At 38.7% G+C, this 144,179-nt stretch overlaps 1 pseudogene; it reads left to right on the top strand.

Moving 5' to 3' along the window:
• The first annotated feature begins 40,098 nt into the window (after positions 1-40,098).
• Positions 40,099-89,999, top strand: LOC128068051 (PEST proteolytic signal-containing nuclear protein-like; annotated as a pseudogene).
• Positions 90,000-144,179: the final 54,180 nt, after the last annotated feature.

Below are 144,179 nucleotides of genomic sequence, written 5' to 3' on the forward strand. Positions count from 1 at the left end.
ACCCCACATCCGGGGACAAAGGAGAAGCCTTAATAAGGTGGTAAGAACAGCACAGTTATGTTAAAATCAAACTCCATTCAAGCCAGAGACTCTTGGAGGGCAGAAATTAAACCTTGCACACACCAGGGTCCAGGGAGAAGAGCAGTGACCCCTCAAGAGACTGAGCCAGAACTTTCTGTGAGTTTTTGATGGTCTCCCATGGTGACATGGCCCAGTAGTGGCCTGCAATGGGGACAGGGACACTGGTAGTAGCAGTTCTGGGAGGCACGGCATGTGGCATAAGTCCTCTTGGAGGAGGTCACCAAGAGGTCACCATTAGACCTACCATAGAACTGCTGGGTGAGCGACTCACAAACTGGAGAACAAATATACCAAGGAAGTTCTCACACTGTTGTAAAGGTTCTAAGCCCCACATTAGACTTCCCAGCTTGAGGATCCAGTAAAGGGACTGGGAATCCCGAGAAAATCTGACTTTGAAGGTCAGCAGAATTTGATTACAGAATTTTCACAAGACTGGGGAAACAGAGACTCTTGCAGGGCACAAACAAAACCTTGTATGCACCAGGACACAGGGGAAAGGAACAGTGATCCCACAAGAGACTGAGTGAGACTTGCCTGTGAGTATTTGAGAGTCTCTGGTCGTGAAGACATGTCAACAGTGGCCTGCCATGAGGTAAGGGGCATTGGCAGCAGCAGTCCTGGGAGGCTGATGCATTGCCATGAGTCATCTTGGAGGACTTTAGCCTTACCATAGAGCCTGCAGACTCCAGGACTGGGCTGCTTCAGGCCAAACTCTAGGGAGGGAACACAGCCCACCCATCAGCAGAAAATTGGATTAAAGTTTTACAGAGCAAGACCCAGTTTTCCCCACAGCCAGTCCTTTCCATTAGGAAGCTTGCACAACTTTGGGGATGCACTAAATCTTGGCTTTAGTTTTGTCTCAGTGCTTGCACAAACTTGCTATGTGGCTTAGCTTTGGCGACACTGAGTTACTGCACATGTGTTTTAACATCATAGAAATGTTACTGACAGCACATACACATGGTGAGGGCTGTGAAGGATACGGGAAGCCTCTCATGTTTATGCATACTTTCAGTTGGGCGTTCAGAAAGAAAATCCAGCATAGAAGATACTCCAGAATTACTGGTTACAGCTAGAGAGTTACTGGACCTCTTTTATCATTATTCTTCAGCCATAGACAAAGAGCATGATATGCAGGAAATTTCAGAACTGCTTTGATATCCAAATTATTTGGATTAACTGCAATTACATGTAAAAAAAAGGGGGGGGAGCCTATTATACAGTGAATTAAACCAGAAAGAAAAACACCAATAGAGTATACTAACGCATATATATGGAATTTAGAAAGATGGTAACAATAACCCTGTATGTGAGACAGCAAAAGAGACACAGATGTATAGAACAGTCTTTTGCACTCTTTGGGAGAGGAAGAGGGTGGGATAATTTGGGGGAATGGCATTGAAACATGTATAATATCATATATGGAACTAATTGCCAGTCCAGGTTTGACGCATGATACTGGATGCTTGGGGCTGGTGCACTGAGACAACCCAGAGGGATGGTATGGGGAGGGAGGAGGGAGGGGGGTTCAGGATGGGGAACACGTGTATACCCGTGGCAGATTCATGTTGATGTATGGCAAAACCAATACAATATTGTAAAGTAATTAACCTCCAATTTAAATAAATAAATTTATTTTTTAATTAAAAAATAATAATATTGTGCTTTGCAGTTAACATTACTTGTACAGCTATGAACTAATTGATTTACTAATATCAGGATAGAATAATGAACATTTTTAACAGAACTCGATGAAATTTCTTGAAGGAAGGTATTTGTTACAAAATGCTTGCTTGATCCTCCTACTGTTCTATTCTAGGAAAAAATGGTCATTGGGTCTATGTGCAATGAAAGTTGAGTTGCAAGTGGAAATTTGGAGACAATTTAATTAAAACTTAGGCTTATATCTCCATTGCTGCATTTTTCTGCTTAAGTTTTAAGAACAAGTTTTCCTTAAATTTTTAAAAAATCAAGGACCTGCAAATATATTAGAAATAAAAAATAAAGTCTTAAATTTGCATCTAAAAATAGTGTTTGGTTCTTCAAGCAGAGCACAAAACTTTGGGAACTGCATCAATAAAACTGCAACATCCCTATATTAGGGATCTCCAGAAACAGAACCGATAGATCTGTATATATCTCTGTCTATATCTGTATCTCTATGTCTATATTCCCTCTCTGTAAATATCTATATGTGGATTTATTGAAAAGAATTGACTTGTGATGATGGAGTAGGGCTAGGTCCAAGGGCTGCAGTGTAAATAAACAATTTGGAGACCCAGTAAAGCTGATGATGGTTCTGTTCCAGTCCAAGCCTGAAGACCCAAGAACCAGGGGAGACAGTGGTGATATTTCTGCTCAGAGACTGGCAGGCTTGAGATCCAGGAACTGCCAATTGTTCAAATCCATGGGCAGGAAAAAAAGTTGACATCCCAGTTTGCAGGCAGTCAGGTAAAAGGAATTCAGTGTTACTTGGGGAGGGTCATCCTTTTTATTCTCTTCAGGCCTTCAACTGATTGAGGCCCACCCACATTAGGGAGGGCAATCTGCATTACCTAAACTTCAAATTGAAATATTAACCTTATCCAAAAACACCCTCACAGAAACATCCAGAACAATCTTCGCCAGGCATCTGAGGACCCATGCCTCAGTCAAGTTGATGCATAACGTTAATCAGCATGATCACCATCAGCATTTGGTTCAGCAGGTGAAGAGGAGATATTAGAAGAAAGAAATTTAAGAACTTAGTGCCAACAGCAGCAGCGACAACAGGAAACAACAGAGGCAGAACTGATATATTTTTCTTTTTTTACCGACTGGTTGGAAGTAAGCATTGATTTAGTGTTATTCAGGGACTGTAGAAGCAATTAGCTGGGGGTTGTACTGAAGCTTTTTCCCATTTCTCTTTAGTGCTAAATTTTTAAAATCTGAGCATTATATTTTAAAACAATCAATTGTATTATAATGGTAATAGTATAAAATAGCAAATAGTCATATCATTTCACAGTTTTGGGATATAAATTAAGATTTACAGTTGATATTCGAACAACAGGGGTTTTGTTGTGTGGGTCCACTTATATGCTGACTTTTTAAAACAAATATATTGGAAAATACTTTGGAATTTTTCAAAATTTAAAAAACTCACTGATGAACTATGTAGCCTGGAAATATCAAAATAAGTCAGAAAAAGTTATAAGTATAATATATATGTAGATACTAGTCTTTTATTTACTGCCATAAAATACATATAGATTTATAATAAAAAGTTAAAATTTTTACATACACTTAAAGACCATACATGGTGTCATTTGCAGTTGAGAAGCATAAATAAATGTTAAAATGAAGTATTAAATTTAACTGCATAAAATTTTCTGTGGTATACACTGTACTACTGTAGTTTTGAAGCCACCTTCTCTTACTACTGTAGTGAACTTAAGTGTTGCTAGTATTCACTTGATGCTGATAATCACTGCATGAACAGTTCCTGTTATGTCTCTTAAGGAAATTGTGCATCACTGTAAAAAATGATCTTTTGAAGATCTCTTGTACTTTTCATCATGTTTAGTGCAATAGCGTAAACCTTGAATAATATCTTGGGGCCCATGTAAAGTGCCACTAGTGATGCTATAAGTATTCCCAAGAAGCAGAGAAAAGTCATGAAATTACAAGAGGTTAAACTGCTTGATATGTACCACAGACTGAGATGTGTGCCTGCAGTTGCCTACTACTTCAAGATAAACGAATCCAGAGAAATGATCTCTGTAAATAAATAAATAAATTCATGAAGCTGTTGCTGCAGCTTTGCCAGCAGGTGCAAAAACTTTAGACTTGTTGCAAAGCATTCTTTTCTCTTGTACTGAAACTGCAGCTTAGCTTTTATGTGGGTGGTATAGGAATGCTGTAAAAAAAAGAATACCTATTCTCAGCCTTTTGGCTGAGATCGCAGATGGTAAAGCATCTGTCTACAATGTGGGAGACTCGGGTTCGATTCCTGGGTTGGGAAGATTCCTTGGAGAAGGAAATGGCAATCCACTTCAGTACTATTGCCTGGAAAATCCCATGGACAGAGGAGCCTGGTCGGCTACAGTCCATGGGGTCCCAAAGAGTCGGACACGACTGAGCGACTTCACATTCACGTTCACGTTCACGTTCAGACTCTAAAATGATTCACGAAAAAGTGGAGTCATTATATAGCAACTTAAAGCAAAGGTGAAGGGTCTAAAGCTGGGAAATCTAATGCAAGCAAAGGATGGTTTGCTAATTTTAAAAAACGGTTTGGCTTAAATGTCAGGGTAGCAGGAGAAGCAGCTTCTGCTGACTGAGGCAGCAGATGAGTTCCCAGATGCCATTAATAAAATCATTGAGAAAGAATATCTGCCTGAACAGGTGTTAAATGCAACAAAAGTAACCCATTCTGGAGGAAAAAAAAAAAGAGAGAGAGAGAGACAAAGGACATACATTAGTAAGGAAGAGAAATGAGCACCAGAATTTAAGGCAGGAAGGAATAGGTTAACTCTAATATACAAATTCTGTTAGGTTTATGGTCTGGACTGCCCTTATATGTAAAGCTGCTAGCCTTTTGATTGTTCAAGAAAGCCTGGATAATAAGAACTTTTATTTATTTATTTTTTCTTCTGAATTGGTTCCATTGATGCTTTGTTCCTGAAGTCAGGAAGTACCATCTCTATAAAGGACTTCCTTTTAATGTTTTTTCTTTTTTTTTTTTTTAATAATAGACAATGTCCCTGGCCACCTAGAACCCTAAGAGTTCAGCACTGAAAGTACTGAAGTGATCTGCAAGCCCCCAAACACAATGTATCTAATTCTAGCCTAAGCACCTTTAGGGTTTACTACACACAGTACTCTTTGGAAAAGATCGTCAGTGCTATGGATGAAAACCTTGATAGGCAGGACATCTTGAAAGTCTGGAGGGATTACTTCCTCACTGAAGATGCCCTTGTTGTTATAGAAAAAGCTATGAAAGTCATGGAACCCCAGACAAGTTTTCAGGCCTGTTGAAAAAACTCTGTCCAGAGGATGTGCATGACTTCACAGGATTTAAAACAGAGCCAATCAAGGAAATCATGAAAGAGTTTGTTGGTATGGCAAAAAAGGGGAGCCTGTGTGTGAAAGTTTTCAAGATATGTATCTTGGATAAATTCAAGAAATAATAGGCACTATACCAGAGGAATTAACAGCAAGATTTGGTGGAGATGAGTGCTTCCAAACCAGAGGCAGATGATGAGGAAGAAGATGTCGACAAAAAAGAGTCCCAGAAAACAAACTGACATTAGAGAATCTGGCAGAAGCGTTCTGATTATTCAGGAATGCTTTGACTTCTTGTATGGCATGGACTCCTCTATGAAACTGAAGGAAATGGTGGAATAAGGATTGGTAAGTACCATGTGGAAACATTTTCAGAGAGATTAAAAAAACAGCAAAGTCAGTAAAATACAGTATGGATGTGTTTCTTTAAAATGGTATGGAGTATGATGGCCTATTCTAGCTCTTTCTACCTTCTTCTCCTCTTCTGCCTTGGCCACCCCTTTTCTACCTCCTCCTCAGCCTACTCAACATGAAGAAGATGAGGATAAAACCTTTCAGGCGGTCTGCTTTCACTTAATGAATCATAAATAATTATTATGCATATAGTTAATAAACTTGTCTTCATATGAAAAGCCAATAACTGTGTGGTGAGAATTGCATAAGATGTTTTGTGTCATAGTTATCATTATCACCTAAGTATTCATTATGTAGAACATGATATGCAAGACTTGTATTGTTATGGATAGTCTATGCCTTACTTAGACATAAGGTGAGTGATATTTAATATAAAATCAATGGTGTGTTTTGTTTACCGTTTAACTACTTTGCTTTCAAAGAGTTATGTTACTGTATAGTATGCCTGCTTCTCTTTGCCCCTCTCTCTTGCAATTGGAGAACTGTATATCAGCCTATCATTGCTGATATATTATCTTTTTTTTTAAGGGCTTCCCTGAGGACTCACATGGTAAAGAATATGCTGGCAATGCAGGAGACAGGGTTTTGATCCCTGGGTCAGGAAGACCCTCTGGACAGGGAATGACTACCCACTCCAATATTCTTGCCTGGAGAATTATGTTTTGAATGCTGTATTATACTAAATGCCATCTAATTTTATGATTCATTCATTAGTGTGTAGGCTAGAACTCCATGAAGCAAACACACTGATTACAGTAGGCTACCACAAAGCAGTCATATTGCTACTTTGTTGTTATCAGTGAATGAATTGTTATGCCTATAAATAATGTGAGAAAGAAATCGATATATATCTTTTTATTTCTGATGTTCAGTGTTCAGTTCAGTTCAGTTCAGTCGTTCAGTCATGTCCCACTCTTTGTGACACCATGAATCGCAGCACACCAGGCCTCCCTGTCCATTCACCAACTTCCGGAGTTCACTCAGACTCACGTCCATCGAGTCAGTGATGCCATCCAGCCATCTCATCCTCTGTCGTCCCCTTCTCCTCCTGCCCCCAATCACTCCCAGCATCACAGTCTTTTCCAATGAGTCAACTCTTTGCATGAGGTGGCCCAAGTACTGGAGTTTCAGCTTTAGCATCATTCCTTCCAAAGAAATCCCAGGGTTGATCTCCTTCAGAATGGACTGGTTGGATCTCCTTGCAGTCCAAGGGACTCTCAAGAGTCTTGTCCAACACCACAGTTCAAATGCATCAATTCTTCGGTGCTCAGCCTTCTTCACAGTCCAACTCTCACATCCATACTAGACTGCAGGAAAAACCATAGTCTTGTCTAGATGGACCTTAGTCAGCAAAGTAACGTCTTGGCTTTTGAAAATGCTATCTAGGTTGGCATAACTTTTCTTCCAAGGAGTAAGCGTCTTTTAATTCCATGGCTGCAGGCACCATTTGCAGTGATTTTGGAGCCCCCAAAAATAAAGTCATCCACTGTTTCCACTGGTTCCCCATCTACTTCCCATGAAGTGATGGGATCAAATGCCATGATCTTCGTTTTCTGAATATTGAGCTTTAAGCCAACTTTTTCACTCTCCTTTTTCACTTTCATCAAGAAGTTTTTAGTTCCTCTTCACTTTCTGCTATAAGGGTGGTGTCATCTGCATATCTGAGGTTATTGATATTTCTCCTGGCAATCTTGATTCCAGCTTGTGTTTCTTCCAGTCCAGCATTTCTCATGATGTACTCTGCATATAGGTTAAATAAGCAGGGTGACAATATACAGCCTTCACGTACTCCTTTTCCTATTTGGAACCAGTCTGTTGTTCCATTTTCAGTTTTAACTTTTGCATCTTGACCTGCATACAGCTTTCTCAAGAGGCAGGTCAGGTGGTCTGGTATTCCCATCTCTCTCAGAATTTTCCACAGTTTATTGTGATCGACACAGTCAAAGGTTTTGGTATAGTCAATAAAGCAGAAATAGATGTTTTTCTGGAACTCTCTTGATTTTTCCATGATCCAGCGGATGTTGGCAATCTGATTTCTGGTTCCTCTGATTTTCTAAAACCAGGTTGAACATCTGGAAGCTCACAGTGCACGTATTGCTGAAGCCTGGCTTGGAGAATTTTTAGCTTTACTTTACTAGTGTGTGAGATGAGTCCAATTGTGTGGTAGTTTGAGCATTCTTTGGCTTTGCCTTTCTTTGGGATTGGAATGAAAATTGACCTTTTCCAGTCCTGTGGCCACTGCTGAGTTTTCCAAATTTGCTGGCATATGGAGTGCAACACTTTCGCAGCTTCATCTTTCAGGATTTGAAATAGCTCCACTGGAATTCCATCACCTCCACTAGCTTTGTTCATAGTGATGCTTTCTAAGGCCCACTTGACTTCACATTCCAGGATGTCGGGCTCTAGCTGAGTGATCACACCATCGTGACTATCTGGGTCTTGAAGATCTTTTGTGTACAGCTCTTCTGTGTATTCTTGCCACCTTTTCTTAATATCTTCTGCTTCTGTTAGGTCCATACCATTTCTGTCCTTTATCGAGCCTATCTTTGCATGAAATGTTCCCTTGATATCTCTAATTTTCTTCAAGAGATCTCTAGTCTTTCCCATTCGGTTGTTTGCCTCTATTTCCTTGCATTGATCACTGAAGAAGGCTTTCTTATCTCTTCTTGCTATTCTCTGGAACTCCACATTCAGATGCTTATATCTTTCTTTTTCTCCTTTGCTTTTTGCTTCTCTTCTTTTCACAGCTATTAGTAGGGCCTCCCCAGATAGCCATTTTGCTTTTTTGCATTTCTTTTCCATGGGGATGGTCTTGAGCCCTGTCTCCTGTACAATGTCACAAACCTCATTCCACAGTTCATCAGGCACTCTGTCTATCAGATCTAGGCCCTTAAATCTATTTCTCACTTCCACTGTATAATCATAAGGGATTTGATTTAGGTCATACCTGAATGGTCTAGCAGTTTTCCCTACTTTCTTCAATTTAAGTCTGAATTTGGTAATAAGTTCATGATCTGAGCCGCAGTCAGCTCCTGGTCTTGTTTTTGTTGACTGTATAGAGCTTCTCCATCTCTGGCTGTAAAGAATATAATCAATCTGATTTCAGTTTTGACCATGTGGTGATTTTCAATTGTAGAGTCTTCTCTTGTGTTGTTGGAAGAGGGTGTTTGCTATGCCAGTGCATTTTCTTGGGAAAACTCTATTAGTCTTTGCCCTGCTTCATTCTGCATTCCAAGGCCAAATTTGCCTGTTACTCCAGGTGTTTCTTGACTTCCTACTTTTGCATTCTTGTCCCCTATAATGAAAAGGAAATCTTATTTGGGTGTTAGTTCTAAAAGGTCTTGTAGGTCTTCATAGAACCAGTCAACTTCAGCTTCTTCAGCGTTACTCGTTGAGGATAGACTTGGATTACCGTGATATTGAATGGTTTGCCTTGGAAACGAACAGAGATCATTCTGTCATTTTTGAGATTGCATCCAAGTACTGCATTCTGGACTCTTTTGTTGACCATGATGGCTACTCCATTTCTTCTGCGGGATTCCTGCCCAGAGTAGTAGATACAATGGTCATCTGAGTTCAGTTCACCCATTTCAGTCAATTTTAGTTCGCTGATTCCTAAAATGGCAACGTTCACTCTTGCCATCTCGTTTGACCACTTCCAATTTGCCTTGATTCATGGACCTGACATTCCAGGTTCCTATGCAATATTGCTCTTTATAGCATCGGACCTTGCTTCTATCGCCAGTGACATCCACAGCTGGGTATTGTTTTTGCTTTGGCTTCATCCCTTCATTCTTTCTGGAGTTATTTCTTCACTGATCTCCTGTAGCATATTGGGCACCTACTGACCTGGGAAGTTTCTCTTTTAGTATCCTATCATTTGCCTTTTCATTCCATTCATGGGATTTTCAAGGCAAATATACTGAAGTGGTTTGCCATTCCCTTCTCCAGTGGACCACGTTCAGTCATGGTGGAGAGGTCTGACAGATGTCCAGTGTTAGCAATGTTTATAACATCTACATTGTTTTGTATCATATGACAATATTGATGTAGGTACTGACAGATGATTCATCTTGTAAACAGATGATGTAAACTTATAGTTTTGTTAGATAGTTAGAATAGGAAAAAGGAGTTCAGAATGGCGGTGGATAAAAGACAAGGATGGAGAAGGCAATGGCACCCCACTCTAGTACTCTTGCCTGGAAAATCCGATGGACGGAAGAGCCTGGTGGGCTGCAGTCCATGGGGTTGCTAAGTGTCAGACACGACTGAGTGACCTCACTTTCACTTTTCAGTTTCATGCATTGGAGAAGGAAATGGCAACCCTCTCCAGTGTTCTTGCCTGGAGAATCCAGGGACGGGGGTGCCTGTTGGGCTGTCATCTATGGGGTTGCACAGAGTCAGAAGGGAAAAGCCCACAAAAATAGAACAAAGGAAGGTCCGAGGACTGGAGTGAGAACCTCAGGTAGAACAAACAGGACTCCTGGTTAGCCCAATTTACATTAGGCAGGCCCAGGGTGAGGAAAGCACCTATAAAAAGAGGAGCTGAAGGGCTGGGGGGCTCTCTCCTGTGTGCGTGCTCACTCTCTCTTGCTTGCTCGCTCTCTTCCTTTGATTCATTTGGGTCAGCATGCCCTCACATCTCGAGGATGTATTTTCCTTTATTTTCTAAGTAAACTGAACTGTAACACAGACCTGTAACACTGTCTGAGAGCTGTGACACGCCAAGGGCTCTAACATCCATCGCTTCAAATTTTTGTCGTGATGAGACAGAACTGAGGAAATTACACTCCTCTAACAGTTGGATACGGAGAATGGCACCCCACTCCAGTACTGTTGCCTGGAAAATCCTATGGATGGAGGAGCCTAGTGGGCTGCAGTCCATGGGTTCGCTAAGAGTCAGATATGACTGAGTGACTTCACTTTCACTTTGCACTTTCATGCATTGGAGAAGGAAATGGCAACCCACTCCAGCGTTCTTGCCTGGAGAATCCCAGGGACGGGGGAGCCTGATGGGCTGCTGTATATGGGGTCGCATAGAGTTGGACACAACTGAAGTGACTTAGCATAACAGTTGGATAAATATAGTACAGTGCTATAAATATATTTTCTCTTCCTTATAATTTTATTTTATTTTATTTTATTTTTTCTAGTTTATCTTGTAAGAATCCAATGTACAGTATTTGTAACATATGGAACATGTATTAATCAGCTATTTGTGTTATTAGTGAGACTTTGGAGTTAACAGTATGTTATTAGTAGTTAAATTTGGGGGAAATTATATGCAGAATTTTGACAGCACAGAGAGTCAGCATCCCTAATCCCCATAGTGTTTAAGAGTCAACTGTACTCTTATATCAGAAGTTATTTTGTGGTAAAGATATTCAGCTTCAGTCTTTGCTTGATTGAAGTTTGATTAAATATTCTGCCACTCAGTATTTGACTAAAATGTATTTTTGTTGTACTTATATACTTTTTTTTTTTAAATGAAGATTAAGGCAATCCAAGACAGGCATTACCTTATAAGAATTTCTAGTAAAAGCCCGAGAAAACTGTCTTTCCTTTGGAGCTGGAAACACAGTCTCCAGGGCACTGCCCTCCCTCCTGACCCAGCTCTGTTGCCCCCAGGTTATACAGGCCTCCTGAGTAGCCATCTGTTCACTCTCCTCAACATGTAACTCCAGTCCCTCTCCACAGTGAGACACCTGCTCTGAAAGGAAACATCCATCCTTTCCCTGACAATTCTACAATTCTGGGCTACACATACTTAAAATATTTTCAGCATTCATGCTATCTAGCCACATATTTTATAGGCACTGGGGGTTAGAAGAAAGTGAAGGTGAGGTGAGGATGGAGGGTTCCTGTAATCATCTCTTCCAAGGACAAACAATATTTTTTCAAGTTGTTTCATATTGAGAGTTATGAAGGTGTTCTTTGCATTGAGACTGTGAGGGTCTCTGCTGTATACTTGAAGTCACTGGATTCCCACTGTTGTTCTGAGGGGCTCTGGTTTCTTTATTCTTTTTCCAAGGCCATGGTGAATCATAAAAAGGGTATATTAGTCTTTAACGTCCACTTTTGCTGGAATCTAGGAACAAAGTGGCTATGACATTATGTTCTTTTGAGTCAAAGCTTCCAACTGATTGAAATAGGGAGATTGGTGATGACGCATGGCTAAGTCACTGTATAGACAATCATTTTTTGGTCACATGACAAATAATTATCTATGGACAGAATAGCAAGAGATTAGCCTACTCCAAGTGAGTCTGATTGGGTCATCAGAGAAGGCTGTAGCTAGAGAATCCCTTTTCAGAGTAGGATATGGATAGCCTGAGCAAGGACTGGACCTTGCATGGTTAGTGAAGGCCTGGTTTTCAAGGTTCAGCAAAGATGGAAGGAGTAGCTTTCAGGTCTCTGGTTCTGCATTGGAGGAGATTGAAAGCCATTACTCTGTCCAAACTAGTAAAAAGTTGAACAAACTTAAACTCACTATTCTATCCTAAAAGGTAAAAGGCTGAACAAATTGAAAAGCCAGAAAGTCTGCCTAGATCCTGAAAAAAAGTGAAGTCCCAGAGCAAGCCAGTGACCCGAAATTTGGGAGACTGACAGGTAAATACAGATAATCACAACCCACCAGAGCAGAAAGCTCGATAGGAATGAAGGCCAAGATAGTAAAACCTGACTGGTAATTAACAACTTGCTTGAAGTTCAGTGAGGGAAAGTCTGAAATAAAATCTGCAGGAGAACCCAGTTGTGGGAGAATCTCAATTTTTAAGGGTTTTATTTATTAAAACTCTACTAAGTTCTGATGATGGTGAATATCAGAGAAATCTCTTACAGGTACTTACAGCAGGGGGAGGGTAAAAAGAATTGTTTTGAAACAATCCAAAGTGTCTCTGGATTGTGACTCAAGCATACAGCAGAGACTCTCACAGTCTCAATGCAAAGAACACCTTCATAACTCTCAATATGAAATAACTTGAAACAAAGTCTGCCCTTCAGAAAAACTATTAAACCAAAGCCTAACCTGCTGGGGTTTTATCAGAGTATAAATAACCTGTGTGTGTGGTGTGTGCTCAGTCGTGTCTGACTCTTTGTGACCCCATGGACTGTAGCCCACTAGGCTCTTCTGCCCATGGAGTTTTCCAGGCAAGAATACTGGAGTGGGTTGCTGTTTCCTACTCCAGGGGATCTTCCTGACCCAGGAATCGAACCCATGTCTCCTGTATTGGCAGGTGGATTCTTTATCACTGCAGCCCCCAGGGGAAGAGAAATACCTAACTCTAGCTCTCTTTATTCTGTCTCACTTAAGGGTGGTGAAGATGGGCTGAGAAGCATATTTGAAGTTCATAGTCCAAAGACACAGGCTTTATAAAACACTGAGTCCTAAGCACAGGACTATAGAATAGTCAACTTCCCACATATCTCAACACCATAAAACTACAGGCTTATTTATAGCATTTCGTTTAACCTAGTACATCAAGTCTTGCTATCAATAAGAAAAAAAAAAATAAGATTCACTAAAATGCCAAAAATACGGTTTGAAGAGACAGAGCAAGCATTAGAACCAGACTTAGATGTGGCAGAAATACTGGAATTATCAGACTGGGAATTTAGAACAACAATCTAGATAGCATATTAAAAAGCAGAGACATTACTTTGCCAACAAAGATCCGTCTAGTCAAGGCTATGGTTTTTCCAGCGGTCATGTATGGATGTGAGAGTTGGACTGTGAAGAAAGTTGAGTGCCGAAGAATTGATGCTTTAGAACTGTGGTGTTGGAGAAGACTCTTGAGAGTCCCTTGGACTGCAAGGAGATCCAACCAGTCCATTCTGAAGGAGATCAGCCCTGCGATTTCTTTGGAAGGAATGATGCTAAAGCCGAAACTCCAGTACTTTGGTCACCTCATGAGAAGAATTGACTCACTGGAAAAGACCCTGATGCTGGGAGGGATTGGGGGTAGGAGGAGAAAGGGATGACAGAGGATGACATGGCTGGATGGCATCACCGACTCGATGCACATGAGTTTGTGTTGACTCCAGGAGTTGGTGATGGACAGGGAGGCCTGGCGTGCTGTGATTCATGGGGTCACAGAGTCGGACACGGCTGAGCAACTGAACTGAACTGATGATTAATATGCTAAGGATGCTAACAGATAAAGTTGACAGCATGAAAAAACAGACTGGTAATGCAAACAGATACATAGAAATACTAAGAAAGAACCACAAAGATGTGCCATAGATAAAAACATGAACAGAAATCAAGAATGTCTTTGAGGGTCTCATTAATAGATTGGACGTGGCTGAGGAAAGAATCTCAATAGAAACCTTCAATGCTAAAAAGCAATAGGGAAAAAAAAAAAAAAGAAAAAACTGAGTCAGACAGTTCAGTTGCTCAGCCGTGTCCGATTCTTTGCGACCCCGTGAATTGTAGCATAGAAACCTTTAAAGCTAAAAAGCAATCAGAAAAATAAATAAATAAATAAATAAAAACTGAGTAGACAAGAATACCAAGAAATGTTGGACAGCTATAAAAAGTACAACATATGCATAAGACAAATACCACATATAGAATAAAGAAAGAAAGAAACTGAAGAACTGTTTGAAACAATTATGTTTGAGAATTTTCCTGAATTAGTATCAGCTACCAGTCTACAGATCCAGGAGCCTCAGAGAACACCAAGTAGGAGGAATCCAAAAAAAAAAAAAAAAAAAAAAAAAAAAAAAAAAAAAAACACCTACACTTTAATGTATCATTTTCAAACTACAAAAATCAAAGATAAAAGATTCTGAAAGAAGCCAGAACAAATGCTATTGAAAAAAATGTCATGATTAGATTTGCTCAACACAGGTTTACTCATTTAAAAGAGTATGGTGTCCCTCAACATTTGGAGATGTTTGTCCTTTTTAATGTAGTAGATCAGTGATTAAACTGGGGTCCTTTAGGCATTGGAGTTTAGAAAAAGTTTTTTAGTGTAAGGGAAAGGGTGTTAGTGGGTTTTATGTGATTCCTTCTCCTACAAGAAGGACTAGACCATAGACAGGACATTGACTTTGGCGAGAATGACATAACTGTATTTGTAGTCCTAAGTTTGTCTTATATGATGGAAGCAAGTAGCTAAAGGTCTGCCAGTCTTTCTCCTTACTAAGGGTCAGAGAAAGCTGAGATACATTAGAATGAACCTTCAGTCATTTTCAAAGTTACTTTGAAAGCAAGCTTTAAAAATTCTGAGGATGCATGTCCAGGGCGTTTCTGCATAAGAGAGTAAATAATAGGGCTGGCCTTTATCTCCTCCTTGCCATTACTTCAACAAGAAGTTTTTGTTGGTTTTTTTTTTAATGTTATACATTGGATTTTTTACATATTTTGCTTGAAAAAAATATTCTTGAGCTAGAAATATGTTTGAAAATCATTAAGCCTAGACTTCTTTTTAAAAAAATTTCTTCCTAAATATATTTTGACTTGACTTCTGTAATTTTAAAATTGCTAGAATTAAAACAACATACATTTGTCTGGGAAGATATGAGGATTGGATGAGGGGGGTATAGAGCAGAAATTATCTGCTTAGATGCTTCAGTTCAATCAGATTGCTTTCCTAACATCAATTTTAGGTCCACATGAGTGGGGGTGAGCTTTTTGGAGAAAAGAGATCTAACTGTGGAGTGCATTGGAGCTGAATCTGGCTTCTATACCTTGACACTAAATTAATCTTCAGAGACATAGTTTCAGGTGAAGTAGAAAAGAATAGCTTTATTGTTTTGCCAGGCAAAGAGAGCCACAGTAGGTTAATGCCTTTAAACTGTGTGTCCCAACTTGGAGTACATAGTGAGAAGTTTTACAGCAGTGCTTCAAAGAGGGCATAATTAGCTTGTGGACATTTTTTCTGATTGATTGGTAGTGAGGTAAGTGGGAGTCAGCATCATCAGCCTTCTGAGGGCGTCTGTGGGCAGCCTGTTGTTAATTTCTCCCACCTAGTGGGGATTTAAATATCTGCAAAATAGATTAAAAATGTTATATATATATATATATATATATATCCCTTGAGGAGGAACCAGTACCTTGTCCCAAGGCTGCATCATTGTTTATTTTGACTGTTCCTCCCTTGTCTCCACATCCCCTCCCTTCCCTAATTAACAGCTATTTGAATCTGATTATAGGAAATCAGGAAAAGTTATGGAGACTGAATGAAGCCTTTGTGCCCAGGAGACCCACAGGGTCCTGCTAGATATCAGTATGACACTAGAAGATAGGGAAGCCCAAGGCACTTGCACTGAGCACAGTTTTGATACCCAAAGGGCAATTTGAAGGCATTTAATTCTTGCAAATGATTGAGAAGTTATTAATAATACACAATTTAAAGGGAATAAAAATAAAAAATTAACTGTAGTATTGGGCTTTGTATTGGTTGTTTTCTTTCTTTTTTTTTTTTTTTTTTTTTGGTATGTCTAGAGTGGTAGATTTTGAATGAGAGATACAAGGATATATGTCAGGACTAGGTTCAAGACTAACTGGAAGAGCAATTGAGTGTTTGTGCTACAAAATGTTTGCCTGTGCTCATGTGCAACATAAAAGAAGTTATGACTCATGTCCTGAGTTAAAACCATCTGACCAAGTACTTGAGTACAAATTAATTTCCATATTCTATCCTTAGCATTTTTGGAATTTCTTTGGGAAAAACAAAGACATTATAAGGCTTCCAAGCTGGCGCTAGTGGCAAAGAATCTGCCTGCAATGCATGAGATCCCAGAGATGCAAGTTCCATCCCTGGTTCAGGAAGATTCCCTAGAGGAAGAAACGGCCACCCACTCCAGTATTTTTTCCTGGAAAATTACATGGATATAGGAGCCTGATGGACTATAGCCATGGGGTTGCAAAGAGTCAGACTTGACCAAGCATGCACACATACAGATATTATAAACAAACTGAAATTTCCATGCATATTGCAAAATTGTTGGTTGTAAAAAATGATTATGACCTAATCTCTGTAATATGTATCAGTAGTGTTTGCTATCTCAGAAAAAAATCAACTGATTAAATTGATTGATTTCTAATTTACTTTGTGTTAGAATTTAGGTTGTGCCCAGAAATGAGATTTTGACCCTTTCAGGTTATATGCTACAGAGTGAATATTAGAAGAATATTGATGAATAGAACAACATTTTTTTTCCATGCATTCTCTTAACTTATTCAACCTTGGGCAATGCTGCATCCTTGTGCTCAAAGCCATGTATGCAGATTAGGATAGTAATGCCCACTCTCTGACATACTTCTTAATTGCTACATATTTATGAAAATCTCTTCTATTCATATGCTATAATTAAATTCAGTTTCCAACATACATCATCTGTTTAAGGCACAAATTCTGTGCTCTATAAAATCATATTGACTTAACTCTTTTTTTAACTTAAAAAAAAATTATATTATAGTATAGTCAACCAACAAAGTTGTGATAGTTTCAGGTGCACAGCAGAGCAACTCAGCCACATACACCTACATACACACACACACACCCATTCTCCAAAAATCCCCCCATCCAGGCTACCACCCAACATTGAACAGAGTTCCATGTGTTATACAGTAGGTCCTTGTTAATTTTCCATTTAAAATATAATAGTGTGTACATATCTATCCCAAACTCCCTAACTATCCCTTCAAGGCTGGTAAACCTAAGTTCATTTCTCTATGAGTCTGTTTTATAAATAAGTTAATTTGTATCATTTCCTTTAAGATTCCACATAAAAGCAGTATCAGATGATATTTCCCTTTTTATGTATAGGCTTAGCTCTTGAAGGACTGGCAGGCCAATGTGGAGTAAACCAAATTTTCTCACACACAGAGGGCAATGATATAACCTCTCTATCAAGGTTCGACAATTAGACTGAATGTGGATGCTGAACTTTGCACCTAAAAAGTGTATCATATGAAGAGAAAGCCACTAGGAGCCATCCAAGAGACACAGTTTATTTAAGCAATTATTTTGGAAAGCCCGTTCACCTCCATCAGACTGGTAAATTTTATTTGACTCATCAAAACAGCAAATAATTCTCACCTCTCCAGGAAGCATCACCTTTGCTGAAGCGCATGAATGTTTTCTCTCCATCCTTGAGCTCTGTTTCCGCATCAGTGGAATCTTAATGATACTGAAGAAATTGAGGCATATCTTTGGCTCCTTCATGTGAGATTTTTGTGTACATTTGAAGATTCAGATTCTTCAGGTGACTCTCACAAATTATTTTAAACTACATCAAGGAAGAAAAAAAAAGCTGAGTTTTAACACTTGTCAATCCAATATATTGCAGGAAAACTTTATCTGTAAAATAATCTATCAGCATTTTGTTCCTTGGTAAGAAAAAGAAAAAAAGAAAAGAAAAAGAAAAACAGTTCATAGTCCTTACAGAGCACTCTCCACATACCATTTTGTTGTATATGAATCTTAGGTACAGTAATGACATTACTGTTTTTTATAAAAATTATTTTAAAAGATGAAAATGCCATATTAAGATTTAGGTAAGGAGGCTAGATAAAAACCCCTTCAAGTGAATTTTTAGTTGGAAGAATTTCTGCTTCAGGCAGGTAAGCTACAGCCCTAGTACTACTTTGGGATTCTGGGATGTGTAGTCCAGAAATTCCAAGGACTGGATAATAATTTTCAAGAGAGTAAGTGTGGCCTTTGTAGTCTGGGACTTAAGTAATAACAGCCTCCAGATTCTGAGTGTTTCTTTGTGTATTAATATTATGTATAAAGCACTGTGCTATCTGCTTTCCATGTAATCCTCAAAAGAAATCCAAATATGAGATTTAAAAGTGTATTCTCATTTTCCAAAGAAACAGAAACAGTAAGGTCCATTTGTTGTTGTTCAGTTGCTCAGTGATGTCCATCTCTTTGAGACCCCATGGACTGCAGCATTCCAAGGTTCCTCTCCTTAACTATCTCTTGGAGTTTGCTCAAACTCATGTCTAGTGAGTCAGTGATGCCATCCAACCATTTCATCCTCCGTTGCTCCCTTCTCATCCTACCCTCAATCTTTGCCAGTATCAGCGTGTGTTTCCCAGTTTCCAATGAGTTGGCTCTTCACATCAGGTGATCAAAGTATTGGAGCTTCAACTTTAGTGTCAGTGCTTCCAGTGACTATTAAGGTTGACTTCCTTTAGGATTGATTGGTTAGATCTCCTTGCAGTCCAAGAGACTGTCAAGAGTTCTCCTTCACCACAGTTCAAAAGCATCAGCTCTTTAGCACTCAGTCTTCTTTATGGTCCAAATTTCACATCCGTACATGACTACTAGAAAAACCATAGCTTTGAATAGATGGGCTTTGTTGGCAAAGTAATGTCACTGCTTTTTAATATGCTGTCTACATTTGTCATAACCTTTCTTCCAAAGAGCAAGCAACTTTTAATGGCTGCTGTCACCATCTGCAGTGAATTTGGATCTTATTAATGTAAAGCACTTTATAGAGGGTCATGTATGATACAAAATTCAAAGCCATTGTCCCATGTCACTGACTAAGAGTAACTGAATCATTGCAAATTAAAGGACATTTTGAGTAAAGGAATATTTGGAAAAAAAATTGAATCCTATACATTTCTTTCACATCTCCACTTATATTTAAAACTTCCTATTTAGGCTTATTTTAATAAAAAATGTTAGGAATTGTTGATAATCTGTACATGAAAACACAAGTCTAAGAATATTGCTGTCACATTTCCAATATACTGTACATTTTAAGAAATGAAAGTAGACAGATTTTAGAAGTGTAGGACTCTGCTAATTTGTACCAGTCCCAACTATGTCTGTGAATGCCAGTTAACTGACTGTGTGTGAGGTCATATATCCTTTTAGATCATCTTTGTCTTTTGGTGAGAATAGAAATGAAAGTGAACATCCAACATGGCTGCTGAAACTGCTTTGACTGTGTGTCTGTATTGTTTTTATTTGCTAAAGAGAATAGAATATGTAATGAGACAGTAATGTTTGCTTCTTAATTTTTTCCAAAGATTTTTTAAAGTGCTTGAACATTATTTGTCCCTCCCACAAAAAAAAAAAAAAAAAAAAAAAAACTGGCCTTGAATAATGCTCTTAATTTTCTCAATAATTTTTTGTTATCCATTGCCAAGAAAAAAATAAACCACCTACTATGTACAATATCATCAGTTCCATTCTGGCAAAATCAAACTGATGACATTTGACTTCATGTAGCTAATTGCGAGTAAAAGCATTTTAAACACAGGAAGATTCTTATTAATTATATGTTTCAATATATTTTGGTTTCTCTGTGTGAAAATCATTTTCTTTCTCTGTCATTGTTGCCACAGGAATATACTCTGAAATTCTCCATATGGAGGGGAATACTGAAAGACTTGGATTGATCAGTTTGGGAAGTTGTGCTTGTGTTTTTATTGTTCAGTCACTCAGTTGTGTCTGACTCTTTGCAGCATGGATTGCAGCATGCCAGGCTTTTCTGTCCTTCGCTATCTCCCAGAGTTTGCTCAAATTCATGTCCGTTGAATTAGCAGAGCCATCCAACCACCTTATTCTCTGTTACCCTCTTCTTCTGCCTTCAATATTTCCAAGCATCAGGGTCTTTTCCAATGAGTCAGTCTTCACATCTGGTGGCTGAAGTATTGGAGCTTCAGCTTCAGCATCAGTCCTTCCAATAAATATTCAGGGTTGATTTCCTTTAGGAATGACTGGTTTGAACTCCTTGCTTTAACTATACAACCTTTGTCAGCAATGATGTCTCTGCTTTTAAACATGCTATCTAGGTTTGTCATAGCTTCTCTTCCAAGGAGCTGCTGCTGCTGCTGCCGCTGCTAAGTCGCTTCAGTCATGTCCAACTCTGTGCGACGCCATAGATGGCAGCCCACCAGGCTCCCCCGTCCCTGGGATTCTCCAGGCAAGAACACTGGAGTGGGTTGCCATTTCCTTCTCCAGTGCATGAAAGTGAAAAGTGAAAGTGATGTCGCTCAGCCGTGTCAGACTCTTCACAACCCCATGGACTGCACCCTACCAAGCCCCTCCATCCATGGGATTTTCCAGGCAAGAGTACTGGAGTGGGGTGCCATCGCCTTCTCCACTTCCAAGAAGCAAGAGTCTTCTAATTTTATGGCTGCAGTCATCATTCACAGTGATTTTGGAGCCCAAGAAAATAATGTCTGTCACTGTTTCCATTGTTTCCCCATCTATTTGCCATGAAGTGATAGGACCAGATGCCATGATCTTAGTTTTTGAATGTTGAGTTTTAAGCCAGCTTTCTCACTCTCCTATTTCACCTTCATCAAGAGACTCTTTAGTCCCTTTTCACTTTCTGCCATTAAGGTAGTGCCATCTGCATATCTGAGGTTATTGATATTTCTCTCATCAATCTTGATTCCAGATTGAGCTTCATCTAGTCTAGCATGTCACATGATGTACTCTACATATAAGTTGAATAAGCAGGATGACAATATACAGCTTTGCTGTATTCCTTTCCCAATTTTGAACCAGTCTGTTGTTCCATGTTCTGCATATAGGTTAATCAAGAGGCAGTAAGGTGGTCTGGTGTTACCATTTCTGAGAATTTTCCAGTTTGTTATGATCCACACAGTCGAAAAGCTTAATGTAGCCAATGAAACAGAAGCGGATGGTTTTCTGAAATTCTCTTTCTTTTTCCATGATCCAGTGGATTTTGGCAATTTGATCTCTGGTTCCTCTGCCTTTTCACAATCCAACTTGTACATCTGAAAGTTCTTGGTTCACATGCTGTTGAAGCGTAGTTTGAAGGATTTTGAACATTACCTTGCTAGCATGTGAAATAAGTGCAATTGTGCTTACTTCTCCATTAACTACTTTACATTGTTCTATTAAAAAATTGATTCCATTTGAACAACAAGAACAAAAGACCTGAGAAGTTTTTAAAAGTAACAACAGAACCATCTTTCCTTTTCTATCTGCAATGTAAATGGAGTTTGCATAAAGAAGACTGATATGAAAGTGAAGTTTAAATGTTCTTTAACAATCATTTTGGGATAGCTGGCATTGATTTTTATTTATTTATTTATTTTTTGTACAGTGTTCTCATATAAAATCCACATGAAGTGTATTGGGAAAAACAGCATCTGTAGAGTATATGTCTCTTCAGGGTTAATGTGAGTAATCTCACAATTATTTTTTAAAGTTAGGATATAGGATAGAGCATGCTTTGAGTGAGTGCATGTGTGTGCGTGTGTGTCTGTGTGTGTGTGTCTGTGTGTGTGTATGTTTTAAAGAGAAGGCAATGAGAAGGGTAGAGAAAGAAGGCAAAGTGTTTGAGTTAGGAGACTTGGTCCCAAGTGCCTTGCAGCCAGGTAGAAATTAAAACACAGAATTCACTTTGTTGCAAATAAAGCCAGACTGGGCTGTGCAGTTAGATCTATAGAGCATGTGTTTCCCCATCCAGCCAATTGGAGGATCACAGGCTGCTCATTTTCTGATACAGAAGAAACTGTTTTTGTTATAAACAAACATTATGAGTTTAAGAATTTTGTTGTTGTTTTTATTGGGTTGAACAAGCCAGGAAGAGAAGTTCCTCACCAGTAATCAATTAACCAACATTTTGATCTTGGACTTTCCTTTCTCCAGAACTGTGAGAAATAAATTTCTATTGTTTGAGCCACTCAGTCTAAGGTGTTTTGTTACATCAGAGCAAGTTGAATAGTATTAATACAATATATTTGTAAGCCAGATAAGGCTGTGTTGCCTTAGGGTCTGAATCAGACCTCTATTTTGAGGTGAGGTTTCTAGGATTATGGATCTGACCCCAGCATTGACACTACCTGGGTTTGTGACATTGAGCAAGTGACTTCATATCTCTATCGTTTATTTTCCTATTTGAAAATGAGAGTCTGATTAAGTTTTCTTCTAAGAAAAATAAGTGTATGGCATCTTGGTAAACGGAAGCTTACCCTTTTAACAAGGATTGACAAAATGATTAAAACACTTTCTAATTTGATGTCTAAAGATTTACTAGGTATTGATATAATCTTAAATCTTAATAAATATTCATATCTTGATAAATGAACATAAAAATTAATTAGCATTTGTGTATTTAACAGCTATTAGCTTATTCCACCCATTTCAAAAGTATTTAAATCAGGACTCATTAGGAGCATCTCAAAACATGATCTTGGAGCTGGTGCACTGGGATGACTCGGAGGGATGGTACAGGGAGGGAAGTGGGAGGGGGGTTCAGGATTGGGAACACGTGTATGCCCATGGTGGATTCATGTTTATGTGTGGCAGAACCAATACAATATTGTAAAGTAAAAATAAATAAATAAAAACATGATCTTAAAACTGCCTCACTTAATTTTAATGAATAATAGCCTTCAAAATACATTTTATGTGTTCCCTTACTTGTGTGTGTGTGTTAAGTCACTTCAGTCATGTCCAACTCTTTGTTACCCTATGGACTGTAGCCCACCAGGCTCCTCTGTCCATGAGATTCTCCAGGCAAGAATACTGGAGTGGACTGTCATGCCTTCTTCCAGGGGATTCTCCTGACCCATGGATTGAATCAGCATCTCTTCTGTCTGCTGCATAGACAAGCAGGATTTTACCACTAGCCCCACCTGGGAAGCCCATATTCCCTTACTTATTTATCTTATGTATACAAGCAAAAATTGGTACTAAAACTTTTGTTTAAACCATATTTAGAGGCTGACACATTTTCTCATTGGTCTCTTCGTTGCTTCAAGCATCGTTGAATGGACGATGGCTACAGAGAATAAAAAGTTAATTCTGCCTGAGTGAGAATAGCAACTTTTCTCTCTCGAGGCTGACAGATTTTTGTGTTTGCTTTGATCAGTGGATGACAGAGTGCTCTTGTTAACATTTGGTGCATGGCCAGAAGAACAATTTTTCCCCGACAGACATAATGTGCTGTCTTAATTAAGTAATCATTCATACACATAAAAAATGAACAGTATATTATCATCAAAAAATATATTGACTGACTGACATCTACAGGGAACTTCCTTTTACACGATAGATGACTTGGCACTGATTCTTTTTTAAACAGTCACTTCATTTCAGTAATGGAGTGGAGCCTCCCTAGGGTTTCAATCATTAGTTCATCAATGGTGAATGTTAGAAGAAAAATAAAATCCAGATTTAAAAACCTGACAGCATTTTGGTGCTGAAACTCTTTAAGTTTCCAGGCCCCCAAAAAATCGACCCAGAAAGATATATTTTCTTCTCACAATTGTGGAGAGATACAGGTTTCAGTACATATCATGTAAAATTTTTATAATAATTTTATTGAAATATAATTGACATAACTTAAAAGTTCACTGATTTAATGTCTCCCAGTTAATGGTTTTTAGTATATTCACAGATATGGGTGAACATTACCGCAGTTAACCTTAATCACCTTAGAAAGAAACCCTGTACCATTTAGCTAGGGCTTCCCTGGTATCATCACCCTATTCCTCATTCTTTACTCCTCTCTAGCCCTGGAAACACTATTGTCTGTCTCTATAGATTTGCCCATTCTAGATGTTTCACATAGATGTAATTGTATGTTATGCCATCTTTTGTGAGAGGCTTCTTTCATTTAGCATAATCTTTCTGAGGTTTCTGGGTAATCATCTAACAACTATTATGTAGTCACTTAGTATTCAAGTTTGGTTGTGTCTCAAACTTACCTATGTGGCTTTCAAGAAATAATGGTACCTGGGTCTAACCTAAATACAGACAGTTAAAATCCCCGCAGGTGGGTAATGGGCATGGGCCTGTTAGGTTTGAAAAACTGCAGAATTCTATTCTTGCAGTGACATTTGTAATTTCTTAAGCCTAAAGGAAGAAAAGCTTTCAGAATCAGCCTCACATGTGTTAATACCCTGATGCTGCTGCTGCTGCTAAGTTGTGTCAGTTGTGTCTGACTCTGTGCAACCCCATAAACGGCAGCCCAACAGGCTCCTCTGTCCCTGGGATTCTCCTGGCAAGAACACTGGAGTGGGTTGCCATTTCCTTCTCCAATGCAGCAAAGTGAAAAGTGAAAGTGAAGTCGCTTAGTCGTGTCAGACTCTGAGCGACCCCATGGACTGTAGCCTACCAGGCTCCTCCATCCATGGGATTCTCCAGGCAAGAGTACTGGAGTGGGGTGCCATTGCCTTCTCCAGTTAATACCCTATGCCCTGCCATTTCAGAAGCACTGAAAGAATCCATGTTTTTCCAAATCCTTTATCTCCTTCACTTTAAGGGGAGTTTTGAGAGTCTCCTCACCGTTCACTATTTTGTGTGACCTTAGGATTCCTAAGGTTTGCAACAGTTACATGGGATGTAACCTGCTAACAGCCCTTAGCTTCTTAATCAAGTAGTTTCTTACATTATCAAAAGCAATCAGTAAAGCACCAAGTTTGACACATGGGGGAGAATTTAGGAACTCAAGTGCTTTTGAGAGAGACAAGTTTGAGAATTGTGTGGCACAGAAATGCACAGGTCATCCAAATAATGTTTAGAGACTGTAGAAAGGTAGAAATTTTATCAAAAAGCCAAAAAAAAAAAAAAATCTCTGATTAGGCAATCCCCAAAGCAGACTTTATTTCATTATTTTTCCTTGGGCTGGCCAGGCTCATTGCTTTTAATATGAAAGAGGAAAATGTAATGATATTTTATTATCCAAAGGCAAAAATGGAGATGCTGAAATTTGATGAGGGAGGCAGGTCAGGTGTCCTCTGTGTGTGGGTTTTGGGGTTTGACAAAGTTACTGCTGAGCTGAGCCTGTTTATCTCTAACACAGAAATGATGGGTTAAAAGGTGGAAAGTTCTATCAATTAGCTAAATTTGTGTGAAACTGATCTGCTTGACTGTTATTTTTTCTACTGGTTTGATCTGTTATTTTAGTGTTATATAGGCATAGGTTGAATTACCAGTCAATTTAAGGCAGTTGTGTCCAATAACTTAGCATTTCAATGAAATAAATAAATAGATTGAACTTTCATTTGGTGATGAGGAGTACGAAAGCTCTCCAACTAAATGTAACTTTAAGATTGTATGTTGTCGTTTCATAGCTAGTCAAAGCTTGTGGGCCTCAATTACTGAAAAATACCCAGATGGAGCAAATTTTTTCATTTTGAGGAAAACCTCTTTCTTGTTAGCTCTGAATTAGCTGCCTATCCCCTGTTTTTTCATTAAATGTCACTAAGATCTTTTTCTGTAAATGTAGCTGCCTATCCCCTGTTTTTTCATTAAATTTCACTAAGATCTTTTTCTGTAAAGGTATCTAGTAATGCATTTTTATTATGTCCCAGGAAAGCACTGACCAAAATCATTTCTTGCCCATGACATTTGGTATTCCTTTGGTTGTCCATCCGGTTAATCAATCTTCAAAACATATCATTTGAAAAACAGCCTTGTGTGATTACCCAGTTTTTACCATGATCATCTAGTTCCTCACAAATTATTATTAATACATTTCAACACAATAAAAATAAAAATAATATGAATGGACAAGGTCTTCATCCAAGGCAGATCAATGTATGTTTAGGGAATCCAAGTTTTGAATAATACACTTCTGTAGGATACATAACTGGAGAGAGAACGCTCTTAGGTCTATTTCATCACTGATTTATATTCTACTATAACCAAGTAGGACCCCATGGGGCCTTCAGTGTTGCAGAGGCCCTTTCCCCCCTACCCTCTGCTTAAGTCCTCTCTGAAATACTTAGGTAACAGCAATTTAATGCACATTCCTGAGTTGTTCTGCAGAGGTGAAAACCACCACCAAGTGGAAGAAATTGATTACTTGATGATCATGAACAAACAGCCCCCAGACCTACATAGCATGGTCAAGGAATGATAAAGTTAACCCTTGTAACATCGCTCTGTTACCTCATCATCAACCAATCAGAGAATTGTGCAGGAAGTGATCCCATAAAAAATGTTTTTTGGAGGGCAGCAGCCATTATCTCCATGCATGGCCCTACAGTAAATATTTCTCTGCTCCAAACTCTGACATTTTGGTTTGTTTGGCCTGTGTGTCAGACACACAAACTTGCACTAAAACTAGCATTCACAAGTTATCTAAAATAAGTTGATAAGCCAACTTATATTTCCCAAATCAAAGTTTTTCAATATAGGCCTCTATAGAGAGTGAAATTATTTCTCAAGGCAAATGTCATAAATATTGCAGTGGAGCAAAATACCCTCTTGAAGATTAGCTAAGGGTTGAGTTTTGGTAACGTGTAGTTTTTTGTTTTTTGTTTTTTTTTAATCACATTGAATTGTCTTATTTCTTATACTCAAAAAGAACAGATTCAAGATTTCTGCTGTTTGCATCGGAAAAAGAATATCACTCACATGCTCACTGACTGGCACAGGAATCACAAATTGCTAATTCGAGAAACTGGCTTCAAGACATAGAGGAAGTCCTTCCAGCCTTGGTGTTGTGCTATGGGGAAAATAGATTTATAAACTCTGGAGTGAGTTTCTGCCTACCCGAGGCTGCTGCTGTGCGGAGACCCCAGGCCATGTCTGACCAGGAAGCAAAACCTTCAACTGAGGACTTGGGGGATAAGAAGGAAGGAGAATATAGTAAACCCAAAGTCATCAGACAGGATAGCAGTGAGAGTCACTTCAAAGTGAAAATGATGATACATCTCAAGAAACTCAAAGAATCAGGCTGTCAAAGACAGGGAGTTCCCATGAATTCACTCAGGTTTCTCCTTGAAGGTTAGAAAATTGTTGATAATCACACTCTCAAAGAACTGCGAATGGAAGAAAAAGACATGATTAAAATTTATCAGAAACAAACAGGGGGTCATTCAATGGTTTAGGTATTCTTTTATTTTTTTTTTCCTTTTCCCTTAATCCTCTTTTATTGTTAAAAATAGCTTTCTTGTAATGTGGTATTCAAAACAGAATTGAAAACCAGCACCCCAACTCTTGAAAATATCTGGCATCTTGAATTCTAGAGCCCATTATTCATCATTGTTTGTTTTTATTGTGCTGAATTTTGGTGGTCAAACCTCAGCCTGCTTCATATCACTCTGTCCTTTTTAAAAATTACATGTATGCATAGAGAGGCCACCTTTTCCAGGACTATGCATTTGCAGGCTTGTGATAAATAAGGTTGACTAATGTGAGTGTTTCTAATGACTCTCCAGTTGGCCCTGAAGTTCTAGCATGTAATTGCTTCACTCCTGGGCTATAACTTTCAGTGGGTGATGGAAGTTATTCAGAAAACTGAACTGTGGAAAATGACCTTTCCTTAACCTGAAGCTACTTTTAAAATCTGAGGGTCCGGACCACAAAAAGAGGAATTTCAAGTTGGAATCAAAGTGACAGAGGTATTAAGAATAATGACTAACACCAGAGATAGTTTCACTGAAGAGAAAGCATTTTAAGATAAAAGAAAAAAATCTTGCAGAAGATCCCCCAAAAGATCTAGTTTTCATTAGCAGTTAACATTATTTACACAGAAGTATATACAGCAGAACAGTGCTCTTTTTGACTGTATTTGTACTTTTTGGCCTGGGATATGGGTTTAAAATGGGCATTGCCTGTATCAGCTTCATTAAAATAACATATTTGTTAAAAAAAAAAAAAGACTGTCTTTTAAAAATTTAATCAGTCTCAACTCTGTGTTTGTCAGTAGAACATAATAAATAAACGTCTAAAATTATCACAGGGTTAGCAGTCTTTGGCTAATGATGTAGTATGCATGGGATTATACATATTATATATACTTGTATTTTAACTTAAAATCAAACTTTTACATGACTTAAGAACAGATTTCTTCTAGTTTCAAGTGACTATGTGGTTGTAACTAAATAAGATAATGTGGGGTTACATAATAACAATTGGATGAGTTTTGATTTGCTTTAAACCTTCACAGTCAGACTCCTCTGCTAATCAAAAGGTGCTCATAGATTAGCTAACTGAAATGCTACATTTGATTTTTTTTTTAAATGTTGAGGTATTTGAATACCACCTCTATGGTTTTGCCTGATAAATGTGAATAGTCTTTATCTGCTTTACCAATACATTAATTTACCTAATTCGAAATAAAAATGCCATTGGAGTGCCCTGGATACCATATAAGTGCCTTGCTTATCATAACTTACCCAGATAATTGAATCAATTGTTTATCTTTTTTGAGCTGCAATAATCAGGCCAACAGGCAATTTGGAAAGGAGAAAATTATTAACTTTTGACTGGAAACTAGAAAAAGTTGATAATAAATACTGAATATATCTTTTTCTGTTTAGTCTTCATTAAATCATAACACAAATATGTTCTGAGAATTAACTTGTGATTCATTTTTTAAGTGAAATAGGGTGCTTTTTTTCCTCACCCTATTGTTAATTACATTGTTTGCAAATTGAGGTTCTATGTGTCAAAATTCTATAGATGCAATTTGTTCAAAATTGATAGCCCTCTCAAAATATTTTTAAAATTATTACTCACTCCCAATTATTACTCATTCCCATTCAGGTATTTCTTATAAATTTTCATATTTTAGGTTTCCCTTGAATTTTTTTGAATGTTTTGGATAAATTTGGGATAAATTCGCCCTGTTTGTGTTAAAACAATTGAAGCAGAGTAGCAGCTGCCATATTTAGACGTGGGATGATTTCAATCTTCAAATTTTCTATGTGTGTGTGTGTATGCATGTGTGTATGCTCAGTCATGTTCAGCCCTTTGTGACCCCCATGGACTGTAGCCAACCAGACTCCTCTGTCCACAGAATTTTCCAGGCAAGAACAATGGAGTGGGTTTCCATTTCCTACTCCAGGGGATCTTCCCAAACCAGGGATCAAACCTGCATCTCCTGAAATGGCAAGCAGGTTCTTTATCCTTGAGCTACGTGGGAAATCAAAGTGTTCAATAATCTCCTCCGTTTCCCTTTCCGCTGCCCCTTGAACTGAGAGTAAGAGATTTCCATTTATTTTATTTTTATTTTTTCTGCAGCCAAAGAGAAACAAATAAGGAAACAAACAACAACAACAAAACTATTTGTGGACATGATATTTAACTCCTTTGAATAAATGTAAATACAAGGACAATAGTCCAGTTCATAGTGAAGTCTTCCTTCCTGAGGGTGGGCAGAGAGAGTGAGGTCAGGAGAGCATCAAAGAAATCCTTACCCCACCTTCAGGGTGAGTGGCTAAATATCTGTTTTGCATTTGAGCCAGTTAGGTCCCTTATGGCTTTGTGAATGCCTCTGATGTTGTCTTTGGAGTTTTTTTGAAGCTAAGCTCACAGTCTCATTACAATTAAAGAAGAAGTGAATCCATTGTTTATTTTTGGCTTGAATTTTGTTCAACTATTTTTATTTTGAAAAAAAATTAAGGTACAATTTAAGAGTATAGGTCTTGGGATCAAGTTGACTGGATTTAGTAGGCTAGATTTGTGAGTAGTTACTTCAGTTGACACTGAAAATAATGCTTAATCTTTCTAGATCTTAGCTTCCTTCTTTATAAAATAACACTGTATGCAAAAAGGGTTATAGTGAGTAATACGACACATAAACCAGAGGAGAAATACAACACACACAATACATAATGTGCCACAGAGTAAGATTTCAGTCAAATCTAAAGGTTCTTCACTCTCCATATCCCACAACCAAATCAATTTGCTAAATTATACAATGTTATATGAATCATAATATAGTAAAGCTTTAATATTAATTACAACTAAAATGGTACATATTGGTCTATTTACTGATCACTTACTATATGCTAGCAACTTTTTGTGCATTATTTTATTAAATCCTCACAGTAACACTATGCATTAGTCAAGGTTCCCCAGAGAAATGGAACAAATAAGATCTATAAATAGAGAAAATGAAAGAGTTTGAAATAAACAGAAATATTTGCTTGAAAGAATTGGCTTCCAAGATTATAGAGGCTAGGCAAGTCCAAAATCTGCACAGTAAACAGGTAGGCCTGAGACTCAGGAAATAATTACAGTTGGGTCCAAAGACAGTCTTATGGGAAAAAAAAAAAAAATCCCTCTTCTTACTGGAAGGTCAGTCTATTTCTATTAAATTTTTCAACTGATTCACTGAGGCACATCTAAATTATGGAGTGAAATTTGCTTTGTACAAAGTTCGCTGACTTAAATGTTAATTTCACCTAAGATATACTACCACAGTAAAATCTAAAATAATGTTATATCAAATATCTAGATACTATAGCCTAGCAAAGTTTACATATATAGCTTATCATTACATACTATGAAATATGTGGTTTCAATAGTTCAGTACTAAAGTAGGTAAATTAAGGCTCAGAAAGTTTGTTGTCAATTTGGAAGACTGATAGAAAAATGTTGAATCTATGACTTCAGCCTGGATCTGTTTTTTTGGGAGCCCACATTATTAACCACTTCATATCATGTATTATATGATCAATAATCACTTTATGATATATGATTTATTATATAATATAATGCAACATAAATTTGGTACAGTATGAATCCCTTTATTAAGGCAACACCTATTTCTTCACAGAAGTTAAACTCGTAATGTAAAGAATACCCTCTCATATTGTTAATTCAGTTACCGCCCTCATTACCCTCTTCTCTTCTTCCTCCTTTACCCTCCCCTTCTCTTCTTTCATCTCCTTCTCCTATTTTTCTTCTTCTTTACTCTTTTTTTTCTTCTTGGAAAGAAAAGCATTAGTTTGCATTTAATATTAAAAAATAATCACCAACTCCCGGAGTCTACCCAAACTCATGTCCATTGAGTTGGTGATGCCATCCAACCATCTCATCCTCTGTTGTCCCCTTCTCCTCCTGCCCTCAATCTTTCCCACATCAGGGTCTTTTCAAAAGCGTCAGCTCTTTGCATCAGGTGGTCAAAGTATCGAGTTTCAGCTTCAACATCAGTCCTTCCAATGAACACCCTTTAATATCACTTATTAAATATTTGCTACTGTGTGGATCACAATAAACTGGAAAATTCTGAAAGAGATGGGAATACTAGACCACCTGACCTGCCTGTTCAGAAATGCACGTCAGGAAGCAACCGTTAGAATTGGACATGGAACAAGAGGCTGGTTCCAAATAGGAAAAGGAGTACATCAAGGTTGTATATTGTCACCTTGCTTATTTAACTTAGATGCAGTGTATATCATAAGAAATGCTGGGCCAGAGAAAGAACAAGCTGGAATCAAAATTTCTGGAAGAAATATCAATAACCTCAGATATATGGATGACATCACCTTTATGGCAGAAAGTGAAGAGGAACTAAAGAGCCTCTTGATGAAAGTGAAAGAGGAGAGTGAAAAAGTTGGCTTAAAGCTCAACATTCAGAAAACGAAGATAATGGCATCCGGTCCCATCACTTAATGGGAAATAGATGGGGAAACAGTGGAAACAGTGCCTTACTTTATTTTGGGGGGCTCCAAAATCACTGTAGATGGTGACTGCACCTATGAAGTTAAAAGACACTTAGTCTTTGGAAGAAAAGTTATGACCAACCTAGACAGCATATTAGAAAGCAGGGACATTACTTGGCCAACAAAGGTCTGTCTAGTCAAGGCAATGGTTTTTCCACTAGTCATGTATGGATTTGAGAGTCGGACTATAAAAAATGCTGAGCACTGAAGAATTGATGTTTTTGAACTATGGTGTTGGAGAAAACTCTTGAGAGTCTCTTGGACGGCAGGGAGATACAACCAGTCTTGGGTGTTCATTGGAAGGACTGATGTTGAAGCTGAAACTCAATACGTTGACCACTTGATGCAACGAGCTGACGCTTTTGAAGAGACCCTGATGTGGGAAAGATTGAGGGCGGGAGGAGAAGGGGACAACAGAGGATGAGATGGTTGGATGACATCACCAACTCAATGGACATGAGTTTGGGTAGACTCTGGGAGGTGGTTATGGACAGGGAGGGCTGGCATCCTGTGGTCCATGAGGCCTCAAAGAGCCAGACACGACTGAGCAAATGAACTGAACTAAACTAAACTGATAGCCCAAATAATAGAGGTACATAAAGAGGATCATCACCATTTAACTCCCACAAAAACCTATTATATAAGTAGAGTTATCTTAATTTTAAAAGGCAGAGACTAAAAATAAGAGAGGTTAAGCAAACTCTTCATGTTCACACAGCTTTCAAATGATGAGACACAGTTTGAATCCGTGTTTTGCTGGGTTCAGTGCCAATGATTTTTCCACATATATATACCTAATTACTGAGGAGAAAAGTAGACCAAAAAGTAAGTGGAGAAGAAAGACAAAGAACATCAGAGGATATATGAAAGAAGGAGAAAAAACAGTAGAAATTTACTACCAAGTAACACACACACACACACACACACAAATAGGGGTAGGGGAAGTTAGAAAAAGTCTCATTTGTGATCAGGTTGTTTAGGCTAGATAATTCCTTCAGTTCTTTGTTTTGCATAGAAGCAAACTCTTAATATTTCTGAATCATTTCTCAAATTTCAGTGAAATTATAAAAAGATGTTAAATTTGTACCGTCTTTCTTTCTCTTTTCAACCCTACAGTGGATTGCTACCTGGAATAGTTCTGAAGGAGACCTCTTTAGCAATGATTACGGGCAAAAGAAAGGGGCTATGAAAGGGACAAATTCAATCTAATAGATGTCAGAATATAGGAGTAGAATCATATCCAACCTAAGAAGCTTACAACCTAGTAAAAAATCATTACCTCTCAATATATATTTCTTTAGGATGCTTCAGGATCAGTTTGATTCAGAGGACAGTGCCAGAATCTGCTTTTGAAAATAGTAACTTTTTAACATGATGTGTGTTTCTACATAATTTTTTATGTTGTCTACATCAGTGGCTTTTAAAATTATTTCAAAGCAGAAAGTCTTATACTGAAGACAAGACTATAACACATAAAAGTAGTTGTTCCTACTTCCCCTGGCTTCCCTGCATGACCTCTGAGTCATTCACTAAAGATCTCTGGGATTTTGCATAATTTGGGGGGAAAAACTACCACGTTGTTCACGCCATCACAGAAGCTATGGATGATTGGGTGATTAATGGTTTAAGGGTCAGAAATCCCACATAACACACTTGAATATGAACCTGAGCTTTCAAACTCTAAACCAGAGGCGGAACATTGAGACTTCCAGGTTTCAAAGTGTTAGGTAGTTAGAATAGGTAAAAAGAGTCCAGAATGGCACTGGTTAAAAGAGAAGGAGGGGGAAAGCCCACGAAAATAGAACAAAGGAAGGTCCCAGGACTGGAGTGAGGACTTCAGGTAGAACAAACAGCATGCCTGGCTAGCCCAGTTTACATAGGGCAGGCCCATGGGAAGGAGGAAAATCATATAAAATGAGGAGCCAAAGGACGAGGAGTCTCTCTCTCTTGCTCTCTTTTTCTCTTCCTACTCCCCTCGCCCCTCTTTTATTGGGTCAGCATGCTCTCAAGCATTGAGGATGTATTTTCCTTTACTTTCTAAATAAACTGAGCTGGAACATGGAGTTGTAACACCATCTGAGACCTGTGACGCACCTAGGGCTTTAATGTCTGTCACTTCAAATGTTTGTTGTGATGAGACAGAACCAAGGAAATTACACACTTCCTTGATATCTATGGGGGCATGTCTCCAATTTAACCTGGCTGAAACAACCTTGTTGTGGCCCCTGCAAGAAGGAGGCCAAGCACAGGAGGATCCTAATTTGGCAAAAGCTCCTGCGGTAGGAGATGAACAGGAAGAAAACCCAGTGCAGGGAAAGTGACAAGAAGCCCAGCGTGCTGGAAATTGAGACAGTAAAAAACAAACTAAGCAGAAAGCTCATGCAGCTCAGTCTCAGATGCCAGAAGACCTCCAGTTAAGGTAGGAGGTCCTTGCTCTAATGGCTGAACAGACATATGCCTAACAAAATCTTAATTCCGTTACAATCTCTTGTCTCTTGTTTCCTTGAACCCTCCGTGAACAGGTGAGTGGCAGTGGGTGCAATTGACGGACTCTGACAGGGCCTACTCCTCATTGTGTCCCAAAGGCTCCACTATCTGTTGGGCCCCAGTAGCTGTGACCTGAGCTGGTGGGGATTCTTCTGTCCTTAAACTTCTTTGTGCCAGGGATCAGATCAATGAAAACTGTGAGGGCAGGTCAGGTATTTAGCAGATTCTCCAGAAGGTTATGAAGGGAATTCCTTGTCACGCTTTTCCCATTGCTTTTTTTTTTTTTTTTTTTTACTTTACAATATTGTATTGGTTTTGCCATACATTGACATGACTCCACCATGGGTCTACATGTGTTCCCCACCCTGAATTCCCCTCCACCTCCTGACTCCCATTGCTTTTTCCTCCTGTCCTCCAGTAACTCTCTCCTGGGATTTGAGCCTGGCCAAAACCCATGATGCCTGGCTTCAGGACCTAATGAAGCTCAGGCTCTGATGTCTCATTGCAAAAATTCAGTTAGAGACACAGCAATAGGTAAGAAGTGGATTTGTTAGGATTAAGAGAGAAGCACACTCCACAGGGTGTGGACCATTGCAGAGGGCATGTGATGTGGCCATGGAATGTAGTGTGGCTAGGTTTTGTGAGCTGGGTGAATTCTTATGCTAATGAGTGGAATGATCATCTCAACCATTAGGGAACCACCCACTCCTCCATCTCTTGACAGTGCCTTGGAACTGCCCTGCCACCTGGGTGTGTAATTTAGCTTGCAGATTGGGGATTAAGGTTTAGTTAAATGTGGTTTATCATCTTGGACCCATTTGATTTTAATTGATTTATGTTATCCAAGGTCAGTGGTGTCAGCCGAGGGGAGCTACCCCACGTCTGAGGTCAATGGTGGCTGGGAGGAGACACCTCGTACCTGAGGCCAATGGTGGTGACCCTGAGGAGCCACCCCGAGCCCGAGGCCAGGGCTGGCGGCTGGGAGGAGCATCCTGAGAAGCAGGTGCAGGAGGGCCTAGAGGAGCTATCCCACGTTGAAAGCCAGGAATGGCGGCAGTAATAAAATACCCCTCATCCAAGGTAAGGAGCAGCGGCTGTGCTTTGCTGGAGCAGCTGTGAAGAGATACTCCATGCCCAAGGTAAGAGAAATCCAAGTAAGATGGTAGGTGTTGCAAGAGGGCATCAGAAGGCAGACACACTGAACCATACTCACAGAAAACTAGTCAATCTATTCACACTAGGACCACAGCCTTGTCTAACTCAATGAAGCAAAGTCATGCCTGTGGGGCAACCCAAGACGGGCGGGTCATGTTGGAGAGATCTGACAGAGCATGGTCCACTGGAAAAGGGAATGGCAAGCCACTTCAGTATTCCTGCCTTGAGAACCCCATGAACAGTATGAAAAGGCAAAATGATAGGATACCAAAAAAGGAACTCCCCAGGTCATTAGGTGCTCAATATGCTACTGGAGATCAGTCGAGAAATAACTCCAGAAACAATGAAGGGATGGAGCCAAAGCAAAAACAATACCCAGTTGTAGATGTGACTGGTGATAGAAGCAAGGTCCGATGCTGTAAAGAGCAATATAGCATAAGAACCTGGAATGTCAGGACCATGAATTAGGGCAAATTGGAAGTAGTCAAACAAGAGATGGCAAAAGTGAACATCGACATTCTAGGAATCAATGAATTAAATGGACTGGAATGGGTGAATTGAACTCAGATGACCATTATAGCTACTACTGCGGGCAGAAATCCCACAGAAGAAATGGAGTAGCCATCATGGTCAACAAAAGAGTCTGAAATGCAGTACTTGGATGCAATCTCAAAAACGACAGAATGATCTCTGTTCGTCTTCAAGGCAAACCATTCAATATCACAGTTATCCGAGTCTATGCCCCAACCAGCAATGCTGTAGAAGCGGAAGTTGAAAGGTTTTATGAAGACCTACAAGATCTTTTAGAACTAACACCCAAAAAAGATGTCCTTTTCTTTTAGGAGACTGGAATGCAAAAGTAGGAAGTCAAGAAACACCTGGAATAACAGGCAAAATTGTCCTTGGAATGCAGAATGAAGCAGGGCAAAGACTAATAGAGTTTTCCCAAGAAAATGCACTGATCATAGCAAACAACCTCTTCCAACAACACAAGAGAAGACTCTACACATGGAAATCACCAGATGGTCAACACCGAAATCAGATTGATTCTATTCTATGCAGCCAAAGATGGAGAAGCTCTATACAGTCAACAAAAACAAGACCAGGAGCTGACTGTGGCTCAGATCATGAACTCCTTATTGCCAAATTCAGACTTAAACTGAAGAAAGTAGGGAAAACTGCTAGACCATTCAGGTATGATCTAAATCAAATCCCTTATGATTATACAGTGGAAGTGAGAAATGGATTTAAAGGTCTAGATGTGATAGATAGAGTGCCTGATGAACTATGGAATGAGGTTCGTGATATTGTACAGGAGACAGGGATCAAGATCATCCCCATGGAAAAGAAATGCAAAAAAGCAAAATGGCTGTCTGGGGAAGCCTTACAAATAGCTGTGAAAAGAAGAGAGGCTAAAAACAAAGGAGAAAAGGAAAGATATAAGCATCTGGATGCAGAGTTCCAAAGAAGAGCAAGAAGAGATAAGAAAGCCTTCTTCAGCGATCAATGCAAAGAAATAGAGGAAAACAACAGAAAGGTAAAGACTAGAGATCTCCTGAAGAAAATTAGATTTACCAAGGGAACATTTCATGCAAAGATGGTCTCAATAAAGGACAGAAATGGTATGGACCTAAGAGAAGCAGAAGATATTAAGAAGAGGTGGCAAGAATACACAGAAGAACTGTACAAAAGAGATCTTCACGACCCAGATAATCATGATGATGTGATCACTAATCTAGAGCCAGACATCCGGGAAAGAAGTCAGTTGGGCCTTGGAAAGCATCACTACAAACAAAGCTAGCAGAGGTGATGGAATTCCAGTTGAACTGTTTCAAATCCTGAAAGATGATGCTGTGAAAGTGCTGCACTAAATATGCCAGCACATTTGGAAAACTCAGCAGTGGCCACAGGACTGGAAAAGGTCAGTTTTCATTCCAATCCCAAAGAAAGGCAATGCCAAAAAATGCTCAAACTACCGCACAATTGCACTCATCTCACGTGCTAGTAAAGTAATGCTCAAAATTCTCCAAGCCAGGTTTCAGCAATTTGTGAACCGTGAGCTTCCTGGTGTTCAAGCTGGTTTTAGAAAAGGCAGAGGAACCAGAGATGAAATTGCCAACATCCACTGGATCATGGAAAAAGCAAGAGAGTTCCAGAAAAACATCTATTTCTGCTTTATTGACTATGACAAAGCCTTTGACTGTGTGGATCACAATAAACTGTGGAAAATTCTGAAAGAGATGGGAATACCAGACCACCTGACCTGCCTCTTGAGAAAGCTGTATGCAGGTCATGAAGCAACAGTTAGAACTGGACATGGAACAACAGACTGGTTCCAAATAGGAAAATGAGTGCGTCAAGGCTGTATATTGTCACCCTGCTTATTTAACTTCTATGCAGAGTACATCATGAGAAACACTGGACTGGAAGAAACACGGGAGAAATATCAATAACCTCAGATATGCAGATGACACCACCCTTATGGCAGAAAGTGAAGAGGACCTACAAAGGCTCTTGATGAAAGTGAAAGAAGAGAGCTAAAATGTTGGCTTACAGTTCAAGATTCAGAAAACGAAGGTCATGGCTTCTGGTCCCATCACTTCAAGGGAAATAGATGGGGAAACAGTGGAAACAGTGTCAGACTTTATTTTGGGGGGCTCCAAAAAATCACTGCAGATGGTTACTGCAGCCATGAAATTAAAAGATGCTTACTCATTGGAAGAAAAGTTATGACCAACCTAGATAGTATATTTAAAAGGAGAGACATTACTTTGTTGACTAAGGTCTGTCTAGTCAAGGCTGTGCTTTTTCCTGTGGTCTTTTATGGATGTGAGAGTTGGACTGTGAAGAAGGCTGAACACCGAAGAATTGATGCTTTTGAACTGTGGTGTTGAAGAAGACTCTTGAGAGTCCCTTGGACTGCAAGGAGATCCAACCAGTCCATTCTGAAGGAGATCAGCCCTCGGATTTCTTTGGAAGTTATGATGCAAAAGCTGAAACTCCAGTACTTTGGCCACTGCATGCAAAGTGTTGACTCATTGGAAAAGCCTCTTATACTGGGAGGGATTGAGGGCAGGGGGAGAACTGGACGACCAAGGATGAGATGGCTGAATGGCATCACGGACTCGATGGACGTGAGTCTGTGTGAACTGCGGGAGATGGTGATGAACAGGGAGGCCGGGCCTGCTACAATTCATGGGGTTGCAAAGAGTCGGACACGACTGAGTGACTGCACTGAACTGAACTAAACTTGGGGTATGTCATTCTTTCAACAGTTGTGCCTTTACCCCTTCCCTCCTGTTTCATGCTCTTTTCCTGAGCCCTGTCTGGCCTATAATGTTGCCTCGGCATTCTTCTGGAGTGACAACCAGAAAATAGCTGGCCATTGGGAGGGAAATACTGTATCATATCCAACCCCTCTAGATATTCAGGCCTTCACCTCCATGTTTCCAACAACACGTGCAACATTAGCATCTCTCAATTAACCCGCTAGAGTGGGAGACAGGCACACAATATCTGCTCGAAGTCCATCTGTTGTCATCTCTTCAAAGGCAATTGGGCTTCCAGGGATAACCTTTGCCACTTTGGGAGTTAGCCCTGCAGAACATTTGGGCCCAAAGCCTTACTGCCCTTCTCCTAAGTTTACAAACATACCCCTGGATCAAATCTCCACTCCATTTTTATGGAACATTTTGTCAGCTTATCAATTGGTTCTTAAGCCAATTACTAAGTCCTACAACCAAGACCCTGCCCCCTTGTAGGCAACATTGCTCCATCCCACTTATTATTAAAATACTCTTAAAGCCCCTAAACAGAGAAGGCAATGACAACCCACTCCAGTACTCTTGCCTGGAAAATCCCATTGACGGAATAGCCTGGTGGGCTGCAGTCCATGGGGTCACACAGAGTCAAACACGACTGAGCAACTTCACTTCCATTTTTCATTTTCATGCATTGAAGAAGGAAATGGCAACCCACTCCAGTGTTCTTGCCTGGAGAATCCCAAGGATGGGGGAGACTGAGAGACCCGTCAATGGGGTCGCACAGAGTCGGACGCGACTAAAGTGACTTAGCAGCAGTAGCAGAAGCAGCAAAGCCTCTAACAGGGCCAGATAACCCACACTCCTGTGTCATTATTTCTGTTACTACCTAAAATGGGTCTATGAAAATGAAATGTTTACCACTGGAAACACCCTAAACTGCTCTGATGAAGGACTAGGGGAGGAAATCAGTGACTTATAATCCCCTTAGAGCAGTAAGTGGATAAGGCTTATGACTGTTTCACCAGGTTCCCAGTCTCAGAGCATAGGCTTGAATTGCTTTATGTTATGGTATATACTCCCATCTGTAGTGTACAAACTGGCAATGAGTTATGATGACAAACCCTTAATCCTACCCAGCACCTGTCACACTGGAGACCTTGGGGACACCCAACTCCAGGCTGGGTGTCCCAGAATGTTGACATGTTTTGACCTGCCTGGGACCTGGTCCTTGAAATGTTGTCACTCCTCATCCTACTCGGGAATCCGCCATTCCAGGGGACCCAGGAGGTCGACATGCCTCATCCTGCCCAGGGACCCAATTCTCAGGAGGCCGACATGGCTCTACCTGACCAGGGATTCGATCTCCAGGAGGTTGTCACACCTCAGCTTGCCTGGGGATCTGCACCCTGAGCTGGGGTCGCCTAGCTCTCAGATTGCAGCAGTACTGAGTAGGATAAGTTGCTAAAAGACTCACCTCTAAGGAAGTCCACCCATAGAAACAGAAGGAAACCTATTATTTTGGGGACTGTGCCCAGTCTCAGTGATAACTTCAAGCCCAATGAGAACACCATTGCCTTTCTGGAAAGCCTAAAAGAGACACTCCAAAAGTTTACCAATATGGACTTAGACTCTTACAGGTTATATTAAAAGACAGATTTCTGTCCCAATGTGCATCACACATCAGGATAAAGTTATAACAGCTTCAGTAGCAGGACCCTGCTGCCTCTTTAGATGAGATGGTCCAGAGAGCCACCAATACATTTTATAACAGAGAACAGGAGAGGGAGGCCAATGCCCAGGAAAGGGAGAAAAGGAAAGACACAAGGCATGCCCAGATGATGTCCACTTTCCAGGTAAGCTCTATGGCAAATCCTGAGTCCTTGAAGGACAAGGAACCAGGCAAATGCCTAATCTGTAGACAGGTGGGCTTTGGGCCAAAGAATGTCCAAACCATGACAAGTCTCCTAAAATGGCTTGCTACAAATACCATCAATTGGGATATTGGGCGACACTCTGCTCTTGGGACCCTAGAGCTTCAAGGTCAAGTGCCAAGCCTTCCCTAAAGATGGTTGAACAGGAATGAGGCAGCCTGTTACAGCCAGTCTGCCTGTCACAGATAACCATCACGGGGCTGGAGCCAAGGGTGAAACTGGATGTGGCAGAAACCTTGGACCACCAGACAAAACCACAAGAGGGCTTGTTGGAAGATCCTCTGACCAATCCTGAAGAAATTTGGTACACTGATGGAAGCAGTTTTGTCTTGGATGATAAAAGAAGAACAGGATATGTGGTAGTCTCCAATTTTGAGACCATAGAGACTAAACCTTTGGAGAAGGCAATGGCACTCCACTCCAGTACTCTTGCCTGGAGAATCTCAGGGACGGGGGAGCCTGGTGGGCTGCCATCTATGGGGTCGCACAGAGTCAGAGAAGACTGAAGTGAGTTATCAGCAGCAGCAGGGTAAACGTTTGCCACCAGGTACTTCAGCCCAATTATCTGAGCTCATAGCTCTGACTCAGGAGTGGCAGCTACACGCTGCTGGAGCAGCAGCTGTGAAGAGATACCCCACATCCAAGATCAGGAGCAGTGGCTGTATTTTGCTGGACTGGCCATGCAGAGATACCCCATGGCCAAGGTCAGAGAAACCAGAGTAAGATGGTAGGCGCTGGAGCAGCTGGGAGGCGATACTCACATCCAAGGGCAAAGAAGAAGTCCCAGCAAGATGGCAAGAAGGTCGAATTTGCGTTTAGTCAAACCCCATTCCTGCCAGAGATGTGCAGAGGGCTCAAACAAATCTTGCGCCACCAGGACCCAGGGACCCCACAGAGACTGAGACAGAACTGTGTTTGACGTCCCCTGTGGAGGAACATATTGGTAGTGGTCTGCTGCAGGGACAGGGGCTCTGCATGCAGCAGACTCGGGTATGGCATAAGCCCTCTTGGAGGAGGTCGCCATTAACCCACCATAGAGCTGCCAGAACTTACACCGAACTGGGAAATAGATTCTTGGAAGGCACAACAGAACCTTGTGCACACCAGGACCCAGGAGAAAGGAGCACGGGCCCCACAAGAGACTGTCACAGAGTTGCCTCTGTGTGTCCGCGAGTCTCTGGTAGAGGTGTGGCTTGGTGGTGGCCTTCTGCAGGGTTGGAGGCAGTGAGTGTAGCAGTACATGCATGGGATTTTTTGAGGGAAGTCATCATTATCTTCATTAACTCCACCATAGTTTGGCTGCCTGCAATGCAGGAGACCTGGGTTTGATCCCTGTGTTGGGAAGACCTTGGAGAAGGAAATGGCAACCTACTCCAGTACTCTTGCCTGGAGAATCCCATGGACAGAGGAGCCTGATGGGCTACAGTCCACAAGATCCCAGAGTTGGAATGAGCAACATCACTTTAAAATAGCATGGAGGGAACACAGCTCCACTCATCAACAGAAAATTGTATTAAAGCTTTACTGAGCATGGCCCCGCCCATCAGAACAACACCCAGTTTCCACCTCAGTCAGTCTATCCCATCAGGAAGCTTCCATAAGCCTCTTATCCTTCTCTATCAGAGGGCAAACAGTTTCAAAACTACAATCACAGAAAAATAACAGTCTAATCACATGGACCACAGCCTTCTCTAACTCAATGAATCTATGAGCCATGCCCTGTAGATACACCAAGACAGACAGATCATGGTGGAGAGTTCTGACAAAACATGGTCCACTGGAGAAGGGAATGGGAAACCACTTCATTATTTTTGCTTTGAGAACCCATGAACACTATGAAAAGGCAAAAAGATAGAACACTGAAAGATGAACTCCCCAGGTCGGTAGGTGCCCAATATGCTACTGGAGAGAAAAAACTCCAGAAAGAATGAAGAATGAAGAAATGGAGACAAAAGCAAAAGCAATATACAGTTTTGGATGTGACTGGTGATGGAAGAAAAGTTCAATGCTATAAAGAGCAATGTTACCTAGGAACCAGGAATGTTAGGTTCATGAATCAAGGCAAACTGGAGGTGGTCAAAGATGGCAAGAATGAACGTTGACATTTTAGGAATCAGTGAATGGAAATGGACTGGAATGGGTGAATTTAATGCAGATGATCTTTACTACTGTGGGCAAGAAACCCTTAGAAGAAATAGAGTAGCCATCATAGTTAACAAAAGAGTCTGAAATACAGTTCAGTTCAGTCCAGTTCAGTAGCTCAGTCATGTCCGACTTTTTGAGACGCCATGTATCACAGCATGCCAGGCCTCCCTATCCATCACCAACTCCCGGAGTTCACTCAGACTCGCATCCATCAAGTCAGTGATGCCATCCAGCCAGCCCATCCTCTGTCATCCCCTTCTCCTCCTGCTCCCAATCCCTCCCAGCATCAGTGTCTTTTCCAATGAGTCAACTCTTGGCATGCAGTGGCCACAGTACTGGAGTTTCAGCTTCAGCATCATTTCCTCCAAAGAAATCCCAGGGCTGATCTCCTTCAGAATGGACTGGTTGGATCTCCTTGCAGTCCAAGGGACTCTCAAGAGTCTTCTCCAACGCCACAGTTCAAAAGCATCATGTCTTCAGTGCTCACCTTTCTTCACAGGTCAGGAGGCAACAGGTAGAATTGGACATGGAACAACAGACTGGTTCCAAATAGGAAAAGGAGTATGTCAAGGCTGTATATTGACACCCTGCTTATTTAACTTATATGCAAAGTACATCATGAGAAACGCTGGGCTGGAAGAAGAACAAGCTGGGATCAAGATTGCAGGAGAAATATCAATAACCTCAGATATGCAGATGACACCACCTTTATGGCAGAAAAAGAAGAGGAACTAAAAAGCCTCTTGATGAAAGTGAAAGTGGAAAATGAAAAAGTTGGCCTAAAGCTCAACATTCAGAAAACGAAGATCATGGCATCTGGTCCCATCACTTCATGGGAAAAAGATGGAGAAACAGTGGAAACAGTGTCAGACTTTATTTTGGGGGGGGGGGGGGCTCTAAAATCACTGCAGATGGTGACTGCAGCCTTGAAATTAAAAGACGCTTACTCTTTGGAAGAAAAGTTATGACCAACCTAGATAGCATATTGAAAAGCAGAGACATTACTTTGCCAACAAAAGTCCGTCTAGTCAAGGCTATGGTTTTTCCAGTGGTCATGATATGCAGTGCTTGGATGCGATCTCAAACATGACAGAAAGATCTCTGCTCATTTACAAGGTAAATGGTTAATATCTCAGTAATCCAAGTCTATGTACAGTCCAGTAATGCTGAAGAAGCTGAAGTTAAATGATTCTATGAAGACCTACAAGAACTTTTAGAACTAACATCCAAAAAATATATCCTTTTCATTATAAGGGACTGGAATGCAAAAGTAGGAAGTCAAGAAACACCTGGAGTAACAGGCAAATTTGGCCTTGGAGTACAGAATGAAGCAGGGCAAAGGCTAATAGAGTTTTGCCAAGAGAACGCACTGGTCATGGCAAACACCCTCTTCCAAAAACACAAGAGAAGACTCTACACATGGACACATGGACATAACCAGATGGTCAACATTGAAATCAAATTGATTATATTCTTTGCTGCCAAAGATGGAGAAGCTCTCTACAGTCAGCAAAAATAAAACCAGAAGCTGACCGTGGCTCAGGTCATGAACTCCTGGTTGCCAAATTCATAACTAAAGTGAAGAAAGTAGGGGAAACCACTAGACCATTCAGGTATGACCTAAATCGAATCCCTTATGATTATACAATGAAAGTGACAAATAGATTGAAGGGATTAGATCTGATAGACAGACTGTCTGAAGAACTATGGATACAGGTTCATGGCATTGTACAGGAGACAGGGAGCAAGACCATCCCCAAGAAAAAGAAATGCAAAAAGCAAAATGGCTGCCTGACGAGGTATTACAAATTGCCAGGAAAAGAAGAGAAGTGAAAAGCATAGGCGAAAAGGAAAGATACATCCATTTGAATGCAGGCTTCCAAAGAATAGCAAGGAGAGATAAGAAAGCCTTCCTCAATGATCAGTGCAAAGAAATAGAGGAAAACAACAGAATGGGAAAGACTAGAGATCTCTTCAAGAAAATTAGAGATACCACGGGAATATTTCATGCAAAAATGGGCTCAATAAAGACAGAAATGTTATGGACCTAACAGAAGTAGAAGATATTAAGAAGAGGTGGCAGAAGAACTGTACAAAAAAGGTCTTCATGACTCAGATAATCACGATGGTGTGAGCACTCAACTAGAGCCAGACATCCTAGAATGTGAAGTCAAGTGGGCCTTAGGAAGTGTCACTAAAAACAAAGCTAGTGGAGGTGATGGAATTTTGGTTGAACTATTTCAAATCCTGAAATATGATGCTGTGAAAGTGCTGCACTCAATATGCCAGCAAATTTGGAAAACTCAGCAGTGGCCACAGGACTGGAAAATGCCAGTTTTCATTTCAATTCTAAAGAAAGACAATGCCAAAGAATGCTCAACCTACTGCACAATTGCTCTCATCTTACATGCTAGTAAAGTAATGCTCAAAATTCTCCAAGCCAGGTTTCAGCAATATGTGAACTATGAACTTCCTGATGTTTAAGCTGATTTTAGAAAAGGCAGAGGAACCACAGATCAAATTGCCAACATCCATTGAATCATCGAAAAAGCAAGAGAGTTCAAGAAAAACATCTATTTCTGCTTTATTGGCTATTCCAAGGCCTTTGACTCTGTGGATTACAATAAACTATGGAAAATTCTGAAAGAGATGGGAATACCAGACCACCTGACCTGCCTCTTGAGAAATCTGTATGCAGGTCAGGAAGCAACAGTTAGAACTGGACATGGAACAACAGACTGGTTCCAAACAGGAAAAGGAGTACATTAAGGCTGTATCTTGTCACCCTGCTTATTTAACTTATATGCAGAGTACATCATGAGAAATGCTGGGCTGGAGGAAGCACAAGCTGGAATCAAGATTGCTGGGAGAAATGTCAATAACCTCAGATGTGCAGGTGACACCACCCTTATGGCAGAAAGCAAAGAAGTACTAAAGAGCCTCTTGATGAAAGTGTGAAAGAGGAGACTGAAAAGGTTGGCTTAAAGCTCAACATTCAGAAAACTAATATCTTGGCATTTAGTCCCATCCCTTCATGGCAAATAAATGAAGAAACAGTGGAAATAGTGGCAGGCTTCATTTTTTGGGACTCCAAAATCACTGCAGATGGTGACTGCAACCATGAAATTAAAAGATGTTTACCCCTTGGAAGGAAAGTTATGACCAACCTAAACAGCATGTTAAAAAGCAGAGACATTACTTTGTCAATAAATTCCATCAAGTTAAGGCTCTTGTTTTTCCAGTAGTCATGTACAGATGTGAGGGTTGGACCATAAAGAAAGCTGGACACCAATAATTAATACTTTTGAATTGTGGTGTTGGAGAAGATTCTTGAAGTCCCTTGGACTGCAAGAGATCCAACCAATCCATCCTAAAGGAAAGCAGTCCTGACTTTTCATTGGAAGTGGAAGGTTATTGTTGAATCACACAAATCCGTCGGGATTCTTGGCCCCCAGTGGAGAAGAATTCAATCCGAGGCCAGAGACGAAGCTTAATCGCTCAGAGCTTTTGTGTAATAAAGTTTTATTAAAGTATAAAGGAGATAGAGAAAGCTTCTAACATAGGTATCAGAAGGGGTCAGAAAGAGTACCCCCCTGCTAGTCTTCAGCTGGATGTTATATAGTCACTAGGAGTCTGTTAATGAAAGAAAGGAATGTCTTAAAACTCAGAATGACACCAGGCTCCTCACCCATAAGATGCATTTTGGGATAATCTTGGCACCAAATGGTTCATCCTAAGCCATAAAATGATTAACTTGAATCTTGAAGAAGGGCAGATCACCCTAAAAATAATTTCATTTACATAGATTAGGGGAACAATATCGGAGTATAACATACTGGTTTGTCAAGTAGGTTCTGAGCCAAGAGGCAAAACCAACTTGAAGACAGAGTTTGGGGTAAATGCATAATACATTAGCATAGCTTAAGATAAACATTTCCATAAGAAAAAGGCATTGGTCATCTCTAGGTTTGAGAATAGTTAACTTCAGGTGAAACCAGGTGTCATTATGGCAACACAGTATTTTAAGAAAAACCTCCTTTTAAATTTGTGTAGAGAAGGAAAAAAATATCTAGTTTGCTTCCTCCTGCAGCTTAAGAGAGATAAAAGTGTCTGACATTTGCAGGCTATTTTCTCCGCTTGGAGACCTGCCTGTTACGCTCTCAGAAGGACTGATGTTGAAGCTGAAACTCCAATACTTTGGCCACTTGATTCGAAGAGCTGACTCATTTGAAAAGACCCTGATGTTGGTAAAGATTGAAGCCAGGAGAAGGGGACGACAGAGAATGAGATGGTTGAATGACATCACTGACTCAATGGACAAGAATTTGAGTAAACTCTGGGAGTGGTGATGGACAAGGAGGCCTGATGTGCTGCAGTCCATGGGGTCGCAAAGAGTGGGACAGGACTGAGCAACTGAACTGAACTGATAGCTCTGACTCGAACTTTAGCATTGGGGACATGAAAAAAGAGTAGCAATTACACTGACTCCAAATATGTCTTTCAGGTGCTACATGCACATGCTTCTATTTGGAAAGAGGCCACCAGACCACAAGCGGGTCCCCAATCAAATATTGTGATCAAGTCCTTAGACTCTTGGAGGCAGTCCATCTGCCCACTGAGGTTTCCATCTCCCATTGTAAAGGATATCATAAAGGGAACACTGGAAGTGGCACGAGGGAACCAAGCAGCTGATCAGGCAGCTAAGAGAGCAGCATTACAGAAAAATGGCCTAATAAGGGTTGCCACCTTAGTTCCACAGACTAAGTTGCCAAAAACTCCTTTTTATACTGAAGGTGAGACTCTTAAAGCTAAGAATGAGGGCTTTCATGAAAATCATATGGAGTGGTCCTAAAAGGAGAGACTCCTTTTTCTTGGGAATCTCCAGTGGAAGTTGGTTAACTCCTTACATGGCACTGCTCATTTAGGGGAAAAGGCCCTCCAAAGATTACTAGAAAGGTCTTTCAGAGGCGCAGGACTCCAAACGACTATAAGGCAAGTGGTCTCCTCTTGTCCCACTTGCCAATTAAACAACCCCCAAGGATCTCAAAGACCTTTGCTGGCCCAGCCTGTCCAATGACGTGGGACCTACCCAGGAGAGGACTGGCAGGTGGACTTCACCCAAAGCCCAGTTTCTCAAAGGTATAAATATCTATTAGTCATGATAGATACATTCACAGGATGGATAGGAGGCTTTCCCACCCAGACTGAGAAGGCTGAGGAGGTGGCCAAAAAAAAAAAAAAAAAAGACTTCTCCATGAAATCATTCCAAGATTTGGTCTGCCCAGGTCATTGCAAAGTGACAATGGAACATCATTTACTTCTAAGGTCACCCAAGGGCTCTCTAAAGCATTGGGCATTACTTATTATCTGCATTGTGCCTGGAGGCCTCAGGCTTCAGGAAAAGAAGAAAGAACAAACCAATTCTTAAAATCAGTGATAAAAAAGAAAACCCAGGAGACCTCCCTGGGATGGAAGGAGGCTTTACCAATAGCTCTCCTGCACACCTGTATTGCCCCCAAGGAACAGGTTGGTCTTAGACCTTATGAGATGCTATATGGGAGACCTTTTATTTGTGTCAATGACCTCTTCCTAGATCCAGAGGCTCAGAACCCCTGGTCTTATACCATGGTCATTGAGCAATTCCAACAGGTCAACCAGAACCCAAAAGATTCTAAGGAGTCACCATTATATGCTCCAGGGACTCAAGTCCTAATTAAAGTCTGGAAAGATGGATTGCCAAAGGCTCAGCTTCAGCCCACATGGAAGGGCCCCTACCCTGTAATACTTTCTACCTCCACAGCAGTCAAGGTACCAGGATATGACTCATGTATTCACTACAGACGAGTTAAGCCATGGAAGAAAACAGAAGAGGACATTCAATACACCTGTGAGCCCTTGGGAGATCTCAGATACCTATTTAGAACTACAAATGAGTGCCCCTCATGAACACCCCCAAAATTAAGCTTCTGGGGATAAGATTTCTCAGAACAGCTCTCAAGAGCCAACACATCTTGGAAGGGGTTGTACTCCAAAACAGAAAGGAGATAAATCTTCTGATCCCTGAACAGGAAGGGACTTGATCCTCCTGGTGGTAGGAATTTGGAGTTGGCTAATGCCCCTACTAGTCCTTGTTATCACCATATTGATACTGCTTATGATTGCTCCGTGTATTATCAATTGTCTAACCTGTTTTGTCTCTGCCCAGCTCAACAAGCTACAATGTGCAGTGCCAGTTCAACAAGGATACATAAAAATACAGTTGACCACAGAAAATATCACTCTCCCTTAGATGGACACCACTATAAAGACTATGAGGCCTGAGCCTAGCAAGAGGGGGAGGCTTAATGCTCCTCGCCATCCCAGTTTAGCAGGAGGTAGCCAGAAATACCTTGATGCCCCTATTTCCAAAGAATTGGTCCTCCCATCTCTTGAGGGGGAATTTTAGGTAGGTAGAATAGGAAAAAGGAGCCCAGAATGGCAGTGGCTAAAAGACAAAGAAGGGAAAAGCCTATGAAAATAGAACAAAGGAAGGTCTGAGGACCAGAGTGAGGACCTCAAGTAGAACAAGCAGCACTCCTAGCTTGCTCAGTTTACATAGGACAGGCCCAGGGGGAGGAGGAAAAAGAAAAAGCATAAAAAAGAGGTGCCAAAGGGCTGGGGATCTGGTGCGCACTCGCTCTCTCTTCTCTTCATGTCTTTTCAGCTGGCATGCCCTTATGCCTTGAGGATGTATTGTCCTTTACTTTCTAAATAAAACTGAGCTAAAACACGGAGCTATAACACTGGTTCATCACTTCGAATCTTTGTTGTGATGAGACAGAACCGAGGAAATTACACACTCCTCCGACAAAAGGAAATGGAAAGAATACAGGAGAGTAACAATTGGCCAGGTAAGGAATCAGGCATGCTGAGTCAGGGAAAGCAATCTTAGAGTCATTACCTATAGAATGGATAGCAGTGTTTTGTTGCAAATGTTGCATTTCCTACATACGCATGTGTAGCCCCATGAAAATAGGGGATGCATCATTATTTCTGAGCTTTGATCATGGCTAGGAAGATTACTAGGGCAGCCCAAATTCCTAAGTGTTTGACATGTGTTGGGAGCTGCGTTAGGCATTACTGACAAAATGGAGGCACGACCCCAACTCTCTCTCTTGGTCCTGCAAGCATGGACCTGGAATGAAGGGGTTATCTTGTGATTCTGACTTGTTTTTTGCTCTCCTCGGCTGAGTTGACTGAAAAGAATATTAAGGAGTTTATTGTTCTTGAGAGGAGCATGAGAAGGCACAAAGCCTTCTGCAGCTGTGGTCAGAAAATAATTCATAAAGTTAATCATTGACATTTGTTTAAGGACTTTTACAAAAGAGTGTTCCAGGATGAGCACATAGGCCACAGCTTGAGGCCATGGGAGGGACTGCTATCTGAAGCCTATTTGTGAGGAAAATGTTTATGGCAAGGGAGTTTACTGAATTTAGGGCTTAGAAATAATTAAAATAGTTAGAAGTTGAAGATTTAAGGAATGTTGTAATGTTAGCATAATTTACTATAGCTTATAGAGGTTAGGAATTTTAGAGATACTATAGCTCGAAGCCTTTTTAAGAGATAGTAAGCTCAGGATTTTAGGGGCAAAAAAGCTCAGGATGTTAGAAATTTAGAAAGATAAGAAATAAACTGAGGAATGTAGCATGAGTTACAATGTAATCAGAAGTTAACTATAGGACAAGTAAGAGGAAGTAGATAATAAATGGTAAAGCTGATTCCAAGAGAATCGCTGAAACATGAACTCTGTTTGAAGGGCAAAGATGATTTTTGGAGATAATAAATCTGGGTGAGGGGGAACTGAAAATGTCAAACCTCTAACCTAATGTTTTTGTAAAATTATAAAACAGAATCTTAAAATAAATAGGCAGTCCAAGAAAACTGAGAGGCTGTCTTGTTACTCGCTGACACCGTTCCTCCCTTCAGGTTGAATCCTTGGCTGCTGGAGCTGGACTCTGGCAGACATGCTTCCTCACTTAATTGCAATTGCTGCCATTCATAACTAGCATCACTGATAAAATGTGACTTTGTTGAGACTTGGATTGGCCTTTATAGAAACTACTATTCATTGAATGAGGACATGGTGATAAATAACAGAGACTGACCATACATAACTAAAGTAATTTCTCTGCTTCCTCTTACATTGTCAAACATATTTATTTTGGTATCTTTTCCCCCAATTTGATTGTGTCCTGAAAAGTTGCTCGCCGAATTGCCTCAGTCATGTCCAACTCTTTGCAACTCTGTAGACCATAGCTCACCAGGCTTCTCTGTCCCTGGGATTCTCTAGGCAAGAATACTGGAGTGTGCTGCCATGCCCTCATACAGGGGATCTTCCCAACCCAGGGACAAACCCGCAATTCTTATGTCTCCTGCATTAGCAGGTAAGTGCTTTACCACTAGTGCCACCTGGGAAGTCCCCCTCAGAGGTTACCACCCTCATGTTATATTTATCATCATTTACTTATCTATCATCTTCTCCTTCCTCCCTCAGTCTAGAATCTAAGTTCTACAAAGATGAGAACATCCTTGCCTTCTTAATTTTTTATTCCCGGCATTCAGGATTTTACATAGTAGGCACACACACATTCATTGAGAAATGAGTAAGGCACTGTCTCCTGGGCTGTTTTTCATGTTCCTTATAAATACTAATTTAAAAAATATATTGATTTATCAATCATTTGTGCCATTTTTGCTTATTCCTGTGTAAAGCTACTTTCTTTGGCTCTAAAAATATTTTCCAATGCATTTTATTTTCACTGCACATACATAAAACTAAACCTGATCAACTTCTCCTTGTATTATTCTGAGTTGTATGATCCTTCCATCTTTAACTCATGATGATGCTCTGCAGGCTGTTATCAGCCAAGAGCTGGAATCTAAAGTACCTGGACCACAAATCCTTTAAAGAATATTATGACAGACTAGGGCGGCCGATCTTCATGTACTGTGAAAATAATTTCATAATGTGTCTATGCATGTTTTCTGATGTTATCTTCATACTCGGATGGCAGTTAAAAAACGAATTACTTTTCTTCCTTTTCCTCCTCTTCACTCCTACAATCCTGTGAATTTATTTTAAAAGACAGTAATCCCATTTTAATGGAGTTCAGTTCAGTTGCGCAATTGTGTCCGACTCTTTGCTACCCCATGAACTGCAGCATGCTGGGCCTTCTGTCCATCGCCAACACCCAGAGAATACCCAAACTCATTTCCATTGAGTCAGTGGTGCCATCCAACCATCTCATCCTCTGTCGTCCCCTTCTCCTCCTGCCCTCAATCTTTCCCAGAATCAGGGTCTTTTAAAAAGAGTAAGCTCTTTGCATCAGGTGGCCAAAGAACTGGAGTTTCAGCTTCAACATCAGTCCTTCCAATGAAAACCCAGGACTGATTTCCTTTAGGATGGACTGGTTGGATCTCCTTGCAGTCCAAGGGACTCGCAAGAGTCTTCTCCAACACCATAGTCCAAAAGCATCAATTCTTTGGTGCTAAGCTTTCTTTGTAGTCCAACTCTGACTTCCATACATGACTACTGGAAAAAACCATACCCTTAACTAGACTGACCTGGGTTGACAAAGTAATGTCTCTGCTTTTTTAACATGCTGTCCACTTCTCTTCTTTTTACAGATGTTTGTAAGGCTTCCTCAGACAGAGGAGGTCATGCATCAAAGTTTTTAATGGCCTTCCCATCACTGAAGGAGCCTTAATGTCTTTGATGACAGTGAGATGCAAATCCATAATCGAAGTCTCAGTGGACCCATCCAGAGCATCTCATGTCTTTTCTCTTTGCTTCCTAAATTTGTCTGTAGTTTTCTTTTTTTTTAAATGTAAACACATAAACTATTAGTCCTATTTTACCCCAATGTCTTGCTAGCAGAAACAGAGGTACACCCTCGAATCACCTCTTTGTAATTTCACTCAGTTTACCATTTTATGAGCAAGTTACAATGTTCCCAATTGCTTTCATCCTAAAGGCTTTATTACCACGATGCATTTTGAATGAAGTGTGCCTACTGCTTGCTAGTTACTCTGTTAAGAATTGGTTGTAGCTGATCTAATAGCTGTAGCAAGAGACATAGTTGCATCAGGCTGTGCTTAAAATTGGCAAGCATTTAGGATTTAGGAGGTAAAGCAAACATTTTAGGTGTCAAATAGATACCTGGAAATGGAGATGCCATTCACTAGCGTGTTAATCAGTATAAATAGGTTTGTTATTGTATGCGTCTCCAGATACAAGGTCTTCCCAGTTGATGCTAGTGATCAAGAACCCTTCTGCCAAAGCAGGAGATGGAAGAGATGAAGGTTCGATACCACGGGTCAGAAAGATCCTCTGGAAAGGGGCATGGCAACCTACTCCAGTGTTCTTACCTGGAGAATCCCATGGACAGAGGAGTCAGAGTAGGGTCCCGAAGAGTCAGACATGACTGAAGTGACTTAGTACACACACATGCACTAGAGATGCAAACAGGAATTTCACTTACTGGTAAGATATTGTTCTGTTAAATACAGAACATTACTTGCAAATAAGACTGTGCTTTAGGCTTGTGTTCTTTCAGTTTCATTGGATGAGGATTTAATGCAATTATATATCCTTCTAGTGGATGGCATTTATTAATGTAAGATTTAACTTGGTGTGGATCAAATCAAACTAAAAAAAAAAGTTAGAAATGGGCATCAGATTGATAATTTTTTGAAATATTAATTTATTCCATTCTCCAGAAGATAAATAGTAGCCTTGAGGGAGCTAAAGTCATTTTCTTAAGACTCTTAATAGAGTGGGTTATTTTTTCTTCTTTTAATTTTTAAAAATTTGTTATTTTTTAAGTAGGGGCAGAGGTAATGCTTTATTCTGGGTAACAAAAAATAACAGAGGCTGCAGAGAGCTGTTCATAGTTTGAATGTTAACACTCATACTCACTCTTGTTTCTTTCAGTGAAATTCCTCGGGAAAAGCTTTCAAAGAGAAAATGCTTTTAGTTTTTACCAACCAGTTTCATCTCTATGATTATTCCTTGGTTCTATTATAGGGGACTGGAATGCAAAAGTAGGAAGTCAAGAAACACATGGAGTAACAGGCAAATTTGGCCTTGGAATGAGGAATGAAGCAGGGCAAAGACTAATAGAGTTTTCCCAAGAAAATGCACTGGTCATAGTAAACACCCTCTTCCAACAACACAAGAGAAGATTCTACACATGGACATCACCAGATGGTCAACACCAAAATCAAATTGATTATATTCTTTGCAGCCAAAGATGGAGAAGCACTATACAGTCAACAAAAACAAGACCAGGAGCTGACTGTGGCTCAGATCAAGAATTACGTATTACCAAACTCAGACTTAAATTGAGGAAAGTAGGGAAAACCGCTAGACCACTCAGGTATGACCTAAATCAAATCCCTTATGATTATACAGTGGAAGTGAGAAATAGATTTAAGGGACTAGATCTGATAGATAGATTGCCTGATGAACTATGGAATGAGGTTGGTGACATTGTACAGGAGACAGGGATCAAGACAATCCCCACGGAAAAGAAATGCAAAAAAGCAAAATGGCTGTCTGGGGAGGCCTTACAAATAGCTGTGAAAAGAAGAGAAGTAAAAAGCAAAGGAGAAATGGAAAGATATAAGCATCTGAATGCAGAGTTCCAAAGAATACCAAGAAGGGATAAGAAATCTTTCTTTAGTGATCAATGCAAAGAAATAGAGGTAAACAACAGAATGGGAAAGACTAGAGATCTCTTCAGGGAAATTAGAGATACAAAGGGAACATTTCATGTAAAAATGGGCTCAATAAAGGACAGAAGTGGTATTAACCTAAGAGAAGCAGAAGATATTAAGAAGAGGTGGCAAGAATACATAGAATAACTGTATGAAAAAGATCTTCACGATCCAGAAAATCACGATGGTGTGATCACTTATCTAGAGCCAGACATCCTGGAATGTGAAGTCAAGTGGGCCTTAGAAAGCATCACTATGAACAAAGTTAGTGAAGGTGATGGAATTCCAGTGGAGCTCTTTCAAATCCTGGAAGATGATGCTGTGAAAGTGCTGCACTCCATATGCCAGCAAATTTGGAAAACTCAGCATTGGCCGCAGGACTGGAAAAGGTCAGTTTTCATTCCGATCCCAAAGAAAGGCAATGCCAAAGAATGCTCAAACTACCTCACAATTGCACTCATCTCACATGCTAGTAAAGTAATGCTCAAAATTCTCCTAGCCACGCTTCAGCAATACGTGAACTGTGAACTTTCAGATGTTCAAGCTGGTTTTAGAAAAGGCAGAGGAACCACAGATCAAATTGCCAACATCCATTGAATCATCAAAAAAGCAAGAGAGTTCCAGAAAAACATCTATTTCTGCTTTATTGACTATGCCAAAGCCTTTGACTGTGTGGATCACAATAAACTGTGGAAAATTCTGAAAGAGATGGGAATACCAGACCACCTGACCTGCCTCTTGAGAAATCTGTATGCAGGTCAGGAAACAACAGTTAAAACTGGACGTGGAACAACACACTGATTCCAAATAGGAAAAGGAATACCTCAAGGCTGTATATTGTCATCCTGCTTATTTAACTTCTATGCAGAGTACATCGTGAGAAATGTTGGACTGGAAGAAACACAAGCTGGAATCAAGATTGCCTGGAGAAATATCAATAACTTCAGATACGCAGATGACACCATGCTTATGGCAAAAAGTGAAGAGGAACTAAAAAGCCTCTTGATGAAAATGAAAGAGGAGAGTGAAAACGTTAGCTTAAAGCTCGACATTCAGAAAACGAAGGTCATGGCATCCGGTCCCACTACTTCATGGGATATAGATGGAGAAACAGTGGAAACAATGTCAGCCTTTATTTTTTAGGGCTCCAAAATCCTGAAGATGATGACTGCAGCCATGAAATTAAAAGACGCTTACTCCTTGGAAGAAAAGTTATGACCAACCTAGATAGCATATTCAAAAGTAGAGACATTACTTTACCGACTAATGTCCGTCTAGTCAAGGCTATGGTTTTTCCAGTAGTCATGTATGGATGTGAGAGTTGGACTGTGAAGAAGGCTGAGCACTGAAGAATTGATGCTTTTGAATTGTAGTGTTGGAGAAGACTCTTGAGAGTTCCTTGGACTGCAAGGAGATGCAACCAGTCCATTCTGAATGAGATCAGCCCCGGGATTTCTTTGGAAGGAATGATGCTAAAGCTGAAACTCCAGTACTTTGGCCACCTCATGTGAAGAGTTGACTCATTGAAAAAGATTTGGATGCTGGGAGGGACTGGAGGCACAAGGAGAAGGGGATGAAAGAGGATGAGATGGCTGGATGGTATCACTGACTCGATGGACCTGAATCTGAGTGAACTCTGGGAGTTGTTGATGGACAGGGAGGCCTGGCGTGCTGCAATTCATGGGGTCGCAAAGGGTCGCACACGAGTGAGCGACTGAACTGAACAGAACTGATGCATTATTTGGAGATTTAAAAACTACTTGAGTGACATGAGATATTAAAACCTAGTTGGTACGTTTCAACAAGCATTTATTTGTTAGAAAACAGGATGCATATTACAATAAACTTGACTCTCTGGGCTTTTGGTTTGAAATGCCTCAACAGATGGCAGTTTAAAAAATTATGATTGGAAAAATAAAATATTTATTTTAACTTTTCCTTCCTCAGCGTGACTCTTCATACTTTCATCCAAACTATCATATATATTTTCTTCATCACACTTATCATATATCTTAATTACCTGTGCATTTATTTCTTGGTTTATATGATGCTTTCTCCCACAGAATATAAGCTCCAGGCTGGCATAAATGTTTCTCTCTGGTTCACCTTCTGATAGTTCCTTGGAGCCTCATGTGACACCTCACCCTGAGAGGTGCTCAGTGAACATGAATACATGAGTGAATGGCTTGGAAAGCATCACACCAATTGCAAAGTACTCCCTAATTGCTGGAGATACTGTGGTTAGATCTATTGCTGTGTGTCAGAACCCACTGCATTCTCAGAGATGTCTAACAGTTGATTGACAACAGTATTTTCTGCTCTCTTTACTGAAAGGACATCATTTAAAGCCAACAAAGGTCTGTATACTCAAACCTGTGGTTTTCCAGTAGTCATGTACCTATGTGAAAGTTGGACCATAGAGAAGGTTGAGCACCTAAGAATTGATGATTTTTAATTGTAGTGCAGGAGAAGACTTTTGAGAGTTCCTTGGACAGCACGGAAATCAAACCAGTGAATCCTAAAGGAAATCGATTATGAATGAATATTCATTGGAACGACTCATATGAAGGACAGGGAAGCCTGTTGTGCTGCAGTGCACAGGGTCACTAAAAGTCAGATGAAACTTAGCAACTGAAAAATAATATCATGGAAAGCAGAGGTCAGGTCCACTATTTGTGACTTTCCAAAAGCACCGACTAAGCTGTCCTCTTCTAAACTCCCACTCCTACCTTGAAGCTCTAAATAAATAAATATGTCTTGGTTAAAATAGGAAGGGAATTATTCATTTGTTCAGAAAATGTTATAAAGATAAAGCTATATCAATTATTTTAATATCAAGACAACAAAAGTCAAGGAAGAAAAAGGTAAAATCAGTTAAAAGGGACATTTAATTATAAGTAAAGGGAAAAATATCCATAAATCACAATCTACCAAAACTATAGCATTAATAAAAGAAGAAAACTGAGGCCATACAAGGGAAGCACATTATTATAGACTATTCAGATTTTTCACACTCAATATTTTATAACTAAGTGGATAAAAATTAAGTAAACATTGAGTATCTATTCCTTAGCCCTAGTGGCTTACCATGAGATATAAAGACTCCATCCTAATTTAGAAGTTAAATTTCTAAGTCAAAAATACTTACTTGAAACGGAGTTTCAAGTTTTATTGTTATTGTTGTTTCCTTGTTTACTTTTTAAAAGCAATCTAGCAGTCTACTAGACAATAAATCACCATCTGGGAAAAGAATCATTTATTCAATCACTATAATAGTGTTTGGTTCTGGCTACAAATAGACTTTTATTTTTACTCATTCATTTTTCTCTCTCACAGTCTTTGTGATAAAACAAGTTCAACTAGCAATAGGAAGATGATTTATTCCTCCTCTTGTATGTTTCCACCCACTTATTTTTTTCTCCACACCTTTCGGGAGATTATATTATATCCTATTAATAAATTTAGGTATAATAAGCTTAACTAATAGCTTTTTTTTTTAATTTCTATTTATCTAATCTCTTGCCATATATGGAAGTGCATAGGAGATAAAAGTTATCAAATTCTAAGAATAGACTAATAAAATATTACAGCTAGAAGAAAGCTTAGGATTCCTGTTAGCCACCATTTCATTTTGTGTATGAGAACATTGAGGACCAGAGAATCAGAATGCTAGTTAGAGAGTCTACAGGACTAGTTAATATCTTCCACACAAGTTTATTACAATCATTAGTTCTTGCCTGCAGAAAAAGAAATATTCATTATGAAATCCTTAGACATTAGAACTTAAGTCAAATGCTAAGATCCATTCTAGCTAATTTTGCCAGTGTCAGCTTTACATGTTGCTGCTGTTGTTCAGTCACTAAGTCATGCCCTACTCTCTGCAACCCCATGAACTACAGCACGCCAGGCTTCCCTGTCCTTCACTGTCACAGAGTTTGCTCAAATTCACGTCCATTGAGTCATTGATGCCATCCATCTCTTCCTCTGTTGCCCCCTTCTTTTGTCTTCAGCCTTTCCTGGCATCAAGGTCTTTCCCAATGAGTGAGCTCTGGCTCTTCACATCAGGTGGCCAAAGTATTTCAGCTTCAGCAACAATGAATATTCAGGATTGATTTCCTTTATGACTGACTGATTTGATCTCCTTCCCTGATATAACTGTGTTGAAATATCTGTAGTCAGAGATGTATCCTATTCTTGAGAAGTTTAAAATGTGACTTTGAGTAGTTTTCTGTACAATCTGCAGCACAATTAGCAATCAAAAAAAAAAAAAAAAAAGTAAGTAACCCCCTCTCTTTCTGTCTCTCTCTCTCTCTCTCCATTAGGAATATAAACAAAAGACAGAATATATAGAAATAAAAATCACAAATTACATCATTATCTAAATCCAAGAGCCATGTCAAAAACTGTACACAGAGGAAATCTATTTTAAACACATTATTAAAATAGAACAGAAAAAACTGAACATTCAACTAGAGTAGATTATTGTAAAGTAAAAAACATAAAAAATAAAACATAAAGAGCACAAAAAAAAAAGAACAGAAAAAAGAAACAAAACAAAAAAAAAACCTTTTTATTCTAGGAATCTTTTATTTTGGCACCCATTTGAAATTCAGTATTTAATTCAGCTATTCATTATATCACCAGGTAATTTCCAGTGAAATAATTAATACATATTCAGTGGCAGCCTTTCCATTATACTGGATTTTATAATAAATACATATGAATAAAAAAGATTCAAAAAATAATAAAAAAGAACTAAAAATTCCAGCTAAATTATGAATTGATTGTAAGAAACTATACATGTAATCACTTATTTTTAAAAGTTGCTGATATATTCAGTCAAGAGTACATTACTTAAAAGGCTTGTGGTCACACAAAAATAGGGAAAAAATCATCTCAGCACATTTTCTTTTCTTTGTCTCTGGCTTGCCTATAAGGCACGAAGATATTGAAGACACAGTCTACACACATTGGATTCTAGAAGTGTTGCGGAAAAACTATGAAATTCTCTCTGTTTAAATTCAGGCTCTATACTAGAATAGTCTTATACTATAGCTTTCAGGCATTCCTAAACAAAGTGTGCTTCTATTTTTCCAATGTCTCAGCAACTTCCGATTCTAGCAATAGAAAAAGAGAGAGAAGAAGAAATAAAAATACAGATTATTTAGCAAAAAGAAAAAAACTGACACGTAATTAGAAGAGCCAATATTTTTGTTTATTTTTTGAGCTAAATTTTTAATGAACCACTAAAATACACATATCACCAACCTATCCAATATGAAAAGTACAAAGCTTGAAGGGAAAAGAGGAAAGAACAATAGACACCAAAATAATTAAATGTCAATATATAAATAACTCTGGAAGTCTGGATAATGTAGATGATTTCTAAGAAAATATAAGTGAGCATTATTAAATCTGCAATTGATAACCATGGAATAATTTTAGAAATTTACAAAGATTTTCCTTTCGTACTTGGAAAAGAATGAACCAAAAAAAAAAAAAAAAAAAAGACACATAATTAAACAAATGTACACAATGCGATAAGACAGCTTCCTAATAAACCTTTGTACTTTACTCTTTTTAAAAAGGAAAAATGCCTTACATGGTTTTCAAATACCAATTTTACCATTTACTAGAAAAGTTAGCTTGGAACTTTACAGTGAACTTGGAGATGCATGTGCATAAAGTATTAATATAATTGCTGGTTATTCTTTCTTATTTAAGATTTTGCATGTTGTAGCCAACAAACATTGATTTTCATCGTGTTTTTTTTTTTTTTTTTCCCCTTTAAGCAGCACATTTCCTTTTTGGACTTCCCTATAAAGTAGGATTATCTACTTTTCTCTTTTTTATCATGGAAATAATAAAATTATCATTTTTTCACTTTACTGGCTCAACTTTTCTTAAAACTCAGCTAGAAATCGTCTTATGGCATAGAGAAATAGACACTGTAGCTTTCTCCTTGAGTAAAATAGAGACTAATTATTATTAATTTGAAGAACAAGAAAGATAAGGAGAAAAAGAACACATATTAAATAATTTAGAACATTTATAAGTTATGAGTGAAGTTAACTCTTAAGACCATCAAGAACTACAATGATTTTAACTCATATGATGAATATATGATATTTTATACCATCTTATCAAACATGACTATATACAAGCACAAACATTTTTGAGCATACAGGAGGAACTCTTGAACTCTTGTAGTAGTATTGATATTGGCAAAGTTTATCCTTAATATCTTCTCTAATTTTCATTCTCTGCTCTCTTTCCAGAGTTACTATTGTCTTTAGATGACTTCTCTGTCTACTCAAAAAGTGAAAGTGAAGTCGCTCAGTCGTGTCCTACTCTTTGTGACCCCCATGGACTGTAGCCTACCAGGTTCCTCTGTCCGTGGGATTTTCCAGGCAATAGTACTGGAGTGGATTGCCATTTCCTTCCCCAGGGGATCTTCCCAACCCAGGGATCGAACCCAGGTCTCCTGCGTTGTAGACAGACGCTTTACCGTCTGAGCCACCAGGGAAGTCCAGGACCTTCCAAAAACAGTGAAGATACAATAATAGTGATGCCCAGCCAAAATCTTCTCAGGTACAAGAGATAAACATCCACTGTGGTTTGCTCAAATAAAGAGGAATGTGTTTGATGTAAGAATAGGGAGACTTCACTGAACAAAGCATTTGTAGGTAGATTTCATACAAATTTTGCTGAAACTTGTTAAACTATTGATTGCCAAGGCAGACAGCCTTCCTATGTCTCTCTCGTTCTTTCTAGAATTTTAGGCTCTTACTTATACTCCATTTTCCTCATGTGAAAATTGGCATCTTCTACTTTAGTTATCCAAATGAACCAGAAACATGGAGATCTTAGAGCTCTACATAGACTTTCAGATCTAACACCTTCCAATCAATAACAGTTGAGATGTGTCCAATGTAAAGAAAGACATTTTCCTTGGTTGCCAGCTAAGGAATGGATTGCCTGGTTTCAGATCAAGTATGCACTACTGCGAGCTTCCCTAATGGCTCAGTGGTGCCTAATGGCTCATTGGTCCCTAATGGCTCAGTGGTAAAGAATCTGCCTTCCAATGCAGGAGATGTGAAATCGATACCTGGATTGGAAAAATCCCCTAGAGAAGGAAATGGCAACCCACTCCAGTGCTCTTGCTTAGGAATTCCCATAGACAGAGGAGCCTGTCATGCTGCAGTCCATGGGATCCCAAAGAGTCAGACACGAATCAATGACTAAACAACAACAATATGTACTACTGGACAAGTCAGCCACGTCCAGGTATGAGATCCTCTATATGTGTTACACTGAACCTACCTTTCAGTCTAACATAACAAGGGCATGTAGAAGTATTAGGAACATGACTGGCAAAGAAGTTAAGTGCTTTTAAGAAGATAAGTATATTAGTAACTCTTAAATGGCACATATTATTTTATATAAAGTCAGTGTGTACCCTAAGAAAAATATTGGTGATATTGTTAGGGTTTTTGTGTGTCTGCCTTATTCCTTTAAGCCAGCTCCATCCACTTCCTGGATTTAATTCATTTTATTTTCCATAAAGTTGATTGCCTATCAACCCTCCAAACTTGGCCCTCATCCCTATTCACATTCTGTTGTTACCTTCTGTCTGGCTCCTGGTCCGTAAACTTGCCATATCAGCTGGCTGATGCTAGTCTCCTTGGCTGGACCCTTAGCACTTTCTAAGAACCTACTCCTCTTCTAGGTTCTCAGGTAGAGTAAATAGGCTTTGTTCACTCCTACAATCTAATTTCTAGAAATAGTTACCTGGCAAGAGTCTTGGACCTTTTCAATTTAGTTGTCTTGTATGATTTTCCGTTTTCTTTCTAAGACAAGTTAATAGGAGTTTCTTATCACTGAGAAAGTTTTTTTTATAACTTTGTCGGTGATTCCTGGAAGCGAGGAAATATTTTTCTCTGATTTATTTTCTGGCATATATGAATAAAAAGCAAATCAGCATTTAGACAGGTATGAAGTAAATGAGACTGTTAAGGTAAAAAATCTAGGTCAGGAAAATCATCTAGTTAGAAGGTCATCTTAAGTCAAATGGCATCTTTTCAGGTTAATGACATCACTTGCTTGCATGTATGAATTCCTCATGTTCATATTTTGGACATTTTATCTTGGCTAACTTTGATGCCTATATGAGACTCTTATTTGAGATGCAGAAAAATCACTCACTTTAATAATGCTTGAAGAATTCTTCATAAATTTACCACTGGTCTTTCCATCCAGAGAGAGTTTAATAAAAAATCTGAATCTCTTAAGGGCACTATCAAAGCTCTGCTGCTCTTCTTCTCCTGTGTGAGATCTATGCCCTGACACAGGGTATTGTGTCACATTCTAATCCTAACACCCTGAACAGTTTCTCAGTTTGTACAGCAGCCTAAATGTATCACTTCATTGGTCTTCAACGTCAGGGTTATGAGCAGAATAGCTTAAGGAAGTTTCAGTATTCAGTCATCCTGCATAAAATGACTTAAACTTGATTCACAGGATAAAACTGGTTCTGATGTGAGCAATGGAGATGTATCTTATAGTCTTTTTTGCCCTTACAAGTGCAAAAGGAACTTTGATAAATATGTTGGCTATGATCAATTGGATTTATATCTCTCTGAGGTGGTGTGGTAGGAAGAATTGTGACCCTGAAGATGATTACAAATCCTAACCCATCACCAATAGATTGCCTTGTCATAAAAGGAACTAGTGATGTAATTATGATTAATAACTGATGGAATTTAACATAGAGATTTTTCTGTACTAATTAGGTGGATCTGCTGTAATCACATGAATTCTTAAAAGTGGAAAGAAAGGGAAGGAGATAAGACTGTGGGACTCCACTCAAGGTGGCAGAGGTGAGAGAGCATGCATTTGAGTGCAGACCCTGCCAGTTAGTAACTCTGAGACCTTGGGCTTGTCACTAAAATATTCTGGGCATGTTTGTTCATCTGAAAAGCACAAAATATAATATGTGCAAAAAGAGTTCTACCAGAAATAAATTAAAAATAATTCATGATGGGGAGCAAACATAAGGTATTCAACAAACATTAATTTCCTTCTCTAATTTATTGAGTACTAATACATGCAAAACAGTCTTAAAGTGTATAAAGTTCTACATTTTAAGGACCTTAAAGTATAAAGTACAGATTTTATATACATACACATACACATGCACATTATATGTGTGTGTGTGTGTGTGTGTGTGTGTGTGTCCGTTACAAAATTGTAGAATAGTCATCTCAGTTCAGTTCAGTCATTCAGTCGCATCCGACTCTTTGCAACCCCATGAATCTCAGCACGCCAGGTCTCCCTATCCATCACCAACTCCTGGAGCTCACACAGATTCAGGTCCGTTGAGTCAGTGATGCCATCCAGCCATCTCATCCTCTGTCGACCCCTTCCCCTCCTGTCCCAAACCCTCCCAGAATCAGAGTCTTTCCAGTGAATCAACTCTTCGCATGAGGTGGCCAAAGTACTGGAGCTTCAGCTTTAGCATCATTTCTACCAAAGAAATCCCAGGGCTGATCTTCAGAATGGACTTGTTGGAACTCCTTGCAGTCCAAGGGACTTTCAAAAGTCTTCTCCAATACCACAGTTAAAAGCATCAATTCTTTGGTGCTCAGCCTTCTTCACAGTCCAACTCTCACATCCATACATGACTACTGGAAAAAACATAGTCTTGACTAGATGGACATTAGTCGGCAAAGTAATGTCTCTGCTTTTGAATATGCTAACTACGTTGGTCATAACTTTTCTTCCAAAAGTAAGTGTTTTTTTTGTTTTGTTTTGTTTTGTTTTGTTTTTAAATTTCATGGCTGCAATCACCATCTACAGTGATGTTGGAGCCCCCCAAAATAAAGTCTGACACTGTTTCCACTGTTTCCCCATCAATTTCCCATGAAGTGATGGGACTGGATGCCATGATCTTAGTTTTCTTAATGTTGATCTTTAAGTCAACTTTTTAACTCTCCACTTTCACTTTCATCAAGAGGCTCTTTAGTTTCTCTTCACTTTCTGCCATAAGGGTGGTGTCATCTGCATATCTGAGGTTATTGACATTTCTCCCAGCAATCTTGATTCCAGCTTGTGTTTCTTCCAGTCCAGCGTTTCTCATGATGTACTCTGCATATAAGTTAAATAAGCAGGATGACAATATACAGCCTTGACGTATTCCTTTTCTTGTTTGGAACCAGTCTGTTGTTCCATGTCCAGTTCTAACTGTTGCTTCCTGACCTGCATACAGGTTTCTTAAGAGGCAGGTCAGGTGGTCTGGTATTCCCATCTCTCTCAGAATTTTCCACAGTTTATTGTGATCCACACAGTCAAAGGCTTTGGCATAGTCAATAAAGCAGAAATAGATGTTTTTTCTGGAACTCTCTTGCTTTTTCCATGATCCAGCGGATGTTGGCAATGTGATCTCTGGTTCCTCTACCTTTTCTAAAACCAGCTTGAACATCAAGAAGTTCACGGTTCATGTATTGCTGAAGCCTGGCTTGGAGAATTTTGAGCATTACTTTACTAGCATGTGAGATGAGTGCAATTGTGAGGTAGTTTGAGCATTCTTTGGCATTGCCTTTCTTTGGGATCGCAATGAAAACTTACCTTTTCCAGTCCCATGGCCACTGCTGAGTTTTCCGAATTTGCTGGCATATTGAGTGCAGCACTTTCACAGCATCATCTTTCAGGATTTGAAATAGCTCCACTGGAATTCCATCACCTCCACTAGCTTTGTTCATAGTGATGCTTTCTAAGGCCCACTTGAGTTCACATTCCAAGATGTCTGGCTCTAGATGAGTGATCACAGTGCCATGATTATCCAGGTCGTGAAGATCTTTTTTGTACAGTTCTTCTGTGTATTCTTGCCGCCTCTTCTTAATATTTTCTGCTTCTGTTAGGTCCATACCATTTCTGTCCTTTATTGAGCCCATGTTTGCATGAAATATTCCCTTGATATCTCTAATTTTCTTGAAGAGATCTCTAGTCTTTCCCATCCTGCATTTTCCTTTATTACTTTGCATTGATCACTGAAGAAGTCTTTCACATCTCTTCTTATAAATAGTTGTGAAAAGAAGAGAAATGAAAAACAAAGGAGAAAAGGAAAGATATAAGCATCTGAATGCAGAATTCCAAAGAATAGCAAGAAGAGATGAGACAATAGTCATCTAGGCCGATGCAAAAATTTATCTCTGTTTGAAACTAATATTGGAATTAGATCCATACAACTTTAGAGCAGTTCTTTTTATTATCATGCCTTTGCTTTCTGTTTGGTTTCCTTACCATCAAATTTATGAACTGAGAAGTGTGTTCTTTCCCTCATTAGCATTGCATCCCTAGCCCTCACTGCAGTTGCACTGTGTGTAATGAATAGATCGAGATAGGAATGCTTGTCTTCCCAGCGTGGTGCTCTCTCTCTGCACCTGCTCCTCTTAACACTTCACTCCCAAACACAATAATGTTCCCCTGTGGCAACTATTTTCAAAATGAGACAAGCACAGAGCCAGCCAAATGAACCCATTTGAGATGAATAGGAAATCAAAGAGACTGGAAAGGGAACAATCCCAGGAATCCTGAGTCAGTCTGACCCAAATGGGAGACCTGTTAGCAAACCTGAGGAGCTGCCGCACAGAGCTTACTGAACTGTACTCCAGCAGGAGTGCCCACAGGATCCACGGAGTACTGGGTCCCCCTAACACGGGTAATTATGAACTGTTGCTGTCTCACTGTGAACTCACAGTGGCAGGACTCACACTGTCACTCTTAGGAGACTTCATTTCTGAACTGTCCTCAGGTGTCCACGGAGCCAATATTAACACTTCAGTGGAGACTCTGCATGTGGTTTCGATTTTTGCTTTCTATGGGGGCAGCCTTGTAGGTCATATTGGTTCCTGAAGATCTTTTTGCTTGACTCTGACCATGAAATAATTTCAATATCCAGACATGCATATGTAAGTTATAACATTCAATAGACATAACAGATATTTTATAAACATCTCTCATATCAGAGACAAAGTAACTCAACATCAAATGACTGTAAACAGACCATAGTGTAGTCTGTCTGTAGCCTAGCAAGGAGAGACATTTCATTTCAGCAGTAGACTTCTATATAGCTAATAAATACTACAGGGTTAATCCATTACTGATTTTTGACATGGGGAAAGTTAAGTAATTATCAGGGACATTTTTCTAATTTTTTTTTTTAAGAGAGTTACCTCTGATTGATCTGTTCAAATATTTTAAGAATTGCTATAAAAAACTTTCATTAAAAAAGAAAAATGGAGACTCAGAACTGCTATCAATCCTTAAATAAAACAGCAACAGCCATGTGCAGTTAGGGACATGGTTAATTTCTCTGGTTTGGAATCAAACTAAAGTTGTTGTTCAGTCACTCAGTCCTTTTGACTATTTGCGAATCCATGGACTGCAGCATGCCAGGCTTCCCTGTCCATCACCATCTCCTGGAGCTTCCTCAAACTCATGTTCATTGAGTTGGTGATGCCATCCAACCATCTCATCCTCTGTCATCCCCTTATCCTCCTGCTTTCAATCTTTCCCAGCATCAGGGTCTTTTCTAATGAGTCATCTCTTCACATCAGGTGACCAAAGTATTGGAACTTCAGCTTCAGCATGAGACTTTCCAGTGAATATTCAGGACTGACTTCCTTTAGGATTAACTGGTTGGATCTCCTTGCAGTCCAAAGGACTCTCAAGAGTCTTCTCCAACACCACAGTTCAAAAGCATCAATTCCTCATTGCTCAGCCTTCTTTTTGGGCCAACTTTCACATCCATACATGACTACTGGAAAAAGCCATAGCTTCAATTATACCTATCTTTCTTGGCAAAGTAATCTCTCTCTTTTTTTTTAACATCCTGTCTAGCTTTCTCATAGCTTTTCTTACAAGGAGCAAGTGTCTTTTAATTTCATGGCTGCAGTCACCATCTGCCATGATTTTGGAGCCCAAGAAAATAACGTCTGTCACTGTGTCCATTGTTTCCCCGTCTATTTACCATAAAATGATGGGACTGGCTGCCATGATCTTTATTTTTTTGAATGTTGAGCTTTAAGCCAGCTTTTTTCACTCTCTTTCACCTTCATCAAGAGGCTCTTTAGTTCCTCTTCACTTTATGCCATAAGGGTGGTGTCATCTGCATATCTGAAGTGATTGATATTTTCCTGGCAATCTTGATTGCAGCTTGTGCTTCATCCAGCCTGGCATCTCACATGATGTACTCTGCATATGAGTTAAATAAGCATGGAGACAATATATAGCCTTGAAGTACTTCTTTCTCAATTTGGAATCAGTTTGTTGTTCCATGTCCAGTTCTAACTGTTGCTTCTTGACCTGCATACAAGTTTCTCAGGAGGCAGGTAAACTGGTCTGGTATTTCCATCTCTTTAAGAATTTTCCACAGTTCGTTGTGATCCACACACTCAAAGGCTTTAGCATAGTCAGTGAAGCAGAACTACATGTTTCTCTGAAATTCTCTTTTACAGTAAGAAAACATATTTCAAACTCATGCATTCTTTAAAAAAAATAACATTTTAATTTTATTATGAATTTCACCTATGTTTGTTGGGGAACATTTACAAAAGGCAGAAAGGTAGAAAGAAAAAAAAATGACAACTGAAATTACAGCCTCCAAGGACAACAAGTTTTCTGAAATGTAACTTGACTGTATGCACCAGAGAGTGGTCTTGAGCCTTATGTGATTTAAGTGAACAGTTCTCAAACTTGATTAACTATTGAGTCAATGCTGGAACTAAGACACAAACAGTAGCCAAACCTAGAAACTTTCCAGGTGACTGTTCTTATTTGTGTTTTTTAGAAAACTGCATGGGTTATTCTGTTATATAGTCATGGTTGAAAATAACTGGATTACACACTAAAAATAATTTTTTAAATGATGAAAAATAAAATGAAAAAATATTCCATCAGAAAAAAATGAGAGTGCACAAACTGGATATGTGATTTCTTTTCCTCAGCTGCCAAACGTCTTTAAATCACTCAGGGCCTTAAAACAACAGCAGAGAAATCCTGTCCACACAATGCTGCTTTGTGGTAGAAGAGTCCAATGTTAATCTTCTTGAGACAGTTTCATGCACCTCTGACTAGCTTCTGACCACAGACTTAAGCATCAGATTCCTGTTTTTTTGGCTACAGCTTCAAACCTCCCCATTAACTGATGACATGCTGTCTGGTATATTCACTTCCTAGTTTTCAAACTTTTGACTCCAAATCTCCTGGATTCAGTATCACTTTTATGTAATTTTTCTTTGGAAACACTTGTAACTTGCCTTTTTCTTTCTCTTCAGATTGGGAAGAGAGTCTATAGTTTCTCTTTGGGTTTGGTTGGTTGACTTTCTGTTTTCTTCCTCTTAGAAATTCCTTCCTCTTGCCCTGGCCTGGTGGAACTAGCTAGACTAACTGCACTGGGGAAACCAAAGGCCAACAGTCTCTCCCATGACTTTCTTTTGATCTCAGATTTTAAGCTGTAAAGAACAACCAAATAAAAGTGCCTATTAGGGATCCTCTTTGGAGGGCCTTTTTCATTCTTCTTCAAGACTCTTAATAGGTTTGTATGCACTGATGTGTACTCCTTTATTCATTTGTTAAGCAAACATTGATGTTGTTATATTGTTAAATGTTTCCAAGATTTAACAGTAGATTAATGAAATAAGTTCTTCAATAAACTCTTGCAACATGAAGCTTTTTGTAATGACTCATTACTCACTTAGTAGTTACAAATAAGTAGCTTTCAATTCTTCTTATAAATTAAAAATTCAGGGTTTGCAGTATGTGAAGTTACAGATCACCTGAACCTTTTCACCAAAATGTGTCTTTACTCTCTCCGTTTAAAAAAAAAAAAAAGAAAGAAAGAAAGAAAATAGTATATGTATAAATGAATCAAAAAGTCTTCCTAGGAACTTAAAATTGCTACAGTGCACAATAGGTTACAACTAACTGGGGATAAACTCCTTAATGTAGAAGTTTACCAACTTCTGCCAAAGATCACAGACTTAATTTGGGATCTCAGAGTTAGACAATTTAACACAAATATGGAAAATATTCCTTATAGCTCAGTTGGTAAAGAATCTACCTGCCATGCAGGAGACCCCAGTTCAATTCCTGGGTCGAGAAGATCTGCTGGAGAAGAGTAGGTACCCACTCCAGTATTCTTGGGCTCCTCTTGTGGCTCAGCTGGTAAAGAATCTGCTTGCAATGTGGGAGACCTGGGTTTGATCCCTTGTTTGGGAAGATCCTCTGGAGAAGGGAAAGGCTACCCACTCCAGTATTCTGGCCTAGAGAATTGCATAGACTGTACAGTCCATGGGGTCACAAAGAGTTGGACACAACTGAGTGACTTTCACTGTCATGTATAAAACTGATAAATTGTCCAAAAAAAAAACTAAAAAAAAAAAAAAAAAAGAGGATGGTTGATTTTTATAAACTGAAATATCATGGAACCTTTTGGCAAAGCCAATTCAGACCACATTCCTTCCAAACTCAATTCTTGTGAAACTGTAAAGCCAGGGACCCAATGCCATTCAGAAGTTTCACAAGACTCCTTAGGCGACTTCTCACCTGAGCCAGGCATTGAAGGGCAGGCCACTGTGTACTGTTTCCACTGCAGGATATTGCATGCTTTGAGTGATGTTGCCATTTTGTGGAGTTTCCAACACTGCAGCTCTTCCACCCAGTTGCAAACAATTTCACTGATCAGTAGCTTGGGCTTAGCTTCACATTTATCTATCCAATAATTCATTTGGCAGGTGCAAACTAGACAAATTTTTAAGAAACCTCAAGAGTTTGGGGAGAAATAGAAAAAGATATTAAGGAGGAGTTACTAGTCTCAAACTGTTTACAGAGATTTTAATTGTGTAATTTTTATTCTTCTTTCTTAAAGAAACACCCACCAATAACTTTATCCCTGTTGTTTATTTGATGCCTTGAATATCAGTGGTTTTTCAGATGTCTCCAGTCATTGCACTGTGTATATATGCTGCTGCTGCTGCTGCTGCTGCTAAGTCACTTCAGTCGTGTCCGACTCTGTGCGATCCCATAGATGGCAGCCCACTAGGCTCCTCTGTTCCTGGGATTCTCCAGGCAAGAATACTGGAGTGGGTTGCCATTTCCTTCTCCAATGCATGAAAGTGAAAAGTGAAAGTAAAGTCGCTCAGTCGTGTCCAACTCTTCGTGACCACATGGACTGCAGCCTACCAGGCTCCTCCATCCATGGGATTTTCCAGGCAAGCGTACTGGAATGGGTTGCCATTGCCTTCTCCGGTGGATATATAGATTTATCAAATATGGGAACAGGCAAGGAGTATTTGCTTACAGGAAACTCTGCTTCATATTGTGGCTGGCAGAGCTAAGAATGATCATATGGAGACTTGCTTTCTGATTTTATTTTGTTAAGTGATATATTTACAAGTATGTACATATATATAGCAACATTGTGTGGACTTATTTCTTAGTTCAGCTACTAATAAGTGAAGTAAACCTGAGGGAAGTAGATAAACCTCTTTGTAACTAGTTCATCAATAACTTGAAATACTAACATCACTTTTACTTCAGGAGACTAAAGATATTAAACTCATGTAATTCATTAACACATGTATGAAATAGCTTAAAGCAATTGCAATCATATAGCAGGCACTTAATAAATATTAACATAAATATCATACTCATGTTTTAATAAACATATATCTATCATTTGGTACTTTCTTTCCTAAACCACAAACTGTTGCTTTTGTTTTATATTTAACATGTTTTAAAAATAGATAATACATTTTAAAATTAAAATGCTAAAGAATATATACTGAAAAGGAAGTTTTCTTATCCTTCAGTTCAGTTCAGTCGCTCAGTCGTGTCCGACTCTTCGCTACCCCATGAATTGCAGGATTCCAGGCCTCCCTGTCCATCACCAACATCCAGAGATCACTTAAACTCACATCCATTGACTCAGTGATGTCATGCAGCCATCTCATCATCTGTTGTCCCCGTCTCCTCCTGCCCCCAATCCCTCGCAGCATCAGAATCTTTTCCAATGAGTCAACTCTTTGCATGAGGTGGCCAAAGTATTGGAGTTTCAGCTTTAGCATCAGTCCTTCCAAAGAATGCCCAAGACTGATCTACTTTAGAAGGAACTGATTGCATCTCCTTGCAGTCGAAGGGACTCTCAAGAGACTTCTCCAACACCACAGTTCAAAAGCATCAATTCTTCTGTGCTCAGCTTTCTTCACAGTCCAACTCTCACATCCATACATGACCACTGGAAAAACCATAGCCTTGACTAGACGGACCTTTGTTGGCAAAGTAATATCTCTGCTTTTGAATAAGCTGTCTAGGTTGGTCATAACTCTCCTTTCAAGGAGTAAGCGTCTTTTAATTTCATGGTTGCAATCACCATCTGCAGTGATATTGGAACCCAAAAAATAAAGTCTGACACTGTTGCCACTGTTTCTCCATCTATTTCCCATGAAGTGATAGGGCCAGATACCGTAGTCTTAGTTTTCTGAATGTTGAGCTTTAAGCTAACTTTTCCACTCTCTTCTTTCACTTTCATCAAGAGGTTCTTTAGTTCCTCTTTACTTTCTGCCATAAGGGTGGTGTCATCTGCATATCTGAGGTTATTGATATTTCTCCAGCAATTTTGATTCCAGCTCGTGCTTCCTCCAACCCAACGTTTCTCATGATGTACTCTGCATATAAGTTAAATAAGCATGGTGACAATATACAGCCTTGACCTACTCCTTTTCCTATTTGTTTATTTTGTTTGTTTGTTTGTTTCCAACAGTATATCTTTTTTTATTATTATTAAATTTTTACTTTTACTTTATTTTACTTTGCAATACTGTATTGGTTTTGCCATATATTGACATGAATCCACCACGGGTGTACATGAATTTCCAATCCTGAACCCCCCTCCCACCTCCCACCCCATATTACCAGTCTGTTGTTCCATGTTCAGTTCTAACTGTTGCTTCCTGACCTGCATATAGGTTTCTCAAGAGGCAGGTAAGGTGGTCTGGTATTCCCATCTCTTTCAGAATTTTCCACAGTTTCTTGTAATCCACACAGTCAAAGGCTTTGGCATAGTCAATAAAGCAGAAATATGTTTTTCTGGAACTCTCTTGCTTTTTCCATGATCCAACAGATGTTGGCAATTTGATCTCTGGTTCCTCTGCCTTTTCTAAAACCAGCTTGAGCATCTGGAAGTTCATGGTTCACGTATTGCTGAAGCCTGGCTTGGAGAATTTTGAGCATTACTTTACTAGTGTGTGAGATGAGTGCAATTGTGCCGTATCCTTACAGTGCCTCAGTTGTTATCTCATCCCGTAATGTTTTATGCTAACATCTATTTATTTAAGCTTTTGTTTGAAAAGTGAAAAGAACATGGTGAACATAAAAGGAAGAAAGTTATTATTTTATTCAAAATTAAAGTACAGTTTTATTTCATTTATGTTTTTTATAATAGTAGTAATACAGTAATCTTGAAAAAAAACCTGGTTCTGATAATTTAATTGTTATGAAGCAGGCATTCTGCTACTGATATGCATAATGTCTCATGTCACTGTATCATCACAATAACTTTGTGAGGAAGGTGCTACTGTCAACTTAGCTTTATAGGTAAGTAATATCCTAAGCATAGCCAACTGGGATTAACAGTATGGTCTTAAATTTTAATTTGTTTAAACTGCCAAAGAGTAGAAAAACCCAAATACATTGTGTTTCTCTGAAAAGAATCTTATAGTCTCCGTTCATTTTCTATTCACTTTTAAACACCAGTCCATCTACTTTTCATGAAGGAAATAACCTTGATTCAGACTCCGTGTCCAATCTCCAGTTCATTTTACACTGTCAACAGTTTGTACTTCCAAAACTCCAGTGTTAGGAAATCTCTTGCTTTCTTAGAAGAACTTACTCTCCTTTGCTGAGATAATCATTTACAAAGCACTTACCCTGAATCCCAAGGTCTTTCTGATTTATCTACATCTTAACAAGCAACTTTATTTGCCATAATGCACCTAGTTTTGCTTAATTAACAAAGATTACTCAACAATTTCTTTACCACACAGCTAAAAAAATATATTTTTAGAATTTTAAAACAATTCTCCTTAGGCTATGAAATGAGGAAATTCAGTCTTTTAGCTTGGATAATTTGGACAGTGTAAAACAAAGTTTTCTGATCGACTCTTCTTCAGGTTTACAATGTGTAACTGTCTGGTCTGGCCTTGGATGCCAGGATTTGAAGATACAACTTACTCCATAGTTTAGAGAATGGAAACCATCATTTAAGAGCCCATTTTATAATTCAAAGACACACGTGCTACCAGAGGAATTTTAAATAGATGCCTATTTAATGGAAAATAACTTGATAATTTTTCTGTTGAGATTTTTGACAAGGAATATTTCACATTTTTGTAAGCACAGATTATCTGACCAGGTGAATAGTTTCCTCTCCAGTGAGTCAATAGTGCCTTATATGAAAACATAGAAGTCACATCCACCCCTTTTAAATGAGAATGTTTTAAGATTCCCAAAGGCTGGGATTATGCTTCCATCCTCACTGATAAGTAGCTCTCCTGGCATGAAGGAAATGTATTTTGAGTAAGTGAATCTGTTCATGCATTGTTTGTCTGTAAAGGATGTTTTGATAGCAATCTCTTGGATATGAGTCTAAGAGGATTGCTCCAATTCCCTGGCACTAGAGAATTCTATGATGTAAAAAAAGAATTTTTGGCTCCTTAACGAAGCCCAGGGATTTATAGGACTAGATATAGTTGCTTCCAAGGTACGCTGGTGATGCACATGTGTTACACATAAAGTGTCTTATTTGAGGCCCAAGTGCTCACTACTATAAAATGGGACAGTGCCTACAGTGTACTTCTGAGCAGAAGCAGCCAATGTGCATTGTTTTTATTTTGACCTTTGGTGTCTATGAACCATTTTGTTTTGACCTCTCACTGATTGATCTCAACAGAAAAACTGAGATGATTAAAAGAGCTTCATAGATCTTAAATATAATTTTATATTGTCTTTTGAAGTGAGGCCTGGGAATTCAGAAATGTAGAGGAAAGAAAGGCATATGATTAGTGGTGAAAGTTCAAAGGAGTTTAAGAAAGATACAGAATGCTTGGGGCTGGTTCACTGGGATGACCCAGAGAGATGGTATGGGGAGGGAAGTGGGAGGTGGGTTCAGGATTGGGAACTCATGTTCACTCATGGTGGATTCTTATTGATGTATGGCAAAACCAATACAGTATTGTAAAGTAAAATAAATTAAAAAAATTAAAAATATTAAATTACATTAAAATTTTTAAAAAGAAATTAGTAGAACAAGGTAAAATAATGAAACCAGAGATTTTGTGTTTAGCCCATGTTCTGGATCTTCTCTCTGTTTCCTACCAGACTCAATGTAGCCCTTTCAGTTCCCTTGGTATACAGGGAATTAATTTTCCCTCTTTTTTCTTTTAAAGCTTCTTCTTAATAAATAGCAAAAATAATAATAATAATAATAAAGAAAAAAGAAAAGAAAAAAAGCTCTATTTTAGAGTAATGATCTATTTCTTTCCCAAAAATATTTTCATATTAATGGCAGAGATATTTAAGATGAATGAAGGAATAAATTGCTCAATATAGTTTTAGACAACAGTGAAGTAGTTGGAGGAGATACTTTAGGACACATGAAAAGAGATCTGCCCAGGCATTCCTGAAATAATGCACCATAGACAACCTCCAGTAATAATGTTGCTTCCTGCTTAGAAGCCAACAGCTGCCTTCCAGAATTGCACTTGACTTCTATGAGCTGGATGTGATTCATATTTGTTCATGGTATTTTCCTTAACCTTCATTGTGAATATTATCCAAAATAGTTGCTTCCTTTGAATTCAGATAATTCCATAAAGTAGCATCAATTTAGTAATTTTAACAGTATGAATATTAATAATATAAAGTTGAAAAATCTATTTATTGACCAACTGTATTGATTCTTTCACTCTGAGGTTCCTCTAATCTTCCTTTAGGTCCGCTGGTACTTTGTAGATACCCCACTCTGTGAAGCACATCATGCTTAAATTATTCTCATTTTTCTTGTCATCTAATCTATTAAACTTCTGTGTCTTTTGTGAACAGTCTATTATTGTCATCTCTGTATCCTCAGGGGTGGTACTGACTGGCACAAAGGAACTCCTCAATAAATGTCTGAAGAAGTGAATGAATGAGCCCTTCCCATGCGTGTGGTACTAACATGGGGGAAAGATGATAAAAATAGCCAATACTACTTTAGTGCATTTATAACTGCATCTTTGGACAAGCATGACACATCAAGGGATATACTTAACAAAGCAATTTATTTCTGTTTCCTAGAGACTTTTATAGTTATCTCTGTTGAGCTATTTCTTCCTCTGGTCCATTAAATTTTAGTCACTTGAAAAGAAGTTGAGATTCTTGTCAGTAAACAAAATATTCTTGCTTGTGTTATAGTCATATTTTGAACTCTTTTTTTCATTTAATGTTGAGGCTTCTTCTCAAGCCTGCTGTGGGAGGTGGGAATGGGGGTTTGAGAAGAACTGAAGCTGGGGGGGGGGGTGCTGGGAGTCTCTTTGGAGGCCTTTGTGTGCAGCTGAGGGGTGTCTCATTAAAGGCTTTGTCATTTCAGAAAAGATGCTAAGGATTCAAAAATAAGTCCCAATCTTGTGTGATGATAAAGTATTTTATATTTTCCTTTTGAAGCTAAGAGAAGTACTAGCTCTGCTGCTCGGCTGTGTCCAATTCTCTGAAACCCCATGTACTGTAGCCTGCCAGGGTTCTCTGTTCATGGGATTTCTAAGACAAGAATACTGGAATGGATTGCCATTTCCTCCTCCAGGGGATCTTCCTGACTCATAGATCGAAACTGCATCTTCTGTGTCTCCTGAAGGTGGATTTTTTTACTCACTGAGCCATTGGAGAAGCCCCAAGAAATTATTCTCTATTAATTTTGATACTGGACAGTGGTGATTAGGAGGTAAGCAATCAGTTTATCATCTTGAGACCCTTGTGCAACTAAACATTTTATTATTGTTATTTTTATTGATTTTATTGTTTTAGTATGTGGAGTTGTTTCCCTCACAGCTTTCAGAGTGGCAGGAATTGGTAGAGGCAGATAGAGTCAGGTCCAGCTGAAAAGAGCTGAAGTCTCTATGGGGTTGTCTCTGAGGAGAGTGTAGGCCTGTTGGAGTCCTTTTTACCTTGCAGCACCCCTTCTTCATGGTAAATTACAAAGATACATAGTCAAAAGGGAGAAGCTGCCCTATCGTGTTCTGAGGTCAGTACTACCCTGAGGACCACAAGCACCTGTCCAGCACCTATCCTGAACCTTGCATCCACTTCACAGAGACGTCAGGAACCTGGTTCTCTCCTGCTCCAGAGCTTTTGTCTTTGTGTAGGTGGTGTTATGCTTTCATATCTGCCATGTGGGGACTTCTGCCAAGGGAACGTGGGAGCTTTGTATGCTGATTCTATCCATGGAAGAAGTAAAATTGGACAGAAGCCAAACTGTAGAAAAGATCCCTGTCACAGGTGTTGACCTCTGGCTTTTCAGGGCTACCCTGCTTTCATCATCCACTCTTCGGTTTAGTGGATCACACCTGCATTCATGCTCAGTCTCTTAAGTTGTGCCCAACTCTTTGCAACCCTGTGGACTGTAGCCCAGCAGGCTCCTCTGTCCATGGAATTCTCCAGGAGAGAATATTGGAGTGGCTTGCCATGCCCTCTTCCAGGGGTCTTCCCAACCCAGGGATTGAACTTGTGTCTCCAGTGTCTCCTGCATTTCAGGTGGATTTTTACTGATGAGCCACCAGAGAAGGAGTTAGTGGGGCATGGGCAACCTGTAGTTCATGCTAGAAGTTATATTATAAGGGAAAGAAAACTATTTCCTCCCAATGTCTGTTTGTGGCACCTTTGAGGAGCTTTTATTTATTTATTTTTAATATATTTATTTATTTAAATTGGGTAGATTGAGTAATATACACTCACCATAGCAACACAGCACACATTTTGAATGGGAGTCACAATGCTTTGTTTGTACCCTCACCAAGAGACTCTGGAAAGAAAGATTTCAAATCTTCCAGACATATCTCTTTGGTCTTCGTTACTCTCTCTTGTGGGGGGCCAACATAGCTCAAAAAGTTTCCTCTGGGTATCTCCTTTTATCCATATTTCATATTCAATTTACTTCTGTAGGATCATGAGCTATTGCCTGGTTAAATCCTGTTTCTTAGTCAGTAAAATTGATGATAACAGTAGTGAAACAAAGTGAAGATGCTCAGTCGTGTCCGACTCTTAGCGACCCCATGGACCGCAGCCTGCCAGGCTCCTCCATCCATGGGATTTTCCAGGCAAGAGTACTGGAGTGGGTTGCCACTGCCTTCTCCAGATAACAGTAGCACCAGCATCATTAGTTTGTTGGAAGGATTAAATGAGATCAAGTACTGAATATACTAAACCAGTATCTGACACAGTTAACTAAAGAATGGATCATGGTTGTGATTATACTTGACAAGTTTAATTCTGTTCTGTTTCAAATATATCATCCACTCATAATTTAAAAGAGTACTTAAAACAATCCCTGTTTTTCAGAAGCAAATATATATGAAGAAGGTGAATTACTCATGTATGTATGAGTATAAATAATGAAAATATATAGGGTAAACTGTCAGTAGTGGCAGTCTCTCTGTTTTAGAATTACGGCTGCTTTTGTTTACCTCATTTTGGATGATTTGAAATTTACAATATTTTTAAGTTAGTTATTAAAATAATCTCAGTAATAATGTAAATTATATTTTCTTTATTTTTAATTATTTACTTTTTTTAGGTAGAGAGTTTGAGAGCAGTTTCCTCAGTCCAGGATTGTTCTAAATGTAGTCAGCTAGGCTTAGTGTTAGCCTAACCACTGTAGAAGATTCCACAATGAGACACTAACTGTGTCAACAGGTAATGAAAATATGAAGGGTGAGGGGAAAACAATGAACCCATTGTCTGAGTTTATGCGGAAAATCAGTATACTGCTGGTGATATTCTGTTCACTGTTAAACTAGATGTGGCTTTATTTTCTAAATAGGAAACACTAGTAAGCAGCTACCAATTTCAAAGTTCATCTGACTTCAGAGTTGGAATGAAGGCATTTTGTCTCCCCTCTAGATCTCTGAATCCTGTAATTAGATATCCTTTACAGTGTTTGATGGATTTATCAGCTACAAGACAATGGGCAAATCTTTCTTATTTACACTAATCTTTCTTAGCACAAGAATATGTATGTAGGAAGATTTGAATAAAACTTATTGGGTAAAAGAAAAAACAAAATACTCTTCTACATATGTGTGCAAAAAAGTTCATGTTTCTTCCAGAAAGCAGATTTTGATGGAGGAGATTTGGTAGGAAGTCGAAGTCTTCTTTGAGTATATGTGTGCATTATGGAAGGTGGGAAGAAACTGCAAATACATGTGACTAAGGATGGAATAGGCTATGCGGGGATGTGGAGGGTGTGTGGCATGGGCATGATGCTTCCTCCAGACTCAAACAAGCCCTCTCTAATTCTGCACATGGCCAGCTGTATACTGTGGTTCTTTATTGGTAGCAAGCAAGAGATAATGATTCTGTTAATTAAAGGAGATAAGAGAGATTGATTAGGGATGAAGGGGACTGATAGAAGTGAAGGAAACACTAAGGAAGGGGGTTCAGAATCACAGAAGTCAAGGGCCAGTATGATCCCTAGTGAAATCTAGTCAACAGTCTCAACAGTGGCACGCCTCTGGAATGAATATGATAATTTTCTTTTGATGTCTTAATATCTCTGTTTAAAATGCAAAATCCAACAACAATGTAACATTGGCCTGGCTTACATCTTGTGGTCATCCACTTCAGGGGGAAGACAGAGAGCTTAGTCAATGCTTCTCTAGATAGTATAGAAGGGAAAAGAATATTACTCACTCGCCAGTTGAAAGGAAAATAGTTACTCTGAAGCAAAACAACTGGTAACAATGACACCACTTTTCCTCCTCAACCACATGACTTAAAATAGCTTCCACATTTTCTCTTTTAAAAATGGGCATAGCAATACCACTCCTTCTTTAACTTCTGGTGTGGTTTGAGGTCAGGAAAGATAATGAGTTTTGCAGAGAAGTGTTATTTAGTAAGCAATAACATGTTATTCAGTAAACAATAAAGCTAGAAATTACAGTCAATGAAAAACAAGATAAAATAAAAATAACTACTATTCTCTCCATAGTTTAGGATCTGAAAAAAAAAAAAAAAAGTGAACATTTGTCTATCCAATCTGGTAAATAAGAGAACAATATCTAATGATCAATGTTTATGCATTACTAGGTGACTGAAGCCATGAAATTAAAAGACGCTTGCTCCTTAGAAGAAAAGTTACGACCAACCTAGATAGTATATTCAAAACCAGAGACATTACTTTGCCGACTAAGGTCCGTCTAGTCAAGGCTATGGTTTTCCCAGTGATCATGTATGGATGTGAGAGTTGGACTGTGAAGAAGGCTGAGCGCCGAAGAATTGATGCTTTTGAACTGTGGTGTTGGAGAAGACTCTTGAGAGTCCCTTGGACTGCAAGGAGATCCAACTAGTCCATTCTGAAGGAGATCAACCCTGGGTGTTCTTTGGAAGGAATGATGCTAAAGCTGAAACTCCAATACTTTGGCCACCTCATGCAAAGAGTTGACTCATTGGAAAAGACTCTGATGCTAGGAGGGATTGGGGGCAGGAGGAGAAGGGGATGACAGAGGATGAGATGGCTGGATGGCATCACGGACTCAATGGACATGAGTCTGAGTGAACTCCTCATGGGATCGCAAAGAGTCGGACACGACTGAGTGACTGAACTGAACTGAACTGAGCTTGTCCTTGGTCTAGCAGCTTTACAGATATGATTAATGCATTCAGAATCTTAATTCAATACTCAGAATGACTTGCTGCTCATCTTGACCTGAGGTTGTACCTGTATCTTTTTCTCACTCTTTTCTCTCTATTTTTCTCTTAAATATGTTAGGGAGCATTTATTATTTAATTTTATTCCTACAAGGGAGAAGATATCAGTACAGTATTCAAAAGAGTTACTAACATTGTTGAAACTATGTTCCTAACCATCTTTTTTTTTTTTTTAATCATTGAAGTGAATCCTGATGATTGAATGTCTACCCTGATATTTTTCGAAGGAACTCCCTCAGAAGGAGTGATCCAGATGTTGAAGAACTGACATTTTCTAGGTTGTTCTGAAATATGTTTCATAAGAAAGAGAATCCTGGATGGAAGGGCTCTAAAAAGTCACAGTTAGCTGGGGAACCAAGAGACAGAGGCTCTGTAATCTTTCTGAAATTTATTCTCCTTTTTTTTTTTTTTAATATAGCAATATGTGGTATTTGGCTCTTTAAAGAAAGAGAAAAACAGCTATTTTTATTGAATATTTTTAATAAAATGAATTTGAGCAAACTCCAGGAGCTGGTGAAGGACAGGAAGCCCTGGCATGCTCCAGTTTATGGGGTCACAAAGAGTTGTACACGACTGAACAACTTAAGAACAACAAAACTGAATATTTTCTATAACTTGATTTGTACTCCCCACAGTATGCCTCTGAGATTTTTCATGTCAGTGCAGCATTCTTTTATCTATTAAATAGCATTTCAAATTTGGAAATGCCATAATTTGTTTCATGATTCTAGCTTTGATGGATAATTTGTTTCTGAGTTTTTATTATTATAAATAATCATGGTATGATTTTCCATCTATGTACTTCCATAAATACCACTAGTGGTAAGTGTGTGCAAAATATACACATACAGAATTCTCAATTTCAAGTTTATGTTTATGAATGAATAATCAATTTTTTCAACACTTCATTGGCTATTCATCTTTTTTACACTAAATTGAAGCTCAATTTTATACTAAATTCTCTAGCTTGTTTCATAGTTTTATTTATTTAAGTATTTATTTATTTAACTTTATTCAGACATTTTATTTGCATTATTGTAATTTGTCACATGATAATTTGAAAATTGCCTTGGCTGTTTTCATGCATATACACTTTTATGCAAAATGTTGAAATTTTGATTGGAATTACATTTTCAGATAAATTTAGATAATCTTTCTGGCCTTTCTTGATGGCTCAGTGGTAAAGAATCCACCTAGCAATGGAGACATGGGTTTGATCCCTGGGTTGGGAAGATATCGTTAAGAAGGAAGTGGCAACTCACTGCAGTATTCTTGCCTGGAAATACCACGGACAGGAGCCTGGAGGGCTACAGTCCATGGGGTCAAAAAAGAGTCAGACATGACTTAGCAGCTAAATGACAGCCATCTTTCTAATACTGTATTTACATTAAAAAATATTTCTGCTTGTTCAAAGCTTCTTTTACATCTCTCAGTATAAATTACAGTGATTTTAATTTAGTTCATATTTTCATTGTTAATACAGAAATGCACTCAAGTTTTGTGTATTGATCTTGTATCTGTCACTTAGCTGAACTCACATTAATTCTATGAAATTTTAAATAGATTACTTCGATTTTGTACATAGGCAATCATTTCATCTGTGAGTAGAGATAATCTTATTTTTCCCTTTCTTATCTGATGGCTTTTTTTTTTTTTTTCTTGCCTTGTTGTACTGGCTAGTATATCCAGTACTATGTTGAGTAAGAATAGTGATAGAAGTCCTTGCCAAATTCTGTCTTACAGAGAAAACACTCTCTCACAGTTTTTTATATTAAGAGTAGTTTTTTTTTCTTTTTTCAGATGGTCCTTATCAAGTTGAGGGAGTCCTCTATCATTTCTCATTTCCTGAAAAATATTATGCATGAATTTTGTATTTTATTAAGAGTTATTTTCTTGCATCTATTGATATGATGATATGGTCTTTCTTTTCTAATCTGTTGATTTGCTTAAGTACATTAATTGGTTTTGGAATATCTAATTAGCTTTGTGTACATGAAGTCAATCCTACTTGATCATGGTACACAACTCCTCTTCTATATTAATGAATTAAGTATACTGATATTGTCTTAAGAACTTTTGGGCTTCCCTGATAGCTCAAATGGTAAAGAATCTGCCTGCAATTCAGGAGACCCCAGTTCAATTCTTGGGTCAGGAAGAGTCTGCTGGAGAAGGGATAAGCTTCCCACTCCAATATTCTTGGGTTTCCCTGGTGGCTCAGCTGGTAAAGAATCCACCTCCAATGTAGGAGACCTAGGTTCAATCCCTGTGTTGGGAAGATCCCCTGGAGAAGGGAAAGGCTACCCACTCCAGTATTCTGGCCTGGAGAATTCCTTGGACTGTATAGTCTATGGGATTGCAAAGAGTCAGACATGACTGAGGAAATTTTCACTTCACTTTGTGTCTAAATTCATGAGAAATATTGGGGTATGTGTGTCTCTCTGTGTGTGTATCTCTGTGTAGTTTAAAATGAAAAATAAAAACGTTAGAGAGTGTAAGATAATGAATTAAATGACACAGTATACTTTTTAAAAAAGACTCCTCATACTGTTATAAGAACACTTGTGTTGGTATAGAATGAAAGATAGAAAGCTAGCAATAAAACAGTTTGGAGGAGGCTGTAGTGGTTGGAGAGTGTGTGGTAGAGCAAGTGTAGACAGTTTTCACTTGAGAAATGAGTAAGAAGCACAATTATTTCCTAGTTCTTAGTCTGCAAATACCACCCTCTAACAAATGAAATAAAGTCTCCTTGGAGAAATATCTGAACTTCATAAGAGTGTGGTGAACTTGGAATATCTTGTGGTATTTAAAAGAAATTAAAAACATATTCAAAGTATGGTGGAGACATATTAGAAAGATGCCATCTTGAAATAGTTCACATAGGCCAAATACAGTATAATTAGAGCATGAAAAAAACAATGACAGTACTACAGTACACAAACTGAATAAAAGAAATACATAAGTAAATTGTGAATATAATAAAACAATAAGTAAACAAATATGGGAAACGGAAATATCTTTAGAGTAGAATGTCAGTCAACAAACAACGTATGTCTGAGAAGCTTAATACCCATTCATTCATTGACAGCAGACTTGCATGCTACCAGTGGTTAACTCCATGGGACAAAGCTCTTACAGAACTAATTTTCTGATTATTATGAAGTGTTAGCAGGAAGACTGCATAACAATAAATTTTAGTTCTTATTTTCTCTTTCCACTTTTCTTTTTTAAAAAAATAAATTTATTTATTTTAATTGGAGGTTAAATACTTTACAATATTGTATTCGTTTTGCCATACATCAACATGAATCCACCACAGGTATGCACGTGTTTCCCATCCTGAACCCCCCTCCCTCCTCCCTCCTCATACCATCCCTCTGGGTCGTCTCAGTGCACTAGCCCCAAGCATCCAGTATCATGCATTGAACCTGGACTGGCGATTCATTTCATATATGATATTATACAGGTTTCAGTGCCATTCCCCCAAGTCGTCCCACCCTCTCCCTCTCCCACAGAGTCCAAAAGACTGTTCTATACATCTGTGTCTCTTTTGCTGTCTCACATACAGCAAGACATTTAGAAAGATGGTAAAGAATTACCATCTTTCTAAATTCCATATGTATGCATTAGTATACTGTATTGATGTTTTTCTTCCTGGGTTACTTCACTCTGTATAATAGGCTCCAGTTTCATCCACCTCATTAGAACTGATTCAAATGTATTCTTTTCAATGGCAGAGTAATATTCCATTGTGTATAGGTATGACAGCTTTCTTATCCATACATCTGCTGATGGGCATCTAGGTTGCTTCCATGTCCTGGCTATTATACACAGTGCTGCGATGAACATTGGGGTAAACGTGTCTCTTTCAATTCTGGTTTCCTCTGGTGTGTATGCCCAGAAAAATAAACGACCCAATCAAAAAATGGGCCAAAGAACTAAATGGACATTTCTCCAAAGAAGACATACAGATGACTAACAAACACATGAAAAGATGCTCAACAGCATTCATTATCAGAGAAATGCAAATCAAAACCACAATGAGGTACCATTTCATGCCAATCAGAATGGCTGTGATCCAAAAGTCTACAAGCAATAAATGCTGGAGAGGGTGTGGAGAAAAGGGAACCCTCTTACACTGTTGGTAGGAAGGTAAGCTAGTACAGCCACTATGGAGAACAACGTGGAGATTCCTTCAAAAACTGGAAATAGAACTGTCTTATGACCCAGGAATCCCACTGCTGGGCGTACACACCGAGGAAACCAGAACTGAAAGAGACACGTATACCCCAATGTTCATTTCCACTTTTTCTTGATGGCAGTGTGTGCAATAGGGGAGAAATTCCTTCTTCTATAGGAAGTGATTTTTTCCACACAAAACTTTTGAATCATTAAATTTTCTAATAATCAGTTGTAATAAATCTTAATGATTATCAACTGCTAATTTTCTTTAAAAAATTGCATTTATTTGGATCAATCCCTTTATAGTTTCTCTTTCCAAATTTGTTAATTATCAATATAAAAGTGTTTCTGAGGAAGCATTAGGTTTACAATATTGAATTTATTGACAAAAATCAATATAGATAATCTAATTTTGCATGATGTACTTTTATAGTTTTAATAATTATAAAGAAACAAGTTGTTATGTCAAGGCAGAAATTGATGAGGCAAATATTTTGTAATAAGCTTTTATTGTTATGGATTATTTTGTACTATAATATAACTTGTTTATTTCATTACATCTTGGCACATACATAAAATTAATTTTCTTAGCAGTTTGTCAAGAATGACTGTGCTGGTCCTGTAAGAATTTCTAGTGAGTCATTTACTGTAATTGTTCTATTAATTAATTTATAAACATTTATTTTCAAAGACTTCTCCACTTAACAAGTAATAGCATAGATGTTCTACCCAAGCAACGGGAGGTGGTAATAATGATAAATTTACAGTCAACACAGTTCCTTCTAATTTAAGGTTTCTCTTTCAATGATCATATTAGGTGTATTAGAAATAATCATTACTGGAAACATGTTAGTAAAGTATATTGTTCATAAATGCAGTGGAATTTTATTTGAGATTTGCAGGATTCCAGAAGTGAAATATTTTGCTAAACTATAGCACTTATCATCTGGTATTTCGCCACTGATTTTCCTGTTTTTCATTAATAAATACTTGCTATACTTTTGTATTCAGGGAAAATTATTGGCAAAATTTCTTTAACCATTTAAAATCTTTATTATTACCACTTATTTATTTTCTAAATTTTAGACCATGTTCTAATGTCATCATATGAGAAAGATATTTTAGAAGAGCTATAAGTTTTGTATGTGTACATAACAAGTGTACCATATTCTTTCTTTGCTCTCACTGTTCTATACTGCTAGCAAAATAAACAACTTGATAAATTAGGAAGTGCAAGCAAAGACTTATTGAGCTTATTTATTAATAAGCTAGACCAGGCACCCAGCTGCTTATTATTGTATTAAAATGCATTTTCTACCTCAAGGGAAAATCTTATTGCAAGCAAGATTGAAATAGTTTTGAAAATACAAGGAAACAGTGCTATAGTTGCAGTTTTCAAATGTTTTAGGGTAGATTATTTTCAATAAAAAATGGTTAAAATGAAGATTTAAGAGACAGATTTAGTAGCTCTGAGACCTTCATTTTGTATGTATGTATTGGACTAAATGGTCTCTTGGCCTCCTTAAACAGTCTATGAATATTGGCATTTCTAATTTTGAAATTTATGCTTCTTGTTAAACTTTAGAATCATTCTGCTTAAGCCTAGAAGCAATTATCTACTTGATGATAGCAATTTGATAAAGTCAACTAAAAATAGCAAACTTCATGGAAAACCTGTTATAAGCAAGGAATAATAAAGAAATGTCCTTATGAATTAGGTCAGGGATATTATTAAATCAGAATTACTGTACCTGGACAAGATCTTAGGGAGTATGTCGTAGAAAACCTTCTTGCTGGTCTTGTGGGGTTGGCCTTTGTTCTCTCAGGAGATGGCCTTTAACGCTCAGAATGGGACTTTTTCGTCTTTTGAACCAGCAACCAAATCTCTCATATTTGGGACTGAAGCATCAGGCACAAGCCCAAATTCTAGGAATCCAAAATTTTTTTAAATGGTGCAATTAAAAGTAAATAGAGATTGAAAAAGTCTGGTTCACCTGGTGTGGTTACTGTTGAAGGTACCAGATAGTGCCCTGAACCTAAACTTGACATGGAATGAAAAAAATTCACACTTCTGTCACAGTTATTTACCTATGTTTGTCCTTTAAGTATGGACAGATTTCAGAAAACTCAGGGCAACGATCAGGCTGCTAGTAACTCATGGGACCAAATAGTGCCCACAAACACAACACTGTCTACCTGTTTGTAATTTTCAGTAGTTTGTAAGTGTGGTGAGGAAGAAGAAAAGAGTTTATTCTCTAATCACTCTTTCTCTGGTCACCCTTCAAATTACCCACCCCCAGCAATGGTCTCCCCAGCCAGAGGTCCAGGAATCCTACTTCATTTCCATTCCCCTTTCTTTCTGCAAGAACCAGCTCAGTGGCTTTAACTTAGAATTTGAGTCTATCTTTGTGATTTAAAAAAAAAATCAATATATCTGGAGTCTGTTTTTCTTTTTATGTGCTAACAGATTTTTGGATCTTTAGAAAACTACAGATTTATCATTACCAAGATGTACAGAACAAAAAAGACTAATCATAAATGTGGGGAAACATATAGAGAGAAGTTTTATGTCCTCAATTTTGTATTTTCGGACATAGAATGTACAAAGCCCTGCAGGTGTTTAGTTTAGAAGCAACTTGTTTGAGGGAAAAACTGAGACTTTCTTCTGTTCCAGAAAGGGGAAGAGCAAGAGGGAGGAGAGAAACGCTGGCCAGAAACAAGAATTTTCACAGAATTATAAAGTAGTGGTTGGGGATGGAGTGGAAATTTCCCATCTCCTGATGTTCCTTGCATAAACATCCTTGGGCGGACTTGTCTCTGACATTCAGCCGCTGTCTATTGACTATTCTCATGGAATATCGCTCCTAGTATGTCATACAGAGCTTGGAGTAAGGGAAAAAAATTAGAACTAGAGGGGTTGCAGTTGCTGATCTTGCCATAGTAATCAAAGAACTGAAAGAAAGTTTCAGTAAGAATCTTGTTAATAGGCCAGGTTCTATAGAGTGATATTTTGTAGTCAATAATTTACCTCCAAGAGATTAAACAATAGCTGTTCTGATATTTAGGGGGTGTTTTGTAAAGTACTCATGAGAGTTTCAGAAATGGCACAGTTAAGGAAAATGTGTTTTTCTTCAAGGGCATATTCTATCCTTGTTACTAAATGCTTAATTTCAATATTTAACACTCTACTTTCAGAGTCGATTTGTATTTAAAAAACAAATGGAGAAAGCTCTATTTCTGAAAAAAAAAAAATTTGATTATTGTACACAACTACTGCTCTCTGCATGTACTTGGTACAACGTATATATTGTCTTGTCATTCAGGTGGATTTATAAGAGATATGCATGTGTACTCAGTCCACAAAGTCCTGTCCAACTCTTAGCAACACCATGGACTGTAGCCCACCATGCTCCTCTGTTTACAGAATTTCCCAGGCAAGAATACTGGGATAGATTGCCATTTCCTCCTCCAGGGTATCTTCCTAACCCAGGGATCAAATCCATGTATCCTGCATTGGCAGGTGTGTGTTTTGTTTTGATTTTTTTGGCTCCCATGGAGCCACCAGGGAAGCCCATGAGATTAACTTCTCCTTTATTCATACAAAATGCTGGCCAAGGGAATAAATTTGAATTCCAATAAATCTGAGTCAAATCCTTAGTTGAGTGATTTCAGGCCATTTATTTAGCTGTTTAGGGCCTCATTTGCAGATGGAAATTTCAATCCTATATGTGTGTGTGTGTGTGTGTGTGTGTGTGTGTGTGTGTGTGCATGCATGTGTGTGCTCATTCTCAACCCTGTCATATTCTTTGCACCCCATGGACTGTAGCCTCCAGGCTACTCTGTCCTTTGGATTTTCCAGGCAAGAATACTGGAAAATCGCCATTTCCTCCTCCAGGGGATCTTCCCAACCCAGGGATCAGACTTGAATATCCTATGCCTCCTGCACTGCAGGTGGATTCTTTACCTGCTGAGCCATCAGGGAAGCCCCATTCCCATGTATATCTACCTGGGAATAATCAGTGAGTACCCATCTCATAGAGTTCTAAAACTTAAATGAAATAAGTTTTAAATTAATATTAGCTACCATTATTATTAACTGTGTGGATTAGAACTCAATAAGTGTTGGAGGTAAGATAGAAATTCGGTAGTCTGGCTTGATACCTTGGTCTCATAACCACTGCATTATTCTCAATATATGACATAAAATGGATATTCAGAGAAGAACGGTTAAGATGAAGGAGGAAGATGCTTTTGCTCATTGAAGTATCAAAGATCATCTTAGAGACAAGATCATTTAGTTTCTTAAAATGTTTATTGTATGTGTGCGTGCTAAGTCACCTCAGTCATGTCCACCTCTTTGAGACTTTATGGACCATAGTCTTCCAGGCTTCTCTGTTCATGGGATTCTCTAGGCAAAAATACTGGAGTAGATTGTCACCGCCTTCTCCAGGGGATCTTCCTGACCAGAGATCAAACTCATGTCTCATATATCTTCTGCAGCATTGGCAGCCAGGTTCTTTATCACTAACACCACTGGAAAAGCCCAAGAATGTTTACTAAAACATTAAAAATTTGGAGGCTATGGCAGGGACAATGGAGGACAGGCAGGTGGCAGAGCAGTGAACTGGGGCCACCAGAGGATCAAGAAGAAGCAGAAAAATCTGGGAAAGCTAAGACTGTTTCTTCCAGTAATGGAGGGAGAAATACCAACCATAGTGCTGAGAAGCAATAAGCAGAAGAAGCCACAGACGTCCCCACTGCCAAAGCCTACTAAGATCTCCAAGTTTGGATTTCCCGAACATGGAGGTAGTTGGCAGTCTACCAACTTGGTAGGTAGTCAGATGACAAAGAAAGTCCTATCCATTGAACTTGATTTAAGTAAGCCTAAAGAAACCTTTCCAACACTTACTCCAAAAACTATTTTGGTAGCAGCAGCTTAAATGAGGATGAAAATTGTGAACCAGATGAAAATAGTGAACCAGATGAAAATAGTGAACCAGAGGAAATGCCTCCAGAAGCAAAGATGAAGATGAGGCCTACAGGATGGGATACACCAACATCAGCAGGAGCAAATTCCATCAATAAAGGACATGGGTTTTTGATAATTAGAAGATATGGAAGTGAAATATAAAATCTCATCTTAGAAATGTCCATGACCAAAATGATTAAATCATGTGTTTTGAAAATGGGGCATGGGGTGGGTGTAAATGAAAAAGGAACACATTCCTTTTTTAAAGAATGACATTAGACTCTTTGGAGCATTTTTGTTTGTTTGTTTGTTTTGTTTTGTTTTAAAGACTGAGTGGTACACTAATAAGTGAAAATTTGAAATTAGAGGTAATTTATGTTTTATATACAAATTTTAAGACGTTAACTAATTTTGTATTTTCATGTGATTAGTTTCCAAAGTTAAACGATAATTTTAAAAAATCAGAAATGTTATGTTTCTAAGAACTGCATATTTTTAGACACAACTATTAGCACATTAAGAGGGAAGCAAAAAGTTGTCTCTTTAAACTGCAAGCAATTACTCTAATTTAACTCCTGTGTTAACTGATGCTGTCTGGTTCCCAGGGACAAATACAGAAAGAAGGGAGTATTGTATTGGGAGGAAAATGTTACTGGATATATTAATTGAGAAAATAAATTAGATAAAATTAAAATATAGCTCTTTTTTCCCCTAATGGCATTTATTTTGTTTCAAATCATCAGAGACTACTTATTGCGTTGCTATCAGTGGATACAGATGTGTACCAAGCTCTTTAGAGAGCGGACTTTTGGACTCTGAGGGAAAGGGAGAGGGTGGGATGATTTGGGAGGATGGCATTGAAACATGTATACTATCATGTAAGAAACGAATCGCCAGTCTATGTCCGATGCAGGATACAGGATGCTTGGGGCTGGTGCATGGGGATGACCCAGAGAGATGTTATGAGGAGGGAGGTGGGAGGGGAGTTCATGTGTGGGAACACATGTACACCCGTGGTGGATTCATGTCAATGTATGGCAAAACCAATACAGTATAGTAAAGTAAAATAAAGTAAAAATAAAAAATTTAAAATAAATAAATAAATAAAAAGGATATTTTAAAATTTATATAAACCATTGAGAATTTAAAATAACATGTTTCATTTTAAAGGGTCTTGTCTACCTTTATTATTCTTCAGAGAACAGCCATTTTCTACCAAATTAAATAGTTATATTGTGTGTGCTTCTCTAGATTTTTGTTATCTAGTTCTGTTAACATTTCCACCAGCTCTCAAGGAAAATTATAAAGAAGTTGTTTCTTCTAAAAAAGGAAGCTACCATCAGTAATTTAAATGTAAATAATAGTTAAATATTTGGCTGTTATTTTTTTAAAGGGTATTAACACCAAAAAAAGGCAACATTGTATGAAGATGGGAAATAAGAAGGATATATTATCTGTGGATTTATCAAATCACTTATGTTACTAACTTGTGAAATCCAATTTGTTCTGAACTAATTTATAGGAATTCTTATTTAACACAAAGGCTTTGACTGCATGGATCACAACAAACTGTGGAAAATTCTTAAAGAGATGGAAATACCAGACCAGCTTACCTGCCTCCTGAGAAATCTGTGTGCTGGTCAAGAAGCAACAGTTAGAACCAGACATGGAACAATGGACTAGTTCAAAATTGGGAAAGAAGTACATCAAAGCTGCATATTGTCACTCTGCTTACTTAACTTATATGCAGAGTACATCATGTGAAATGCTGGGGTGGATGAATCACAAGCTGGAATCAAGATTGCTGGGAGAAATATCAACAGCCTCATATATGCAGATGATACCACGCTAAGGGCAGAAAGCGAAGAGGAACTAAAGAGCCTCTTGATAAAAGTGAAACAGGAGAATGAAAAAGCTGTCTTAAAACAGAATTCAGAAAACCAAGAACATGGCATCTATTCCCATAATTTACATATATATAGGTATATGCATATATGGCTGATTCATGTTGATGTTTGGCAGAAGTCAACACAATTTTGTAAACCAATTATACTTCAATTAAAAAAATAAAATTGAAAAAACAAAGATACTCAGCATTAATAAAACCAAGATCACAAAATCTGGTCCCATCACTTCATGGTAAATAAATGAGGAAAATGTAGAAAGAGTGATAGATTTTATTTTCTTGAGCTCCAAACAACTGTGGACAATGACTGCAGCCATGAAATTAAAGGACACTTGCTCCTTAATAGAAAATCTATGACAAACTTAGAGTATTAAAAAGCAGACATAATTTTGCTGACATAGATCTGTATAGTTAAATTTATGTTTTGGTTTTGTTTTTTTGTTTTTTTGTTTTTTTTCCCAATAGTCATGTATGGATGTGAGAGTTGGATCATAATCAAGGCTGAGCACTGGAGCATTGGTGCTTTCAAACTGTGGTGTTGGAGAAGACTCTTGAGAGTCCCTTGGACAGCAAGGAGATGAAACCAGTTAATCCTAAAAGAAATCAATCCTGAATATTCATTGGAATGACTGATGCTAAAACTCCAATATTTTGGCCACCTGATGCAAAGAGCCAACTCATTGTAAAACACCCTGATTCTGGGAAAGATTGAGGGCAAGAAGAGAAGAGGATGAGAGAACATGAGATGGTTGATGGCATCACTGACCCAATGTACATGAGTTTAGTAAGCTCTGGGAGTTGGTGATGGTCAGCGAAGCCTGGCATGCTGCAGTCTATGTGATCTCAAAGAGTCAGACACAACTTAGTGACTGAACAACAAAATTTACCAAAATAGCATGGCTTAACTGCATACATATTAACCAGTGGCCTCTCCAAAGCACATTTAAGATACTGAAAACAAAAGGAAAATGCCAGGAGCCACCACAGGAAATCCCACCCATGACAAGGTCATGTGGAAGAGGACTGTTAAGCAAGGCTTCAGAACTCAACGGGCTCCCTAGGCTTTCTCGAGCATCTACCCCAAAACCAGAATCTGTCTGTTTTACTACTTCATGATTTTCACCAACTCCTCTGACATTAGCAGGGGTCTATTTCTGACCACCTTTCTCTGGAGAAAATTAACTTAGGGCTATAGCTAATAAGTCTCCTGGACATGAGAGAAATATTTCAAAACATAGAATCTTTTGAAGAGTTAAAAGTAATTAGAGTAGTGCTAGGCATAGGATTTCATTATTGGGCCAATGCTTGTTGCTAAGTTCCCATATCTCTTATCCACTGTGCACCTGGGAGTGCATTAGTTAACATAGTTGGAAAGTAAGAAAAACAAGTGTCGCCTTGAAATTAACCACATCAGACTTTTGAGCTAATTGGTTCTTTCTTGTAACTCACTGCACCTTTGCTTCGTGAGAATGTAACTTTGTTTAATACTTTTTGAGGCTGACATAGGTTAGAAATATAAGAAAAAACATTTCAAGGGAAAATAAGTTTTCTGGTTGAACAGCCTTTATCCAAAGAGGGTCATAAAATGTTCATAGGCCTCCAAGGCCAGAAGATAATGTACACAACATTGTCTATGGGAAAGGTTTGCATAAAAAATCCTGGTTTCGATAATGACAAAACAGATGTTATATTTGGGCTGACTCTGTATGACTTTGCATCTTTCATAAAAGACCCTTTTGAAAATAAAGCTATTGGGCCTTGCTTGAAGAAGCTTGGTCACCCCGTGTTTTTCTTTTTTCTCTTTATTTCTCTCTTACTTTCTTTTTCAGGCTGATCCCTTGGAACATAGAGGCTCCCTGCGTTCACTTATCTGTCCGGGTTTCTAACACCTGAACGGGAAGATGTTCTGCGTCTTCACTCCCTCGGGAGACCGGGAAGGCACCTGTGGCCTCCGTGAACAGGGCAAACTTCTTGCCTCGAAGTTTTATTGGCTTTCTATGTAAACCAAGGAATATCAGCCTCTTTCTCTCCTCTATTTTCTTATCTACAATATTCTTTCCTTATCTCACTCTAAATCATCTGCCAACACCGTTTTTCCTTCAGGTTCCCCTGGATCCTGAGGGGGCTGGACCCAGGCAAGTGGCACCATGAAGAGGGACCTGAAAGGTAATCCTCCCCTATTGTGCAGTTACTCGAAACGGCTAGGTCCCCACTCAGGGTTTCCGGGACCCCCCCCCCAACAACATAAGATACATAGGGAAAGAGGGGTGGGAAGTATTGGGTTGAAAGAAACCCTGTTGACAGGTTGAAAGAAACCTGAAGTGCTGATTCTTGCAATATAAGACAAGAAATCAGTGTTAAAGTGTTAACTCTTGCAATGTAAGACAAGAGATCTGTGCTGAAATCTTAAATCTTTCTCTATAGAAATCAGTATTGAAATCTTAAATCTTTCTCTACAGAAATTTCTGACATGGATAACAATGAGTCAAAAGAATGACAACTCTTTATATAACTTATTTTGTAACTGTTAAAAGAGAAATTAAAGTTAAAAAGGCTAGTGTTCAATCCCTTTTTATATTTGTATAAAAATAATGTCCTTGGTTTCCAGAAGAGGATACTATTAGTTTAGATACTTGGAAAAAGGTAGGAAAACAACTAAAAACTTACTATACTTTACATGGGCCAGAAAAAGTTTCCTGTAGATGCTTTTGCTCTGTGAAATATGATTAAAAATGTCCTGGACTCCCGTCATGAGGCTGTTAGATAGCCTATGAGAGAGGCTATAGCGGTGGATGGTGGTAGGTCTCCACCTTCTGTGCAGATCATATTTTCTGCCGTTTGACAGAGAAAAGGAGGGACACTGTGCTCTACCTCCCGAGAAAGGAGAGGGCTTACAGGACGCTGCGGCCAGGCACACTGGCGAGCCCCCTCCGCTCTACACAAACCTTTAAAAACTTATCCACCACTTTCTGATTTAAGGCTATCACTGCCGCCTCCATTTGCACCTCCCAGGGTCCAGGAGTTCCCCACTTTGCCCCCAAAGCCTCTTAAAGCTTTGCCTAAGGCTGAAAAAGATAAAAAGTTTTTTGAACAAAGTAACTTTGAATGCAGATGGGTGCACAAGATGCAGAGCGTGCTTAGGGGTCCTCACCCAGGCTAGGAGAAAAGCAGAACAGCGAAAAGGAGACTTGGCAGCAACATTAACCCGTGATGTGCCAGTTACTCCAATTCCAACGGGAGTAGCTGGCCCCCTACCTGAGGACATTGTGAGACTTGTGCTAGGGCGTAGCTCGCTTTGTTTTCAAAAAAATTTCAGTACTGCCTGGTATAGTAAATTCTGATTATATTAGAAAAATTAAAGTTTTGATCTTGCCGCCTACCAAAACTGTGTAAATTAATAAGGTCAAAGAGTAACACAGCTTTTGCTTTTACCTTATTATCAGAAAGAAAAACCTTAACTTCTCAAGCCAGGGGACCCAAAACATTTAAATCTAGTGATCTAGCCTTTTGGGTACAAAAAATTACAGCGCCAAAGCCTTTAAAAGATCTTTTAATTCAAAAAATAAAATGTCAGGGTTGTTAGATACTAGAACAGATGTCTTTTATATTGCTAAAAAAGATTGACCCTATTCCTACCAAGCCAACACTGGTCAATCAGATAGCTAAATTAAAACAAAACAAAACAAAAATTTAAGTATTCCTCTCCACATCATGTTTTATACCATGCTTTGTTTGTAATTAATCATTTAAACATAGACATACAGAGACAGACTACAATGACAAGGCACTGGACTCCTAAAGAGGCTACGACTTGGCCCCTTGTCAAATAAAAAGGTCTCCTTGCCAGAGAGTAAAAAGGACCACACGTGTTGCTAACTTGTGGGAGAGGGTATGTTTGTGTGTTTCTACAGGATTCCACTTCTCCTGTTTGGATCCCAGACTGATTTGCCATGTCACAATCCCCCAGACATCCAGTTCCCCCATTGCTTCGACCACAAAAGAAGAAAAACACTCCTCTGCCTCTGCCTCTGCTGCCCACCTGAAAAGTCCAACAGACTCTAAGACGACTGACAACAGAAATCTCAGAAAAAACTTAATGTACAAATAAATTGTTCAGATGGACCTAACATAATGTCTTATAAACAATGTATGCTCTCATCTTGTTTAACCCCTCAATATAAAGTTTGCTCCATTGTGGTGATAAAATGTCCATCCTATCTTATGGTGCCTGTAGCTGTAACAACTTATTGGTATGATAACTATGGTCTTGCTGTGCTACAACAACTACAAGATTTAATGCGATCACGATGGTTTGTGGACTTACTTATCTTAAAAATATCTGCTTTAATTACAACAATTTCTTCTGTTACTTTAATTACTACTGTTACTATTACTGTTACTGTTATTGTTGCTGTGACAGCAATGTCATTGGCTCAACAAGTGCATACTGTCCAGTATGTTAATACTATGTCCAAAAATGTTTCTTTGGTGTTGGCAACACAGGAGGTTGTAGATGGGAAGCGAGAGGTGGGGGTAGATGCTCTGGAAGAGGTGATGATTCATGTTGGGACTGAATTGTAGGTTTTGAAAGTGGAGTTGGCATTGTCCTGTCGTGCCAACAGCCAGTGGATATGTGTGACACCCCTGAGGGTAAACGAGATGGACTGTGGCTAAGAGAGAATTGGGAATCATGTTTCGAGGGTATTGGAACGGCTCCAACATTGGTTTGGATTTGGGAAAACGTCAGTCAGGTAGAGACCTTGGAACACTCCTGATTAGAATTTACTGCCACTGGAGCAGCTAATGACTTTTTCCACACCTTTTCTAATTTCATTTCTGAAAAAAAAATTATGTCTACTATCTTTAGCTATGCTGCTCTAGCCATTTTTATCCTGCTTATAATTATTCTTCCTTGTATTGTCAAAACCCTTAGACAAAACACTCATACGCTCGTGACTGAATTACACCTGGCTGTCTTAAGAAATAAAAAAAAAAAGGGGGGGGGGGGGATATGCCGGGAGCCACCACGGGAAATCCCACCCATGACAAGGTCATGTGGAAGAGGACCATTAAGCAAGGCTTCAGAACTCAACGGGCTCCCTAGGCTTTCTCAAGCATCTAAGCCAAAACCAGAATCTGTCTGTTTTACTACTTCATGATTTTCACCAACTCCTCTGACATTAGCAGGGGTCTATTTCTGACCACCTTTCTCTGGAGAAAATTAACTTAGGGCTATAGCTAATCAGTCTCCTGGACATGAGAGAAATATTTCAAATCAAACCCCCTCTTTTAGCATTATAGCTTGCTTGGCAGGTATATCCAGACACTTGCAGCTACACATATGATTATTTACATCCTCCCAACTGTGTGAGGCATGGAAAGCGTAAAACATAGAGCCTTTTGAAGAGTTAGAAGTTATTAGAATAGTGCTAGGCATAGGATTTCATTATTGGGCCAATGCTTGTTGCTAAGTTCCTATATCTCTTATCCACTGTGCACCTGGGAGTGAATTAGTTAACATAGTTGGAAAGTAAGAAAAACAAGTGTCGCCTTGAAATTAACCACATCAGACTTTTGAGCTAATTGGTTCTTTCTTGTAACTCACTGCACCTTTGCTTCGTGAGAATGTAACTTTGTTTAATACTTTTTGAGGCTGACATAGGTTAGAAATATAAGAAAAAAACATTTCAAGGGAAAATAAGTTTTCTGGTTGAACAGCCTTTATCCAAAGAGGGTCATAAAATGTTCATAGGCCTCTGAGGCCAGAAGATAATGTACACAACATTGTCTATCGGAAAGGTTTGCATAAAAAATCCTGGTTTCGATAATGACAAAACAGATGTTATATTTGGGCTGACTCTATATGATGTTGCATCTTTCATTTCCCTCTATGTACAAGTAAAGGTATAAAAGACCCTTTTGAAAATAAAAACAATTGGCCTCGCTTGAAGAAGCTTGATCACCCCGTGTTTTTCTTTTTTCTCTTTATTTCTCTCTTACTTTCTTTTTCAGGCTGATCCCTTGGAGCATAGAGGCTCCCTGCATTCACTTATCTGCCCGGGTTTCTAAGACCTGAACGGGAAGATGTTCTGCGTCTTCAGTCCCTCGGGAGACTGGGAAGGAAACGGTGGCCTCCGTGAACAGGGCAAACTTCTTGCCTCAAAGTTTTATTGGCTTTCTATGTAAACCAAGGAATATCAGCCTCTTTCTCTCCTCTATTTTCTTATCTACAGTATTCTTTCCTTATCTCTCTCTAAATCATCTGCCGACGCCGTTTTTCCTTCAGGTTCCCCTGGATCCTGTGGCGGCTGGACCCCAACAGGAAAGAATGCTTATTGAAACATATTTTATGGAATTTTTGACTACATATACCTTGTTAATCTTCAATGTGGGATAGCTCCTCTAGACCCTCCTGCGCTCCTCGGGCATGGGGTTGCTCCTCCCGGCCACCGTCACTGACCTCAGACGTGGGGTAGCTCCATTCAGCCGCCGTCTCTGGCCTTAGAAGTGGGGTAGTCCTCTTGGCCGCCACCGCTGGCCTTGGATGCAGGGTAGCTCCTCACGGGCAAGGAGGAGATACCCCTCTTCAAAGGTAAGGATCAGCAGCTGTGCTTTGCTGGAACAGCCGTGAAGAAATTCCCTAGGCCCAAGGTAAGAGAAACCCAAGTAAGATGGTAGGTTGCAAGAGGACATCAGAGGGCAGACACACTGAAACCATACTCACAGAGAACTAGTCAATCTAATCACACTAGGACCACAGCCTTGTCTATCTCAATGAAACTAAGACATGCCCGCGAGGCAACCCAAGATGAGGGGGGTCATGGTGGAGAAGTCTGACAGAATGTGGTCCACTGGAGAAGGGAATGGCAAACCACTTCAGTATTCTTGCCTTGAGAACCCCATGAACACTATGAAAAGGCAAAATGATAGAATACTGAAAGAGGAACTCCCCAGGTCAGTAGGTGCCCAACATGCTACTGGAGATCACTGGAGAAATAACTCCAGAAAGAATGAAGGGATGGAGCCAAAGCAGAAAAAATACCCGGCTGTGGGTGTGTGACTGGTGATAAAAGCAAGGTCTTGCCGGGGTCCAGCCCGGGTGGATCCAGGGAATTCGAAGGGTGGATGGCGTTGGCGTGGAAAGACTTGTTTATTTATTAATATAAGATTAGATTAAGAAACTATAGTGCAGTAAGAAGATTAAGTGGAGGAAGAGGGCTGAATAGCTTGGTTTACGCTGAAGACCAATAAAATTCCAGACAAGGAATTTGCACCATCTACGTTGGGCCACCGGCGCCCTCTTGAATATCTAAGGGTGCCTCGCCTTAAGCTCCCTTTCGCGCGGGTCTTAACAGCCAGGGCAAATGAGTAGACCTGGCGAGCCTCCGCGCCCCAGGTGGAGATTCAGCCTGAAATTAAAGTAAAGAGCAGAGGGAGGGAAAGGGAGAGAAAAGGAGAGAGAGAGAGACACGGGGGGAGCCAGATTCCCAAGAAACCAGGCCGAGACTAGTCCGAGAAGCTGGTCCGAGAAACTGGTCCATCCTTTATTGTTCAGAAGGCCTTTTATACTTTTGATAAAACATGGAGATCAATGGGTAACACAAAGTTATGCAGCGTTAGCAGTCCAGACTCTTATCAAAACCAGGCTTTTCTCTCTGCATACCTAACTGTATACACAAGTCTTAGGTAATTTACATCATCTTCCAGCCAAAAGGGCCAATTAACATTTTACAGCCTTTTTTTCTGATAAGGGTTTGTCAACCACAAGACTTATTTGTGTTGATCTTCCCAAGGTCTGGTGCCACTCTCAGAAAGCACTAAATAAAGTTACATTCTTACATAGCAAGGATACAGCAACTTATAACAAGTAGAGGGAGTACAGTGTTTTACAGCAAAAGAGAAGCAATTAACTCAAAAGTCTAGTGTTGCTAACATCAAAACTACTATGTATCTTTTTCTACATCCTGCTTACATTAACATCCTTCCAGGTGCCTAAAAGATAAAGAATATGGAGGTCTGGCAGCAATCCTTGAGTCAACAGTGAAAACCCGTCACCAATATGATTTTTAACTCTTTAGAAAAGGCTCTGTATCTTTAAGATGCTTTTAAGCTTTGTGCCTCTCGCGGTTGGGGGGCTGTAAGCAATTCACAAGCTGTAAGAGGTCTGGGGAACCTGTTAGGCAGGCTAGAGAGCTATCAGAGGGGTTTAACTGAAACATCCCTTTCAAATGCAGAAGACTAAAGCCCTGAATTGACTTTTTTTCCAGAGAATATCAGAAAAGTGGAGAAGCAGAGCACAAAAACCGGCAGATTTTTGTTGGGGTACATGCTTAGGAATTTCCAGAGGGGTCCCTGAAGTCTGAGCACGCTTGCGTATGTCAGCTTCCTTCCTCATGACCTTGTCACGGGTGGGATTCCTTACACTGGCTTCCAGCAAGGTCTGATGCTGTAAAGAGCAATATTGCATAGGAACCTGGAATGTCAGGTCCATGAATCAAGGCAAACTGGAAGTGGTCAAACAAGAGATGGCAAGAGTGAACATCAACATTCTAGGAATTAGCGAACTAAAAGGAACTGGAATGGGTGAATTTAACTCAGATGACCATTATATCTACTACTGCGGGCAGGAATCCCCCAGAAGAAATGGAGTAGCCATCATGGTCAACAAAAGAGTCCGAAATGCAGTACTTGGATGCAATCTCAAAAACGACAGAATGATCTCTGTTCGTCTCCAAGGCAAACCATTCAATATCACAGTTATCCAAGTCTATGCCCCAGCCAGCAATGCTGAAGAAGCTGAAATTGAACGGTTTTATGAAGACCTACAAGACCTTTTAGAACTAACACCCAAAAAAGATTTCCTTTTCTTTTAGGGGACTGGAATGCAAAAGTAGGAAGTCAAGAAACACCCGGAGTAACAGGCAAATTTGGCCTTTGAATGTGGAATGAAGCAGGGCAAAGACTAATAGAGTTTTGCCAAGAAAATGCATTGGTCATAGCAAACACCCTCCTTCAACAACACAAGAGAAGACTACGTATGGACATCACCAGATAGTCAACACCGAAATCAGATTGATTATATTCTTTGCAGCCAAAGATGGAGAAGCTCTATACAGTCAACAAAAACAAGACCAGGAGCTGACTGTGGCTCAGATCAGGAACTCCTTATTACCAAATTCAGACTTAAATTGAAGAAAGTAGGGAAAACCGCTACACCATTCAGGTATGACCTAAATCAAATTCCTTATGATTATACAGTGGAAGTGAGAAATAGATTTAAGGGACTAGATCTGATTGATAGATTGCCTGATGAACTATATACTGAGGTTCATGACATTGTACAGGAGACAGGGATCAAGACCATCCCCATGGAAAAGAAATGCAAAAAAGCAAAATGGCTGTCTGGGGAGGCCTTACAAATAGCTGTGAAAAAGAAGAGAAGCAAAAAGCCAAGGAGAAAAGAAGAGATATAAGCATCTGAATGCAGAGTTCCAAAGAATAGCAAGACGAGATAAGAAAGCCTTCTTCAGCAATCAATGCAAAGAAATAGAGGAAAGCAACAGAATGGGAAAGACTAGAGATGTCTTCAAGAAAATTAGAGATACCCAGGAACATTTCATGCAAAAATGTGCTTGATAAAGGACATAAACTGTATGGACCTAAGAGAAGCAGAAGATATTAAGAAGACGTAGCAAGAACACACTGAAGAACTGTACCAAAAAAGATCTTCATGACCCAGATAATCATGATGATGTGATCACTCACCTAGAGCCAGACATCTTGGAATGTGAAGTCAAGAGGCCCTTAGAAAGGCATCACTATGAACAAAGCTAGTGGAGGTGATGGAATTCCAGATGAGCTGTTTCAAATCCTGAAAGATGATGCTGTGAAAGTGCTGCACTCACCTATGCCAGCAAAATTTCGAAAACTCAGCAGTGGCAACAGGACTGGAAAAGGTCAGTTTTCATTCCAATCCCAAGGAAAGGCAATGCCAAAGAATGCTCAAACTACTGCACAATTTCACTCATCTCACATGCTAGTAAAGTAATGCTCAAAATTCACCAGGGCCTGGCTTCAGCAATACGTAAATCGTAAACTCCCTGATGTTCAAGCTGGTTTTCGAAAAGGCAGAGGAACCACAGATCAAATTGCCAACATCCACTAGATCAAGAAAAAGCAAGAGAGTTCCAGAAAAATGTCTATTTCTGCTCTATGGACTATTGCAAAGCCTTTGACTGTGTGAATCACAATAAACTGTGGAAAATTCTGAGAGAGATGGGAATACCAGACCACCTGACCTGCCTCTTGAGAAATCTGTTTTGCAGGTCAGGAAGCAACAGTTAGAACTGGACATGGAACAACAGACTGGTTCCAAATAGGAAAATGAGTGTGTCAAGGCTGTTTATTGTCATCCTGCTTATTTAATATCTATGCAGAGTACATCATGAGAAACGCTGGACTGGAAGAATCACAACCTGGAACCAAGATTGCCGGGAGAAATATCAATAACCTCAAATATGCAGATGATACCACCCTTATGGCAGAAAGTGAAGAGGACCTAAAAAATTATCTTGATGAAAGTGAAAGAGGAGAGTGAAAAAGTTGGCTTAAAGCTCAACATTCAGAAAGTGAAGATCATGGCACCCGGTCCCATCACTTCATGGGAATTAGATGGGGAAACAGTAGAAACAGTGTCACACTTTATTTGGGGGGGCTCCAAAATCACTGCAGATGGTGATTGCAGCCATGAAATTAAAAGACTCTTACTCCTTGGAAGAAAAGTTATGACCAACCTAGATTGTATATTCAAAAGCAGAGACATTACTTTGCCGACTAAGGTCCGTCTAGTCAAGGCTATGGTTTTTCCTGTGGTCATGTATGGATGTGAGAGTTGGACTGTGAAGAAAGCTGAGCACACCGAAGAATAGATGCTTTTGAACTGTGATGTTGGAGAAGCCTCTTGAGAGTCCCTTGGACTGCAAGGAGGTCCAACCAGTCCATTCTGAAGGAGATCAGCCCTGGGAGTTCTTTGGAGGGAATGATTGCTAACGCTGAAACTCCAGTACTTTGGCCACCTCATGTGAAGAGTTGACTTATTGAAAAAGACTCTGATGCTGGGAGGGATTGGGGGCAGGAGGAGAAGGGGATGACCGAGGATGAGATGGCTAGATGGCATCACGGACTCAATGGACTTGAGTTTGAGTGAACTCCGGGAAATGGTGATGAACAGAGAGTCCTGGCGTTCTGCGATTCATGGGGTTGTAAAGAGTCAGACATGACTGAGCGACTAAACTGAACTTTATGATGTAATTATATCAAGATAATGAATTTAACTTGCTTTAACATAGGTAAACTACCCATTTTTGTTCACTTTAATATTTATCTTGAAATAGCATCCCTCTCCTACATTTTATTTTCTTACTCAAATGAGATATTTACCTAAGGTCAAAGCAGGAAAGAGAAACCACTGAGATTACAGAGAGAAGAAGTTCATAGGAATTTGTAAACAGTTAACAACTGACCAGAGCCCTGATATTACTGTCTTCTGAAGCAAAGTCAGTTTTGCATCCACCCAGACATAGTATTATATCAGAATTATATCTGATGTGTTTAAGTCACTGTGAACTTGTCTTGATACTGAGAAAGACAAAGTCACTAGATAATTAAGATGATTTATTCAAACTATTGCAATAAGGAGAATGGTTATTATTGAGAACATCTCAAAGAAAAGAAAGGGTTTTATAGGGACAGATAAACAATGGATGCATCTGTGAGTCTTATAGGTGTCACAAGGAATGGAAGGGATGGTATTTTCTTGGGACATGCAAGACAAAGTGGCCCTCCGAGATTGGCTGTTTCACAGAACACAACTGATGGAGGTATTTAGGAAGCTGAAAGGGTGAGAGGATTTCATAACTATCACAGTTTTCTGGACCACAAAGCTCATGTAAAGTTCAACATTACCAGAACTAGGTATTCTTCAGATTATTTAAATATGAAGAATTTTATAGTGGGGATGTTCACCTATTTAAAAAATGTTTTAAAAAAAAACTTCATGAAGAATAAATTGTGTAAGATAAACTGCACCTATTTGAAGTGTGCAATTTGATTAGATCATGTAAAACCATCACCAGATTCAGGATAATGAGCATATTCATTACTTATGAAATTTTTTTCATGCCACCCACTTTCAATTTCTGTCTCCTATCCTTATTTACCAGACACTAATTAAATCCCAGATATTTTTCATATACTCATTTACTGAGCCTGGAAGTAATGATATCACTTATAAATCGTTCCTTATTCTTCACTTTCAAATCTCACATCAGCAGAATGCAGTGGTTAATATCTCCCGCAAGGAGTCAGAGCTACATTTAAACCCTAGCTCTGCCCCTTTTAAGGTAGTGACATCAGACAAATCACTTAATTTTAGCCTTTATTAAATGAGGATATATTAGAAGTGGAGTCATAAGGTTTGTAAGAGGATTAAGCTATACAATACATTTAAAGAGTGAAACTCAGTGTATGATATAAAGAAGTAGTAGGTAGTGATTTATATAATATTAATTATTTGTATAATAACTTTTTCTATCCTGGTTAATATGCAAACCAAAGCCACAACTCTGAGTGAGTAGAGTAACAGTGCATGGAAAATTTTCCTTAATTCAGATTAATGGTAATGTTTAAACTGAATTAATTTAAAAAGAGCAATGCATGGATTATTAAAACTATATATTTATAACTTTTGAATTCAGGCATTATCGGGAGCTCTGCTAACAACTGAGTCTTTAGTCTCAAAGAATAAAAAAATAGTTGTTAATTAGCATATAAAAACACCTATTAAATGATAATACTTATTCCTTCAGTTCAGTTCAGTAGCTCAGTCGTGTCCAACTCTTTGCAACCCCATAGACTGCAGCACACCAGGTCTTTCTGTCCATCACCAACTTCCAAAGTTGACTCAAACTCACGTCCATTGAGTCAGTGCTGCCATCCAACCATCTAATGCTTCTTACTAGAACCCTGAATAGAGCAGCCCTCTGGAAAGAGATAGCCCTTTACTTAAGTAAATTAAACATAGGAGGGGGCCAGATCAAGATGATGGACTTGAAAAATCCTGAGCTCTCCTCTTCCTATGGGCAGAACACAACTACTTGTCAGGCAACTATTCATGAGAACAACCTGAGGACGAACATAAAAAATTTTCCATAACTAAGACGTAAAGAAGGAGCCACAATGAGATGATACGAAGAATAGTCAGTCACTTCAGTCTCTCCGTCGTGTCTGCCTCTTTGCGACCCCATGAACTGCAGCACGCCAGGCTCCCTGTCCATCACCAACTCCCGGAGTTTACTCAAACTCATGTCCATCAAGTCGGTGATGCCATTCAGCCATCTCATTTTCTGTCATCCCCTTCTCCTCCTGCCCACAATCCCTCCCAGCATCAGAGTCTTTTCCAATGAGTCAACTCTTCACATGAGGTGGCCAAAGGACTGGAGTTTCAGCGTTAGCATCATCCCCTCCAAAGAAATCCCAGGGCTGATCTCCTTCAGAATGGACTGGTTGGATCTCCTTGCAGTCCAAGGGACTGTCAAGAGTCTTCTCCAACACCACAGTTCAAAAGCATCAATTCTCCGGTACTCAGCTTTCTTCACAGTCCACCTCTCACATCCATACATGACTACTGGAAAAAACAAAGCCTTGACTAGAAAGATCTTTGCTGGTAAAGTAATGTCTCTGCTTTTGAATATGCTATCTGGTTGGTCATAACTTTTCTTCCAAGGAGTAAGAGTCTTTTAATTTCATGGCTGCAATCACCATCTGCAGTGATTTTGGAACCCTCCAAAATAAAGTCTGACACTGTTTCCATTGTTTCCCCATCTATTTGCCATGAAGTGACTCATATTCCAGGGTCAACCACTCACTAACAGGGATCACACAACCACAGATGCTGTGGGACTCCAACCACAGATGTTCTCTCCAAAGAGTGAAGCATCCAAGCTCCACACAAAGCTCCATAGCCTGGGATTCTTCACCAGGAAGAGGAGCCTCCAGAATGGCTGGTTTTGAAAACCAGTGGCTCTTATCTTCAGCGAGAGTCAGAAAGCTATAGGAAACAGACTCTTGATTTAAAGAGTGTGCATAAAATCTTCAATACTCCAAGTCCTAGCACAGAGTATTGTAGAGATAGATTTCTGGAAAGGATTTCTGGAGGTGCAAAAATCAGCTAGAACTCTCCCTGAGGGCAGAAACCCTGGTGGCAGCCATCGTGGGGATTGCATTCTACCACTATAAAATTGGCATTGGAAAATGCCATGTTTTAACCGGACAGAGAATACTTCCTCTGTTCTATTAACACCAGAGGCTTATCCTGCTCACTAGCAAGCCTGTAGCAGAAGCACTCTTCTGGGTCACAAAGCCAGCTACTTGGGGAGGCTGCCCGACTCACCAGCTGGCTCACAGCACTTGTGTACCACAAGGAATCACAACCAGTTGCACCAAGAACATGCCCTGCCACCAGCACACCTGCAGCAATCTCACAAGGCAGGGCTTTTTTGGGGAACAGCCCTGTTGATCGGTGTGCCCACAGTAGTTGGCCTCATCACAATAATTACAAGATTAACAGTCACAAAAACCAGAGGAAATAATATGCAGAAAAATATCAAGGAATAAATATAATTAAATGATTTAAAGGATTAAAAATGAACATGACAAATATAAATAAAGACTAAGACAATATAAAATGATGAAAAAAAACCATGAAATTTAGACAAGAGAAAGAAACGAGGAAAGGGGAAATAAAATTCTTCAGGGATTCTAAAATAAATATGTTAATAAAATTTAAAAAATAAAATGTATGTTTACACATACAAAAGAACACTCTGAAAATTGGAGCCAAGGCAAGGAAATTAAAATTTTCTCAGTTGAACAACTGAAAGGATCACTGTCAGAAACCTTAACCTGCAAGAAATATTAAAAGAAAATCAGCTCTTCAAAAAGAAGTAAAATAATATAGGTCATAAAAGATATCTATAAAGAAAGGTAGAACATCAAAAATGGAATAAATGAAAGTAAAATATCATTTTTATATTTTACAATTGATATAAAAGATAATGATTCAAAGTATTAATAATAGCAGTAACATATATTGAATGATTGTAGTCTGTGCATAAGTGAAATAAATGATATCAATGACATAAGGGAAAGGAGAGAGGAATAGGAAATATTCCATTGTAAGTTATATACAAAGACGCTTACTCCTTGGAAGAAAAGTTATGACCAACCTACATAGCATATTCAAAAGCAGAGACATTACTTTCCCGACTAAGGTCCATCTAGTCAAGGCTATGGTTTTTCCTGTGATCACGTATGAATGTGAGAGTTGGACTGTGAAGAAGGCTGAGCGCCGAAGAATTGATGCTTTTGAAGTGTGGTATAGGAGAAGACTCTTGACAGTCCCTTGGACTGTGAGGAGATCCAACCAGTCCATTCTGAAGAAGATCAACCCTGGGATTTCTTTGGAAGGAATGATGCTAAAGCTGAAACTCCAGTACTTTGGCCACCTCATGCGAAGAGTTGACTCATTGGAAAAGACTCTGATGCTGGGAGAGATTGGGGGCAGGAGAAGGGGATGACAGAGGATGAGATGGCTGGATGGCATTACTGACTCAATGGACATGAGTCTGAGTAAACTCCAGGAGCTGGTGATGGACAGGGAGGCCTGGCATGCTGCAATTCATGGGGTTGCAAAGAGTAGGACAAACTGAGACTGAATTGTACTGAACTGAACTAAACACTATAAGTAAGGAAATATAGTATTATTGAATGTGAATTCAGATAAGTTTACAAATGTATATTGCCAACTCTAAGACAAACAGTAAAAAAAAAAAAAAGTCAAAAGAAGTATCTAAGAAGAAGATATAACAATTAAAAATATATATGCACCCAACATAGCAGCACCACATATGTAAGACAAATGTTAACAAGTATGAAAGAGGAAATTAACAGTAACACAAAAATAGTGGGAGACTTTAATACCTCACTTACACCTATGGACAGATCAACTAAACAGAAAATTAACAAAGAAATGCAAACTTTAAATGATACAATAGACCAGTTAGACCTAATTGATATCTATAGGAAAAAACAGTGAATTTCACCTTTTTCTCAAATGCTCACGGAACCTTCTCAGTATAGATCACATCCTGGGCCATAAATCTAACCTTGATAAATTAAAAAAAAATCAAAATCATTCCAAGCATCTTTTCTGACCATAATGCATTACGATTAGATCTCAATTACAGGAGAAAAACTATTAAAATGTCAACATATGGAGGCTGAACAACACGCTTCTGAGTGGCCAACAAATCACAGAAGAAATTAAAAAATAAATCAAAATATGCATAGAAATCAATGAAATGAAAACACAACAACTGAAAACCTGTGGGAGACTATAAAAGCAGTGCTAAGAAGGAAAGTTCATACCAATACAGGCATACGTCAAGAAACAAGAAAAAAGTCAAATAAATACCTAACTCTCCACCTAAAGCAACTAGAAAAGGAAGAAATGGAGAAGCCCAGAGTTAGTAGACGGAAGAAATCTTCAAAATTAGGGCAGAAATAAATGCAAAAGAAACAAAAGAGACCATAGTAAAAATCAACAAAGCCAAAAGCTGGTTCTTTGAAAGGATAAATAAAATTGACAAACCATTAGCCAGACTCATCAAGAAGCAAAGAGAGAAAAATCAAATCAATAAAATTAGAAATGAAAATGGAGAAATCACAACAGACAACACATGAATACAAAAGATCATAAGAGACTACTATCAGCAATTATATGCCAATAAAATGGACAATATGGAAGAAATGGACAAATTCTTAGAAAAGTACAACTTTCCAAAACTGAACCAGGAAGAAATAGAAATCTTAACAGACCTATCACCAACACGGGAATTGAAACTGTAATCAGAAATATTCCAGCAAACAAAAGTCCAGGTCCAGACTACTTCACAGCTGAATTCTACCAAAAATTTCGAGAAGAGTTAACACCTATCCTACTCAAACTCTTCAAGAAAATTGCAGAGGAAGGTAAACTTCCAAACTCATTCTATGAGGCCACCATCACCCTAATACCAAAACCTGAAAAAGATGCCACAAAAAAAAAAAAAAAAAAAAAAAAAAAAAAAACCACTACAGGCCAATATCACTGATGAACATAGATGCAAAAATCCTCAACAAAATTCTAGCAATCAGAATGCAACAACACATTAAAAAGATCATACACCATGACCAAGTGGCTTTATCCCAGGGATGCAAGGATTCTTCAATATCTGCAAATCAATCAATGTAATTCACCACAGTAACAAATTGAAAATAAAAAATGCATATGATTATCTCAATAGATGCAGAGAAGACCTTGACAAAATTCAACATCCATTTATGATAAAAAAAAAAAAAACCTCTCCAGAAAGCAGGAATAGAAGGAACATACCTCAACATAATAAAAGCTATATATGACAAACACACAGCAAACATCATCCTCAATGGGGAAAAATTGAAAGCATTTCCCCTAAATCAGGAACAAGATAAGGGTGCCCACTTTCACTGCTTCTATTCAACATAGTTTTGGAAGTTTTGGCCATAGCAATCAGAGCAGAAAGATAAACAAAAGGAATTCAAATTGGAAAAGAAGAAGCAAAACTCTCACTGTTTTCAGATAACATGATCCTCTACATAGAAACTCTGAAGACTCCACCAGAAAATTACTAGAGCTAATCAATGAATATAGTAAAGTTGCAGGATATAAAATCAACATACAGAAATCCCTTGCATCCTATACACTAATAATGAGAAAGTAGAAAAAGAAATTAAGGAAACAATTCCATTCACCATTGCAACGAAAAGAATAAAATACTTAGGAATAAATCTACCTAAAAGAAACCAAACACCTATATACAGAAAACTATAAAACACTGATGAAAGAAATCAAAGAGGACACTAATGGAGAAATATACCATGTTCATAGATGAGAAGAATCAATATAGTGAAAATGAGTATACTACCTAAAGCAATCTACAGATTCAATGCAATCCCTATCAAGCTACCAGCGGTATTTTTTCACAGAACTAGAACAAAGAATTTCAAGATTTGTATGGAAATACAAAAACCTCGAATAGCCAAAGCAATCTTGAGAAAGAAGAATGGAACTGGAGGAATCAACCTGCCTGACTTCAGGGCTCTACTACAAAGCCATAGTCATCAAGACAGTATGGTACTGGCACAAAGACAGAAATATAGATCAATGGAACAAAATAGAAAGCCCAGAGATAAATCCACACCACCTATGGACACCTTATCTTCGACAAAGGAGGACAAGAATATACAATAGAATAAAGGCAATCTCTTTAACAAATGGTGCTGGGAAAACTGGTCAACCACTTGTAAAAGAATGAAACTTTATTACTTTCTAACACTGCACACAAAAATAAAACTCAAAATGGATTAAAGATCTAAACGTAAGACCAGAAACTATAAAACTCCTAGAGGAGAACATAGGCAAAACACTCTCCGACATAAATCACAGCAGGATCTTCTATGATCCACTTCCAGAATACTGGAAATAAAAGCAAAAATAAACAAATGGAATCTAATTAAACTTAAAAGCTCTCTGCACAACAAAGGAAACTATAAGTAAGGTGAAAAGACAGCCCTCTGAATGGGAGAAAATGATAGCAAATGAAGCAACTGACAAACAACTAATCTCAAAAATATACAAGCAACTTATGTATCTCAATACCAGGAAAATAAACGACCCAATCAAAAAATGGGCCAAAGAACTAAATAGACATTTCTCCAAAGAAGACATGCGGATGGCTGACAAACACATGAAAAGATGCTCAACATCACTCATTATCAGAGAAATGCAAATCAAGACCACAATGAGGTACTATTTCACACCAGTCAGAGTGGCTGCGATCCAAAAGTCTACAAGCAATAAAGGCTGGAGAGGGTGTGGAGAAAAGGGAGCCCTCTTTCACTGTTGGTGGGAATGCAAACAAGTACAGCCACTATGGAGAACAGTGTGGAGATTTCTTTAAAAATTGAAAATAGAGCTGCCTGATGACCCAGCAATCCCATTGCTGGGCATACACACCAAGGAAACCAGAATTGAAAGAGACACATGTATCCCAATGTTCATTGCAGCACTGTTTATAATAGCCAGGACATGGAAACAACCTAGGTGTCCATCAGCAGATGAATGATAAGAAAGCTGTGGTACATATACACAATGGAGTATTACTCAGCTGTTAAAAGAATACATTTGAATCAGTTCTAATGAGAGGATGAACTGGAGCCGATTATACAGAGTGAAGTAAGCCAGAAAGAAAACACCAATACAGTATACTAACAGATATATATGGAATTTAGAAAGATCATAATGATAATCACGTATTCAAGAGAGCAAAAGAGACACAGATGTATAGAACAGACTTTTGGACTCTGAGGAAAAGAAGATGGTGGGATGATTTGGTAGAATCACACTGAAACATGTATACTATCATGTAAGAAACGAATCGCCAGTCTATGTTCGATACAGGATACAGGATGCTTGGGGCTGGTGCACGGGGATGATCCAGAGAGATGATATGGGTTGGGAGGTTGGAGGGGGGTTCAGGATTGGGAACTCATGTACACCCGTGGTGGATTCATGTCAATGTATGGCAAATCCAATACAGTATTATAAAGTAAAATAAAGTAAAAATAAAAATTAATAAAAAAGAAGTATAATTTATGTGATCATACAGAAGATAAATGAGTATCATATAAAACTTTTTACTGAAAGCTGAGAAAGAAGAAAAAGAGAAAGGAATCCATAACTGTCCTTAATATGTATACAACTAACTATCACACATCAAGTGCATAAGGCAGAAATTGTTAGAACTGATAGAAACAAATAGATAAATCAACTGTTATATTTGGATATTTCAATAAACTCTTTCATAACTGATAAGCTGAGCAGTCTGAAAATCAGTAAGATTAGTGTTGACCTGAATAGCACTGTCAATCAATTTAATCTGACAGTTATATAATTACCCATCTAACAACAACAATATAAATATTCCACTTAAACTTACATGGAACATTGGCCAAAACAGAACACATTCTTGGCCTTAAAATATACATTAACAGATTTAAAAATAGGAATCATTTCGAATATGTCTTAAGCTATATTGCAAATAAACTAAAAACTACAAAAAGCTGGAAAAAGCTCAAATATTGGATGTTTAAACAGAATACTTCTAAATAACCAATGTAGAAATAAATCTCAAGAGATTAAAATTTTTTTGAACTTAATGTAAGTAAAATGCAATTTATTAAAACTTGCAGGATGCAGTAAATACATATTCAGAGGGAAATTTATAGTTTTAAATGCATTTACTAGAGGAGGTAAAAACATAAAATCAACAGTCTAAGATTACCAATCTATTTCCCTAAGGAAACTAATGAGAGAAGAGCAAATTAAGTACAGTTTGTTGTTGCTGTTTAGTAGGTACATTGTGCCCAACTCTTTTGTGACCCTGTGGACTGTGGCCTGTCAAACTCCTCTCTCCATGGTATTTTTCAGATAAGAATACTGGAGTGGGTGGCTGTTTCTTTCTCTAGGGGATTTTCCTGACTCAGAGATTGAACCAGCATCTCTTGCACTGCAGGATGATTCTTTATCGCTGAGTCACTATGGCTTTATCCCTTTCTTACAAGTATTTTCCCCTTTAATGTTATTTCCACAGTTTTAAGTAAAAATATATTTTATGCTTGGATATACTATTCTGTCAATATTGTTCTAGCAAAGGATTATGTTAATCAATTATTTGATAGCTAGCAAAGTGGTCCAAATACATGAAGGAAATTGACCACTTAGTTCTACCAAAGTAAAACCTAGCAAAATAACATGTCAGTAAAATTTCTCCTGCTAGTCCTTGTATGATGCAAGCAAAGAGATATGGCAACAACTTCAAAAATTTGGGCAGAAATTTAGGGAAGAAGACTATTTTTGTTCCTAAAAAGAAATCGTACTAGTGAATATTTTTCTATTGTATTTAATAATCTCAGAGTTATAATGATTGCTAAACCAGAGTAATGCTATACAAGAGGAAAGCAGATATGATTGGCTAGTGAAATCTGAACTTATTCCAAGTGATTATATTTTCCAACGAAAAAAAGTTAGAATAACAAAAAATAAAATAAAAAATAAAAATTAGAGCAGAAATCATGCAATTGAAAACAGAAAAAACAGAGAAAATCAACCAAACCAAAAGCTCCATCTTTGAAAAGATAGCTAAAATTAATTAGTCTCTAATCAGACCAGACAAAATTTAAAAATAGAGGAGACACTATTTCTTTATTTTTTCAATTATCACAGTGTTCATTGATAGATACAAGTCTATAAAAATCAGGGCATGAATATGACTTGAAAAATTAAGTAGACAATTTTAATACAGTATTAAGAGGTATAAAAATCTCACCAATTGCATAACTCCCATAGAAATCAATTCAAGATCTTTCAAAACTGGTAATTCTTGTGCAAATAAACTATACTTCTTTTGAAAAGTCTTGTGTACTTGCCCTGCCTCAGGGTATTAAAATAGAGCACATAAAATCCATTCAGTTCAGTTCAGTCACTCAGTCGTGTCCAACTTTTGGTGACCCCAGGAATTGCAACACGCCAGGCCTCCCTGTCCATCACCAACTCCTGGAGTTCACTCAAACTCTTGTCCATGGAGTTGGTGATACCATCCAGCCATCTCATCCTCAGTGTCCCCTTCTCTTCTTGCCCACAATCCCTCCCAGCATCAGAGTCTTTTCCAGTGAGTCAACTCCTCGCATGAGGTGGCCAAAGTACTGGAGTTTCAGCTTTAGCATTATTCCTTTCAATGAACACCTAGGACTGATCTCTTTTAGCATGGACTGCTTGGAATTCCTTGCAGTCCAAGGGACTCTTAAGAGTCTTCTCCAACACCACAGTTCAAAAGCATCAGTTCTTTGGTGTTCAGCTTTCTTCACAGTCCAACTCTCACATCCATATATAGCCACTGGGAAAAAAAAAAATAGCCTTGGTTGGCTGGACCTTTCTTGGCAAAGTAATATCTCTGCTTTTGAATATGCTATCTAGGTTGGTCATAACTTTTCTTCCAAGGAGTAAGTAATTTCATGGCTGCAATCATCATCTGCAGTGATTTTGGAGCCCCCCAAAATTAAGTCTGACAGTGTTTCCACTGTATCGCCATCTATTTCCCTTGAAGTGATGGGATGGGATGCCATGATCTTCGTTTTCTGAATGTTGAGCTTTAAGCCAACTTTTTCGCTCTCCTCTTTCACTTTCATTAAGAGGCTTTTTAGCTCCTCTTCACTTTCTGCCATAAGGGTGATGTCACCTGCATGTCTGTGGTTATTGATATTTCTCCCGGCAATCTTGATTCCAGCTTGTGTTTCCTCCAGCCCAGCATTTCTCATGATGTACTCTCCATACAAGTTAAATAAGTAGGGTGACAATACACAGCCTTGATATACTCCTTTTCCCATTCAGAACCGGCCTGTTATTCCATGTCCAGTTCTAACTGTTGCTTCCTGACCTGCATACAGGTTTCTCAAGAGGCAGGTTAGGTGGTCTGGTATTCCCACCTCTTTCAGAATTTTCCACAGTTTATTGTGATCCACACAGTCAAAGGCTTTGGCATAGTCAGTAAGGCAGAAATAGATATTTTTCTGGAACTCTCTTGCTTTTTCCATGATCCAGCAGATGTTGGTTATTTGATCTCTGGTTCCTCTGCCTTTTCTAAAACCAGCTTGAACATCTGGAAGTTCATGGTTCATGTATTGCTGAAGCCAGGCTTGGAGAATTTTGAGCATTTCTTTACTAGCGTGTGAGATGAGTGCAATTGTGTGGTAGTTGAGCATTCTTTTGCATTGTCTTTCTTTGGGATTGGAATGAAAACTGACCTTTTCCAGTCCTGTGGCCACTGCTGAGTTTTCCAAACTTGCTGGCATATTTAGTGCAGCACTTTCACAGCATCATCTTCCAGGATTTGAAATAGCTCAACTAGCATTTCACCACCTCTACTAGCTTTGTTCATGGTGATGCTTCCTAAGGCCCACTTGACTTCACAGTCCAGGATGTCTGGCTCTAGGTGAGTGATCACACCATCATGATTATCCAGGTCGTGAAGATGTTTTTGCGCAGTTCCTCTGTGTATTCTTGCCACCTCTTCTTAATATTTTGTGCTTCTGTTAGATCCGGACCATTTCTGTCCTTTACTGAGCCCATCTTTGCATGAAATGTTCCCTTGGTATCTCTAATTTTCTTGAAGAGATCTCTAGTCTTTCCCGTTCTGTTGTTTCTTTGCATTGATCGCTGAGGAAGACTTATTTGTCTCTCCTTGCTATTTTTAGGAACTCTGCATTCAGATGCTTATATTTTTCCTTTTCTCCTTTGCTTTTCATTTCTGTTCTTTTCACAGCTATTTGTAAGGCCTCCTCAGATAGCTATTTTGCTTTTTTGCATTTCTTTTCCATGGGGACGGCCTTGATCCCTGTCTCCTGTACAATGTCATGAATCTTTGTCCATAGTTCATCAGGCACTCTTTCTATCAGATCTAGGCCCTTAAATCTATTTCTCACTTCCACTGTATAATCATCAAAATTTGATTTGGGTCATACCTGAATGGTCTAGCACTTTTCCCTACTTTCTTCAATTTAATCTGAATTTGAAAATAAGGAGTTCATGATCTGAGCCACAGTCAGCTCCCGGTCATGTTTTTGCTGACTATATAGAGTTTCTCCATCTTTGGCTGCAAAGAATATAATCAATCTGATTTCAGTGCTGACCATCTGGTGATGTCCATGTGTAGAGTCTTCTCTTGTGTTGTTGGAAGAGGGAGTTTGCTATGACCAGTGCATTTTCTTGCAAAACTCTATTAGCCTTTGCCCTGCTTCATTCCATATTCCAAGGCCATTTTTTTCTGTTATCCCAGGTGTTTCTTAACTTCCTACCTTTGCATTCCAGTGCCCTATAAAGAAAAGGAAACATTTGGGGGATGTTAGTTCTAAAAGGTCTTTTAGGTCTTCATAGAACCATTCAGCTTTAGCTTCTTCAGTTTTATTGGTTACCAGAGGTCAAACTGCAGGTTATACTATTGAAATTTGAAAAGTTTATATCATTATTTGTTTCATGGGTATTAAAAAGATAATAAAGGTATAATATAAACAACTCTATGCACACATATAAATCTGATGCAAAGGAACAACTACTTGAAAGACAGACTAAAAAACCTTACACAAAAAGGAATCAAGTTGAATAGGTCTTCATCTATCAGAAAAATCTAATCAATAATTAGTGATCTTTTAAAAGGAAGAAATCCCAGGTTCATATTTTAAAAATTCAGAGGAATTTTTCCAAACCTTTAAGGAAACATTATTACCAATTCTATACAATCACTAAGTAAAGTAAGAGCAGAAAAACTATTTCTTAATTCATTCTTTGGGGCCAGCAATTCCTTAATAGCAAAACAAACAAACAAACAAACAAAAAAAAAACTGTTAAAGTAAAACTGCAAACCTGTATCTCTTATGAACAATCATAGACACATTAATTCTCAAAATGTAGTATTTTGGATTCAGCCATGTACAAAAAGGAACATAGGTCATAACCAAGAGATATTTATTCTAGATATGCAAGGCTTGCAAAGCATTAAAAAATAAATCATTGTAATCCAGCACATAGAACACATTGAAGATGAAGAATAACATTTTAAAATTCAGATTATTGCAATTTTCAGAAATTCAGAATGCAATTCAGAAAAAATGCAATTATCAGAGTTGATTTTTATGGTTTACACATATTAAAATACTTCATTTTATTTAGATTTGATGTATTTTCCAATAATAAAAAAATAGTTTTTCTAATTACTGTCTTTGGGTAACAAGAACCCCTAAATATCAAGTATCTACTCATCTGCCAAAAAGAAAAAAAAAAAAACAGAGACATTATTTTGCTGTCAAAAGTCCATCTAGTCAAAGCTATGCTTTTCCAGTCATCATATATAGATATGCATCCTAAAGGAAATCAGTCCTGGATATTCATTGGAAGGATTGATGCTGAAGCTTCAGCTTCAATACTTTGGCCACATGATGTGAAGAACTGACTCATTGGAAAATACCCTGATGCTGGGAAAGACTGAAGGCAAGAGGAGAGAGGAATGACAGAGGATGAGATGGTTGGATGGCATCACCGACTTGATGAACATGAGTCTCAGCAAGCTCTGCGAGTTGGTGATGAATAGGGATGCTGGCCTGCTGAAGTCCATGGGGTCTCAGATTTGGACACAACCGAGTAACTGAACTGAACTGAATCATCTCCAGAGTAGGAGGAGATGGGAGGCCTTTTAGCTATCAGTGTGGTTATTAAACAGAAATATTTATTATTCAGGTTTTGAGATTTACTTTGTATTAAGAACAAAACTGAATCAGTTTGCTGTACACCTGAAATTGACACAACACTGTAAATCAACTATGTTTCAATAAAAATTTAAAAAAAGAACAGAGCTCACTTTATTAAACTAACACTGTTTTGTCACATAAGCAATAGCAGCAAGGAAGAGTAAGTTTAATTTTTTGCACAAGCAATTTCATGCCATTGTCATTAGTATCAAGGAAATAAACATTGTTCTTAATGCTGTCCTGGTTTCTAAATAAAGAGAAGTCAGATTGTACCTTTGGAGAATAGAAATCTGTGCCTTATTTAGCACTGAGCAGATGACAAGAGAAATAACTGACTCCTTTTCCTTGAAATCTTCCAGCATGTGTTATTTGCCATTCAAAACGTGCACAGAAATGAGAGTCTCTTGTAAAAGAGAAACATAAAGGGAAAAACTAAAGTTTACATTTCCTTTTTCCTTTTACTATATTATGGCATTTGGAAGTCATTATAACCCTTGTCATTGTATTTGGATAGGGTGCGCCAACTTTTACATAGAGATTCTTTACAAAGAGGTAGGAACTTTGGCTGGCATTTCTGTCAGAATTTCAGCAAAAGGGAAAAAGAGGGGGAGAAAAAAGGAAATGAAGGTAGATTTCTTTACCAGTTTTCAACATGGTCTCTTTCTTTCCTCACTTGGAGTTGTCTTCTTGACTCCGACAGTTGCTATATATAATAAGTTGACTGTATGACACAGTCTTTTTATATTTTAGCTTTTTATTTCTAGTAAATAGTTACAGTTCCATCTTGAAAATCTTATTATGTTTTGGAAAAAAATAGATAGCAAAATTCAGAGTTTCATCCAAGCCAAGAGTTGAAAGAGGCTCTAAGATTTAGTGTTTGGGACATTGAAATATAGCTTCCTATCCTTTTCCAGAAACTTAAAAATAAACATATGTGATTTGTAAACTTAGGAACATTAAGCAGGGATTTTCCAATACTCTTGTTCCTCTTCCTAGTTGCACAATCTCTCCTCTGGAAAGAAGCACATGGAATTTCATGTGACTTAAGATAAAAAAATTGTTAAAGAAAAATTTTCCTAATAATTGAAGTCTTTTAACAATTAAATGAATTATAAACTTCTAGGTGACCAGACATTTTAAAACAGGGAGTATGTAGGGGATTCTAGACCTTGGAGGAGGAGAGTGGCTTTCAAAGTCTATACACTTTATAGGAATTTATGGTTACTTCTGCCTATTTTTCTCCAGCTCCTTTACCAGTTACACTGTATTGTGGGCTCTTATTAATGACATAATAGAGTTTTTCATGTAAGTCATATAAATCAAATTTTATGTGAAATTTGAAAACACTGCATACCACAAATACTTTAGCTTGCCCTTTCAGCATTTGTCAAAATACAAACTACAAATGCAACAAATGTGACCATGGCTTGATATGTGAAAAAAGTGTGCAATTGAATTATTCATGAGACTACCATGTAGAACATGATAAACAGCTTTTATTAAGGGAAGGGAGTCAGTAAAAATAACAGGAATCAGAACACCGCCCTTTTTAAAATTGTAGTTTGAAGCCACCAAGCTATGTTTCTTAATATTCAGAGGACATTCCTTGTGAACCACCTCCAGTATGGCAGCTGTGATTCAGCATCATGTCCTCTACTAACAGAAGAATTATTGAATCCTCCCTACTTAATGTTTCTATGGACTGTTTTCTTTGAGTTTCAGATGAATGTGAAATGACATTCCAGAGAAAATTAATCCAGCATTACTGGATATTGACTGTACTTATGACTTTTGCCTAACTTATTTGTGTTTCAGAGTCAAACAAAACAAAATGTGAATCAGTGCTTTTTGAAACAGGCTGTGGCTGTCTGCTAGAATTACAAAGAACTTGTGTGACACTGAAGGAAATCTCTGTGCCTAGAGATATGGATCAATGGGTTCATTAAAAATTATTTGGCAGAAATAGTTTCTATTCATTTCCATTCTCTGTTCTTCACATTTGGGAGGACCTTAAAAGAATCAAGATATATAACACTGTGTTAGTTACTGGTGAAGGCAGAATCTTCTGCAAAGAAATAAGGTTTGTTCTGACGATGGTCATATTGTATATTTCAGGCTAACGTTGATCAGGATATGAATAAATGTACAAGGGAAAGTATGTCAATGATCATACTATAGACACAGGTATAGGGGATGCCTCTAAAGACCTCTAAATGTAAAGTAAATTAAATAACATTTACCTGATTGGTAACATTCGACTAACCATTTAATCTCTTAATTTATAAAGTGCAAATGGTAATTTCACCTATCTCCTATGCTATTGAGATTAAATGAGAAAATATGTGCAAATTATGGAACAAATTCCCTGGAAAATAATAAGAGCTTGATAAATATTAGTCTTTATTGTCATTATTATTGTCAGTACAAGTTGTACAGGAAAGGAAGTATGTAAAGCAATGCAGTGATAGAAATAGTAATGGATTACAAATCACCATCTGGAGTCTAAACCATTTTTGCTGACTAAAAACCTGAATGAAAGTAAAAGTGAAATTCACTCAGTCCTGTCCAACTCTTTGCAACCCTGTGGACTGTAGCATGCCAGGTTCCTCTGTCCCTGGAATTCTCCAGGTCAGAATATGTAGTGGAGAGCCATTTTCTTCTCCAGGGGATCTTCCCAACCCTGGGACTGAACCCAGGTCTCCCTCACTTCTTTGAGCTCAAGGTAAAGTTTTTGTTTCTTGTTTTGTTTCTTTCTTGTGTTATTTTGTTTTGTTTTCCGTGACGAACCCTGCCCCATTTTATTTTCTCATGCATTGTTTTGTTTTGCCTATGTTATAGAGAAGTAGGCTAATTAATCACTCTCATTGTCTCTCTTTCTCCTAACTGCTCTTTAAAAAAATAGTTGTAAAAGTCTATATGAATTATATATGATTCTCTAAAGGCCATTACGTTGATTGCAAAATCCACTTGTATGTGTCTTACTAGCTTTAAATATTGAAAACTTATACTTTAGAATATTCTGAAGTGAATAGGATACATGAGCATAATCAAAATATTTAGAGTAACAATTCTCAAATTATCACATTTTTTTTCCCCTACCAGAGACATTTGGCCATGTCTGGAGACATTTTTGATTAAGATTGAGAATGAATGAAGGTTCTATGCAACTGAAGATCGAAAAAAGTGGTAACAGTGACAGATTTTGTTTTCTTGAGCTCCAAAATAACTGCAGATGGTGACTGCAGAGATAAAATTAAAAGGCACTTTCTCCTTGGAAGGAAAGCTATGAAAAACCAAGACAGTGCATTAAAAAGCAGACATTACTTTGCTGACAAAGGTCTGTCTAGTCAAAGTCATGGTTCTTCCAATTGTCATGTATGGATGTGAGGGTTGGACCGTGAAGAATACTGAACTCCGAAGAACTGATGCTTTTGAACTGTGGTGCTGAAGACTCTAGAGAGTCCCTTGGACTGCAAGGAGATAAAACCAGTCCATCCTAAAGGAAATCAGTCCTGAACATTGACTGGAAGGACTGATGTTGAAGCTGAAGCTCCAATACTTTGGCCACCTTATGCAGAGTCAACTCATTAAAAAAGACTCTGACGCTAGAAAAAATTGAGGACAGGCGGAGAAGGGTCGACAGAGGATTATATGGTGGATGACATTATTGGCACAATGGACATGAATTTGAGCAAACTCTGGGAGATAGAGAATGACAGGGAAGCCTGGTGTTACTGCAGTCAATGGGGTCATGAAGACTCGGCAAGACTTAGCAACTGAACAACAACAAAAGGCCACAGATGCTACCCATCATCCTACAATGCACAGTTAGGGCAGCTCCATTAAACAATACATTATCTAATCCCAAAGATCAAAGTTACGGAATTATGAAATCCTGATTTAAACCAGTCATTTAACAAAAGCAATCATAGACTTTTATCAAGGGCAAATTGTGTTCCAGGTGCTGAATATATAGTAGGATAAAACAGACTTTGTCTTCAAGGAGATAATGTTATCTTCTATCATTTCTTTGTAATAATATCCTTGCCTTTAAAAGAAGGCCAATATTAGTCATTACTCTTACAAGAACGTATATGAAAGGATGAAGGTCATAGACCTTTGGGCTTTTCTATTGGATTGACAAAATATCAACTGAGTGGGTTTAAATAGCAATTATCTTACATTCATATTTGTATATGTTCCAAATAGTTTGGAAGAAAATAAAAATAAATGAAATAACATGTAAGAAATATAGTGCTAATTAATATAATAAATTCACCAATTAATGCCATCTTTGCAAATACACTTGATAATGACTATTTAAGGAATAAGCTCAGAGATAATTTACTGGGCAGATACCAGAGCACTTTAACATTTTAGTTAAGTACAAAGAATATTTTTATTCTAAATAGAAATAACTTTTCACAGAAATGTTTTCTGTGAAACTGTCAGTGTAAGTGTCATGGAAAAGAAAAGGACACAGGAGGTAAGTTGAAATTAAACTTGTAATAACTGTCTGTCTCACAGGTTGTCAAGGGGATAACTGTGATTCACATTCACAAAGTAGAAGGTGGCAAAAGATGGAGAGAGTAAAACTCCTTGCAAAATATCAAGTAGAATGGCAAAAACACTCATGTCAGATGCTACATTAGGAACCTGATGTTCTAGTAGGAAGGAAACTGTGAGAGCAGGGGTTGCAAGGAATGGTGTATAGACAATTTAAAAGAAAAAGAGTGGGGTGCCTCAATCTCTTTAATGTACTCTTTAAAAAATATTTTATTGTCATAAAATAAGTTAATATTAGATTTATTCTCAGCAGATTTAAAATGTACAATACAGTCTTATTGACTATAGGTACACTGTTGTACAGCAGTTCTCAAGAGCTAGTTCATTCTTAACTGAAACTTTATGCCCCTTGAATAGTAGCTGTTGGTTACGTTTTCCACCAGGCCCTGGAAACTTAATCTCTCTAGATTAAATTCACCATAGTAATGGTGTTTATGTGCAGAAACATCCGAGGAAAAAACTGAAAGCTTACAAATAACTCAAATTCCTGTCTATGAAATTTTATTAAAAAAAATTTTTTTGGCCATTTGGAGCACAATGACCATATTTATAGTCCTGCATTATATAAATGGAACATTGGGAAGGTATATTTAAAGCATTGGTTTTCAGACATTGAACAATAGGAAGTGCAGGACACATGATCCTTCAGTGAAGTAAAACAAAACTAGATGGGGTTTATGATCACTTTAAGTTAAGGCCTGAGGGCAATTTATAGGCCTCAGAAGAGAGAAGAACACATGCAGAGCATTGTAGCAGAATTGAATTGAAGGGAAACAGATATAAGTTGAATAGGGATGCCACAACGATGGACAATTGTGCGGCAAAGTACAAGAGAAGAAGGGGCTACAAAGAAAGAATTCTGTGGAGATCTGTAGGGGTCCCATGGAGTCATAAGACTACTGCCTGGAGAAAGAAGCAGCAGACAGCAGTAGGCTAAGCAATTCCCAGAATTCTTTCAGGGGTAAAATGGGTATGCATTCCCATGAGCCAGAATAGAAATTCCTCAGTGCACACTTGACCTCAGGTGTAGTCCTCAGAAATATGCCACCTTAACATTATGGCTGTATTAGCTACTGAAAGGCTACTCCAAATCTTTCCTAATAAAGCAAGCCACAGAATGACACAACCATTTTAATTCAACACGTAACTGAACAAAGTCAAACATTGTTTAAAGAAAGATATCAAAATCCAGAACATAACCACTTAAAATTCACAAATCTCAGGCATGTAATAAAGATTGCCCAACATTCAAATAAATAAGAATGTTTAACTCATGACAAAGAAAATAACTGATCAACAGAAACAGACTCAAAAGTGACAGGGGTTTTGAAAATAACAGAAAAAGTTATTTAAAACAGTTTTTTTTTTTTTTTAATATGCTCCCTATGTTTAAGTGATACAGGAAAAGTTTGCATTGGTGAAGAGAAAAAAGTAAAGACAATAACAACAAAAAAAATGGAATGGAATGATCTAAACTTGTCTGAATTGAAAAAAAAAAAAAATGAAGTTAAATCCTGATAAAATAAACATGAAATTAGACAATACAGGAAAAAAAAAAAAAATCACTGAGCCAGAAGGCATAGTAATAGAAAATATCCAAAAAGAGATTCAGAGAGAAAAGACAGAAAAATAAAAGGGTGATCTGCGGATAATACTAAGGAGGATAGCATTCAGTCAAGATTTTGTGTAACTAGAGTCAAAGAAGAAGAGGAAAAGGAAAAATATTTGAAGAAATAATTGCTGAAAAAATCTTCAAATTTGATGAGATCTGTAAACACACATATTTAAGAGGCTCAAATGACCATGAACAAATAAGTACAAAGTAAATTATCTCAAGTCATATAATCAAATTGATGAATACTGGTGATAAAGAGAAAATACTCAAAGTGCTTAAAGAAGAAATGATTCATACAAAACAACAAAAGTGACTGTAAATTTTCCATCAAAAACTTTACAGGTCAGAAGACTTTGTGCTAAGTTAGAGAACATAAAAGTTTACATACTGTATGATTCTTCAAAACAAAACAACAACAACAACAAAAAACACCAGTTTGGAGTCACAAACTAAGTGATTGCCAGAGGTCAGGGAGAGAGGGGAGAAAATTACTGCATAAGGGAAATTTTTGGTGTAATTAAAATCAAGAGTGTGATGGTAGGCATATGATTTAATTCACTTGTCAAAAATTATGGAATTACATAATGAAATTTATTGACCTTATTGTATGTAACTAACAGGTTTAATCCCTGGGTTGGGAAGATCCCCTGGAGAAGAAAATGGCAACCCACATCAGTACTCTTGTCTGGAAAATTCCATGGGCAGAGGAGCCTGGTAGACTACAGTCCATGGGGTAGCAAAGTGTTGGACACAATTGAGTACCTCACGTTTATTTCAAGACTCAGTAAACCTGCTTAACAACAACAAAAACCGAAATGTGGCCCAGGACTTCCTTGGCGGTTCAGTGGTTAAAGGCTTCCATATTTCCAATAAAGCGTTCATGGCTCAATCCTTGGTCAGAGGACTAAGATCCTTTGTGCCTAGTGATTGACCAAAAAAATGTAGCATATAGTAAACTCTTTGGCAAAGCACAAAGCTTAAAGTGGGACACAAATCTTTATTTTATAATTGATGTTTTCTTTTAAATCAGAAAATTATTTGATTTTATTATGTCAATGGATAGCTGAACTTGTTCTCTTCTCATTTGTCCCTTGATTTATTTGCTGATTTTTGGTTAATGATCATAGTCCTGTAACAAACTTAAATATCACTGAGTAAAAGAGGCTTTCAGCTCTTGAAATATTGCAAAATGTGTACATTTTTCCTCTGATATTAAAAAACCTTCAGTTGAGTTCAGTTCAGTCACTCAGTCATGTCTGACTCTTTGTGACCCCATGAATCACAGCACGCCATGCCTCCCTGTCCATCACCAACTCCTGGAGGTCACTCAGACTCACGTCCAAGGAGTCAATGATGCCATCCAGCCATCTCATCCTCTGTCGTCCCCTTCTCCTTCTGCCCCCAATCCCTCCCAGCATCAGAGTCTTTTTCAATAAGTCAACTCTTCGGATGAAGTGGCCAAAGTACTGGAGTTTCAGCTTTAGCATCATACCTTCCAAAGAAATCCCAGGGTTGATCTCCTTCAGAATGGACTGGTTGGATCTCTTTGCAGTCCGAGGGACTCTCAAGAGTCTTCTCCAATACAACAATTCAAAACTATCAATTCTTCAGCACTCAGCCTTCTTCACAGTCCAACTCTCATATCCATACATGACACTGGAAATACCATAGCCTTGGCTAGACGGACCTTTGTTGGTAAAGTAATGTCTCTGCTTTTCAACATGCTATCTAGGTTGGTCATAACTTTTCTTCCAAGGAGTAAGGATCTTTTAATTTCATGACTGTAGTCGCCATCTGCAGTGATTTTGGAGCCCAGAAAAATAAAGTCTGACACTGATGTCACTATTTCCCCATCTATTTCCAATGAAGTGAGGGGACCAGATGCCGTGATATTAGTTTTCTGAATGCTGAGCTTTAAGCCAACTTTTTCACTCTCCTCTTTCACTTTCATTAAGAGGCTTTTTAGTTCCTCTTCACTTTCTGCCGTAAGGGTGGTGTCATCTGCATATCTGAGGTTACTGATATTTCTCCCAGCAATCTTGATTCCAGTTTATGCTTCTTCCAGTTCAGTGTTTCTCATGATGTACTCTGCATAGAAGTTAAATAAGCAGGGTGACAATATACAGCATTGACGTACTCCTTTTCCTATTTGGAACCAGTCTGTTGTTCCATGTCCAGTTCTAACTGTTGCTTCCTGACCTGCATACAGGTTTCTCAAGAGGCAGGTCAGGTGGTCTGGTGTTCCCATTTCTTTTGGAATTTTCCACCGTTTATTGTGATCCACACAGTCAAAGGCTTTGCTATAGTCAACAAAGCAGAAATAGATGTTTTTTCTGGAACTTTCTTGCTTTTCCCATGATCCAGCAGATGTTGGCAATTTGATCTCTGGTTCCTCTGACTTTCCTAAAATCAGCTTGAACTTCAGGAAGTTCACAGTTCACATATTGCTGAAGCCTGGCTTGGAGAATTTTGAGCATTACTTTACTACTGTGTGAGATGAGTGCAATAGTTTGGTAGTTTGAGCATTCTTTTGTATTGCCTTTCTTTGGGATTGGAATGAAAACTGACCTTTTCCAGTCCTGTGGACACTGATGAGTTTTACAAATGTGCTGGCATATTTAGTGCAGCACTTTCACAGCATCATCTTTCAGGATTTGAAATAGCTCCACTGGAGTTCCATCACCTCCACTAGCTTTGTTCATAGTGATGCTTTCTAAGGCCCACTTGACTTCACATTCCAGGATGTCTGGCTCTAGGTGAGTGATCACACCATCATGATTATCTGGGTTGTGAAGATGTTTTTTGTAGAGTTCTTCTGTGTATTCTTGCCACCTCTTCTAATATCTTCCACTTCTGTTAGGTCCATATCATTTCTGTCCTTTATCGAGTCCATCTTTGCATGAAATGTTCGCTTGGTATCTCTAATTTTCTTGAAGAGATCTTTAGTCTCTCCCATTCTTTTGTTTGCCTCTATTTCTTTGCATTGATCGCTGAGGAAGGCTTTCTTATCTCTCCTTGCTATTCTTTTGAACTCTGCATTCAGATGCTTATGTCTGTCCTTTTCTCCTTTGGTTTTAGCTTCTCTTCTTTTCAAAGCTATTTATATGGCCTCCTCAGACAGCCATTTTGCTTTTTTGCATTTCTTTTCCATGAGAATGATCTTGATCCCTGTCTCCTGTACAATGTCACAAACCTCCGTGCATAGTTCATCAAGCACTCTATCTTTCAGATCGAGTCCCTTAAATCTATTTCTCACTTCCACTGTATAATCATAAGGAATTTGATTTAGGTCATACCTGAGTGGTCTAGCGGTTTTCCCCACTTTCTTCAATTTAAGTCTGAATTTGGCAATAAGGAGTTCATGATCTGAGCCACAGTCAGCTCCTGTTCTTGTTTTTGCTGACTGTATAGAGCTTCTCCATCTTCGGCTGCAAAAAATATAATCTGATTTCAGTGTTGACCATCTGGTGATGTCCATGTGTAGAGCCTTCTCTTGTGTTGTTGGAAGTGGGTGTTTGCTATGACCAGTGAATTTTCTTAGGAAAACTCTATTAGTCTTTGCCCTGCTTCATTCCATATTCCAAGGCCAAATTTGTCTGCTACTCCAGGTGTTTCTTGACTTCCTACTTTTGCATTCCAGTCCCCTATAATGAAAAGGAAATCCTTTTTGGGTGTTTGTTCTAAAAGGTCTTGTAGGTCTTCATAGAACCGTTCAACTTCAGCTTCTTCAGCATTACTGGTTGGGCCATAGACTTGGATTACTGTGATATTGAATGGTTTTCCTTGGGAATGAACAGAGATCATTCTGTCGTTTTTGAGATTGCATCCAAGTACTGCATTTCAGACTCTTTATATTGACCATGACGGCTTCTCCATTTCTTCTAAGGGGTTCATGCCTGCAGTACTAGATATAATGGTCATATGAGTTAAATTCACCCATTCCAGTCCATTTTAGTTTGCTGATTCCTAGAATGTCAACATTCACTCTTGCCATCTCCTGTTCAACCACTTCCAATTTGCCTTCATTCATGGACCTGACATTCCAGGTTCCTATGCAATATTGGTCTTTACAGCATCGGACCTTGCTTTTATCACCAGTCACATCCAAAAGTGTGTATTTTTTTTTGCTTTGGCTCCATCCCTTCATTCTTTCTGGAGTTATTTCTCCACTGATCTCCAGTAGCATATTGGGCACCTACTGACCTGGGGAATTCCTCTTTCAGTATCCTATCATTTTGCTTTTTCATACTGTTCATGGGGTTCTCAAGGCAGGAATACTGAAGCGGTTTGCCATTCCCTTCTCCAGTGGACCAATTTCTGTCAGACCTCTCCAACATGCCCTGCCTGTCTTGGGTGGCGCTACAGGGCATGGCTTGGTTTCATTGAGTTAGACAAGGCTGTGGTCCTAGCGTGATTAGATTGACTAGTTTTCTGTGAATATGGTTTCAGTGTGTCTGCCTTCTGATGCCCTCTTGAAACACCTACCATCTTACTTGGGTTTCTCTTACCTTGGACGTGGGTATGTCTTCACGGCTGTTCCAGCAAAGCACAGCTGCTGCTCCGTACCTTGGACGAGGGTTATCTCCTCACCGCTGCCCCTCCTGACCTTGAATGTGGAATCGCTCCTCTAGGCCCCCCTGAGCCTACATAGCCACTGCTCCTTGGACTTGGGGTTGCTCCTCCTGGCTGCTTCCCCTGGCCTCTGATGCAGGGTAGCTCCTCTCGGCTGCCGCCCCGACCTCGGACATGTGGTAGTTCCTCTTGGCCGTTCCTGTACCATCGCAGCCTAGCACACTCAGCCGCTGCCCCTGACCTTGGACATGGGGTAAGTTCACTTGGCTGCCGCCCCTCGGGCATGGGGTCTTCCTGGCTTCTGCCCCTGACCTCAGACGTGGGGTAGCTCCTCTCGGTGGTGCTCTGTGCACTGTCACAACCACCCGTGCTCTTTATCTCCTTTACATAAAGTCAACTGATTGTGGATGTTATTCCCATTTATCCTTAGATGCTTGTATTTATTGTATTCAAATTGGAGATTCATTATTTTTGTCACTAACTTCTTGCTAGACTTAGTCGATTAAATACTTAGAATGAAAACATTAGCTTTATTTATATATCGTTCCTTTTTCCTTAATTTTTCTTCCCTTTCTTATCAAGTTTTTCTATCTCTGATGTGCTACAGATCAGAAAGATTTGCTCACTGGATGGCCTAGAGGTGTATGACCATTTGGTATTAGGATCAAAGGACTTCCTAGTTATTGACCTGAAGATTCACTTAGTCTTTCTGCACAAACTCACCCTGGACATGACCAAGAATGGATGTCCATTACATGGCTTGTTCTCTGAAAAAATTCCATGTTTTTGAATTGTATCTGACCTGTGGCCTGTCTATAGACTTCCAGCTGTGATAAGCCAGGGGAAAAAAAAGGTTTGTACCAACCTGGGCCATAGCTAGCCCACTGTGATAGCCTACTTAGACACTTAGCAATTGTAGTGTCATTCAACTCATTTTTAAATATGCTACTGTGAACAATTAAAATACTATTCTATATCTTTTAGATAGTGAATAGTTACTAACTGGAAGATTTAATAGCATTTAAATAAAAGGTAAGATAAAACAGCCAAAAGTGAGGATGTTTTCCATATTTCTGGTGATAGTCTAAAAATGTGTTGATGAGGTTTCACAGAGATTAGAATCAGAGAATCTAACTTTTCTAGTATAACTTCCATCTTTCCAAAATATCTTTATAATAGTTAGTCTTTAGTGAAAATAAAAACCATCCTACTGTTAAGTTTGTTGATTAATGTTTCCCAGATCTAAAGGAGTTACATGTAAACTTTAGAATTTTTGTCAGTAGAATGCAAATCATATCTGTCCAGTGAAACAAATCATTCCATTTTTGTATATAACCAGCAATCCTAACAAACATTTATTAACTCAGCTAGAATTCCTTGCTCCTCAAATGGTCTTTTAATAAGTTTTAACATCCTACTTGCCCTCACTGATAAGTTAAATTAAATGTTTTCCTGTGTTTATTTTGGACTTTTATTAGAGTCATTTAGAAAATTACATTTTACACTATGTTTCATGTTATTCCATACCCCATAAACTCTTCAGTTCATTATATTAACAATGACTAATTTCTTCTCTCTGCCAGGTACCATTCCAGATGCAACTTTCACCCTCAGGATTTCCACAATAGCTAGAGAGTTCATAATGCCATGTGTTGGGATCTCTAATGGAATTACTCAAAACCATCTATGGGAAAACAGGTACTGTACATGATTCTGACTGGAGTGTTGAAATCATGGAGAGCTACAAAGGAGACTCTGTATTCCATCTGAGTTTTTAAATTTGTGAAGAATTTAACCAACAAGGCAAGGGAGGGAAATGCACAATGGGGAAGAAGAGGATGTTCTGAGTAGATAAAAGCAGCAGCAAAGGAAGGAAGGTATAGACTTTGGCATATTCATTTAAACAAGAATTTGAGGGTTGCCAGAGTAGATGGTATGTAAAATGACGAGTGACTGCAGTGACACTAGTCTGGCTATAGTTTGTGAAGAACATTTTATTCCTTGCTAAGGAGGGTAAGCATTATCCTTGTGGCATAGGGATCTATGAAAGGTTTTAAGGCACCTTCCTGCATGATAATCTGCATCTTTGGACACTTTGTGTCAGAATGGAGAATTAATTGAAGGGGAAAAGAGACTATGGAGACCAAAAAATGTTTTCCAAAAGAATTTAAACACTACTAAATAAGATCCACATCATAAACACTGCAATAGAGATGGAGTAATTTTCAGATTCATTAGGGAGATAGATTAAACAGGAGTTGATGAGGTGTGAATCAGAAGGATGAGTCAATGAAGCCTCTTCAGTATATTGCTTGGTTGACAAACTGGGTGAATGGTCTGGAGTGGCATTTCCTCAATAAAGGGAAGGCAGAATTAAGAAAAATCTGGTGAAAGAGCTGAATTTAAACCTTATAAAGGAAATGAAATACAGCCAGAACATATGACTAGGGAAAACCTGTGCCCTATCCCCAAGATTAATTTATCTAAAGAAAATTGAGTTTAACATAGGGATGACATTAAGCTCACCATGTTATTTAGAGCTCTGCAGATCAGGATTAGAATTTTGGCTCACCATGAACTATGTGCAATGGAACGTCTTATGTAATCTTTCTAGACATTGCATTCTTCATCTGTAGATTAGAGGTAAAAGCCCTTACTTTGCATAATGTTGTGAATCAATGACTTTAAGGAAACTAACCTTGACCCTGGCAGTTAGTAGCTCTTTAGCAACTGACAATATAAGAGGTGGAAAATGTTTTCACTTTCCTAGGAATACTAAAGTTCTCAATGGTCCTTCTTGTTTCAGTTCAGTTCAGTCACACAGTCATGTCCGACTCTTTGAGACCCCATGAATTGCAGCACAACAGGCCTCCCTGTCTATCACCAACTCCCAGAGTTCATGCAAACTCACGTCCATCGAGTCCGTGATGCCATCCAGCCATCTCATCCTCTGTAGTCCCCTTCTCCTCCTGTCCCCAATCCCTCCCAGCATCAGAGTCTTTTCCAATGAGTCAACTCTTTGCATGAAGTGGCCAAATTACTGGAGTTTCAGCTTCAACATCAGTCCCTCCAATGAACAGTCAGGACTAATCTCCTTTAGAATGGACTGGTTGGATCTCCTTGTATTCCAAGGGACTCTCAAGAGTCTTTTCCAGAACTGCAGTTCAAAAGCATCAATTGTTTGACGCTCAGCTTTCTTCACAGTCCAACTCTCACATCCATACATGACCATAGGAAAAACCATAACCTTGACTAGATGGACCTTAGTTGTCAAAGTAACGTCTCTGCTTTTGAATACGCTATCTAGGTTGGTCATAACTTTCCTTCCAAAGACTAAGTGTATTTTAATTTCATGGCTGCAATCACCATCTGCAGTGATTTTAGAGCCTAAAAAATAAAGTCTGACACTGTTTCCACTGTTTCGCCATCTATTTCCCATGAAGTGATTGGACCAGATACCATGATCTTTTCCAGATGTTCAAGCTGGTTTTAGAAAAGGCAGAGGAAACAAAGATCAAATTGCCAACATCTGCTGGGTCATGGGAAAAGCAAAAGAAATCCAGAAAAACGTCTATTTCTGCTCTATTGGCTATGCCAAAGCCTTTGACTGTGTGGATCACAATAAACTGTGGAAAATTCTGAAACAGTTGGGAATACCAGATCACCTGACCTGCCTCTTGATAAACCTATATGCAGTTCAGGAATTAACATTTAGAACTGTACATAGAACAGACTGGTTCCAAATAAGAAAAGGTGTAGGTCAAGGATGTATATTGACACTCTGCTTTTTTTAACTTCTATGCAGAGTACATCATGAGAAACACTGGACTGGAAGAAGTACAGGCTGGAATCAAGATTGCCAAGAGAACTATCAATAACATCAGATACGCAGATAACACCACCCTTATGGCAGAAAGTGAAGAGGAACTAAAAAGCCTCTTAATGAAAGTGAAAGAGGAGAGTGAAAAAGTTGGCTTAAAGCTCAACATTCAGAAAACGAAGATCATGGCATCTGGTCCCATCACTTCATGGGAAATAGATGGGGAAACAGTAGAACAAATTAAATGAGTATTTTCCCAATTTCAGTTTTTGTGTAGTTATTCATTCTTTTTTTTTTTTTTTTAACTAGAAGTGTTTTCTTTCTTTCTTTCTTTTTTTTTTGTTCGCTTTACAATTTTGGATTGGTTCTTTCATTGACTCAAACTTTTCACAAATATTTTTGAGATTCATACATTATTCTAGGATCCAGACGCTATTCAGCAGTGAACAAAATAGGCTCAGTCTCTACTCTTATAGAGCTTATAATCCAATAGGATACCATGAAGTAAATCTCTCCAGTAATAAGACCTGGGGGGAAACAAAAGGAAGTATAGCTTATCTTTGAACATTTTCTCAAATAACAGTTTGTGAAAAAGTAGGTATTAGGATTGGACACTAACTGAATAAATCAGTTGTTATATTTTTAAAATTCCTGCTCTATAATGGAAACCTAGGGGAACAAAGTGGGCAATTTGGATGTGGTTAGGGTTTCAATTCAGACATTGTAACAGTTATGGTGGAATTAGACAGAGGCTGCAGTGAGATGGTCAGGGTAAGCACAAATGCTGGAAAATGCTTCAGAGCAGTAGATAAGAAGGGGAAAGAAAACAAAATTTAAGATATAGTTCTCTATGACTCTCTATGTATTTTCATGCAGATCCCAACCCTTGCAATGCCAAATACTAAAATTACTGTGTCTTGTTACTGTGCAATTGCACCATCTTACCTGCTAGCAAAGTAATGCTCAAAATTCTCCAAGCTAGGCTTCAACAATATGTGAACCAAGAACTTCCAGATATTCAAGCTGGATTTAGAAAAGGCAGAGGAACCAGAGATCAAATTGTCAACATCTGTTGGATTAGAAAAAGCAAGAGAATTACAGAAGAACAACCAGTTGACTGTGTGGATCACAACAAACTGTGAAAAATACTTAAGGAGATGGGAATACCAGACCACCTTACCTGCCTCCTGCAAAACCTGTATGCAGTTCAAGAAGCAACAAATAGAACTGGACATGGGACAAGAGACTGCTTCAAAATTGAGAAAGGGATACAACAAGACTGTATTATTGTCACCTGCTTATTTATCTTTTATGCAGAGTACATCATGCAAAATGCTGAGCTGGATGAAGCACAAGCTGGAATCAAGATTGCCAGGAGAAATGTCAGTAACCTCAGAGATGATGATGACACCATCCTTATGGCAAAAAGTGAAGAGGAATTAAAAAACCTCTTGATGAAGGTGAAAAAGGAGAGTGGGAAAAAAAAAAAAAAACTGGCTAAAACTCAACATTCAAAAACCTAAGATCATGGCATTCAGTCCCATCACTTCATGGCAAATAGATGGGGAAAGTGGAGACAGTGATGGAATTTTTCCTGGGCTCAAAAATTACCGCAGATGGTGACTGCAGCTATGAAATTAAAAGATGATTTCTCCTTGGAAGGAAAGCCAAAAGCAGAGGCATTACTTTGCCGACAAAGTTCCATGTAGTCAAAGCTATCGATTTCCCCATAGTCATGTACAGATGTGAGAGTTGGACCCTAAAGAAGTTTGAGCACTGAAGAATTGATGCTCTTGAACTGTAATGTTGGATAAGACTCTTGCGAGCTCCTTGGACTGTAAGGAAATCAAACCAATCAATCCTAAAGGAAGTCAGTCTTGAGTATTCATTGAAAGGACTGATGCTGAAACTGAAGCTCCAATCCTTTGGCTACCTGATGCAAAGAACAGACTCACTGGAAAAGACCCTGATGCTTCAATGGAAGATTGAAGGCAGGAGGAGAAGGGGAAGGCAGAGGATGAGATGGTTGGATGGCATCACCAACTCAATGGCCTGAGTTTGAGCAAACTCTTGGATATGGTGAAGGATGGGAAACCTGGTGTGCTGCAGACCATAGGTCACAAAGAGTTGGGCACAACTGAGTGAACAACAACCAAAACTAAAGTTAGAAAAGGAGGTTTGTTTCTTGGGTGAGAACTCACAAGACATAACTTCAACACCACATTTAATGATTTCCTTAGCAGGAGAACATAACTTTTCACAGACAACTCACAGAAATTAGATGGCTCCCATGTTTTCCTGTTTATAATGCAATGCTTGCCTTATATAAGTTTGTTATAGACAGACTTCATTTGATTTGAAATTGATAGAAAAATATTTGAGCCCACATTTGAGGTTAGAAGTTTCACATGTCACAGCATCCAGATTTGTAACTTTTCTTGAAAAATCTAGGAATCTGGCTACCCTGGACCTGAAATTCTGCATATCAGCAATTGTCACGAGCTGAGTTGCTATGCTATTGAGACATAGCCCGTGCTCTCTCATGCCATCTACTTCCTCAGTATAATACACCAGTTGTGTAAGCATTTGATTTTGAGAGTTTGCATAGTCCATAAAGTGAATGGATACATTGCTGTGAATTGTCTGTTCAGGTCAGTTCAGTCACCCAGTCGTGTTCAACTCTTTGTGACAACATGAATTGCAGCACACCAGGACTCCCTATAAATCACCAACTCCCACAGTTTACCCAAACTCATGTCCATTGATCCAGTGACCTCATCCAACCGTCTCATCCTGTCATCCCCTGCACCTCCTGCCATCAATATTTCCTGGCATCAGTTCAGTTCAGTTATTTTCAAATAAGTAAGCTCTTCACATCAGGTGGCCAAAGAATTGGAGTTTCAGCTTCAACATCAGTCCTTCCAATGAACACCCAGGAGTGATTTCCTTTAGGATGGACTGGTTGGGATCTCCTTGCAATCCAAGGGACTTGAAAGAGTCTTCTCCAACACCACAGTTCAAAAGCATCAACTCTTCAGTGCCCAGCTTTCTTCACAGTCCAACTCTCACATCCATAAATGACTACTGGAAAAACCATAGCCTTGATTAGATGGACCTTTGTTGACAAAGTGATGTCTCTGCTTTTTATTTTTTTTTTTTCTTGGGGGGTGGTATTTTTAAGTTTTTTATTTTATTATTTTTTTTAATTTACTTTACAATACTGTATTGGTTTTGCCATACATCAACATGAATCTGGCACGGGTGTACATGAGTTGCCAATCTTGAACCCTCCTCCCACCTCCCTTCCCATACCATCTCTCTGGGTCATCCCAGTGCACCAGCCCTAAGCATCCTGTATCCTGCATAGAACATAGACTGGCGATTCATTTCTTAAATGATATTATACGTGTTTCAATGCCATTCTCCCAAATCATCACACCCTCTCCCTCTCCCACAGAGTCCAAAAGATTGTTCTATACATTTGTGTCTCTTTTGCTGTCTCGCATACAGGGTTATCATTACCATCTTTTAAAATTCCATATATATGTGTTAGTATGCTGTATTCGTGTTTTTCTTTCTGGCTTACTTCACTCTGTATAATCGGCTCCAGTTTCATCCATCTCATTAGAACTGATTCAAATGCATTCTTTTTAATGGCTGGGTAATACTCCATTGTGTATATGTACCACAGCTTTCTTATCCATTCATCTGCTGATGGACGTCTAGGTTGCTTCCATGTCCTGGCTATTATAAATAATGCTGCCATGAACATTGGGGTACATGTGTCTCTTTCAATTCTGGTTTCCTCGGTGTGTATGACCAGCAGTGGGATTGCTGGGTCATAAGGCAGTTCTGTTTCCAGTTTGTTAATAAATCTCCACACTGTTCTCCATAGTGGCTGTACTAGATTGCATTCCCACCAAGAGTGTAAGAGGGTTCCCTTTTCTCCACACCCTCTCCAGCATTTACTGCTTGTAGAATTTTGAATCGCAGCCATTCTGACTGGTGTGAAATGGTACCACATTGTGGTCTTGATTTGCATTTCACTGATAATGACTGATGTTGATCATCTTTTCATGTGTTTGTTAGCCATCTGTATGTCTTCTTTGAGTAATGTCTATTTAGTTCTTTAGCCCATTTATTGAGTGGGTCATTTATTTTTCTGGAATTGAGCTGCAGGAGTTGTGTGTACACACACACACACACACACACACACATATATATATATTAGTATAAGCAAATATATTTATATTTATATATTTTTTAATTTTAATTTTTACTTATTTTGCTTTACAATACTGTATTGGTTTTGCCATACATTGACATGAATCAGCCACGGATGTACATGATTTCCCAATCCTGAACCCCCCTCCACCCTCCCACCCCATATCATCTCTCTGGAACATCTCCATGCACCAGCCCCAAGAATTCTACATCCTGTATGGAACATAGACTGGTGATTCATTTCTTACATGACAGTATACATGTTTCAATGTCATTCTCCCAAATCATCCCACCCTCTCCCTCTCCCTCTGAGTCCAAAAGTCCGTTCTAAACATCTGTGTCTCTTTTGCTGTCTCACATACAGGGTTATCATTATGATCTTTCTAAATTCCATATATATGTGTTAGTATACTGTATTGGTGTTTTTCTTTCTGGCTTACTTCACTCTGTATAATCGGCTCCAGTTTCATCCACCTCATTAGAACTGATTCAAATGTATTCTTTTTAACGGCTGAGTAATACTCCATTGTGTATATGTACCACAGCTTTCTTATCCATTCGTCTGCTGATGGACATCTAGGTTGTTTCCATACCTTTGCTATTATACACAGTGCTGCGATGAACATTGGGGTACACGTGTCTCTTTCAATTCTGGTTTCCTCGGTGTGTATGCCCAGCAGTGGGATTGCTGGGTCATAAGGGAGTTCTATTTGCAATTTTTTAAGGAATCTCCACACTGTTCTCCATAGTGGCTGTACTAGTTTGCATTCCCAAATAGCAAATGAAGCAACTGACAAACAACTAATCTCAAAAATATACAAGCAACTTATGCAGCTCAATTCCAGAAAAATTAATGACCCAATCAAAAAATGGGCCAAAGAACTAAATTGACATTTCCCCAAAGAAGACACACAGATGGCTAACAAACACATGAAAAGATGCTCAACATCGCTCATTATCAGAGAAATGCTTGTATAGTTTTGAGATTAGTTGTTTGTCAGTTGCTTCCTTTGCTATTATTTTCTCCCATTCCGAAGGCTGACTTTTCACCTTGCTTAGAGTTTCCTTTGTTGTGTAGAAGCTTTTAATTTTAATTAGATCCCATTTGTTTATTTTTGCTTTTATTTCCAGTATTCTGGGAGGTGGGTCATAGAGGATCCTGCTGTGATGTATGTCGGAGAGTGTTTTGCCTATGTTCTCCTCTAGGAGTTTTATAGTTTCTGGTCTTACGTTTAGATCTTTAATCCATTTTGAGTTTATTTTTGTGTATGGTGTTATAAAGTGTTCTAGTTTCATTCTTTTACAAGTGGTTGACCAGTTTTCCCAGCACCACTTGATAAAGAGATTGTCTTTACTCCATTGTATATTCTTGCCTCCTTGTCGAAGATAAGGTGTCCATAGGTGTGTGGATTCATCTCTGGGCTTTCTATTTTGTTCCATTGATCTATATTTCTGTCTTTGTGCCAGTACCATACTGTCTTGATGACTGGCTTTATAGTATAGCCTGAAGTCAGGCAGGTTGATTCCTCCAGTTCCATTCTTGTTTCTCAAGATCAATTTGGCTATTCGAGGTTTTTTGTATTTCCATACAATTGTGAAATTATTTATTCTAGCTCTGTGAAAAATACCGCTGGTAGCTTGATAGGGATTGCATTGAATCTATAGATTGCTTTAGGTAGTGTACTCATTTTCACTATGATTCTTTCGATCCATGAACATGGTATATTTCTCTATCTATTAGTGTCCTCTTTGATTTCTTTCATCAGTGTTTTATAGTTTTCTATGTATAGATCTTTAGTTTCTTTAGGTATATATATTCCTAAGTATTTTATTCTTTTCGTTGCAATGGTGAATGGAATTGTTTCCTTAATTTCTGTTTCTACTTTCTCATTATTAGTGTATAGGAATGCAAGGGATTTCTGCGTGTTGATTCTATATCCTGCAACTTGCCTATACTCATTAAATAGCTCTAGTAATTTTCTGGTGGAGTCTTTAGGATTTTCTATGTAGAGGATCATGTCATCTGCAAACAGTGAGAGTTTTACTTCTTTTCCAATTTGGATTCCTTTTATTTCTTTTTCTGCTCTGATTGCTGTGGCCAAAACTTCCAGAACTATGTTGAATAGTAACAATGAAAGTACACACTCTTGTCTTGTTCCTGACTTTAGGGGGAATGCTTTCAATTTTTCACCATTGAGGATAATGTTTGCTGTGTGTTTGTCATTTATAGCTTTTATTATGTTGAGGTATGTTCCTTCTATTCCTGCTTTCTGGAGAGTTTTTATTATAAATGGATGTTGAATTTTGTCAAAGTCTTTCTCTTCATCTACTGAGATAATCATATAGCTTTTATTTTTCAATTTGTTACTGTGGTGAATTACATTGATTGATTTGCAGATATTGAAGAATCCTTGCATCCCTGGGATAAAGCCCACTTGGTCATGGTGTATGATCTTTTTAATGTGTCGTTGCATTCTGATTGCTAGAATTTTGTTGAGTATTTTTACATCTGTGTTCATCAGTGATATTGGCCTGTAGTTTTCTTTCTTCTTTCTTTCTTTCTTTTTTTTTTTTTTTTGTGGCATCTTGTCAGGGTTTGATATTAGGGTGATGGTGGCCTCATAGAATGAGTTTGGAAGTTTACCTTCCTCTGCAATTTTCTGGAAGAGTTTGAGTAGGATAGGTGTTAGCTCTTCTCGAAATTTTTGGTAGAATTTAGCTGTGAAGCAGTCTGGACCTGGGCTTTTGTTTGCTGGAAGATTTCTGATTACAGTTTCAATTTCCGTGCTGGTGATAGGTCTGTTAAGATTTTCTATTTCTTCCTGGTTCAGTTTTGGAAAGTTGTACTTTTCTAAGAATTTGTCCATTTCTTCCACGTTGTTCATTTTGTTGGCATATAATGGCTGATAATAGTCTCTTATGATCCTTTTAATTTATGTGTTGTCTTTTGTGATCTCTCCATTTTCGTTTCTAATTTTATTGATTCGATTTTTCTCCCTTTGTTTCTTGATGAGTCAGGCTAATGGTTTGTCAATTTTATTTATCCTTTCAAAGAACCAGCTTTTGGCTTTGTTGATTTTTACTATGGTCTCTTTTGTTTCTTTTATATTTATTTCTGCCCTAATTTTTAAGATTTCTTTCCTTCTATTAAACCTGGGTTTCTTCATTTCTCCTTTTCTAGTGGCTTTAGGTGTAGACTTAGGTTATTTATTTGACTTTATTCTTGTTTCTTGACGTATGCCTGTATTGGTATGAACTTTCCTCTTAGCACTGCTTTTATAGTGTCCCATAGGATTTGGGTTGTTGTGTTTTCATTTTCATTCATTTCTATGCATATTTTAATTTATTTTTTAATTTCTTCTGTGATTTGTTGGTTATTCAGAAGTATGTTGTTCACCCTCCATATGTTGGCATTTTTAATAGTTTTTCTCCTGTAATTGGATCTACTCTCACTGCATTATAGTCAGAAAAGACGCTTAGAATGATTTCTTTTTTTTTTTTTTTAAATTTATCAAGGCTAGATTTATGGCCCAGGATGTGTTCTATCTTGGAGAAAGTTCTGTGAGCACTTGAGAAAAGGTGAAATTCATTGTTTTGGGGTGAAATATCTTATAGATATCAATTAGGTTTAACTGACCTATTGCATCATTTAAATTTTGTGGGGTTTTTTGTTAATTTTCTGTTTAGTTGGTCTAGCCATATATGTGAGTGAGGTATTAAAGTCTCCCACTATTATTGTGTAATTGTTACCCTTTCATATTTGTTAGCATTTGTCTTATGTATTGTGGTGTTCCTATCTTGGGTGCATATATATTTATGATTGTTATATCTTCTTCTTGGATTGGTCCTTTGATCATTATGTAGTGTCCTTCTTTATCTCTTTTCACAAGCTTTGTTTTAAAGTCTATTTTATCTGATATGAGTATTGCCACTCCTGCTTTCTTTTGGTCTCTATTTGTGTCGAATATCTTTTTTCCAGGCCTTCACTTTCAGTCTGTATGTGTCCCTTGTTTTGAGGTGGGTCTCTTGTAGACAACATATATAGGGGTCTTGTTTTTGTATCCATTCAGCCAGTCTTTGCCTTTTGGTTGGGGCATTCAACCCATTTACATTTAACGTAATTATTGATAAGTATGATCCCGTTGCCATTTACTTTATTGTTTTGGGTTCAGGTTTATGCACCCCTTTTGTGTTTCCTGTCTAGAGAATATCCGTTAGCATTTGTTGGAGAGCTGGTTTGGTGGTGCTGAATTCTCTCAGCTTTTGCTTGTCTGTAAAGCTTGTGATTTCTCCTTCATATTAGAATGAGGTCCTTGCTGGGTACAGTAATCTGGACTGTAGGTTATTTTCTTTCATCACTTTACGTATGTCTTGCCATTCCCTCCTGGCTGAAGAGTTTCTATTGAAAGATCAGCTGTTATCCTTATGGAAATCCCCTTGTGTGTTATTTGTTGTTTTCCCCTTGCTGCTTTTAAAATTTGTTCTTTGTGTTTGATCTTTATTAATTTGATTAATATGTGTTTTGGTGTGTTTTGCCTTGGGTTTATCCTCTTTGGGACTCTCTGGGTTTCTTGGACTTGGGTGATTATTTCCTTCTCCATTTTAGGGAAGTTTTCAGCTATTATCTCCTCAAGTATATTCTCATGGTCTTTCTTTTTGTCTTCTTCTTCTGGGACTTCTATAATGTTGCAGTGTTTCATATTGCCCTGGAGGTCTCTGAGATTGTCTTCATTTCTTTTAATTCGTTTGTGTTTTTCCCTCTCTGATTCATTTATTTCTACCATTCTATCTTCTATTTCACTAATCCTATCTTCTGCCTCCATTATTCTACTATTTGTTGCCTCCAGAGTGTTTCTGATCTCATTTATTGCATTATTCATTATATACTGACTCTTTTTTATTTCTTCTAGGTCCTTGTTAAACCTTTCTTGCATCTGCTTAATCCTTGTCTCCAGGCTATTTATCTGTGATTCCATTTTTATTTCAAGATTTTGGATCATTTTCACTATCAATATTCAGAATTCTTTCTCAGTTAGATCCCATATCTCTTCCTCTTTTGTTTATTTTGGTGGATATTTCTACTGTTCCTTTACCTGCTGGGTATTCCTCTGTCTCTTCATCTTGTTTATATTGCTGTGTTTGGGGTGGCCTTTCTGTATTTTGGCAGTTTGTGGAGTTCTCTTTATTGTGGAGTTTCCTCGCTGTGGGTGGGGTTGTATCAGTGGCTTGTCAAGGTTTCTTGGTTAGGGAAGCTTATGTCGGTATTTTGGTGGGTGGAGCTGTATTTCTTGTCTCTGGAGTGCAATGATGTGTCCAGTAATGAGTTATGAGATATCAGTGGTTTTGGAGTAACTTTGAGCTGCCTTAAATTGAAGCTCAGGGCTGTGTTCCTGTGTTGCTGGAGAATTTGGGTGGTATGTCTTGCTCTGGAACTTGTTGGCCCTTGGATGGTGCTTGGTTTCAGTGTAGGTATGGATGTGTTTGATGAGCTCCTATCGATTAATGTTCCCTGGAGTCAGGAGTTCTCTCATGTTCTCAGGATTTGGACTTAAGCCTCCTGCTTCTGGTTTTCAGTTTTAATTTTACAGTAGGCTCAAGACTTCTCCTTCTATACCACACTGTTGATAAAACATCTAGGTTAAAGATGAAAAGTTTCTCCACATTGAGGGACATCCAGAGAGGTTCACGAGTTACATGGAGAAGAGAAGAGGGAGGGGGGAGTTAGAGGTGACCTGAATGAGATGAGGTGGAATCAAAAGAGGAGAGAGAAAACTAGCCAGTAATCACTTTCTTATGTGCACTCCACATTCTGGACCGCTCAGAGATGTTCATGGAGTTATACAGAGAAGAGGAGAGGGAGGAAGGAGGCAGAGGTGGCCAGGAGGATAAAAGAGGGGGATGAAAAGGAGAGAGACAGATCCAGCCAGTAATCAGTTCCCTAAGTGTTCTCCACCGTCTGGAACACACAGGGATTCACAGAGTTGGGTAGAGAAGAGAAGGGGGAGGGAGGAGATAGAGGCAACTGGTGGAGAAAAAGGAGAGTCCAAAGGAGGAGAGAGCAGTCAAGCCAGTAATCTTGCTCTCAAGTAAAAATGAGTACTGAAGATTGGGTTTTTGAAGGTGCAAAATTGATAACAAATACCAAAAAGCAACGATTAAAAATCTAGAGTAGAGGTTGGATTTTCAAAAATATAATATTAAAGAAAAGAAGATGAAGAAGAAAAAAAGTCACAAAAATTATATATATATAAAAGTTTGCTTTAAAAATATGGTCTCTTTTTTTGGAAAGTAATCATAGGTTATAAAAATGAAAATTAAAGGAGAAATAGAGGACTTAAAAATGTTAAAAAAGAAAAGAAAAAGAAAAGAGGAAAAAACAAACAAACAAAAACAGAATGATCATAAAAATAGAAAAGATATATCTAGGACTTTCTCTGGTGTTGTGGGTATTGTGAGGTCAGTTCATTTTCAGATAGTTCCTTGGTCTGGCTTATATTTCTCAAGATCTATAGCCCCCTTTCTATGTAATTGGTACTAATGACAGGGTTTTAATCTATTGCACCTGTCACTTCCAAGGCGGTTCCCTCTGTTTTAGCTTCTTCTGTTTGCTGGTTGCTTCAGTGTCTGATTTCTGTCCTGACACAAGGGGGGCAGTGGTGGACACTTTTTTTTAGCCTCACTTGTTCAGTTGTGCTGTGGGGAGTGAGGGATGCTGCAAACAAATAACACTGGCGTGTGCTTGCAGTGTCTCAGCCATGCTTAGCCTGCCCCTGCTCACTGCACACACACCTCAGGCTCTAGGTTGCTCCACTGGGAACCATCTGAGGCCAGCCCTGGGCTGCATGCACCTCCCAGGTCTAAGCTGCTCAGGCTGAGGCACTCAGGTAGTCCTCAGAGGCTCAGACTCGGTTGGGACTGCTTTTTGTGCCCTTCCCAGGTCCGAGTAGCTCAAGTGTTTGGTGAGCATGGTCGCTGTGACTAATTGCCTCTCCTGTCCCTGCTGCTCAGTTTTCTGGGTGTACAACTGGTGCACCTTCTCAGGCGGATGATGACTGTCCAGAACCCCCAAAAAGTCTTAGTTAGCAAAGTTGGCAAAGTCTTAGTTAGCAAAGAAGCCTGTTTGCAGTTTGGTAGTTAATGTCTCTCTGAGGCTGCTATTGCCCCTTTCCGGCCCTTCTTGTGGTGGCTGCCTGTCACTGGAGGGGAATGGTCTGCAGCCAGCTAATTCTGTTCCATCCTTTGTTCTCTGTGCGGTCCTGGTGGTGTCTTATGTTAGAGCTTTCACGTGATAGCTATCCCACTGTCTGCCTTGTTAGTCCAAGTTAGTTTGCTCTGTTCGGGCCGATCCATAAAAAGCAATGCAGCCAGTGCCTCCTTGCCCAACCCCTGCTTGCTAGCGGTAGATGCAGGCGTCTGCACTGCTTTTCCGCTGGGGGAGTTACCACTGGGATCGTAATCTGTGGGTTTTAATTATTTAAATAATTTAATAATTTAATTATTTATTTATTTTTCCTCCTTGTTATGTTGCCCTCTGTGCTTCCAACGCTCACCACAGACGCGGCAGTGAGAGTGTTTCCTGGTGTTTGGAAACTTCTCTCTTTTTAAGACTCCCTTTCCAGGACGGAGTTCCCTCGCTACCACTTTGTCTCCTTTTTTGCCTTTTATATTTTTTCTACCTGTTTTCAAAGACAATGAGCTGATTTTCTGGGTGCCTCATGACACCACCCTTATGGCAGAGAGTGAAGAGGAGCTAAAAAGCCTCTTGATGAAAGTAAAAGAGGAGAGCGAAAAAGTTGGCTTAAAGCTCAACATTCAGAAAACGAAGATCATGGCATCCGGTCCCATCACTTCATGGGAAATAGATGGGGAAACAGTGGAAACAGTGTCAGACTTTATTTTTGGGGGCTCCAAAATCACTGCAGATGGTGACTGCAGCCATGAAATTAAAAGACACTTAGTCCTTGGAAGAAAAGTTATGACCAACCTAGATAGTATATTCAAAAGCAGAGACATTACTTTGTCGACTAAGGTCCATCTAGTCAAAGCTATGGTTTTTCCTGTGGTCATGTATGGATGTGAGAGTTGGACTGTGAAGAAGGCTGAGTGCCGAAGAACTGATGCTTTTGAACTGTGGTGTTGGAGAAGACTCTTGAGAGTCCCTTGGACTGCAAGGAGGTCCAACC

This window comes from Budorcas taxicolor, chromosome 23, assembly GCF_023091745.1.
Source record: "Budorcas taxicolor isolate Tak-1 chromosome 23, Takin1.1, whole genome shotgun sequence".
NCBI classification, from domain to species: domain Eukaryota; kingdom Metazoa; phylum Chordata; class Mammalia; order Artiodactyla; family Bovidae; genus Budorcas; species Budorcas taxicolor.